Here is a 125,136-nt window from a genome sequence, read left to right as displayed (position 1 = left end):
ACGCACACACACAAGTGTGTGGGTGGTAAGATTTTTAATTTTTAATTATCTTATGTTCACCGAGGCTACACTTATTTAATCAAAACACAGTTAAAGGAGCACTCCACTTTTTTTGAAAATAGGCTCATTTTCCAACTCCCCTAGAGTTAAACAGTTGAGTTTTACCGTTTTCGAATCCATTCAGCCGATCTCCGGTTCTGGCGGTACCACTTTTAGCATAGCTTAGCATAGTTCATTGAATCTGATTAGACCGTTAGCATCGGGCTTAAAAATGACCAAAGAGTTTTGATATTTTTCCTATTTAAAACTTGACTCTTCTGTAGTTAAATCGTGTACTAAGACCGACAGAAAATGAAAAGTTGCTGATATGGCTAGGAACTATACTCTCATTCAGGCGTAATAATCAAGGAACTTTGCTGCCGTTCCATGGCTGCAGCAGTGCAATGATATTATGCAGCGCCCGTGAGCCCCTGCTTGCACAGGGAACGTGCCTTGCAACCATGGAGACGTTTGTGAGAGACGCTGCGTAATATCATTGCACTGCTGCAGCCATGATACGGCAGCAAAGTTCCTTGATTATTACGCCTGAATGAGAGTATAGTTCCTAGCCATATCAGCTTAGAAAATCGCAACTTTTCATTTTCTGTCGGTCTTAGTACACGATGTAACTACAGAAGAGTCAAGTTTTAAATAGGAAAAATATCAAAACTCTTTGGTCATTTTTAAGCACAATGCTAACGGTCTAATCAGATTCAATGAACTATGCTAAGCTATGCTAAAAGTGGTACCGCCAGAACCGGAGATCGGCTGAATGGATTCGAAAACGGTAAAACTCAACTGTTTAACTCTAGGGGAGTTGGAAAATGAGCCTATTTTCAAAAAAAGTGGAGTGTTCCTTTAAACAGTAGCGTGTTTACCCAATCTGGTCTCATAAGACTTAGTACGTATCGCTGCAGTTTCCAACAGAAACGAACACTAGAGGCGGTAAAATGTCAATAAACGCTTTTGATCGTTTTCATACACGGTTGCGATTCAACCGGGATCAGATTATGGATTAATAAAGACTCGTTTTCACATCTTCTCACGCAATATTATGTAATGACTTCAAAACGCTTTTTACCAGAGTGCACGATTTGTAAACGAACATACTTTGGACTTTGCATCGCTTAACCGGCTCTATGTAACACTTTTTTTTTTTGCCATAATCAGCTTGCTCTGTAGCTCAGCCGATACGGAGTTGTACTTACGACAAAGAGTCCCCTGGGTACAAATCCTGTGAAAGGCGAGTGACGGTAAAAGAGAGCTCAAAGAGAGATGTAAACGGGCTGAAAAAAACGGTACGATCTCGGATGCTTTTTATGTCACGTTTGCTTTTGTTAACACTATCGGGTAGGTTTAGGCGTAGTGTCGGTGGGACATTATTTTAAAACGCAACGGAGTGCAAATTTCAGATCAGAACCGTGGCGATTCGTCTAAAAACCAACGTCATAAAAGCATACCATATTCACCCTATTATCTGCTCCAGCAAAAAAAAAAAAAAAAGCGATACGTATGTATTATGTATTTTGCGATTTGCGAAAATTTTTGTAATGAGACCAAGTTGCGTTTACCCACCACCGAAGCACGCAATTGCGTGGAGCCCCGCGAGCTTGGGGGCCCCCCGCGATTTCGACAGAGGGGGACCCTGCGGTGGTGTAGTCTCAACATGTTCTCCAACCAATATGACCATATAGGTCGTTTGTCACTTCCCTGAAATACGACTCATAGGAGTGTTTACTAAAGTGGCGCCCCTATCGACAACAGGACACTTTCATTTTATTTCATGAAAAACGACCCATAGGAGCATTTGCTTTCATTTTAATGCATTGTTTCCTTTTATCTGTATCAGGTTTCGGGTTTCGCGTAGCTCAGCTGGTAGAGCATTGCAATAACAATATGCAATCATGTGATCATGCGATCGTGGGTTCGATTCCAGGGAACAGATGTGCTCATAAAGTGTAAATGCACTATAAATTACTAAGGTTAGGTTTAGGGATGGGGTAGGTGTAGTCATTAATAAAATTTAATTTTTGTAAATGGAAATAGGAGAAATAGTGTAAAAAGTCCACACATTGCATTTAAATGAACACGCATTTTGATTGGTAATGGTCAATTCATGACGACAGACGTAACACGACACTGTCATTATTTTTACGCCCACTAGAGGGCGCATGACTTCAAAACGTAAATATAGGTCGTAAAAGGGTCGTTAATAGACCTATAGGGTCGGTTTTTTTTTGGAGGACAGTCTGTGTATTCTACGTGATACACAGATATTTGCCGTATACACACTAGGAAAGGTCAAGGATTTGCATATACCTGCTTTAAAAAGTGGGAGGATACGGATTTGGCGCTCTACAATGTGCCATGACATATCATAACGCGGCAGCCTGACGCAAACATGAACTGATTCTCTCCTCCGATTTAATACCAGTTACAGCACGAAATAAACATGAATGAACAACTAAAGGTGTGTTAAAAGATACAGTTTAACTTATCAAAATCCATATCTCATGTAATCGTTTAATCAGTGTTTCAAACACAGAAAGACAAACGTAATGTCAAACAAACGTAATGTCACATTTACCTCAGAACAAACATATTCAGTGACCATAAACTCGTTAGTTAGCAAGAAAAATGAACTCTAGAGAGGAGCATTTAGCTTAATATATGTACCATATTACATATTAATTATATTTTTTAATGTTCTTTAATATATAATGCATGTTTGAATAAATCCATCAAGTTGATTGCTACCATTTAAATGTTAATATTTCAAAAAACAAATTGGAGTAGAAATAATTTTAAAGTTAGTAGGCCTACCAACTTTATTATTATAAAAATTTCCTTAAGTGTAATTTAAGTTTGTATACAAATCAGTTCATTTTAACCTTCAATATTAATGTAGAACCAATTTTACAGCATTAGTTGAGAGATTTTTTTTTTCTTGAGAAAATTTGCCATACTGTACTTGATATACTACTTCCAAAATAACTGATACTGAATCGAATTGCAAACTTGTGAATCAACATGCAAAACTATGATGACAGACTGTCAGGAAATTGTGCAAAAAAGAAAACAAAATCCAAACAGGGTGATATTGAGACATACTGATAAGCCTCATCTTTCCATTATTGTTAATAATAGTTGCAACCTGCACTCTTAAATGTGCATTGAAAATTGCCAGCTGATAAACCCCCGGGAACGCGATCATGGGGCCCCCTCCTGGAGATTTGCTTAGGGCCCCCAATAACCTAAACACGCCACTGCACAGTAATGTTGTAAAACATTATTACAATTCTATTTTAAATTAGGCCTATTTTAAAATGTAGGCTAATTCTGATGATGGTAAAGCTACATTTTCAGCATCATTACTCCAGTCTTCAGTGTCACATGATCCTTCAGAAATCATTCTTATGCTGATTTGGTGCTCAAGAAATATTTCTTTTACTATCAATATTTCTATGGAAACCATAATACATATACAATTAAGCCTATCTATAACAAAATATTTATGGCTATAGTTTAGTTCAATAAATCTTACAAGATTAAAAAATCTTATTAATAATTCAAATAAGTGTCTCATAAATTTGTACTAGCGTCAACTATTTAGTTGCATGGAACTGAAGAATAATGAATGAATAAATGTAAGGTAGGCTATCAGCAATAACTGGAGTTTATATTAGGAAAGTAAATAGCTGAAATAGGAATCACAAAAAGATACTAGTTTTAAGGAATAAGTGTTAAAATGGCTTGCCACACATTGTAGGTTTTTGTTGATAAAGTAGGCTTCTTCAAGCCACCATACGACCAGATCCTTCTTTCTTAATATCCATTTGGGTTTATAAGCAGAATCTGCCATCACAGTTTTAAATCTTCCTATTTGATCCACAGCAGCCAGGAGCGTTTCTTCTCAATCTCGTGGCGGTGCGTGATCGTTTGTGCGCGTGAGAGGGGTGGGGGGAGAGACAGAGAGGGGGTTTGGGTGGGGAGTGGTAGAAGAGTCTTGACTAAATCACTTTTCCCGTAAAAACACGGCTGATCTTTTTCAATTAATGGAATGCACTACATTATATAGGACAGCCATCCCCCAAGGAGCGTGTAGTTTTTCCCAACGCATCCTCACGCCCCCTCACGCGCTCTGCAGTTCATATTGCGCCATTTCGTTTAGTCCATACGAATGTTCGGCTTCTGTATCCCACCTCATGTTCCCAAGGCTTTTCACGTTAACATGTGAAAGGACCTTGACCGAAGATAGAAAGCACTGACTGACTTGGCAGGAATTCAGGCTTTAAGTCTTAACTCAATTTCCTCTTGATGCACTTCAGTTTCTTTCCAGAGCGCGCAGTAATAACCAAAACGCAACAAAATCCATTCTGTTGTACTAAAACATGCTTTGACAAGGGAAAATGCATCAGTGACGTTTTCAGTAAGCTTTTCATGCAAAACTTGCCGCTGTTTTTCCACTGTTATAACTACACTAATTCATAATATACTAATGTGTGATGACACATCTTTATCTGTGAAGGTCACCGAGAACATGCCACGATGGCCCTCACATTCAGCAGCAACGCATTTCAGCACCCTGGAGAGCAGCACAGTAAAGATTTACTGCTGACCACCATCAAACTCTCTCTCTCTCTCTCTCTCTCTCTCTCTCTCTCTCTCTCTCTCTCTCTCTCAATAAGCTGACACAATATAGACTGAAATGGAGAAAGAAATTAGTTTTTGTGAAAATTCTTCAATTTATGATGATTAATAATGTTTAGATTATTATGAATATTTTTTTCAGCTGCTTTTTCTTTATAACAAGCATAAAACAAGCTCAATTATCACATCGATTTAGATTATTTAAATGTTTAGTGAGTGCATTTTTTTTTTTGTAGTTTCATCAAGATAGAGAGATTTAACATAATAAACAATAATAATACACTAGATGCTAGAGATTTTCTTAATGGAAAAGCTTTCTTATTTCTATTATGTCATGTGTCATTGAGTTAAAAGCATCATACTATAGCTAAACATTATGATTATAATTATTAATATACATGTATCTTGATTTTAACTACATGAGCACATATCCTAATAGGAATTGGTGGATCCAAAAATACTCATTTATGCATGTTCATTTATTCATATTCTATGTTAATCACTCATTATCATTTTATTCCTTCTGGTTTTTAATGCTACTTATGATTTAAAGTATTCATATAATCTTAATTCATTACTCACATATAATCACAATCACATATTTACTCCTTATTATGCTTGTTATTTTGATCTTCATTATGCTTCTTTCACCTGTTGACATTGAAGTTCCAAGTGAACTTTAAGTTTTCTCGGTAAAGCGGGGGCTTGGTACATTTGTGTTTGAGTTGGGTTCCTGCCAAATTTTTACCAGCACGTAGATGTTCTCAGAATTGATCACACTTTGTACTTTTTCTGCAATAATATTTTGTATCTCTGTATTCAAATGAAAGGGGACCTTTGAAAAATGTTAACTTTGTTATTTCATTGTTCTGACGAAGGTGTCAACCCACCCTTTTTGGGGGCTATTTTTGGGTGTTTTTTCTCCATCTGATAATGTCAGTCATCACAAGACCATAAAATTACCCAATGACTGTTTGGATAGCAGGAATTCATGAAATGTCACAAAATTTCTTTAAATCCTCCAAGAAGGTTCATTTTGACCTTTTCTTATCTATCCAAACAAGACCAGCAAGGGTGATGTAAGTTTTTCCTTAGGGTATAAAAACTGGCTCATTCTCTCAATTGGTACCCTTTCCTGCTATCCTGACTTGCATCTTCCTGTCTCATGGCGCCACTTGCAAATTACTATACTCAGATTTCAGTATGTTCTTATCATAGATGTCCGATTTTTGATTTTTATTTTACCTTTTGGTTTTATTAAATATTTTTATTATCGATTGAAGTTTTCGTGTGAGGCTAAATTTAATTGGAATGAATAAATAATTTTTCTTCAACGTCATCAACTGCCTGGATCTCATTTTCTCAAGTTTTTGCATCAGAAATTATTATTATTTCATTGATTCGTTTTAGTTTTATATATTTATCTCTGTTGAAATAAAAAAGTACGTTAGACCTAAAAAATGGTTCAGCAAAAACAATACATACAATAACTTTGGTGCTTTCTACAAATATTCTATGTAAATGATTATATAATTTCGAAATTATTCATGTTAAATTAATATTTATTGGTGTTATGAAGTATTTTATTCATGACGTACGTTCATTGCCTGGTCTACGGTCGCTTGCTTCACGCTGCTGCTTATTCTTCGACGTCATTTCCGCTGCAGTTCACGTTGTGAGTGAAAGTAGATTGAACCCATAACAGAAATAATAGTTGTATTTCTTAAATGAGTTAACGAATGAAATGCTATAAAAAACGTTATTTATATCACAAGTTATAGAAACGCCGTTTTACATTGAGCGGTTAAGAGACCGTCATTTTATAAGGACTGAAATTCATCTTTACAACAGTTAGCAAACTTACCGGTGTTGTCACGTTACATGGCAACCGTCAAAGCTGACAAAACTGACAGACGGCTTTTTTCTGGACGTTCAGCCGCAAATAAACATCTCACAACCCATCAAAGAGGTATAGACATATATTAGTTTAATTATTCATTCAAATGAAAATATAATTATAACATAATTATACTTCTGTCGTTATTTACATTTTACATTAATGTTTCATTTGACTATTTCATCTCTGCATTAAAACATTTTAACATTTATGTTTTTTAGAATGATCAAGAGTTTACCCCAAGATGTTCAAGCACAGCTGCGCTCTGGTGTTACTATTTTCTCATTGCAGCAGTGTGTGGAGGAGCTGGTGTTGAACAGCATTGATGCTGGAGCAACATGTGTGGCTGTCAAAATAGACATAGAAGCCTGCAAGCTGCAGGTGATCGACAATGGCACAGGAATGTGCCGGGAGGACATGGAGAGAGTGGGATTGCGATACAACACGAGCAAATGCAGCTCGCTGGAGGATCTGGATAATCTCAGATTTTTTGGATTCAGAGGGGAAGCGATTTCCAGTATTGTCTCCCTTGCAGAAATGGTTGAAATGTCATCTAGGACTAAGCTGTCGGTGAAAACATACGTTAAAACCTTCAATGAAGCAAATGCATCGAATGTTTTTGAAGCTCAAACCGTTCGACCCTCCGCGGGGACGACCGTGACCGTCTACAATCTCTTCCACAACATGCCAGTCCGAAGAAAGAGAATGGATGCGGTTTTAGAAACCGAACGCATCCGTCAGAGAGTGGAGGCCATATCTCTGATGCACCCATCGGTGTCATTCACAGTGAAAAAAGAAAATTCGGCTCACGTGATGGTGCAGCTCTCTAAAACAAGTAGTACCTATTACAGGTTTGTGCAAATTCATGGCTTGAATCGAGCCCAAAAGCTCGGAGAGGTCAGTTACGTCCATGAGCAGTTCGAAATGACTGGTCATATTGGCCGTGAGGGTCATTACAATAACAGCTTGCAATTCCTATTTGTAAATGGGAGGCTTCTTCTGAAGACACGCATTCATAAAACACTCAACGGCCTTCTGAAGAGAGTAAGCAGTGCTGCAAGACAAAACAACAGCCCAACCGCATATCCGTTAACATCGAGTCCCAAACAAAGGGGCGGATGTGATCTTCATGGCGTCTATGTCTTAAATATCAAATGCCATTACTCAGAGTATGACATATGCCTCGAACCAGCCAAGTCCCTGATAGAGTTCAAAGATTGGGATAATGTGCTCATCTGCATTGAAGAAGGCGTAAAAGCATTTCTTACTAAGGAAAATCTGGTGACAGAGATTTCCATGAATGGCAGCGATGGTCCATCAAGTAGTCCGTTGAGGAATGCAAAGACTCCTGCGGCAGAACAAAACCTCAGTGCTGAGGAAACACGTGAAGCGTGTGATGCACCGACTGAGAAGAAGGATAATGCAAGTGGTGTGGACGACTCTGGTGGTGTTCAAATGTTGGAGCAAGGGTCAATAAACACCAAAACCTTCGCCAGTGAAGAGTCAGATGCTGAAAAAGCTCCTCATAGTGGGGATTTGCCTTTGCAGACCACAATCGCATTTGCTACAGAAATTAATAACAATCACAAAGAAGATGAAAATGCAGTTTGTCCAAATATTAGCCATAATGATTTTCCAGTTACTGTTAACGACGACATAAATGTGACGGGAAGCAAAAACCACAAGATTTCAATTCTGGATGTAAAAGGGGCGCAAGATAGTTTAAAAAAATTCTGCTTCCCCAATAAAATCTCTCCAAAAAAGAGAAAGTTGCCATTAAATGACATTGAAGAAAACAAACATGTTGTTCATGGTACAAGCTCAAAGACTTGCAGAGCTGCTCCAAGTCGTAAATTAACTCTGTCTTTTGAAACAGGATCTCTTGACAAGTTCAAAAGGTTGTTTGGGAGGGATGCCGAAAAAAACCAACCAAGTACGGAAAAAACAAGCCTTTTACAACCAGAATCCTCTAGAAAATCCAATGACTGCTTTGTAGGATCTACATTGCACTTAGATGATTTAGACAAGCCCTTATTGAGGAGCATTTCAGGTGCTTATTCTCCATATAATTCTGAATGTTATGCAGAATCTTCACCATGGAACAAGGGAGAAAAAATATCATTGGCTGCCAAATGTTCCAACTTAAAACATGACAAAATGCCATTCAAAGAGGTCAGCGAAGACTCTCTTACTATGGAAAACTTGTCTATTCCAGTTGTACAAGACTCACACTTTGAAGAAAATTCATGTGAATTAGAAAAAAGCCTCTTAGAAGAAGATGTTTTATTTGGATCCTCTGGAACTGTTGATTCAATTGTCCATAATTCTTCTAAAGACTTTCCAGTGATGGATCTGATTGAGCAGGACACAACAATACCTTCCTTCATTTTAGAAGACTCACACCTCTGCAACAAGAATGTGACTTCCTTTTTGGGAAGTGTGAGCCATGTTGATGAAGCCAGCGTAACCTCTCAGCATGGTCCTCTGTGCAGCAACACAGGAAATGAAGGTCAGACTACAAATGAAAGTGTTGAAACAATCCCAATGTCCAGCAGCTGGCTGGCTCATTATGACAGTTGCTTAGGAAAGCTGGTTTACATAAACCAAGTTACAGGGCTCAGCAAATATAACTCTCCTCCTGTGGAGGAGACTCAAGTGCCATGTACCACAGATGTCACTAACATGGCAGTCAGTGTTATTTCAAGAACAGGTGGGAGAAATTCAGTGAGACGTTTTTGGATCACTAATGTACAGATATTTATACTATAATCAGCGTGTCTTTGCTCATAGGATTTGAGTACAGGTGTTATCCATTTCACACAGACATTGTACTTCCCTTTCTGCCCAAGCCCAGAGCCGAAAGAGCTCTTAACTCAGGGACAGACAGCAGAGGTACAGCTCTAGACTGACATAAGGACTGAAATCAGCTTTTTAGCGCACATTAACTAATTGTTTTTCTTGTTACTCTTTTAAGAGGATGCCCAAGGTCCCGATACACTATCGACTTTATTCTCAGAATGGAGTAACCCAGTGTTCATACGGCCTCCAGAGGTATAAAGACTACTGGTTTAATAAATTAAATCATTTAATGATTTTTAATGCAATTAAATCTATTTAAAACAGTTTTTAATTAATGTTACACTTTAAAAAAAATCGAATTGATTTGGCTCACACTAATAATTATTCTGAAAAGGTTGCTGTGGATGTAACCAGCGGTCAAGCTGAGGGTCTTGCTGTAAAAATACACAATATACTTTTCCCCTACCGGTTTACCAAGAATATGATCCACACAATGAGAGTAAGTATTACCCATCTACTAAAGAACTGACACTTACAGTGTTGAAAATTAAACTAAGATTATTTAATTATTTATAACCTCAGGTCATCAATCAAGTGGACAAGAAGTTCCTTGCTTGTTTAATAAATACAACAGTGCAGGACATCTCTGAAAGCAGTACAAATGAAGGTACCATTGCCTGAAAATAATTACATTGAACAGTGTGATGATGTCCTAAACATTTGTCATTGCCTTCTATCTGCAGGAAATCTCCTAGTGTTGGTTGATCAACATGCTGCCCATGAAAGAGTTCGACTGGAGGGGTTGGTAACAGGTAAATTGTAATGTATGGGTTTAAGCACCACCAAGCATCAGCGTGTTAGTAATGGCTGCTGAAAATTCAGCTTTGGCATCACAGGAATAAATCACATTTAAAAATACATTAAAAAAGAAAGCAGAGATTTTAACAGTTTTTTGTAACAATATTTCACAGTATTAACATTTTATTGTATTTTTATCAAATAAATGTAGCCTTTGTGAACATAAGGAACATTAAAACATTTAAAAATCTTATCAACCCCAAACCTATAAGAATGTAAGAACAAAACAAAGTCCATGTAAAAGCATTAAAAAGCAGCTAATAAACATCAATAGAGGTACATAAGGATTCAGTGTACATTTCCCACACTTCTTGTTGTTTGATGTAGACTCCTATGAGGATGACCCAGACACACCTGGAAAAAAGAGGCTATGTTCTTCAAGTGTAACCCCACCCTTGGAGATTAATGTAACTGAGGAGGAATTGAGACTTCTGAGGTCAGTGCAGCTGTTTGAGCTGTTTGAACATTCCTGATTTCATCGTCATCTTCTGTCTGAAACATTCATGTGTGTTCAATTAGTTCTGCACCTTTGCCGAAACAAAATGCCATAAATCTCTCTTTTTTTCTTGTAGGTCTTGTCAGGCCTTCCTGAGGGGTCTTGCTTTAGATGTAAGGTTCCCAAAGAGTGAGTCACTGAATGTGTTGTTGGAAAGACTTCCCACATGTTTCATAGAGAAAGAAAGCACAGAGATCCGCCGTGGAAGGCGGTCAGTAATTAAAACCATTGCAGAGGTCAGACTCAGTTCTTAATTTTTATTTTTATTTTTATTGATTTAAACTCAGTTTAGACTCTTACACTGTATATTTTATTCTGTAGGACTACCTGAGAGAACACATTGAGGTGAGCTTGCATGTCCATACGTGATTTGCAGTGCTGGGTAGATTACTTAAAGATTGTAGTGTATTACTGTATACAAATTACAAAAAAATGTAGTTAGTAATGTAATCTAATACATTACACATTTTAAGTAAAATAATCTGACTACTTTTTGATTACTTTTGATCAAACTTATGTATAACATTGATTTGAATAATATAATATTGTACCATATTAATAAAAAAATACAAAGAGAAAGAAAAATGAGACAATTTTTTGTTATCAACAACATGAAGTGCATTAAAAATTACATTACGATAGAGTTTACCAAGCTATGGTTTTGTAAGGAACTGCAGGGGGTTCGTAAATTGATGAAAACCTAAAAAAAATTATTAAATGTTAAAAAAATGTAATAAAAGTAATTTTAAAATAAAAATAATCAAAATAAAACACAAACTAACAAAAAGATGAAATATTTTATTTGTTTAAGCTTTGTAGCCTCTCAATTTTCCACTTACTTATAGTCACCTGACTAGTGGCCAGTCTGTGTGTGCAATTCCACAAATTTGGAAGACTTTCTGAACATATAATAAGCATTAGGCTTTTTTTAGGAATGAAAATAAAAAAAAAATCAAATTTGTGAATTCTGAAATATTTAATGCCATTTTGTGAATATTAAGTAATAATGTAATCAATAGAAAAGTAACTGTAGTCTGAGTATTTTAACACATAGTATAATATAATTACAAGTATTTCATTTTTGGAATCTGATTACATAACCTAGATTACATGTAATCAGTCGCTATCTAATCTGTGAACAAAATACTACAAATGGGATGTTTTTGGAGCTTGAATGGGATATTTTCATGATATTTTATTCTTTTGACACATATTGCAGCTTCTCCGCTCAACAGGAAGAGTGAGAGGAACGCTGCCTCTGACAGTACATAATGTTCTCGCTTCTCAAGCTTGTCATGGTTAGTGTTGTAAATACACCATTGAGTACAACTTAAATGTAACTTATAGGGAACACATAAACTGTCTTACCCCTCTCCCCATTTTCACACAAAAGAAGCCACAATGCTTCTAAACATTTTAGTGTACACTTTGAGTACATTTAACATTGTATCAGGTATTTTTAAGTATGTATGCCTAGTCATTTGCAACAATTAGCATTTTACAAAATATTCTTGTTCAAATTTATTTTAATTTATGTGTTTATCTTAACAGGAGCAATTAAGTTCAATGACATATTGAGTAAAGAGGAGTGCTGTAGTCTGGTGAGCTCGCTCTCCTCTTGTCATCTTCCTTTCCAGTGTGCTCATGGAAGACCTTCCATCGTCCCTCTGGCAGATCTTCACCATTTAGAAGATCAACAGGTATGTTTCAACTAATCTTCAACAAAATTTGTTTTGTCTGTGCAATTTTTGCTTGATTTTAAAAAGGTTTGATTATCATAAAATGCTGATGATAAGCATAGCATTATCAGCCGCAATCCATCATATATCCAGCATAATTTCATTTCGTATTTTCTCTGATATTTCGGATGTTTCATTTTTATATCCCCACAGGATCTTCCCAAACCAAATCTGAGGAAATTGAGAAGGATGTACAAGTCATGGCAGCTTTATGGAAAAGATCAATCTCTTGCACAAAGCAAAGCATGAATTTATATATATATATATATATATATATAAAATATATATATAAAAACCTAACATGTTTTGAATTAAATTATTTATTTTAGAGTCCGTCTGTTTCTGTTTATTGCTAGACTACTTTTATTTTGTTACACATTTGGCGCATAGGGTTGGTGCCAACAACAACTGCTCTGGGATATAGCAGCCAATAATAAAGGACTATACTCGGATCGTGAAGTATTTTCCTCCAATCAAATGGTTCCTTACAAGGTTGTGGTCCAATCAACGTAAACGTAGGAGGGCGCTAAAATGGATGACGTTCCTACACAGAGCTCATTGTTAGTGCGTTGCCTTGATCGCTGGAAGGGGCAGCAAGAAGACCTCACATTAACGTTAACAAGTATTACTCCATAGGTGAGTTTTCACGTAGAAATTATATATTATAACGTACAAAAACAGTTTTAGACTAAATCGATGGTATATATTGAATAATTATATCAGTTTTGGTGAGTTAAAATAAGGAGTATGTTATCCTCCCAATTCAAAGATGGCCGAACAGCAGCACTGACGTATGAATTTGGCGCTTCTGCATAATATTAAAATGTCAATCTTATGATCTCTGATAATGTTTAAAAACTCGCAGCTTTTGTTATGCTAACGTTACTTTTTATTTTACAAATGCAAAGTTAAAGAGTTGATTTATACGACTGTTTGAATGCTCTTGGCGATTACCGTATAACCCACATGCTTTAACGGGATGTACAGTAAAGCCTTAACGTTACTATGTTAAGTTAAAATTTTAATTAGGCATTTAAACGAGTTCTTGTTCATCTTTAGTAGATGTACATAATCAAGTTGTATGCTGCATTTTGGACCTTTTTGGACACTTTATTCATATAACGTTACTGTCATGACATTAAATTGCATAATTTATTCATGACACGTGGTCTGTAGGGACTGTAAGTAACAGTCATGGAAAACTGATTGATTGGAAATTCAGAGGACCTGAATTATGGTGTTTGTATTTGATTTAGTTATGTTGACTTTCTCACTGCATCAGTGATGAACAGGATCCGGATCCACGTGCTGCCATCCAGCAGAGGTCGAGTGACTCAAGCTGCTCGCTCTCAAGAACCTCAAACCTGCTCCTTCACACAGAGACCCTGTTCACAGCCTCGTCTGGAGGGCCTGGAGTTCTGCATCAAACACGTACTTGAAGATAAAAATGCTCCCTACAGGCAATGCAGCTATGTTTCCAATAAGAATGGCAAGCGCTGCCCCAATGCAGCCCCAAAACCAGAGAAAAAAGAGGGGTGGGTGTGTTCGTTTACTCCCATAACATGGTTACTTGCTACAGATAGTTGATTTAATGTTGTTTTTCTTTCTGTTAGGGTATCGTTCTGTGCTGAGCATGCACGCAGAAATGCTTTGGTTCAGCAAGCACAAATGCGGAAGGCTTCTGCTTCTGGACCGTCACCTGAAGTTTTACTCTCTCAGCTCAGCGGCTATAGCCGGCCAGAATCTGGAGCTCACAGTCAGGAGGGCCGAAGTGAAGCTAGTCGCATACTAGGTGAGATCTAACTTGCTTCTAATCGTGCTGTTACTTGCTTTTGGCCTCATAATCATCTGGATGTGAAAACTCCTGCATGTGATGCAAACAAACGTGTGTGTGTGTGTGTGTGTGTGTGTGTGTGAACTGATAACTAAAGTGACTCCAAATTGGTTGCTTCTCCAGAGAAAATTACCATCAGTGAAATCAACAGAATTAAATGTGGTATAAGCAACAAAAGACCCTATCATGATAAGGTTAAATTCTTCTTTGAAATAGAATGCAGCTATTTTTGCTTATTAATTTATATTTTCAGTTTATATTTTAGATTTTATTCCTGCTGATTTTAAATTCGCGTCAGAGGATACTAACTAATGGTTTATGCAATGTATTATTTTAATGTAAAAATTATGTAATTGTTTTTGTAACATGATATTCAATGTAATTGAACATGATATAATAAAATAATGTTACAAGAGATGCAATGACTTATGTGATTTTTTTTTTTTTTTTTTTTTTCTCTATTTATTTCCTTGTATAGATGAAGAGAGTTGGAGTGAGGAAGAGCAGGATCCAATTGTTTTGGATCAAACGTGGAGAGGAGACCCTGACAGTGATGCTGAAAGTCTTGATAGTGACCACGAAGACCCTTTAAAGTGAGACATTACTCAGTTTATTTTTCTCATCTGCTTTGTCAAAATCAGTTTTAATAAATGAATGCCACCTAAGATGTCAGTTGATAAAGTGTGTGATTTTTCTATAGGCATGCGGGTGTTTACACAGCAGAGGAAGTGGCGCTCATCACACGTGAAAAACTAATCCGACTTCAGTCCCTTTACATAGACCAATTCAAACGTCTGCAACACTTATTAAAAGAAAAGAAACGACGCTACCTGCATAGCCGCAAGATTGAGCATGAGACAATTGGTAAGGTTGCTGCTGTCATTTGGTTGCATTTATGTATTCGGTCAACATATATTATAATCAATTTTGTGATACAGGGAGCAGCCTGTTAACCGGTCCAGAGGGGCTTTCCATGAAGGAACGAGAGAACCTGAAAAAATTAAAGGCTCTGCGGCGGTATCGGCGTCGCTATGGCGTGGAGGCATTGCTGCATCGCCAGCTCAGAGAGCGAAGACAAGCGATTACTGAGGGAGGCACGCCACAGGTATGGACGGACATTCTAGTAATGTCTAATGGTTTTGTTTCTCTGTCTTAAAAGGGTTAGTTCACCCAAAAATGAAAATGAGCCCATGATTTACTCACCCTCAAGCCTTCCTATGTGTATATGATTATTTTCTTTTAGACAAACACAATCAGGGATATATTTAAAAATATTCTGGCATTTCCAAGCTTTATTATGGCAAGTTTGTTTCACAGTCCTATTTGTTTAAACCTCGAGAGACGTCTAAGGTTACGATATTTCTACATCCTGCGTCATACATCGTGTCTGAGCTTACTTTGTCATCTTGCACAGTATGCATACGGTTGTCTGCCAGAAGCTAGTTATTTTAGTTTATAAAGGTTTTAATATGAATATTGTCCTTACAAATACACTTCACTTCAGAAGGCCTTTATTAACCCTCTGGAGCCATATGGATTTTTATGATGGATGGATGCAGTTTTTTGGGCTTCAAAATCTGGCCCCCTATTCAGTATCATTATAAGGCTTGGATGAGCCAGGATATATTTTAATGTAACTCTGATTGTATTTGTCTGGGTGAGTAAGTAATGGGATAATTTTCATTTTTGGGTGAACTAACCCTTTAAGATGGACAATAAAAGGTTTAAACTCTACAGACTTGAATGACATTTGATTGTCAGACTGTCAAATGGGTGTCAGTCTGAGCCTATGTCATACTCTGTTATTTTTTATTAATGTCATTTGTGCATCTTTTAATTGTTTTTTGTTTTGTTTTGGGTTTTTTTCCCCCACACAGGCAATGCGTTTAGGCCAGAGATGTATTTCCTTTGTGGAAGGGACACGCTGTTCAAATCAGTGTCTGCCAATGACACGACATTGCGTCTCTCGTATCCTTATTTCTTTCTTGTGTATCTATACATGTACAGATCTCTTCTCTATCAATCTGTATATATACACACAGTTCAAGAGTTTGGGGTCAGTAGGATTTTATTATTAGTTTTTTTAAAGTCTCATATATATATATATATATATATATATATATATATATATATATATATATATATATATATATATATATATATATATATATATATATATATATATATATCATATGCTCTGCAAGGCTGCATTTATTTGATTAAAAATACAGAAAAAGCAGTAATATTGTGACATTTTAATACAGTCATTTTAAAATAAAAAAATAATGCAATAATAATAATGTCATTTCTACTTAGATTTTTTTACATTTCAGCAGCCATTACTCCAGTGTCACATGATCCTTCAGAAATCATTCTAATAGGCTGATTTGAATAGGTTATCAGTTGAAAACTGATTTTTCTGAAAACTGAAGTTTTTTGTGTAAACTTTTGATCAGATTATTATGTCCTTTCTGAACAAAAGTCCAGAACTTTTTCCAGAACTCCACACTTTTGAACACCTACATACATGTGTGTATGTATATATAATATTTTATATATATATATATATATAATTATAAAAAAAAAATATATATATAATTATAAAAAATTATATATAATTATAAAATATATATATACACACAGACACACAGACACACAGACATACATACACATGCTCTTGTAGCCCTGAATCAAGGCCCGCAGCTTGCTGTAGCTGTTGGTTTCAAACAGTGGCTCATACAAAAGTCTTCTTATGGTCTGTTGTGGTGACTTCCCAGAATCTAATGGGTGAAGTCTATTCAGTTTGAAGGAACAGTTCAAGTTTTCCACCTCCTCCAGCCTCCCATATCTTTGACATTTAAAAGTTATTTCCCCAGTTCTCCTTATCTCCTTAACCCTTCACAATAGACATTTATCAAGATAGTAGCCAAGTATTATTCAAGATGTGCCCTGGTCTGAAGGACGTTCCATGTGATCGGCCTGTGCACATGGGACAGTCGGAGGAGCCCCGCTGTCCTCTGCACCTGTCTCTGCCTCCACCCATGTACCAGCCTGAGCAGGAGTCTCTTGCCCCGGAGCAGCTGGCGTCTGCGCCCACAGACATGTACCTCAGTGCTGCAGAGCTCCAGCCTACAGAAAATCTACCTCTGGAATTCAGTGATGTATGATTTGTGTTGGTTTTTTCTCATTAAAACAAAAATTGCTGTGTGCAATTACTTTCCTCATGTGTTTTAGCACATCCCTTCACACAAAGTTTTGCATTATCAGAATAATTAACTTGGCAATCTGCGCTAAATTTGTTCACCAAAACAACTTGCGATCTCTTCAGACTGCTGAAGTATCCATCAAGTATCTACATGCCTGCTAACCGTGCTGCTCAAACATGTTCCCTGCTGTGTAAATCATATCCCATAGCCTCACATGAATGAAAAGCAAATTAATCTGAATGCTCAGCAGTCATCTTCCTTTAATTTTGTGTCTGACATTTTTTGTGTGCCCACAGTAAAACCTCTCATTTAATTTCATTTTTGGAAACGTCTCATTTTCCTGTTATGCTACAAACTATTTATGTGCTTTTCCGTTATTTGTTCCCACTGCCTGCTTTCAAAAACGCAAACAATATTGCAAATTTATCCATATTGCTGGATTTTAGATGTTGGTTATCTGGTTGTTAATGGCAATTCAGTTTTTAGATGTTTAGTTTTTTTGTTTTGCTTTTAAATATACATAAGCTGGTTTCCAAAAACTTGTTTACTTATAAAAGAATTGACAAAGTACTACACCTAAAACTATTTTGTACTTGTCTTGGATAAATATTTAGATTTTTTAATTTTTTTTTTAAATGAATGGACTTAAGTTTGAAGAAATGTGCCATTAATTGAGACATTTAAGAGAAAGTTTAAATAAGACATTATTATGAAAGTATCTCAAAGTAATGCCAATCTAGTGGTGATTTGTACTACAATTTGCTCTATTTTGGATATAAAATCATGATTTATTTTTTTTTTTTTGTAAATTGTCATTGCACAAAATATTAATACCATATCAGTTAGCCAAAAGCTTTTTTATTTATTTATTTATTTATAATATAAATCTGGTATTGGATTTCTCTCATTTCCCATTTTTACATTTAGGTATTTTTTAAATCTTTTAAAACACTGATAAATTTAACAGTTAAATGTAATCTTTAGCAATTCTTTTCATACTGTATATATTTCTGTGATGCCCTAACTCACTTGTACCATTTAAAATGATTTTTTTTATGGTTTATTAGCTCTTTTTATTATTATTATTATTATTATTATTTAGACAAAATAGCATAAAATATCATCCATTTATTGGTTATTGGCTGTAACATAAAATTGTCCAGAATTTAAATATTGGTGTATCCCTATTCAGTGATGTAATTAAAGTTTCTTGGTGTGCAGGATCTCGACGTTGAAGATGAGGGATTGCAGTGTCCCCCGTCCCCCTTGCTGTTTGACACAGCACTCGCATTAGAGGACCAAACTATCAGAGAGATTGCCGAAGCCCCCATGGACATTCTGACCGGGGCAGAGCATGGAGATCTGGACGGATCTGCCCAAGATGCTGAGCTCTCAGAGAGAGACGAGGTGTCGGTGGAAGATGAGGTAATTATCACTGTTGGAATATGTAAACGATGCAACCTCATTGGTATGTCTCTTCCTTGCAATGTAAGTGGACATTTAAGCACCAGAGCTACTGTCTTGTTTTACAGGTTGAATCTGAATTACTTGAAGCAGTTGGACAAGCAATTCCCACGCAGAATTCATCAAAGGATTCTGACATGAAAACAACAGATGCCTTATCCTGAGCACCTTGTGACCTGATTTTCTCAGCTGTCGTACTCTTGATATTTCAAACAGTTCAAATAATATCTATTTAAAAGCCATATTCCGGCAGTCTGCTTTCATTGCAATTTCACCCAGCATTCTCATTACTTAAAATAGCACAATGGCTGATGTAGACTGTCTTGTGAAACTAAAAGAACATGCACAGCAGTTACAGTGTATGTATGCACATAGTTTGTGTTTTCTAAGGCAAAGGTGAGGTATGTTTAAGTACAGAAAGTCTCCATGCACCATCTCCACTTTATCCAGTACATTTCTGGTTTCATATGATATTTATGACTCATACTGGGATTTGTTCACTAAAATAAACCTTTACATCTCATCTTGCTCTTGTTAATTATAATTTTGCGCTCATGAAAGGAGCTCCTCTGGGACAGTCAGGGTTCCCACGCTCTTGAAAACCTAGAAGTATCAGGGAAGTTTTATCGTCAGAGTCATGAAAATTTCTATAGTGGATATATACATGGTTTTAGTAAAGTGTGTTTCCCAAAAGCATGCTCCATTGAACTCTATTGGTAACAATTGAACTTGTAACCATCAAGTTGGCTTTGGGAAATGCACCCCTGCTCTGGTAAACTTGCTTGATTTGATTTGTGAGCAAATTGTTCTTTTTTTGATGATTCAGTCAAACTGGTTCACAGAAAGATTCATTAGTGAAATGGTCTCAAACTTATTTTTAAATAGAAAAACGTATACAGTAAATGCAAATGACTGGAAAGGTCATGCAAATTGGTCAAAAAGAGCAAGAACCCTCAACAATGAAATGGTGTCTTGATGTTGAACATTTACTAGCTGAGTTTCCTGCTTGAAAATTATGCAGGAACATGGTGGCTGGTAAGTAGAAAAGGGACAAAAAAAAAAAAAAAAAAAGTATATATATATATATATATATATATATATATATATATATATATATATATAGCCTATATGTAATATATGGCATAAAAAGAAAAGCAGATGCTAAAGATTGGCCACAACACTGAATTGCATCTAAATCCTGACAGACAAAAATAAACAGTTAAAACGCTGCTTAGTCACAAGTCATGATTAATGAAATCACTGCAGATGCGTGACGGAAATAACGCGATGATACCGTAGCTTAATAAAATAAACCGCGTTAGCAAATAAAACAAATAATACTAAACAAGATAAATGTGTAAGGCAAAACTATAAATGAAAACATGCTTTTGAAAATGCTACGTGGAGCACAAGATAGGGCCTTTTACTAAAAGTGGGGCGGGCAACACAATTTCAAGCCATGACATCACTTTTCCTGCGAGTGCTTTAACCTAAACACGGGAAGAGAGACGGATGGGAAGAGACGACGATAAAAGCTCTAATCAGCGGCTGGGGAAACAGATAAACATGTCCACAAGCTGTGAATTTAAAAGTACAGTTCAAGGTATTTCTTAGCGATATTCATCGGGGATATTTTCACACCTTCCGAAGCAGCACAAGGATCGCGTGAGGTAAAGATATCCTTTTTTCCCAGCTATCGCGCGCACAGTTGGACGTTTACGTGTCAAAAATATGCTGATTTTGCAAAATGTAATGCACTATGGACACTGTAGGGTTTTGTTGTGGTATTAAATGTTGCTGTGCGCGGTGTAAGATTGGAAAGGGAAATGTGGGGCATTAGCCATCCGGCTATCTGGGACACCGGTGGGGTTGTAGACTGAGGATGCTTGTCGTGATATCCTGCTTTGCTCAGAAATGCATTGCGCTTGGCTCTTTAAATCACTAATTCTACAACAATACAGTTTTTTAAGTTGGCTTTATATACGGACCTTGCATTTTTCATGGCATTGCACAATAATCCGATTTTATCCTAAGCCTATGCATCAGTTTCCCCGGAGGACTTTGTTTTATATAGTTAAAGCTATAGCCCTTCCTCTTTCTCCAGCACGGCGAACGTGCAGCCTGTTTATAGTTACACACTTTGGCAACCCACAACTTGTGTGTTTACTTGTGTGTGATGAGAACGCAGACTGCATTGTAAAATTGCTAATTTTGGCAGTTCATTCTGCTAGAGACCCTAAAACAGCAACTAATTCAAGAGTAATTGAGGGTAAAAGCATGTCCCCAGCCCCTCCCCTTTAATATTTTACAGATGTTTTTCACATTTGCAAAGTCCCATGTTCAAAACCATGTTAAGGCTGGCTTACAACCTACAGTTCCTATATTTAATATTCAAGATATTTGGGAGATCTTTCAATTAGGGGAGATTTTCTGTCTCTTAGGTTGATTTGAAAGACTTTTAAGCAATTATTGTTATTTTAAAATGTCATTTTTGTTGTTGTTGAATCTCTTAAATTACATTTTTTCTAATTAATAAGAGTGCTGAAATGTCCAATTTGATCTGTGCTCTGTTTGTGGACATCTGATTTCATTTGTTTGTATGCATTTATTTATTGTACAAAGAATTACCATTCTTGTTGTCATTACTATTACTATTTTTAATGATGGAAAATACAAGTGACAGTAGCACATTGTTGCACAAGTGGAAGTTTAAAGATCAGAAATTAATTTTCACTTCATATTTTTCATTATGAACAGCTTTACATTACCAAACCAGTTATCAAGCCCAAGGTTTATCCATAACGTTTTACTACAAAAGTGCAAAATATCATTAGTATTGCGTCATTACCATCACGTTATACCAAATCTAGTCAAAAGTTCAGCAGTTACAAAAGTTTTTTTTTTTTCTTTCTAATATGATAATGCTTAACATAGACCCATTTATTCCTACATAGTGCTCTTGGAATTTTGATGCCCAGACAGAGCGTTGCTCAACTGATGAAGTAAATAATGTCCCCAAAATAGCTGACAGCAATGGAAGGCGAGATAAACTCCAAATTGCTCAGTAAACCAAATGGCCTCAGAGGACATTACAGGCAGCAGGGGGCCTTGCTCCAAGATAGTCATGGTTGTGTGGTAATTTTGCGAACTACTCCCATGATCGCAACATTATCTTTGTGTAGCTTTTGATCTTTTTGCATGCCTGCCGGACATGCATTGTCCTTAATGGGAGTCAGATGACATAGGCAGGATCACATTATTAAAGATTCCAAGACACTTAGTGAGGAATTCAGAATGTTTTCCTTTGTGAATTCACTTATGTGTGAAAATATGAAAACGTTTCCATGGCTCCAGATTATCTGTTTGTGCATCTATATCTATCTAAACACTTTGTGTTTTTTTTAATTTTGTATTTTTTTTTATCCTTGCTTATAGAACACACACATGCCAGTTTGCCCTAGGCAGTTTGTGTGAAGCAGATTTTCTTGTTGGATGTCTTCACATTTTCTTGTTGGAAATGCAAACTTTCTTTTCAACTACTTTTTTTTTTTTTTTTTTTTTTTTTTTGCATCTGCTGATATAACTGACTTCTGTAGAAAGTTCTGTAGAAATCCTTTCTCATTTTTAAACAGTGTAATTTGCATTCCTATATATATATAATGGCTGTGCCAAAGTGGTCATGCAACTATTGTTCCTATATATACATATTTTAATAAGATGCTATCAGTCATAGCGCTGCAGTGCATTTCAATGCATTACAGCTCCCACATGGCCTGAAGTTGTTACTCTGTTATGTTGTAGCCTGCGAACAGTGCCGTTCGTTGTTTTTCCAGGTTGTGGCTCATGATGTTATTCCATGGATTGGAGCCCAGAATGGTTGGGGGAGATTGTGCTTGGCCACCTGATCCTAGTGCACGGCTTAGACGTCGATCAGCTGCTATCACAAAGCAGAGCCACATGAACCGCATACAAACAAAACCCCTGTGAAACATCTGATAAAGAAATGAAATCACACCGGGTGCTGTGGGAAAATTTAGAAGTGATATATTGCAGATTCCCACCCCCTGGCTTTAATGTTTGTTGTTAAGAGGTTTTTGTCTCTTAATTTGGTGGAGCTTCAAGGCAAAACACCCCAGGTCAATAGGGTAAAAAAATGAACTAAAAATATTTGTTTTCTGAAATTTTTAAAATATGCAACTGAGGCATTATCTAATGAAATATGCACTAATTTTCATATATTTCCAGAAGAGAAATCTGAAAATTGGATAAAGCCGGGTTCAAAGTTCTTGTTTCCTTTTGTTGACACATTAGAGTCAAAGGTTTTTACAGATGGGGTTTTGGATATCTCTTTATATCTCTTCATAAATCAGAAAATACAGCCAGGAAAAAAAAAAAAAATCATTTTCACCATGTTTTTAGGAATAAATATGTTGTATAAAATACCGCAAATGATGTATGGGTAAAGCGCTCTGTAAAAAGCTTCAGAATGTAGGTAGGAGTATAACTGTGATTTTCGGTGTATTGAAATGCTGCTAACGTGGAGATTTTGAGAAAGTGGACTCATTTTGAGAAAATGGCTTGATATCCTTTGTAATTGAAATCTCCAGACACAAATAGATAAAGTGCAATAAAATGAACATTTATGGGTATAGTTCACACAAAATTGAAATCATTTGATCACCCTCAAATTGTTCCAAACTTGTATGAATTTCTGTCTTCTGCTGAACACAAAAGAAGTTATTCTGAAGAATGTTGGTAACCAAACCGTGGATTTTTTCCCCCCCATACTATGGAAGTCAATGGAAGTCATACAGGTTTGGAACAACTTGAGGTTGAGTAAATGATGACAGAATTTTCACAACTATCCCTTTAACAAACATGTATTTTAGATGTCTTTCCACTAGTCTGAAACAACATGTTTTGAAAAGCTGAACAGTCCAGTTGCATGAAAAGTGTTTCTGCCTGTAGTCTTTTGCATTAAGGAACCACCTCAGAAAGTAGGGAAGTGAACCCTTCCTTAAATCTAAACATGAAACTGTCAAGTTTTTACCTCATGCAATTTCATCCCTGTGCTGCGTTCGGTCATCTAAACATGGCTCTTTGGACAATTAGGGCTGAGGCATGAAATTGGACCTTTGGCAGTGGTTGGAGTGTCTTCGTCTAGCATTAGTGTGAGAAAATGGAAGCTGTCATTACCGCAGCATCTTTCTTGTCAACTTAAAAGGCTAAAAAGTATACTGATGGGCCATTGTTGGCGCGAAGCATGTTTAAACTTCCTCCAGACACGCAGGGTCTCGTTTTACCCATGCTGAGTTCGGACGGCCATGTCTGTTATCAGTTTTCCCTGCTGGCGCGTTTCCCCCACCCTGCTCCTCTGGCAAACAGTTACCATGGTTATGGATTGGGGGATCATATAAATGTAGAAAACTCATCAATTACTCTGGGATGCTGGAAAGATATGCCGTATGCACAGCAGGGAAGTGGGCTACCATCTCCCCAAGACATTACTACTGTTTTCACAAACACTGCAGAAATTTGGATGAGAGCAATTACTCTTGCAGCATTCTCCCCCTCCAGTCTTTGTTGTGTTTTTGAGGCTTTCTTGCACATCCTTGCCTGTTTTCATGTATTTGGTTGACTGGCATGATGCTCCTTTTCCTTTGTCTGGATCTGTTCATTTATTAAATTCTTATAAAATATCAAATAATTTGACATTTTATGACAAGGTGTGGTTCAGGTTGTAAAATGTCAAGTGATGTGACTCCCTGTAATTTAATGAATTAAAAATTTATCATAATTGTACAAAAATTACAATTTATTAAAAAAAAAAAAACATTTTAAAGATGGATGCTCATATCCTTTTGTGTAAAAGGTGAAAATATATTATTTTATGCTTCATGCTTACACCACATGACATTTGTTGTCATTAACAGTGTTATTTATGTTCTAGTATTTCTTAATATTTTGAATGATTTTATATTTTAATTTATTTTTTAATTTTAGTTTAAATTTTTGTCATTTTTAATGTGCTTTTGTCTTTATTTATTTATATATATATATATATATATATATATATGTCTTTATATATATATATATATATATATATATATATATATATATATATATATATGTCTTTATATATATATATATATATATATATATATATTTAGCTTTTTAGCTATGAATTTTTAGTTTTAGTAATTGTAGTACTTCAGTTTAAGCTTATTTTATTTCAGTTGGTTGCTTTTATTTCAGTTGGTTGCAACGGTGGTGGCAACATTTCTAATTTTCATTTTTTTATTTTTAAGTTTTTATCTAATATTTAGATTTTATTTCAGCTTTATTTCAATAAATAAAAATATTAAAAATATTTTAATAGTTTTAGTTAACAATTACAACATTCATTAAACATGTTAACACATTAAATTAAACATCAAATTAAACATTTGTAGAAAATGGACAAATGTGTTTTAAACTTTATATATATTATTATTATTATTATTATTATTATTATTATTATTATTATTATTGTATTAGAGCTGTAACAGTACGCGTATTCATACCGAATATTCATACCGCGTATTCATACATCGTTACATTGTAGCCTAACCACCAATAATTGCAATAAGCTCTGCCTTTTGTTACTTTCGATAAGAAACAAAGTGTCATCCTTCAAATTCTGTCCATGAAATCACGAAATTCAAACAGAAAATGCCATTTTGCCGCTCTTTGATGTGGCGTGACAGATCACTGTACAGGCGCCTCAGTTCAACCGGCAGCGCGATCATCTCTTCCTCTTTAATAGCCTACTAGTTACCTTCAGATGTTCTTTCATGTTTATTCTGTATGTTGAAAGATACAGTACAACTTACGGTTATATCTCTTGTGTGTATATTATATTATATTATATTATATTATATTATATTATATTATATTATATTATATTATATTATATTATATTATATTATATTATATTATATTATATTATATTATAATTATATTATATTATATTATTATTATATTATATTATAATTATATTATATTTATTATATTATATTATACTTTTTCTTTATCATGGACACACTTCTATGTAACTGGCCCGTACACATTAAGGTATATAAGGTATATTACAGTGGGTTTGTCAAGCGTACATTCCTATTACTTAGCAAGTAACAGTATCTTTTGCGTTGAACAGTGGTGCTTAGAGAACCTATCAGCAGTGACCTAGTGAAAGCTACGCACCATTGCAAAAATATATGGATTTATTTTGCTTCACATTTACACTGCAGAAAAAAAAGAAAAAAGAAGCAAACATTTGCTTTGGTTTCTCACAGTGCGCCAGTCTTCAGCTGCAACAAACATTCAATTCATAGTTTTACTCCGCGGAAATATGCTTTGGAATGTGGCCTTAATCAATTCAAGCAAACCAGGTCAATAGCACATCCTGTTTGGGGAGAGAAGGGATAAATGTCTATGATTTGGTTGGGCAGCATTGAGAGTCAAACAAACCTCATCGTCAGTGGTGTAGAGTGGGGCATTTGTACAGCACTATACATTTGATATGGCAGGGGTCTCTTTTCTCTGGCACAAAGAGGCTACAGTCACGGACCCCCTTTGAAAAGCCACACCACCACCCTGTTTGAAAGCCGGGAAAAATGGCCTCACGTGCTTCCATTTCCCTTCTTTTTTTCTCTCGAAATGAAAGCGTTGGTGGTTTAGGATCCTGCGACCTTTAACCCGTTAATTACGCCAGCTATTCCCCTGAGAGGCTTACCAAAGCTGATGTATGTTATGTTTATGTTAAATATGCATCCTGCCCTGCGACAGGGTCATTTCTTTTAAAACACCCACATTATCAATCTGGCCCATAAGAACGGTCCATTATCTTCGCAACCTTTTTTGGCCGACAGAATTCACATATTTATGTAGCACAGAGGATTAATGGCAGGACGGAAGTATATGCAGAATACATTAATACGGCTTAAATATAGATTCTTGCGTTTCTAAGTGGACTGTGGCCACATACGGCAGAACAAAAGAGGAAAGGTAGGGAGCTATAATGGCTGCGGCGGCCCAGCTGGAAGGTGCCGGAGGGCATTCGCTTTGAGCCACGATGCCTGGTGTCCAGATGTTTAGTGGCTGTGTCCATGTTCACTGGCTCTGCAGTCTGCTGAAAGCCAGGCTTCACTGCACTTTACTGCAGAGCCGGCACGGGGACACCGGCTCGGCCAGCACAATTCACATGCCAGCCTGCAAACCAAGCGTATAGCCTACTGTTTTATTATGCCGAGCTGTTTATTTTACAGTGGAAGAACATTTTTCCAGGTTTGTTATATGTGTTTTTTTTTTTTTTTTTTCTTTGTTTATCAATGGAACCCAAGCCTATTTTCCCCTTTTTTTTGAGCATAGCCAATACAGTAACCGGTGTGACATTTAGTCAAGGTGGTAACCATGACTACAAGATTATTCCGCTTTGGCTTTACCAGATGTCCTTGTCCAGCAGATGTAGCGTTTACTCGTGTGTTTGTGACCTCCAAGTCAAATTTGCTTTGTCAGGCGGGTTATTTTGTCTCAGCATGTTTGTACAGTTCGTACATGTGTGGTATATTTGGAATTTAGTGTTCACGCAGATCCTTGAATTGATGTGCTTTCCATCTAGGATGATAAATATTTTTAGATAAGTGTAATTAAGTTATTGTTTATTGGAAAAATCAAATCATGGTGCTTAATTTTTTGTGTTTACACTACATAATTGTTGATGTAATACAGAAGACACGTTCCCCACGGGCAGAAGGACCGGTCAGTTTAGCACATTGGCGTACTGCCCCTCCCTCGCCCCCCTAGACTAGTGTCACATTTCTAAAAGGTGGATCAGCCCCTCCACCTCACATGGAGTTCAGCACATTACCGCCCATTAAGCTGTCTCACTCTCAATGGGGGCTTTTTTGCCATGAGCCTGATTTATTCCTTTAATCCTGAGTCACCCAAATGCTTTGTCATTGACCAACTGCTGGCAAATGGAGTTGGACCAAACACTAGCAAATGTCTGCCGCGAGGATTCTTTCATTAGGGATGCACCAGTATTAAAATTCAGGCCGATATCAATAAGCTGAATTTTCATGTGGCGGTCATTAAATATTTTTATTGTTGTTGTTATTGTTATTATTATTATTATTATTATTATTATTATATATCATATCATAAGGCATTATTATCTAAAAGAAAAACAGAAAAACACTAAAAATCAATCATTAAAATCAGCAGTAGATGTCAAATTAATGTTGTGATGCCTAAATGATTTTATTTATTTGCTGATATTATGCTGTCTATCTAATCTGTCTGTCTGGATACTATAATACCACTAAATTAATAATTATATATAGGCAGAAAAGTTATTGATACTAAAATAAAATATACATAGGCAGTAAAGTGATAGATGCTAATTTAAAATAAAAAACATTAACAACTAGGGGTGTAACAATATATCGTGTCACAATATATCGCAATACAAAAATGCAACAATATATATTGTGAATAGTGACAATATGTATTGTGTATAGTTCACCCAATATGAAAATAAAAGTTTACAGAGTTTTAGTGTCAGTACTACATTAAACTACTATATATAATGTTCAATATAATGTATAATAATGCAATGGGGGAATATTTTTTGGTCTTGATAATGCCAAATGTCTTATATCTGTCAGTGACAGAGTGCAAGCATATTCGTCTAAAATAATTCTGTATTTTTATTCTGGTATCACCATTGTCCATTGTGTTGGGTTACCATCACCAAGTCCAAGCCTATTCATTTCCACCCCCAATGTAATAACCCCCAAATTTAGCATTTTAATCAATCGTTACACCCCTACTAACAACTGATTGGTCTAATATATCATGCATCCCTATCTTTTAAAATATTTTCTTTTCAGTTCTCTGTTTATGCATCTTTGGAATATAATTTGGTTTCTAGGAAATTTCAGTAACATCATTCTCTCGTCTCCCACACAGAATCCAAGATTCCCTAATCAGCTCTATCAAATCACTATGTTGTTATAGTTATGTAACATTTGTGAGTTCCAGATATTGCCCAGTCAGGCTCAATCAACAGTCTTGAAATGTAATTGCCTGCATTACTTCCTTTGAGATTGTCTAATTAGGCCAAATGTCCAGCTGTGTTTAAGGAAATGTAGTTCAGCAGAACTGTTACAAGCATGTTAATGTCACTTGGCACCTGAGGCTTACAGACGCTTTCAAGTGTGCTCCACTTTGCATGTCATTGCTGAGTAGTGAATTGGGAACACACTGGAAAGCCAAGACGACCTCCCAATAAGACTCTGCTCTGAATTCCTGACATTTAAGACCATCATGTCACAATACGCCTCATTATAGATCCGGATCATTGTATGTAATGCTGTAAGTCTAACCCTCTTGGGTGTTTAGAGACGTGAAAGTGGAGTTTAAAGGATCACAATGGCCCTTTGTCCAGCAAACTCTCACCTCTTGACTGTTGACTCCAAGACAACATGTGACCCCCCTTGCATTTGGGTCATTTCATTCAATTTGGTCGACTCATGTGAAGACACTAACACTAGCTGAGGTGGAATTCCTCCTACAGACATGCACATATGAATTAGTATCTGGCAAAGGCATGATCTGAGGTTCATTCACAGTCAGGGACGAGCGTTTTCAGCCCTTTGGCCTCGTAGACCAGCCCTGTAGCCATAACGTTGAGATATTTAGATAAGGTTTTAGTGCCTGCAAGAACTTTGTTGTCCTTCTAGCAAAGAGATTGTTTTTTTATTAGGGGAGGATTATGACTCTATGACAGTATCACAATGTCTTCTCGGGTTACCAGTAAATATGTATACATGTGGAGTTATAATCTAGTTAGAGCGAAGTAGAGTCTGTCTGTCGAAGTATACATGACACAATGTGTAATCGAGCTACATTCACATTACATAGGACGCTTGGTCCAATTTCAAAACCCTTTTTCCCTGAAGCATGTTTTATTAGATTGTGCTGGTTTTAACCCTGTGAGAAACCTTTTGTACTCTGTTAACACTTTTGAAGAAATTTGTAACAAAGTTAAACCAAATACAGTTTGAGTTTTTAGCTAAAAAGTCAGTCAAACGCGCGCCTCCGAAATGAAGCACAAGAGACGCGCATTTAGGTTTGCGCATGCGCATTAGCTTGATCCAGCCTGAAAAATACATTTTTTTGTCATGATTCGAGTTTAGAAAAACATTTTTTGAGACAGTTGTTGTCAGATTTCATTGGTGATTTCAAATATGAAATTTAATCGTAAGGTTGGCGAACACTTTTGGAGAATTTGATGTTTCCCTATTCAAAGAGATAGGAGCTGCATGATGCCTGAGTGAAATGACTTGTCTTAAAGGGACTTTGGCTATAGAAGCTATAAATATAGATATAGATCATTGGGTGAGTCTCGGAATCTAGATAAGGTTTGTCCAAGAAGTTGCTAGATTTGTCGCTAGTCTTTTGAAAAAAGTCTCATAACGGGCATTGAAGACGCTAAATTTAACTACAAAATCACTAAATTTGTCAGGAACGTCAAGAACGTGCCGTAATATCAGATAACTTAATCCAGATATTTGAATCAAATCCACAAATTCGTTTGAAGAACCAAATTAGCCAGAGTAAAGCGATCACAATTAGAAGATCTGGCATCTGTCAAATCATCTCAGATGTATTAAGCGAGGTACAAAGAACGGACCCCTGAATGAAACTCAACATTGTTTTTTAAAAGTTGGACTATTTTTAAGATGTGACATCTTAACGTTCAAGTCTGAACACTCCAGAAAACAATGCAATGGCCAAAAGCGTCCATCTGAATGGGTATAGCTCAAATAGTTGTGCTTTAAAGTGGATAAATAATTTTTTTTGTGTATGTGTTTTCAAATTTATTTAAATTACCGGTAGTCTTTTTTTTTTTTTTTTGTTAAGTCACTTGGTCACATTGTTATTTATCCAGGTCAGGTTTTGGTCATGCAGCTATACTTTGACTTCCACAGTATCTGCGGTTGCAATCCAATCAGTGCAAGTCTGATAAAGCAGTCTCAATCCTCTTAGAAAAGAAGCTCCTGCTCCTTGACAAGGGGCCGAGTTGCCCGGGTAACTCCATTTTTTTTTTTCTTCCCCCTGCGCCTGTTCGGATATCCGTCCTTGTCTTCATCTTTGTTTCAGGGTGCCTTTTTGAAATATAACCCCCTCTATTTTTATGGCCTATCCAGCACTTGTAGGGTTAATGTTTAGCTGCAGCCGTTGGAGGAGGGAGAGACACTCAGAGGAGAGGTGGGGGGCTGGCCCACAGCTGTTGTAGTAGGCTGGGTCTATTGGGGTAGGATGCCTGCCTCACACTCCCCTGAACAATGGGAGGACATGGAGGCCACTGCAGACGGCAGAGACAGTTTCCTAGCACTTGCCTAAGGACAGGCACTGTACTACCAGAGTAACATGAGGAGGATTTCCTCAAAGGAACGCTAAAATATCGCAAAAGGGTTTCTTTGTGGCGTTTGCGGATCCTGCTCCCGTGTCTCACGTTTGCATTGCATGGGCTGCACTGAAACGTCTGGGATGCTCTGACTGGAATTAAAGGTAATTTTATGCATAGCTGTTTGCAACGCTGCTTTTTAGCCATGGTCGAATCCCATCCAAACGTTTCTCGTTGTATTTCAGTGACTTGTGTTAGCAGGCACTTTGTCAGGAGTGTGTTTCGTGAACCAATGGATATCAGATTTGGCATGGTGTGGAACAACTATGCAATTTTCCCCTGACAAACAGTTCTGCAGCAGTCTATACTATATATTTCTCAACATTACCTTGCTGCATAAACGTTTTTGAAAGCTCTAGGTAGGTCACCATGGCATTGAGCATCATTTCCGTATGGTAATCAATCAAAACGGTTTGCTTAAGCCGGTGTAGTGTGCTGAAACGACCCATACAAGTTTGCCTTGTCATGAAAAACAGCTGATGCCATTTTTAAAAGTCTATTTCATCGCCATCTAGGTAAGAGAAGCAGTTGCATGCTAAAATGTTAATAAGCACAAGTCTGTTTGCATTGGATCAGGGACAACATGGTTTGCATCCTTCAGTGCGATGTGTAAAGGACTCATTGTTTGGGTGTGAGTGATCACCTTATTTAACTCAAAGCCAACTGTAAGTAATTTACAATTAGGTTGAAGTTCATTTACAATTAGTCTGCGAATTAAAGCAGTCCTTGAACAAGCTGATGCTTTTGCTTAGTCCTCATTTAGGTGTGTTTAGGTAGCTCATGCTGCAGTCAAGGCCGTGCAGACGGAGACAACGTACTTTGTGTAGATAGGTGCACTGCCGCAAAGGAACAACAATAGTGCATGAGTCTGCAGATGGCTGCATGGTAACTTTGCTGAAAGCTACAGAGTAACATGGCTTACCTTTCATGTTTGGAGCAAAATGGAGGACTAGACAGTCCATAAACATTTGGGGGGCCTTTGCTGTCACTGATGCGACAGTCAGCGCGAGTGGACGAAATAATCTTTAAAGCGCCCATAAAATTGCAATGGAAATCTTTACCCCAGCTGCATAAACCTGCATTATTAAAGATTTTATATATTTAATGCCACATTCAGGAATAGAAGCTGCCTCGCCATACTTCAGAGACTCTTTATCCCCGGGAATAATTTACATCAAAGAGAAAAAATAATGCCCTTAGGGACTTGATGGAATGTCTATATGTTTGTTTGCTTTTTTTTCTTCTTTACAGAATGCTTTAATTCATTATAACTCTATTCAATGCATTTGCAGACTGTCTATCTCTTCTCCTGGTGTGATTGATCATTTTATCAGCTCGTAAATCATGCGAACAGATCAATAATTGGGTTATGAAGGTGTCTGAGGGCTCTGTGCCCATTGTGCAGGGTGTGAATAATCAGAGATCGTCTCTTCGGATGCCGATTGGCTGTTTCTTAATAACTCCTGGAGTGTGGGGGATGGAGGCGGAGCTCCCAGCACATTTTGGGATCCCAGAGAGCCCTACTTCTGTTTGATTGCCTTCACACTGGCTTTATTCCACCCCTCTGAGCCATGCTGGTCCTCCCCCAACATCCACTTTCCCCTTTTTATCGACACTCTTTTAAATCCTAATTTGCATTATTCGAGATATCATTCTTAACTGTACGAGGTCCCCCCCTCAAATATGCAAAATGACAAGCAGATCCATGACGGTCATTCATTCATGGCATATTGGTGAACTGAAGCTGGTGAAAGAACTATGGATCTTTTTTCTTTTTTTTTTTTTTTGCACACCAACACAAAGGACTCAGTTAAATGTGCTTGCACTAAATTTCTTTGAAGAATTAGAATTTGCTGGAGCTGTTTATAGTATTAATTACCTGATTTTTTTGTAACTGTTTAAATATGTAAATTACATTACATGTGGTTATTTTTTTCTTAGTCTTGATGCTCTACTCTTGTGCATTGCACATAAATGGTTCAATGCGTGATGGTAAAAATGAATTTGACATTGTGTGCAATCTAAAACTCCTTCGTCTTGCTCTCTGATTCAGACATTCTCCACTACATTATTTGATCAAGTTTGCCAACATTTCAAGAATCTGTGTCCTCTATACTGTCAGATAAGACTGGCTCTCTTGTGTTTGATATATCCAGCAAAACAGACAGTGGCCTCTGGTGTCTGACTCCACCAGGCTTTGTTGGTCTTGTCTCAGAGTGGAGCTTTGATTTCTAGTCTTAGTCACATTCAGTAGACTTCTCTCCTCTGGGCATCATACCAAGCCAGTGACTCAGAAGTATTGGAGAATATAAGTCCTACCAACATTAACAGTAGTCTCTCAGAAGCTTAGCCTCAATAAATGTACTGCTTTACAGACAAATGAGTTTGGGGCCCTGTTTTGGGTTTGCCACAGTGCTTTATTGCTATGTTTACTATACAGCATATCAGTGGATTAAGGGGCTTGCATTGTGCTTGAGCGCTGCCAAGAATCCTGTTGGCATGGCTGCTTGTTTGCCTCTGTTTTTGCTTGTCGCTAAAACCGACTCCACTATACTGTGGTATATACAGTAGGGCTATAACCATCCTAGATATTTTGTCGGATTCGTCCACCCCTGGTATTCCAAATAGTGGTTGATGAATGTGGATTTTTTTAATGCCTGATTCGCCCAAAAATGCTATCATTTACTCGCCCTCATGTTGTTCCAAACCTGTATGACTTTCTTTTTCTTTCATGAAACAAAGAAAGATGAATTTATGAAGAATATTCCAGCTACTCTTTTTAAAGGTGGCCTAGAACGCTTTTTCACAAGATGTAATATAAGTCTAAGGTGTCCCCTGAATGTGTCTGTGAAGTTTCAGCTCAAAATACCCCATAGATTTTTTTAAATTCATTTTTTTAACTGCCTATTTTGGGGCATCAAATAAATATGCACCGATTCAGCGTGCTTCCCCTTTAAATGCTTGCGCTCCCCGTCCCCGGAGCTCGTGACTTTATAATATATTGCATAAACAAAGTTCACACAGCTAATATAACCCTCAAAATGGATCTTTACAAAGTGTTCGTCATGCAGCATACCCAATTATGTAAGTATGGTATTTATTTGGATGTTTACATTTAATTCAGAATGAGTTTGAGGCTGTGCTCCGTGGCTAACGGCTAATGCTACACTGTTGGAGAGATTTATAGAGAATGAAGTTGTGTTTATGAATTATACAGACTGCAAGTGTTTAAAAATGACAATAACGACATGGCTTTGGTCTCCGTGAATACAGTAAGAAACAATGTTAACTTTAACCACATTTAACAGTACATTAGCAACATGCTAACGAAACATTTAGAAAGACAATTTACAAAAATCACTAAAAATATCATGATATCATGGATCATGTCAGTTATTATCGCTCCATCTGCCATTTTTCACTATTGTTCTTGCTTGCTTACCTAGTCTGATGGTTGGGCTGGGCTGGCATATGCAAATATTGGGTACATGCGTATATGCATACATATTAATGATCCCGACTGTTGCATCACAGTCAGTTTTATGTTGAGATTCGCCTGTTCTTCTGAGGTCTTTTAAACAAATGAGATTTACATAAGAAGTTGGAGACAATGGTGTTTGAGACTCGCTGTATGTCATTTCCATGTACTGAACTCTTGTTATTCAACTATGCCAAGGTAAATTAAATTTTCAATTCTATGACACCTTTAATATTTAGAGCTGTCAATATTGCTGTTAAGCTCAGAAAAAACAAAGAAATCAAGTCACTTTTATTTAGCTTTATACAATACAGATTGTTTCAAAGCAGCTTCAAATGAATAAACGGTACAATAAGTGTAAATGTTAAAATTCATCAATTATGAAACAAATTCAATAGTAGAAGGGAATGGTGTAGTTATTCAGCTCAATTTAGTTCAGTGTTGTTTCAGGTTAATAATTGTCAATATTGCAAAAAAGCATAATAAAAGTGCTCCATATGATTCATGTACTATAGTGATGCCCCTTTTTTGAATGTGTTTTTGTGTTGGATCTTTTAAACAAATTAGTTGATCAAGTTCAAAATAATCTCAATTTCCTCAAGATTCTGAGTCAGACTAATCCTGTTCTCAAGTTCAACTCAATGATTTGTTTGCAGCAGTTAACAGCTCACCAGAGGGAATGATTAAAAGTAAATGTTTTTTTTGTCTTTTCTGTCTTTTTTGTTACACAAAGATATTGTATGGGTTTTAAAGACTTGGAGTATAGTACACAAGTCATATATGAACAGTTTTTATGGTGTCATTTTGGAGCTTCACAGACCTAGTCCCCATTTACTTTCATTATATTGATATATGGTCAAGATATTCTTCAATAAAATCTCTCCTTTTGTTCTTTAAGAAACAAGTAACAGGTTTGGAACAACATGAGGGCGAGTAAATAAAGACACAATTAGCATTTCATCTATTTATTCAACAAAAGATCCCAGTGCAGATCTGGGTTGGTTGTCACACGTGTCCAGCAAAGAGCAACAGGACAGTGTATATGCAGCAATCTTAAGTTTAGGGCCAGATGCAAACTGATGCTAATCTGCTTAGATCCTTACAAGAGCACAGAGGATTAGCCCTGTTGCACTGAACACAGTGCTTCTGTGTTTAAGAAATGATTGTGCTGTAGGTGAGGCCATCAACCCTCAGGACGTCTGTTCTCGACAGAGCCCCAGTTCAACAATGATGCAAGAGCATCACCGCAAAATGTTAGGAATTTAAATCATGACTATCTGTCATCTCAAAAGCAGGTAATGTTTCTAATAGCTATTTGACTGAATAATTGTTTTTTATTCCTGGTCTTGGAGGCACCATGGAGATCATTTTCGGTCAAACCTTATCAATAGTGCTAGGACTGAAACTAAATATGAGATTATGAATTTAGTCCTGAAGTTGAAGATGAATGCAGACTAATATTTAATTAATTATTGCTATATCAAAATGTATTTATTTGTTTATTCAACCATCATTTTGACCATCATGATCCATCTTTAGTGGCTAATGTTAGTTTTAGTTAGTCTAAACATTTCTTGAGGAATGTTGGGCGTCGTCTCTCTGAAGACTTTTGAGGAAGGTTAAAAAGTACAGTAGCAGCAGAGGGGAATTTCTTGACTGACTGTCATCTCTTTACTGACATTATTATGATAAAGACTCCAAAATAGGCTTTTGAGGCTCTGCTTCACCAGAATCAGCTTACTCACCCATACATTTTTCATTGCTTGTGAGTGATTCATAGATTAAAGGAAAGATGATCGAGGCTGGTGGTGATCTCTTGAGATTTTGCCCAGCCCTGGCCACCAGCAATTGGAAAGCGGTCAAGCATTAACAACATGTGGTAAAAATGGAGCAGAGACATGACACAGTTCTAGATAATCCTGTATTTCAAATGTTGTGAAACCAAAATGTCAACGCTTACGCATAATATGTAGATTTAACTTCCGTGTAAGCTCAAGATCATCTTTATCTCACACCTCTTTCAGACACACGCATGAGGACTTGAGCGGGACAGTGAAATTCAGAGGGCTGTTTTATTTAAGTTTTTCTTTTCAGAGAAGGCAAGAGTATTAACCAGGAATACCGGTTAGTTCTTCTCCTCTAGCTGTATTCATTCTTCATGGGGCTATTGTATTAACTTGCTTTTTAAGATATAAAATTTCATTAAGGCTTTTTGCCCAAGGCTTTGGATTTTTACTATTTTCGTTTTATGGTGAGTTTTTGGCTTTTATTTTATTTTTCAAACATCTGGTACATTGGCAGTAAAATATTTCTTAGGCTTCATTCATTCATTTGTAAGATTTATGGGTTTGAAAATGAATTCCGTTTCATATTTTCATTATGATTTACCGCTTATGTATCCACCTTCATTTTGGAAGTCATTTTGGATGAGAGTGTCTTCTGTATGTAAAGTATAAATGCTTCCGTTCCATATGGGTTAATGTGTTACAGTTATGCTACAAATACATCTTCTATTGGAAGGCTATGCCTTGTGTCTTTGTGAAAAGAGTCTGTCATGTGAAAGGAGCCTCCTGGCACTACAGGAACTATCAACTCTATAGTGTGGCCTGGAGCCTGTCTTAGTGCCATCCTTTACTGGTAAAACAGAGCGTTGTTCTCTGACCCGCTGCACTCTGTCAACCCTCTCACCCCAATAGCCTTTGTATTCATTTACTTCCAGATATGGAGTTTCCATTTAAGCTATTCACTCGCAAAGAGTTAGACATCTATAGATAAGCTTGCCACGTAAATGAGCACACCAAATGCTTAAAGGATCAATTATGAATGAGTCTCATGAACATATTGATTTTTAGATTCAATTTTGCAGTGATAGTCCATCCGTTGGCTACATCCGGTGTTTGTATTGAAGGTCAAATGTATGGTATAGTGCAGTGGTGGGAATGGGTGGATGAAGGTGACTGGAGGCTACTGTTGTGGTATAGTTAAACAGTAAGGATGTTTACATCAACAAAACGCTTATATAGTGTCATCAGCCTTTTCAACACACGAGAAGCATGTTAATTTGTCATATCATTTGAATTGGTCCAATAAGTAAAATTGGTCAGCTTTTTTTTTTTTTTTTTTTTGGTAATCATAAAATGTAAATTCATAATTAATATTGGCCAGTATATTGGTTAATGGCTTCAAAATATAAATACATTTCAGTATCAACCACATCAGTGCAGCTTTACATTTATTAAAATGAAGGTGTTAATATGCAAAGCCAAACTCTTGGTTTGCCCATGACCACAATAATTTTTTAAAATCATTGGTTTAATTTTTAGAATACCTCAGACTTCAGAGTCATTGTATTTTTAGCACACACTTGTACATGTGTCTTTGAACATGCTTTTGTCATCTAAGTTTGAATGCAGGCCACGAAGATCCGATTCTGTGCCCCAGTCAGTAAGTCAGTAGGTCATGAAACTGCATGATGGCTGGTATCCTCTAGTGTTTTCAGTCTTCTTCTGTCTAATCCCCTCTGATGACACTATTAAAGTGAAGATGGGTTTTGCCAGGGACTTGAGTTCTGCTTACTCACTCCCAGGTGTCTCAAAGACTTGATAATCATGCTAACTCTTTTACAACAAGATTAAAAGGCACGCCGCTAATGTGTTTGTTCTGTAACAACTCAGAAAGTACACAAGAATGTTTGGAAAGCTGGTTTTCATGTTGTTTAACCAGTTGTTTACAGTATGCAAAACAAGGGTTAAAAGTATGAATCTGAAATTCTCTAGTGTGTAATTTGAATTGCATATGTAATTCCTGTCTTCAAACAAGTTTTGCCAAACACTTACCTCATCTTCCATTGGTTGGACAAACAGGTAGTCCCATCCCAAACTCAAGTAGTCAGGCAGCTCAAATAGTCGGAGCGATGTTTTGATAGCGCCACAAGACTTGTAGTTGTCTCTGCATATTAAACTAGGCCAGAAAAAATGTACTTAAATTGACATCAAAAACATTTGACACTTAAGCTCTAAGACAGATTATAATAAGAAATAATATTTTTTTTAGAATAGCTCTATATTAAAAACTTTGTTTTTCCATCTCTTTCTTCTTGTTAGGTAAAGACAATGTCGGAAGAGGCCCAAAATAGAGTAGATGAGGACTTTGAGTCTGAGGAGGGTGATCTGGAGTCCTATCTAGAGGAAGAAAGTAGCAGTGAGCTTCTGGAGCGAGTGAGAGAACTTCAAGTAAGTGCCATATACTTTACCCAAGAGTACTGTTTTGTTTACTTTTCTTCCTTAACTTCCTTAGCTGTTTAAACCGCTCTATTTTTGTACAGGCCGAGAACTCTGCCCTTTCATTAGCAAACGAGAGTCAGAGAGAAGCATATGAACGATGCTTGGATGAGGTGAGTTAAATATTGTTTCCTAAGTCATGCATTTGCCTATGGAGATTTGCAATGGGTTTGCCTCATGCAGACAGCCAATTAGATATAAGAATATATTAGAATATACTTCAAGCGAAATCAAAGAATGAACTGGTGTGACGTCATTTCTAACAAAATCAGGCCAAAACAAAGGTTTGCTCATGCAAATATATCCTTTATCACTATGATCAGATGCTTTCATAACTACTGTTCAGGGTTCTCTCACTGCTGTCATTTTTGTTGTGTTTATTGAAAGGAAAGCATGCAGTACATATTTACATATTCATCTAAACATTGCTCTCAGCAGTGTTGTCGGCGTCAGGATGTTCGCTAACAGTATACCACTGCTCACATATTTTGAACTTCTTTTTACCTATAAGCGAAGAACGAAAAAGAACTTTATCATGAGTATATCGGGACCTTTAGTCAGATAATGATTTCATTAGGCAAAACCATTAGTCAAATGATAAATGGAAATGCCCTGAAAGTATATTAGTTTAATTCATGTGTTTGTTTTTAGGTGGCCAACCATGTTGTCCAAGCATTACTCAGTCAAAAGGTAAAAACTGTGTTGTATTGCATCAGGAACATATTTATAAAAACTTTATTTGAACTGCACAGTCTAAAGATTTATTTATATTTAATTTATATTTATTTATTAATTATTATACATTTCTGATTTTTTTCTATATTGTATATTTCATATTTTTTTTTAATGTTGTAAATTATTCTTTTAGGATCTCCGAGAGGAATGCATTAAGCTGAAAATGCGTGTGTTTGATTTGGAGAGGCAGAACAGAACACTGTGTGAGCTCCTGCAAGAGAAATTGCACAGTCAATCATGTGTACATCAGCAGGTAAATAATTAAATCCTTCAAAATATGATGGAAAAATGCATAATGCAAGCCCTATTTTAGTTTAAAGTTGTTTTTCACAAAACATTCTTCAAACTCCACAGGGATGTCCTATTAGGTTTGTTTGCACAATGAAGATAATAGCTCAATTAACCTCTTCCTGTTTAATTTTCCTGGTCTGCTTGGGCAACATATTTTCTTGTGACTACAAGGATTTTGTGTGTTATTGGGCAAAAAACCCTTGTTGTGCATGCATACTTGTGATACATGTTTTGCATAATCCAGTAATTGATTCACATAATAAGAAGCTTAAAGCTTACCTGATGTGTCTTATCAAAGCAGCCAGGACCCTGTCTGGAGCACATCGGCGAGCTGCAGCACAGTGAATCTAACAAACTGATTGAGGCTCAGAGGAATGCACAGGCCAAGGTAAAAGCCTTACACAAAGTCTTTGTTGAATCTGTCTTGTATGACAACTTTTCCTCATCCTTAAAATTTGGTTCCACAGGGCAACAGTGAATGTGCACAAAATTGCATACCTGAGACCCAAGGCTCATCCACGTCCATGGAGGCCATGTCCCCATTCTTGAAGAAGAAAGCACACATTTTGGAGGTCCTCCGCAAGCTTGAAGAAACAGATCCGCTTCGGTACCATCGTTCCTCTGGCATTCCCTCGATCTGTGACTACAGCCAGGCTCTTGCCTCCAAGGAGGCTGTATTAGCCTGCAGAGACAATTCATCCAGGTGCAATGCACCCAAAGCACATTGTTCCCATTCCTGTCCAGATGTTTGCACACATCAGCATTTGAATGGAGGAGAGCACAGCAATGTAAAGTGTGGTAGTTGTAGCACATGCTTGATGCTGTCCAATAAAGATTCAGTCAGCTTAGCCAAGAGTAGCCACAATTGTTGCACTTCAGCCCCCATTACCATCGATAACCTCAATTTGGCTCGGCCCGATTTCCAAGAGAACAAGGAAATGCAGAGCCTCGTGAAACCTGCCACAGGTACAAGTGAACTGTTTGTAAATCGGACATCTGGAGATATGTCCGTTCTTTCAGCAGAGCAAGGTCCTAACCCACCGAATGATCCCCACCCATTAGAAGCCCCTGAATCATACCTGAGATTGACCATTTCAGAAAGAGATCAGCCCAGAGGAGTCTCGGATCATGTGTCTGTAGAAACAAGAGACAAGAATAGGTTATCTGACCTTCTGCTTGAGTCTCAATCCAACAGGTCAAGCAGCAGCACCTGCAATGAGACAATTTGTGAAGATAGCACAATTGATGTGGCACTGCTGGACTCTGACTTGAAGCACTTAAATGCTGTAGTGCCACAAAGACTCGAGAAAGAAGAGTTTGCAACAAAAGAAGACGCTGACTGTGTCTGTCGAGCCAGCATAGCCACCTCAAAGCTGCCTACTCTTGGACTCAAAGACAATTTACAAAATACACACTGTGAGATGGACAACATTGAACCAGTCCACAAAGGTCTGTTATTTTCTCCCAATGAAAATCATACTGCCTCAAAAGTACTGGATGATATCTCTGTCCCTGTGAAAGACATCCCATCTGACCCTCAGTCCATTAGATCGAAAGTTACAGTCAGCCCGAACCAAGTTTCCTGCCTTAGAGAGGTCAAGGCCTCGCCCTCCAAACTGCTCAAGTTCCTTAAAATACCCACTCTCGGAGAACGTACTGCAGTACCTGCTCCACCTCGTCTCAGTCCTCAGTTGACACGTAGCTCAAAGATTCCTTGCCGGAGCAACAACTATGAGGTGCACAATTCGCCCGTAGCCACGCGAAAAGCCACCACGACAGAGAGGCAAAGACAGCTGCCCCCTTCTAAATCAGAGTCACACTCTGCTCCAACTTCTCCGCCCCAACCTGATGATGTTACTGCACCATTGCCAAAAGAACTTGGCTGTGGTATCCCTAAAACAAGTCGAGTAGCCAAGCCTACACAAAGTAGTCATGTTCAAAAGACCCCTCAGAAAATTCCACACTACGAAAATGTCTCAGATATCTCCAAAACGTGTGGCACCGATGTATCCCAGCTGCTTGGAGAAGTGAGCTCATCTCTTCAAAATTCCAGCCCAGCTAATGAAGGTGCAAAAGGAAAGCAGACAAAGTTTGGTATAGAGAGACCAACGAGTTTCAAGCAGAAGGACATCTCACCAGAGTCTGATTCTTCTGACCAAGAGGACAGCTCGGCGAGCCCGGTGTGGCATAAGCAAGTCAATCATCGCAGTCTGCCAAGTCAGTCATCATCCCAGAAGGCTCAGAGTGGGATTAGCACAAGGTCCAGGAGCCAAGAGAAAAACGAAGTGGTAGATAATGATTCACAGAGCTCAGAATCACCTTTTAAAAGGAACGATCCACCGCCTGTTCCTAAGAAATCAGGGATTGGTAGACATTCAGGTGAATCAAGTCATTCTTTTAAAGAACGACTGGCTGCACTTGGCAAGTTGAGGAACCCGGAGGAGTATACAGCTTGTCCTCCGCTTGCAGAGAAGAAAGAAATTCATACTGCTGCAAGCATACCAACGCGAACCACCGATAAAAGCAAAACTGCTGACAGAAACTCTGATTGTAAATCAGGAGAATATAGACTTCCTAAAAATACAGATTCCATTGAGGATAAATCATACCATTCAGGTCATCTTGATGGTGCTGTTTCGAAACAACAAGGAGCCTTTCAACATGTTGAGCAAGCAGTCAGGTCTCTTCCATCTAGCACATTAGTCTCCAAACTTGAACACGAATCATCTAGAACATTTTTAGCCAAGCAAGAAAGCCCAAAATCTAAGATGCATCCACCATCTACTAACCTAGAGGCTGCTCAGGCTTTGCGCAGCTATGCTAAGAATACAACACCCCATGGCCTTTCGTATAATGCAAAAAATGTCACTGGGCCCCAGAGTGGCAGCCCCAATAAAATCCCACTCAAATCACCAACTAAAACTGTGCCACCCTCTATGAACCGAGATGGGAAGCCTACTCAAGAGTTTCAGAGGTACATGTCCAAATCTGAGGACAGAAGCCATCTCAGGGCCAATAAGAAGAAGAATTCTTCCTATGGTGAGAGTCTTCCTCCTCCACCACCAAGGCCGGTGGAGTCCACTGAAGAAAAGAGGCACTCTGCCCCCAGCCCACAGTCTTCTATCGAGCAGAAGGTCATGAAGGGCATTGAGGAAAATATGCTGAAACTGCAAGAGCAAGATAAAGGGCAAATGGCTGAGGTCAAGCAAAAGGCTTCCAATGGAATCGCCAGCTGGTTTGGTCTGAGAAAAAGCAAGCTTCCAGCTCTTAGCCGTAAACCAGAAACATCGAAAATGAAAGATGATAAGAGAGAATGGAAACTCAATATATCCTCGGTGGGCAAGGATTCTAAGGGGGCCGTGAAGAAAGAGAGTGAGAGCCTAAATATTTCTATGCTGATTGAGAAGGCAGAGGGCTTGCATAAAGCTCTTGAAGAAGAACGCGCTTATGTGAATGGAGTGGCCTTGGACCGACAAGGAAAGGGACATTCCTGTGAGGTGGTGATGGACCAAGCCCAAGGACAGCTGTCTGTGATGTACAGAGGAGTGCCATCTGACAACTTCATGCAGCAACTGCTAAACCGGTAAGTACAAAACAACTTATACAGTAACTGTAATTTATTTTAAAGGTGGCATGAGTACACATTTCAAACAGAAAAAAAAAAAGTATTTTGCCTAATCCCATTTGTTTTGGTATGATGCCAAAAAAAAGTATAATATTTTCAGTGTTTTTATTCTAAGAGATTTTCTTTTCATGCATGAATAATAAAAGCAACCCACAAGTCAAAGACAACATAAATTCTGTGTGAACTTAACCTTTAAGTGCATAGTTGTAGTGCAGGTTTGCATGTGATGAAGATTAATTGAAATAACTGATGAATGAGTAAGGTGAGAAAATGTGCTTTGAGACTTAATTTGAATATGACACAGTGTCTAGGCTTCTGCATACGGTTTAATAAATTAGTGAGAGAGTTCAACCAAAATTTAAAAATCTACATTCAATCAAATCATATGACTTTGTGTATGTGAGTGTGTGTGACTCAAAAAAGTTGTTAATTGAAAAGCTTCAGAAAGGAGATTCATAAAAGTAGTCCTTCTGCTATATTCCAAGTATTCTATAACCATATGCTTTTCTGAGGAACAGACTGAAATGTAAATATACTGTAGACAAACAGTGAATAATATTTTCACATCAATTTTATTTTAGCGTTGATGGGAAGGACACTGGTGGCATCAGTATGGCACATCGACGCCTCTCGTTTGACTGTAAATCCAGACCTGTATTCAGTCACCAGAGCGCTGGCATTGCTAGTCAGACAAGAAGCAGTGATGACATGGAAAAGGTAAAATGTGAAAATCGTGAATATAATGTATGTTGTTGTTTTGAAAGTAGTCAATAGTACTTTAATGTTACCTGGACTACTCATTTTTCCCAGGTTTCTGCATTACTGAGTAAAGATGTCACATCAGATGAGAACCTGGCTGAGACAATTCATCATGAACACTTTGCTGGTAAGGCATGATTATAATGCATGACATCATGGCTTTCAGTGTTTCCAGAGGCAGGAATTTTGATGGGTTAGCAGCATGTTGCAACAAAAACGGGTTTTAACCTGTCACTGATGATGAATAATCTAGGTGCGTCTGAATTTCTGTGGCTCCCATATGTGAGTCATACAGCAACAGATGTGTGGCAAGCATTATTTTGATGTTTAGAGTGTGAGCCTTTGTCATGCAGTGCTACTATGTAAGCACAGACATTCCTACTTGCATACCTATGCATACATACATAATATTCATATATTATTTATATAATATTTAAATTCCTCTTTTTTAGGATCTGGAATCTCAACACACACCCTTGACAGTGGCATTGGCACCTTCCCTCTTCCTGACTATAGTGCAAATGCTGGTTGCAAAAGCATTCCCAAAGGGAAGGCCCACGGGGAGTGTGACCCCTCTCATCTCCAGGGAAAACATGGCTCAGGGATGAAAATGTCCCATAAGGCCTGGACTTTGGAGAGAGAGTTGTCATGTTTAGAAGAGGATTATATGGGGGGTCAGGATATGGACCATCACACCAGCACTTTGGAAAACAAGATTCCATCCAGCCAGATTGCAAACATCGTTCATGATGGTATATAATATTTTTAGCTGTCATTAATCAGTTATGGGTGTTTTCAATAAAGAATGATGATTAATAGGAAGTTTCAGGTATTTTCCCTCCATTTCTCAACTTTGATTTATCTTTTCAGGCACTGATATCTGTGGAGCACCTATGAAATTGGGCCCCACAAAGAACTGGACTTTCCCAAACCTCAAAGCATCTGCAGAACCGTCTGAGGTTTATCTTGGCGTTGGAGACGGAGTGGAGCCAGTGAGTCATAAGAGTTCATTTAAGAGGGTGAGCATCACTTTAGATCCTAGTTTCACCCAACTAGACCATTAACAATGCAGTCCAATTCCCTTTTTATTAAAAATGTTCCAAAGTTTGAGATCGATACGATTTTTATAATGTTTTTGACTTAAGTTACGCTCTCCAAAGCTGCATTAATTTGATTAAAAATATAGAAAATACAATTTATAATAACTCTTTTCTACGGAAGAGGGTTAGGGTCAAGCAATAAAAAAATAAAAAAAACATCTCGAGATTAAAGTTGTTAAATTTCGAGAAAAAACTCGTTAAATTTCAAGAAGAAATCGAGATAAAATGTTGAGAATAAACTCGTTAAATTATGAGAAAAAAGTTGTTAAATTGCGAGAAAAAAGTCGAGATAAAATGTTGAGAAAAAAGTCATCAAATTAGGAGAAAAAAGTTGTTAAATTGCGAGAAAAAACTCGTTAAATTTCGAGAAAAAAGTCGAGATAAAATGTTGAGAATAAAGTCATTAATTAAATGTCATTACATTACGAGAAAAAAAGTCCTTAAATTATGAGAACAAATTCGTAATTTAACGACTTTATTCTCATAATTTAATGAGTTTATTCTCAACATTTTATCTCGACTTTTTTCTCGAAATTTAACGAGTTTTTTTTTCGAAATTTAACAACTTTAATCTCGAGACGGTTTTATTTTTTTTTTATTGCTTGGCCCTAATCCTCTTCCGTACTTTTCTGTCACATGATCCTTCAGAAATCATTCCAATATGCTGATTTGGTGCTGAAGAAACATTTCTTTTTATCAATGTTGGAAACAGTTGTGCTGCTTAAAACTTTTGTGAAAACTGATTGTTTTTCAGGAGTTTTTGCATTCTAAAGTTCAAAATAATCGTTTGTACCATTATAGGTGTATTTATTGTCATATTTGACCAATTTAGTGCATCCTTGCTGAATAAAAGTATTCATTTCTTTGAAGAAAAAAAAATCTTACTGACCCCAAACATTTGTACGGTAGTGCATTTCTGTACACACAGTAAAGTTCAGAGGTGTGTTTGCTTTCTTACGTTTATGATTACCTTTGCCATTATTCAGTGTTCACTGAAAGTTAATCTTTAAAAACGCTAATCATATAAATAACAATCTAGCAAATCTCAAAATGAATATTTATTTTCCATACTATACTTTATAATGTTTTTGGGCCTAAATTCACACATTTCATTTAAAATGACTGATTTTAGTATTTAACATTTTATTTTTTAATTTGTTTAGAGAAAGTATAGAATTTTAATACAGCCCATTAATTGGTTGTCAGCCATGTCATAAATATAATTATCAGCCAGAATTTTATCATACAGCTTGTAATAAAGTATTATTATGTTTAAAGGTGCCCTAGAACCCCTTTTCAAAAGATGTAATATAAGTCTAAGGTGTCCCCTGAACGTGTCTGTGAAGTTTCAGCTCAAAATACAGCATAGATTTATTTTAATTAATTTTTTTTAACTACCTATTTTGAGCCATTATTACATACGCACCGATTAAGCGTGCGGCCCCTTTAAATCTCCCGCTCCCCCGCGAGCTCTCGTCTGCCTTAAACAGCAAACACAAAGTTCACACAGCTAATATATCCCTCAAAATGGATCTTTACAAAGTGTTCGTCATTCATACATCGATTCCTGTGAGTATAGTATTTATTTAGATGTTTGCATTTGATTCTGAATGAGTTCAAGGCTGTGCTCCGTGGCTAACGGCTAATGCTACACTGTTGGAGAGATTTATAAAGAATGAAGTTGTGTTTATGAATTATACAGACTGCAATTGTTTTAAAAATGTAAATAGCGATGGCTTTTGTCTCCGTGAATACAGTAATAAACGATGGTAACTTTAACCACATTTAACAGTACATTAGCAACATGCTAACAAAACATTTAGAAAGACAATTTACAAATATCACTAAAAATATCATATCATGGATCATGTCAGTTATTATTGCTCCATCTGCCATTTTTCGCTGTTGTTCTTGCTTGCTTACCTAGTCTGATGATTCAGCTGTGCATAGATCCAGACATTCTGCCCTTGTCTAATGCCTTGAATATGGGCTGGCATATGCAAATAATGGGGGCGTACACCCGGACTGTTATGAGATTCGCCTGTTCTTCGGAGGTCTTTTAAACAAATGAGATTTATATAAGAAGGAGGAAACAATGGAGTTTGAAACTCACTGTATGTCATTTTCCATGTACTGAACTCTTGTTGTTTAACTATGCCAAGATAAATTAAATTTTTCATTCGAGGGCACCTTTAATCAATTTATAAAAAGTATTATTATTAAATTAGGCTTTTCTGTCTTGTACTTTTCAGTGTTGCTCACTTTTTGGGCCTGTTTTTCCCGCAGCGCAACAAGACTAGTGATTCCGTAGCCAGCCGTGAAGGAGACCCGAGAAGTCTTCCTCAACCTGGACAGGCACGTAGAGGCAAAAGCCGTATTCCTGCAAACCCAGAGATGGTGAGGGACACTGGTTTGGAGTTGGTGAGAGAGAGACCTGATGACGGCCTGTCTCCAAGCCATCCCCAGGTCCTCGAGACCCCCGAGTCCCTGAGCGATTCCCTCTATGACAGCCTGTCCTCGTGTGGTAGTCAAGGCTAAAGTGGTTTCAGAGAGACTGAATGATAACCAGGTACCAACCTTTTTGTAACCCCGATTCTCGTGACACTTCAGATATTTTTCGAAGGAGGATATTTACGGGATAACCCATTTTTTTTGACCGAGAAAAGCTCATGCCACATGTACCCTCCGTACACGAAATACCCACGTTTCTATCCTGATGGTTGGAAGAAGGACTTTTACAATGTGTTTGTGCTGGCATCATTTTAGCCCATTATAACAGCTCTATCATCTCATTCGTGTTCTCTGTTTCAAGTGGTAGCAAAAGTAGTGACGTTCAACTCATATTATTGTTAAATTACGTTTCAAGGATGAATCCAAGCTCATCGCGACAGTCTTCCAGTTTTTAATCTCACAGAATGTTCTGGTTCTCATGCAACATCAGTGCACATTCTCTTTGGTAACATTTGTGTAAAGTTATTGGAAAGTGAATGTTAATATATGTGATTTTCAATTAATTTAATATGCATATTTCATGAAAAGAAAAAAAAGAAGAAAAAAACGCATCTGTGTAAAACTTGCATTAGCCGTAGGCTTTTGATTCATTGTGTTTAAAGAAGAAGAAAAAAACCTCGTAGCAGCAACATACATTAAGTCCGATCCATATAAGACAGAGCTACAGTGTTCCAACGGTGAATTATTATTTACCTTTATTTATTTATTTTCTTTGAATAACGTGGTAAGACAAGACCACCTTTTATTGGTTACTCCTTTTACATTCTGTTCAAACATGTACTGTGCCTGACTTTGTGTGTACGTGTGTCGCTGTGCGTCTATAGGATAGTTTGTTCTCCAGATCCGGCCATGACTTGTTTTTTGTATATGTTACTTTTGTTTTGCAATGATTTAAAGAAACTTGTGACTCATGACCTAATTCTGAACTGTGTATTGTTGGACCACCCTGCTTACAATCAGTGAACTTTAACAAAGCTTAAACTTAAACCCAAGATTTTTCCCCAGTTTGGCTCTGGCTGACTAGACATGAGAGAAAATTCATCAAATCATTCCTTGCGAATTTTGAAAAGGTGGCTGATGATTTCTTAGCTCTTTATGTTGACGTAATAACGCTGACTCTGCCTTACGCATCTTTCCACAGCTGTTAGAAATTATCCTCCTTTGAGCCAGGTTTCATGTTGATTACTCAGCAAAAGGGTTTTTCTTTGGGAAATGGTCGTGATTCTCCCCCCCCCCCCACACACACAAATTCATTGTATTTCTTCAGCATTTTGGTGCAATTCAAGTTACGGTGCGATGCATGCGTTTGACTGTGCTAATCCTGTGAAATGGATTACAGGCAAAAGTGGTTGCTCAAAAAGCCATAGGTTAATAGATAAGTAGTACAACCCGAATCCTTTCCAATCTGCGCGGACCTCAATAGCTGTTTTTTATGAAGCGACCACAACAAAAGACTAATTAAAAACATTCCCAAGCATATATGCGTCATCATCCAACAGTCTTTCCAGGCCTGTGTACAATTTTTGTAGAGATAAATTAACTTTGTAGTCATCCTCAATCTTGTACGCATGTCACTCTCTTGATTTGTCACAAAATTCTTTTTTTTTTTTATAAGTAGTTTGTGTTACTATCGTAGTTCTCTAATTTGCCTGCCGTTATAACCTTTGTTATTTACTTTGTTGTAATTGTCAGGAATATTTTATATTAGTTTGCTGTTTACAAAAGAATTTATGATGAAGTTGTTAATATATCTGTAAAATGTTTATATAAGGTGCTATCTGATTTTTGTTTTCACTCTGTCCTGCAAAAGCCATAAATGTGTTTTCATAATCTCCTTTCTAAGCAATCGCCATCACTCAATAAAACTCAACTCAATAAAAACCTTTTTAAGTACGTTTTTTTGTGGTACATTTATTACAGAATATGTGACGCATATCTTCCTATACCTAGATGGATTCTGGTGCCCCTAGTGGTCAAAAGGAGGATGAACAACTATTATGAAAAACAATTTATTTTGATTGACAATTTTAGATGCTTTATTTAGTGTGAAAAAAAAAATTCAAAATTAGATATTTAAAAGTGGATGTTAGCAATTTTTGAATTCTGTGTAATTATAACAGCTTATGATGACTCAATGAGAGAATGCAAAGAAAAGATTTACATAATGTTGCACAGAAAAAAATTTATTGTCGGCAATACAAAAGTCAAAAATATGACAACACAGACCTTATCAGGGCAAATTTGAACCAAAAGGCGATAATCTGCCCTTCGAACACTGCTGTGTTTATAAAAAATCACGGCCATTTTTAATATTTGTGCTACAGTAAGAACTTATAATATAAACATGATAATGTTTAAATAATATAAGATGAAGTACAGAAGTGGAGCATCTGGTCTGCATCAACAGATCATACAATGATGGACATTTTCAAGTTCAAAGATGTATCATACAAAGATGGACATTTTCAAGTTCAACCAAATATACACACAAATGCCAGCACAAGTAATTGTCTGCATAAATACAGCAGAGAGAAGGACAGTAACTGAACAAGATAAATCTCTTTGGTTCATTCGGTGGTATTAATTCTGCTCCTCACGTATAATAAAACCCTATCAAGTACACTTGAAGCAGAGATAAGGCCACTTTAAGACGAATACAGGAAGTGTCAAGGTATGTAGTTGTAATTCACATAAAACTGTAAAACGGGTATTTTAATGCCATGTTAACGCCCTTCAGCGACAGTAGAGAAGTGTGCAGTCTAAACAAGGCCTTGTGTAAAGTAATAAGACTGTTTGGAGAAACAAAGAGTCACATTTGCATTTATGGAAAAACTATGCATAGCATGTTGGATAAAACAAAGTGTATTCCATTTGTGCCATTTCACTGGAATCTGGAATACATTAGCAACACTAGTTTTCCTTTAAAGTGATGATTATGAATGCTAAAGATTAAAAAAGTGAGGTTGAATTCAGGTAGAACTTGCATAGAGATTGGCCTGAAAGTTTGTGCTTTATGAGCTGTATAACAAAATACAGTTGCGGATTACTGATGACTTGATTAGACCTTGCAAAGTGTTTAATCTCCCAAAGGATGTCATTATAAACGTAAAAAAAAAATTCTAATAACAAAAAAATATAAAAGTAAAAAAGGAATATAAAATCTGTAAATTGTTATTGCAAAAGGCAAGCTCATTGACTGAGACAAAGCTGACCTCTGACCACAATATTTATCATCACTAACTGTTTAAAGTCCCTCAAACCATATAGCAGAACTGCATATACTTTGAGCTGAGCAGAATTATGAGCTTTCGTGTTTGTTTTCAGGTCAGAAGGCGGAGTCTAATGTCATGAGCCGCTTGTGTGTGTGATTGGCAGTCAGTGCTACACAACATGGAGGTTTGTCCTGGTCTGGTGGTGTAGGGATTATGGACCCCTGAGTTGTTCGAGTCTGCTGTAGACATCATCAGCCTGACTTAACTCTTCAAATACTGGGATGAGGTGAAGCAGCTCAGTGTCCTCTGAATCATCAAACCAGGAGAGTACAGGAACCTGTTAAAGGCACACAGGTTATTCTATGCCACTAGATTACTAGGTTGAAATAATATAATTATTTTGTGATTATTTAAATCTATTGGGTTTATGTATTTTAAAAGCAGGAAGATCATTATATTAGTGTATTTAGTAAATTAAATGTACATAGTTCAGATGGTGGTACAAGAATATTTCGTTACATATACAGTGGGGTCCAAAAGTCTAAGACTGCATTGAAAATCTGAGAAATAAAATTCAAAATTCAAAATAAAATTTTGATAAATGGCATTCTGAAAATTTCTAATATAATTTCAAAGCTTTTGAACATTTGTTAACATACATGTTTGATAATGTATATAAGCTATATATTGTAATTAAAAAAAAAAATATATATATATATATATATATATATATTAGAATAGAATATATATTTGTTTATATATATTAGATATATACACTATTGTTCAAAAGTTTGAATCAGTCATTTTTTTTTGGTTTTGGAAAAGTATGTTTACAAATGCTCCATTTATTTGATCGGTCAAAAACAGTAATACTAAACTTGTATTACAATTTAAAATTAATTTCTGTTTTATATATATATATATATATATATATATATATATATATATATATATATATATATATATATATATAATTTATATATATATAATTTATATATATATAAAAATTGCTACTCCAGAAATTTTTTTTTCTGTGTTGTAAATATAATTAATTCTGAAGTAATATTCTCATCAGTGTTCAATCAGCTTTGACATATTTAAATCTGCATATCTGTGATATTTACCCTTTAAGGCATTTTCCCCCTTATCTTATTAAATGTATGCTTCATCTATCATTTTAAAGCTGCAGTCTGTAAGTTTTGCCTCTTTGGCGCCATCTCTGTTTGAAACTTGCAATTGCAGTTGTTTGCGGAATTGTCCTTTTTACGTAGGTTGTGGATCGGCACAACTCCTTAGTTATGAATCTAATGTTTGCTGTCAGTCACCACATCGGTGAGGATACTACACTTCAGAATCTACGTCTTGGAAGTATGACCAAAATAAGAATTTTCACTGGAAAATATCATCTGAACAAGTAACATGTCTGCCACTTTTGTTCTGACCAACTGAGAAAAAAAGCATTACAAAAAATCTTGCTACCAATGTGATTAAATCTAGTGATTTTGACACTTAGCTCGGATCACGTCAAACTATGCAAATTATTATTATTGTTATACTTTGTTCTCTTGTTAATGTTAACAACATCAACATTTTGAGACTGTTAACATAGATTTCATTTCTTTAGCCACTCTGCAGTCCGAAGTCTTGTGCTTTTGTCTACGGCTGAATCTCCAGTTGTCATTTGGACCTTTCTGGATTACAATCCGCCATCAAAATGATTTTTAATTATTTCAGCTGCTGTGAGAAAGAATGATACTTTTAAACATGAAACTAAACCACCAGTAGGTGGCGGCAAATTACCATCTTAATAAGTGAATCAATGAGTTCCCAGTGAATCATTCTTTCACACGTTTTGTTCAAATGGCTAATTCATTCAAGAATGAGGCAGTTGTTTAAAGGGTTAGTTCACCCAAAAATGAAAATTCTTTCATTTATTACTCACCCTCATGCCGTTCCACACCCGTAAGACCTTCATTAATCTTCGGAACACAAATAAAGGTATCTTAGTTGAAATCCAATGGCTCCGTGAGGCCTCCATAGGGAGCAATAACATTTCCTCTCTCAAGATCCCTAAAGGTACTAAAAACATATTTAAATCAGTTCATGTGAGTACAGTGGTTCAATATTAATATTATAAAGCGACAAGAATATTTTTGGTGCGCAAAAAATAACAAAATAATGACTTATTTAGTGATGGCCGATTTCAAAACAATGCTTCAGGAAGCATCGGAGCATAAACGAATCAGTGTGTCGAATCATGATTCAGATCGCGTGTCAAACTGCCAACGGCTGAAATCACGTGACTTTGGCACTCCGAACAGCTGATTCGATACACTGATTCATATGTGCTCCGAAGCTTCCTGAAGCATTGTTTTGAAATGAGGCCATCACTAAATAAGTTATTTTGGTATGTTTGGCGCTCCAAAAATATTCTCATTGCTTTATAATATTAATATTGAACCACTGTACTCACATGAACTGATTTAAATATGTTTTTAGTACCTTTATGGATCTTGAGAGAGGAAATGTCATTGTTTCCTATGGAGGCCTCACTGAGCCATCAGATTTAAACTAAAATATCTTAATTTGTGTTCTGAAGATTAACAAAGGTGTTACGGGTGTGGAACGGCATGAGGGCGAGTAATAAATATTTGGGTGAAATAACCCTTTAATACTAGGCTTGTTAGAGATGCATCGGTGCTGCATAGACCGATTGGCGTATGATATCAAAGTACCAGGAGAGCGATTGGAGAGCATACAACTCCTTATGCTTTTGAAACACTCTTAAAGTACTTTGTCATACGCCGATCGGTCTGGGCAGTGCCGATTCATTTTGAACAAGCCTAATGGGTCATTGAATCTTTGACTCAACCGATTTGTTCAAAACGCTAAGTCATTCAGTAAAGTGTTGCTGTGAGATGCTATGGTTCTGCTCTTACCGTCAGTACATTATATATTAGTGTCCTCTATCAATTGCCACTTACACTAAATGGAATAAAATCAAATCATTCTCGCGTATTGGTGATGCCCTAGTTATTTATTTTTCTGTTAATTTTAAAGTTTTAATCGGCGGTCTAAAATTTAAAATTCTCTTTCACTTGCCCCTTCAAAATAATCCACTTGTCCTGGACAAGCATTAATGTTGAGCCCTTATACTATATATATATATATATATATATATATATATATATCTATGCACACACACACATACATACATACATACATACATACATGTATGTCAGACTTTTGGACTCCACTGAATATTATGTCAAATCCAGTGAAATATACACAAGTGTTAAATAGCAAGAAGAGAATCTACAGGTAGGGATTATCAAAAAGCTAAACAGCAGCAGGACAGTGAAACCCACAGCATTCTCAGGGTGGAAGATGTAGGAGGCAGGGGAGTTGTCCAGGATCAGGGTTTTATGGAGCTCACGACCGAGGCGACTCAGATCTTTAACATAGCAGCCTTGATAAAACACACAAGATTCACGGAACAGCCGCGCCCGGAACACGCCACACTGATCCAGCAGGTCGGTCACCGGGTCTGCATACTACCAAAGCCATGAGTGGGGAGAAGGAGGGATGAGTTAAGGAAAACTCAGAAGAAAATAAATCTGACACTACAAGGACATAACTCTATAACATTAACTAACCAGCATCTAGTAAGCAATTTCTACAATTTTCCTAAAGAAACAAGACATGTGATGCATGTTTTGATACCTTAGCAAGGCTGGCAGTGAACAGAACACATTCAAACAGTTCTCCCATCCTCTGGAGGAACTCATCCACGTATGGCCTCTTCAACACATACACCTAAAACACAGATGAGTATGTTGTATACGAGACTAATGTATTTTAATGCATCATTTACATTTAGAGTAGAGACTTCAGGGTCTATTTTTTTTAAATTCTGTAAATAAAAAAAATCACAAAATGTTGTGTAGTGCGCTTCTAGTGCTGTTGCTCGTAGCATCCTCCTGAAACAAGTAATCAAGAATAGGCCGTACTAGTGGGAACTAACCTATCCTGGATTACTTGAACCAGGCAGAGGCCAAATGCAGATTTTCCCTAAAAAAAAGTGGGCGACAACAACAAAGGTTTAGGGAATATTTTAATGCGACACATTTTAAGTTGCACTACTTTCTATCATGGTTTTGGGAGTAAAACAAAAGAATCAATGGGCAAATATCGCCTCTTGTGGTTGTACACAATATGACGCCACAATCCACCAAGTGTTGCTCTCACATCAGTCCAGCAGATGGTGCTCATCCTTCACTTTTGAATATAGAACAACATCTCCACTGTTTCCTCAAGCACATGTCCTGCACACTTCAAGTCACTGCACACTGGCAGGGGATTACTGGTGTTTCTCACATACACAAACATTTATCAGATCTCACCTGGTGTGTGGTCCCCTCAATCTCCACAGGCACAATGAAATCTGCATTGCTTATTGGCTACAAAAACACAATGTGGATATGGTTAAAAACATTGGTGGGGTGAGAAACTGTTATTAACCCTGTTGCAAATGTTATAGTTATCGAACGGATAACATTTCATATATGCATCTATTCTTAAATGTTGAGTTATACAGTATTTCCTTATAATGTCAAATTTACAATATCAATCAGTGTTACTGTGTGTACCTTAAATGAGCTATGCACCAGTGTTTCATCCAGATCTATGACCACACAGATCTTCCCCTGGTCCTGAGAGGTCACTGCTGGCAGCAGACACTCTCCTGGTGTCTACAGGTGAGACCAGAACACATGATTATTATTTTTTTATTATTATATTCTAGTGCAAAATAAATAAATGGGACTGCTTGTTATACATAAACTTAAATTATAGCACATATTTTATAATTTTACACATCCAGATTATAATTCTTCAGTTTTTATATTTAATATTCTGTATTAATCTACCCAAATATATGATGAAATTTTATTTTTATTGAATATTAATTTGCATTGCTTAAAGGGATAGTTCACCCAAAAATGAAAATTGTCATCATTTACTCACCCTCAAGTTGCTCTAAACCTGTATAAATGTCTTTGTTCTGTTGAACACAGGAAGATATTTTGAAGAAAGTTTGTAACCAGGTCGCGTTGGGCACCATTGGGAGTCCATTGGACACTATGGGAGTCAAGGGTCCCCCAGAACAGTTCAGTTTCCCACATTCTTCAAAATATCTTCCATTGTGTTCAACAGAACAAAGAAATTTATACAGGTTTGGAACGGACATGAGGGTTAGTAAATGATGACAGTATTTTCATTTTTGGGTGAACTATCCCTTTAATTTAAATGTAAAAAATATATTTTTTTAAAAATATTATTTATTAATAAAACAGACATCTACAATTTACCAATGTACATTGTTAATTTACTTTTTTTTTTGTGAAATGACATCAGTTGTACACATTACTAACATTCGCAACACATTACACATCTGCTTAATCTTTAAAATCTTTGTTTTATGTTTCAAGGATACAAACTAACGAAAAGTTTTGATTAATGGTTCCTGTAATACTTTGGCAATGGTCCCATTGTCCTCAGGTGCTAGCAAGGCATCATGGGTAGGTGATGTTGGCAGTTGGGCATCTTGAGCTCGAAGGCAACAGATGAGCTTTTTGAAGATATTCCGACTTCCAGGTTTCTGAGGTGAGTTTTTATTCACCTGATCTGTATGAAAACAATACATTTTCAATTTTAAATGCATAATTTGCATATATTAGTCCCGCTGATAATTGTATGGCATAAACATATCATAAAAAGGCTCATGTTGCGCGGTTTATAAACAATCCCACTTGAATCCCATTAAGCGCTGTCAAACCCCACCCAGAGTGCATTAGTAAATGTTAATAAATATTTTCAATTAACCACTTTGGTCTCCAATAGATGACAAACAAAACTTAAATTCACATTCGCCAATCAGCTAGATACATTTGCATCGAATGCGCCACTGAGGCTTGACGGATCTATTAAATAATTCAGAGCACTGGAATGAAATGTATGTTTTCGTCAGTAAATGCGGCGCCTATCAACATCAAAATGACCAAATGCTCAGCCGCCCCTCTCCAGAGATGGCACACGTTGCACAGAAACAGAAAATCTGTTTTAAATGAGAGTGCTGGCCACGGCTGGTATATGTTATATAATCTCAGAGGGCGGGAAAGCCCACACATTTCAGCTGTACCTTCAGAGCAAAACATACACACACACACACACTGCTGCTGCCATTTCATCACAGAAGAGTCTGGCAGAAACAAGCCCTCGAAGTGCATACGCCACAGACATAACTCCGATCCATAGAAATAAGAGCTATGTTTTTGTAACACGACATCTGTAGTGAGCTTTGTTGTGCATTACTCAGGGGCTCCTTGCATATTTAGGGGGCTTCTGCATAGTTTTGCTTGCAAATATCTGCATGTAAGAGGAACGTGATTTTGTTCAGACATGCCTGTTGAAATTCCCAAGGAAGCAAAAAATGAAAAAATGTGCATAAAAGCTCTTGCAACATGAAAGTACGCCATGCAGTGATTAGAATCTGTTTTTTATTCCTATGGTGATGTAACTTCAGTACTAGTAATCTGGTTTTTTTTTTTTTTTTCCTCAGCTGAAGGAATTGACCATAATATGAGCAGGGGCTGATCCCAGGCTCCTCTTCTCCCTCTTGTTCCCTATGGGGACTTATGTAGCCATAGGAATCATCTTATGTAACATACGAGCAGCATGTACAGCAGAGGGAGGATGAGAGAAAATGGCCTCCTTCGTCATCATTTACTCTGTGCTGTATTTGCCCATCTGTACACTCTCTGATAACGCCCTGCTTAACAAAAGGACTCAGGAAATGGAGTACAAGGAAAATGTATCCTTGAATTCAAACATATGTCACATATGGATAAAGCAATATTGTCAAGCTTTGTAAGCGGAGTGTTTTGTTAAGGACGTCAAAAGGTTTTGTTAGAAGCTTTTAAGTGGTCAGTGTTTTTAGCTATTACACTTCTGTTCAGATCTAATCAAATGAGAGTGTTTTTTTTTCCCTCAAAATCAATTTCCCAAAAAGCAGATGAACAAAAGAAAAATGCTAAAAATCTAGCAGCTACTAATTTCATCCTTGGTGAATTGTCATTTATTTTCCTAGATCTCTAAAGTAAATTAAATGGCAAGCATGGATTTGAGTTTCAAGGGATTGTGTGTAACTGGAGTCCAAGGAATCTGTTAAGAAAACAATAACAAATTCTTGATATTTGTAATTAGACCAGCTAACGTAGACTTTTTTGTGTTGCATGTATCGAACACTGGCATAACAGCAGCAACGTTTTCCTAGAAAAAAGGTCTTAGATTTGGCCATAAAGTATTACCAATACATATGGAAGCCATTTTTTTTCAGCCAGATTGCTGCCTGAGCAATGGCCTAAACTAATTGCATTTCTAATGCAAACATTTTAAATGTTTCCAATTTCTTAAAAAAAAAAAAAAAAAAAAAAGCTCAAAATAAGAATTCACTAAGCTCTTAGAGCACACAATATAGTGACTTAATAATGACAGACCGCAATTACAATCAGGTTTTATAAAATATTTGGTCATTTTGAGATTATCTATGTTTGGATAGAGCAAATTTTCTGTTCATCTCATTTGTTATCATTACATTATATATTGGCCATCTGTCACACTGATCTCTATCAGCCTCAGTATTGGTTGTTGAAAAACATCCATATTGGCTGACCATTATATTTCAACTAAGCATTGTTTTTCATTGCCTATATTCATGGGTTGCATTTTCACTCCATTATGAAGTACATCAACTAAACCATAGCTGGATACTGATGGATGCTCAGCTAATGACATAATAGCCTACTACATTACAAATTTCTAAACCCGAGTCCTTGCTTGATTTGAATACTATTAATGCAATATATTCAACAAAGTCATTTAATCTAATTCCACAAGTCACTATAGCAAAGATATATATATATATATATATATATATATATATACACATATATAGATATAAATATATATATATACATATATATATATAGATAGATATATATACAGGACCTTACATAAACATAACATTCTTTGCATTTGGTATCTGTTTGAGGGGTCAATGATGTGACACTCATGTTTTTGTACAGATCTAATCTGTTACTTGAAAGAAGAAATGCAGTTCATACAGAAATGGCTTAAATACATGGCTTCTATGATATTTTCATGTTTTCAATTTCTGAATTAAAATGAATTTTGATATTTTATTGTGGAGGTTAAGGTAAAAAATGTCTAGGTAATGTAACTAGAGATTGTAAGAAAAAAAGGAAAATAGTTTAATTAAATTAAAACTTAATTAATTAAAATGATTAAATTCTTAAAAAAAAAAAAAAAAAAAAAAAAAGTACTCGTATTGCATTATTATTTATCCAAAATAATATTAGTACTATTTTGAAAAACTTCTGACAGACAAATTAAAGTCAGTGTGGCATAACAACAAGCGGGAAGCCATTTTGTTGTCATGTCATAAAACAGACCCCCCCCTTTAGACACTGATGGCTGTGAATTGCAAACATTTAGTTTGTTAAAAACATACTTTAGACCATTTTTAAGCACCTTTTTGATGTTTAAGACTCAAAAATATATTCTGTTTTTACCATGAAAAATATCTTTGAAAATGTTTTTGATGTTATTGAATATAAGTACACTTGCAAGGTGAAAAGAAAAAAATTGTTGCTTTTTACTTGGTTACACCACTTGACAGTTTCAGAGTTATTAAAATATAATATTTGCACAAACCCTAACCCTTACATTTGCACCAATGCATCTGTTCACATCCTGAGCACCATAATTCCTGAAAGCCTCTGCAGTTATGGCCACAAATAAATAAATAACTAAATAAAAATAAAGTCTGGACACTAGATACTTGATGCCAGCCAAGTACAAAATAAGTTCAAAGGGTCTTCAATGAATTTCTGCAGACTTGTATTTTCATGGCTGCTCGTAATTCAGTAATATCGTGGACATCTGTAGTAACAGCCAAACTGACTTCAGTTAAATATGGTCATACTGGAACGACCGATGTTTATATCGTATTTGCGTCATATCTAAAATAAGCACACAGTTCTGCTTATATTGACGAGACACAAGATAAACACTGGCCAAAACACCGCGAGGAGATAGACTGGCCCGACAGGTAGTGAGTAAGAGGTTACAAAATGGTTACTTTCCGCATAATGGTTATTTTCTGCACAACACTGTAGCCTTTACTCGTCGTTAAACATCTAGATAAGGCCTTCATTAACCGTTAAGGTTTAAACGCGTGTAATGGACGCGTCGCGCGGCAGATGGAGGGCGTGTGCTGAGGGGTGTGTTGTGCATTCCAGCGCGGCACCTTGCGCTCTCCATTAGGCCGATGTTTTTCACATTTCAACTCGATGTTTTGTACAGTTTTACTTCAGTAAGAGTGTGAGATACGCGAGTGTGGGTAAGTCGGTTAAACAAAAAACGTTTTTGAAACATAATCTGCATAACGTTAAAACAACATGTCACTCAAATTATCCATTAACCAAGCGATGAAACGACGTCCACAGAAGAGGAAACAACAGTGTCTTACGTGAAACACGCATTAAAATTGGTAACACATTTTAAAAATGACCAAACATCAGAATTATATCTATTGTGTAAAGAAACTGTCAATAAATTAATAATAATACACAAATAGAAAATCATAGTTTAATAACATACAAAGGTACCCAAATATATATATAAAAAAACACCTGAAAAAATATTAGAGAGAAAAACATCGTCTAAAATCCTTTTAAAAACTGATCATATTACGTAAACATTCAGCAATGCCTGTCTGCAACAGCATGTAAATAATAAAAATTAAGTTACACTGAGATTTATGCAAAAACACAGCGGACACGCACACGATATATATATATATATATATATATATATATATATATATATATATATATATATATATATATATATATATCCTGAATTGTGATATTGAGCTTATTTACATTTCGCTGTTCAGAGCGGAATTCGTTAAGTTCCAACGGTTGGAACTTGACGAATTCCGCTCGCGACCGTGACATGTCAATCAGCTCAATATGACAAATAACTGTCACAGCGCGAGCATCGAACATGTTCGAATCGCACATCGAACAGTGTGACGCGATAACGGCCAATATGTGAAAGAGTTGACAGCGCTGAAACATCACCATTTAGCATGTGACACTGCGTTGCCTACCTGTTTTCGAAGGCAACCGAGAATCCTCTCTCTGCACTTGAGTGATGATAGAACTTTCCATCTAACAAACGCACAACCCTCAACGTCCAACCAACCTTTTCCAGCGACAAACAGTCGGTCCGCATTTAGTGGCATTAAAAGCTAGCGATGCTTGAAATGAATAATTTCCGTTCGATCAAAAATATCTCAAACCTACGGCGACAAATTATTGTGATATTTATTTATTCCCGCCTTCTATTCTCTTCCACATGGGAGGGGCATGACACTTTGTTTTGTTTTATCTTATGTGCTATTTTCTAGGCTTCGCGTCTCGGTTTACTTTATCGCTCGTATATTTATCCATAGCCCCCACTAGTCTAGGTAAAGCCCTCACTTTTTCTCCAACAACATGGAGAATCCAGGCGAAAGAAGAAAAACAACCGAGGACATGGGGCAAGGACGGTTTCAAGTTCCCCTTACTACAGATAAACAACCCCGTAACTGGGGTAGATCCAAAACAGCAGTTGCAAAAAAGACACGACCAATTCGCTCAGACGTATAATTTAGGAAGGTAAGACGCGAAAATAGTCGATAATTGACAATTTTTATGTTTTTCCGTGTATTGTTTTGCTTTGGACGGACTCGGAGGGGCGCCTTGAAACAGCTGGTCGTTTCGGATTGGATCACCAGGAAGTGGGAGTAGCTGAAGCATTCTTCTGTTCTGCACACTCCACACCGAAAACATTCCAGTGCTGGTTTTGTCGCAAATCAGTATTCAGAAGCTGTAGTCGTATTAAATCTAAATTACAGTGTCGGAATGCTAATTTAATAATGAGGAAATTGCAAGGGAATCGAGTGATGCGATCGAATTAGTAATATCTGAAAAAAAATCCCATGTTTTCAAAATGCATCACACCAAATCCACCTAGTCATTTTCCTACTGATTCTCCTCCTCCTCCTCAGTGTAGTTGTGATGATAATGATGATGAAGAGGATTAATTAAGGCTATATATTGATCAATTCATATCTGTTAGTTCACAAATTGAGTAACCTGAAGATTTTGTGCTAAAATAGGCAATTTAATAATAATAATAATAAAAACAGTCTAACATTAAAAGACAATGTGTATTAAAAGACAAAGTGGCATTTTAGTGTATGATAAATAAACTAGAGCACAATCAAATTATTAATTAAATGATATCAAAGTTGTTTTGAATAATACATTACAAATAAACTGAGCACTGAATGCTGTATTTTAATTACGCAGATTAATGCAAGTGTAATGTTGACCTGCCCAACTCATTTAGGTGATAATTTAATGATGCAACTAATTATGTACAAAAAATGTGCAGCTGCATTTACCTCAAGAATTTCCATGAATGTTGCACATTTGTTTAATAGTCAAGGTGGCATTTAGTGCATATGTTTTCAAACAGAAATAAAAGTTGCGCTCCCTTATTTCAATATTTTTTTTAATCTTTCAATCAAGAGAAAAGAGGAAAATAATGGTAAATGTAAGTGATGAAAGAGTCACAGAGTTTTTACCAGCTGGAGTACTGCCCAGAACTCCTATGTGGGAAATCTATTCTATTCCCAAACGGGACCAATTCTATACCACAAAACCAAGACATAAACAAGAACGGTACCACTGTTTACAGAAATGTGGAAGTTGCGCAGATGTCAGATATGTGACTAAAATAAGTGTAAGCCAGAGCGTTCCAAAACATGTTCTGCTTTTGTAAAAGTGTTTTTTGCAACTCTGCAGTGGAAGGCATGGGATCACCAAAGAGCACTTGGGTTTGCAATGCATCACAATATCAAATGTTTCAATCGCATATTTTTTTTTACAGAAGGAAATAAAAAAGATAAGACAGTAAAATGTAGAATTCTGCATCATTAATAGCAACATAATTAGCTTTAATATATATATGTAACTGCGCTTTCTCAGTTCTTTGCAAATTAAAGCTTTTATGTGATACAGAAACTTTAACGCCACTTCCTTGCTGTAGACAGTGCCCCTTGTTTGTCCTGTCGACTAAGCATTCCACAGAGGTCAGGTCAGAGAGATAAAAAGACTGTTAATGAAGCTCTATCTGATTTAACACGAGTCGAGATGTGAGCGTTCACTAGAATGACTTAATATTGAAATTAAGTCCGCAACTAAGCTGGTTGAAAAAATGTTTACAGTCACTCATAATTTGGATAGAAAGCATTGACGGATGCTTTTCACAAGCTAATTTTAACGATAAAGTAATTTTGTGTAAGTCGTTTTCACAGGAGAGATGCATAAACATGATATTTCCATTACTCGTTCAATTTCTCATATATTTTAAGCAATATGTAAAGAGTGAAAATGTGTGCAAAGACTCTTTACTGGGCTCTTAACAACTCAGATATCTTCTGGAGACAGGTAGATCCCTTTTGTAAATCTGTAAAGTAACATCATGGAGTTGTACCTGCCTGCAAAAAGTTCATTAGACCCAAACGGTAACCTTAGAACTTGCCCCAACCAAAAAGGGCAACCTGATTGTTGTGTTTTTTTATAAGGTTACAATTCTGGATTGGTGCCTTGAACAAGGACAGGGCGAAATTAGAACCTGTTCCCTAAGACTCAAGCATCTATGGTGTACTTATCAAGACAAGTAAACAAGAAAACTGATCAGATACATTCAATTTTTTTAAAAATACAATACTGTTCAAAAGTTTGATTGTTTTTAGAAGAAGTCTCTTATGCTGACCAAATCTTCATTTATTTGATAAAAAAGTGAAATATTTTTACAATTTAAAATGACTGTTTTCTATCTTGATACATTTTAAAATGCAATTTATTCCTGCAATGGAAAGCTGAATTTTCAGCAGCCATTACTCCAGTCTTCAGTGTCACATGATCCTTCATTCTAACATGCTGATTTGGTGCTCAAGTTGCATTTATTATTATCGATGTTTAAGAATAGAAAAAAAGAAAAACAATAAAATAGAAAGTTCAAAAGAACAGCTGAATAAAAGTATTAATTTCTTTAAAAACAATAACACGAGCACACACACACACTATATACATATGTATAATACAAATATATATATATATATATATATATATATATATATATATATATATATATATATATATATATATATATTTAAATATATAATATGGAAGCAATTTTCTATTTGTTTATTTTAATAGTATAACATTTACTGTAATGTTCTAAGTAAATATAATGGTACTTGTCTTGCAGTAATATAGTAAATAAAAGATTTTAAAAAGATACATGGGAAACAGTCAGTCGTATCACAACATAGCACGTCCAAGTGTTGAAATGCCGAGATATCTTCAGGATTCATTCAGTCTTCAGGCTCTTTGTACATATCAATAATCAGTGAACAGGATATAAGCTACTTAATCCTGCCTAGAGCCCCCCACCCTCAGTGACTTACGGTCCGTGCACTCAGTGACCTGAGCGCATATGCTCGACGAGAGCTGTGCCCAGATTGACCAAATCTGAGGTTTCTGTAAGGCTCAGACTCAAGTCTGAAGCCATGTGATTTGCAGGAAGGGGAAGGAGACCCCCTCCCACAATCACTCTCTCCCCCACCCACCCAAACCTGCCCCTGAGTGGCCCCTGCCAGGCTCTGTTTCCAGGAAAGGGGCCTAGTGGACAGGCGCAGGGGCCTGCGTCAGGGAGAGCCTGGCTCATTGAGAAAAACAAAAACAGAGAGGGGAGGTGGGAAGACTCTCCCTCCTTACATAACAGTCTCTAGCAGTGAAAAAAAGGCTCTCTCTACCACCACCGTACTTGAAACCCGTCTGTCTGCTCTTTACACAATGCCACACCCTATAGTAGGGCTCTGCTAAAACTTCATTATTTGGGACGGTTTTATTTGTTGGACAGAAAAAAGACTCCTTTTAATAATTTAAAGATTGCCAGTTGGTTGCTCATGATGCTCATTAGATGCATTGAGCGTGGAAATGTGGAAATGACATGCATGTGTAATGCTTGCAAAAATGGTTGCTGATGTGCATGAATTTTAAGATGACAGCGAATAATAGTATGAGGTAAATCGGATTTTGCAATAGATAAGTGTAAAGAACATGTAATAATATTTATTAAGGTCATAGAGTTTGGAGGCACATATGATGCTCATACCAACAGTCTATTAATTTTTACACTTTTCTGCCTCCTTGTGGTTATACTACAAACTTCAGGAAGTGAAAAATAATATTTATTGTGAAGATTCTAATCAGCGTTTATAATTAGTCAATTAAACAATTTTAGTAAAAGGGCTTTTAGTGAAATCATCTTGCAAATGAGGAACATGGCAAGCAATTTATCATAATAGTCAGAGGTATTCACAGTACACAGTAGTGTCAAGTTAGAAAAGTGCAGAAGTGAAATTCAAAAGGTATAGAACATTCATATTTAATTTATTAACCGACTCTAAAAATGTTGTCCATCTCTGAACAGGATGTGATCTGCTTTGCTTCTTTCCAAACAGGAAATGAACCAGATAAAAATGTCAACAAGAATCGTTCCGCAAACTAAGAAAATAGTCATTGTCAAATTAATGAGTCAGTGAGAATATATAATGAGTGTAGATGATTCTGATATAAAAATGCAACTATTTATTCTATTTGCCAACACCAGTAGTGCAGGCCAGAAAAATAGCAGACAACACGGTCAGGATTTTATTAAATTAAAACTCAAAGTATCTATCAAAAACATAATTGAGTGAAAGTAGATGTTTTTTACATTTTATTGTACTTACAAAAATTAAAAATGAATCATAGTTGTGCCCAATTACAATTTCATATTGAAATGAATTTCACTGAATGTAAATCGAGAAGAAATTCCGAGGAGATTTGACATTTCCTCAGTTAAAAATAGAGGATATTTACATTTTATAAAATGGTTAGTTCCTGTCCTTGATTCTGATTGGTCAATATCTGTGTTTTATTCGCGATAAAACACGGCTATGACCGCTTCACCCAACGGTTCTGTGTATCACTACACAACACCCTTAGCAACATAAACTCTATGATGTTGTTCATTGAAGCTTACTGTATTATGTAGAAGAGTATTGAGAAAAAGATCGAGTAAACGATTACCTGCATTCAGATTTAGCATTTTCCTTCAGGTCAGTCCTATGTTCATAATTAAAAAAAACTGTTTAACTGTCCGACGTATTATCTTGTCCTTTTAACAGTTAAAGGGTTTTCCCGTGACTGACAGCGCTAGTCAAAGCATTTGTCAGTTGCGTCTTGTTCCGTGTTCACAACAATTCAGTCTTTTCAATATAAAAGTCTTTGCTACTGACTGACACACTCATAAAGACAGTCTTTGCCGCCATCTAATGGCGTAACCAGTGTTAATTTCGTTGACGAATAATTTTCGTCATAATTTTCGTCAACGACATTTTTTCACGGACGAAAACGAGACGATGACTAAATAAAAATGCGTTTTGAATGACTAAAACTATGACTAAAATCTACTCTAATTTTCGTCAACGAATAAAAACGAGACGAAAATGAAAGAGAGGGACGATTTGGGAAGATATCCAGTCAGGACTGCTGTCCTGTGTGGAAGATGCGCACATATGAATTGTAATGTGCTGATCTAACCGCGGGAAACGCGGCGCTGTTGCGCGCTCTACAGGCTCGTGCAGCAGCACATCTGACTGCTGCGCAATTAATGAATGGCGCACATTTATGCCAAGCGATTGCTTATAAGCTAATGTTGATGAATTATGACAATGTTTACTACACGATGTTTATATGGTAGCAAGTTTTAGACGGTTTAAAGAATGCATATTTATCTCCCTCATGAGCAGCCTGCAACAGTGCAGACTGCAGACATTTCAGAATAAGAGTCACGGTGTATTTCGGGATGGTTTATAATTATTATTTTTTTCCTGGTCATTATTGTTATTTTGTTTAAACAATAAACTGTATTTAATTTAATTTCTGTTTAATTCATAGTAAACTACTGTATCTTCTGTCACAGGAAGGAAAGACTAAGAACATTATTTGACACATTATTCAATATATTTTACAAGTATAAGGGTTATTATTGTTAACTAAACCTAAAACCAAAGAAATCTTAATTACTTGAAATAAACATTAACTGAAATAAAAGATAAGTATATAAAAATGTAAACTTATAAAAATGTAAACTTAATAGTTTCTAAGCTTTAGCTTAACCTGAGGTATTAAAATAAACAAAAAATAAAAAGTTATAGACATTTAAAAGCAAAAACTAAAATACATAAAAGACATGCATGATATTAAGAAATCATGAATAATGTTAAAATAACAAAGATAATTTTCATTTCATTTCACAAAAAATTACTAAAACTTTTAACTAAAATTACAATGAAAGCAGGAAAAACTAAAAATCAAATCTCAAAATTTTTTTAAATGAAATCTATAATAGTAGCCTACCTCAATGATAAGTGTGTCAATCCCTGAAAAGTACTGAATTTTGCTCTTTCACGTGCTTTTGCACTTGAACGGTCAAAAACCGTCCGCTTTGGTGAGCAAAGTACAGTTGGGTGAACATAAACAGTTTGGGGAATATCAGATGTACCTATATCAGTGTATTGGATCTGTGGAAGCATTTTATTGGAAATGCTTAATGCTTACAATTTAACTAAATTAGATTTTAGTCGACTAATTCTACTGTAGATTTAGTCGACTAAAATCTTATGATATTTAGTCGACTAAAACTAGACTAAAACTAAAACAATTTCCAATGACTAAAATATGACTAAAACTAAATGGCATTTTAGTCAAAAGACTATGACTAAAACTAAATCAAAATTTGCTGTCAAAATTAACACTGGGCGTAACAATGTAACTTCTGTTGCTGTTAATGGTCAGGGGCTATTTTTTTCTGGCGGAAGGAAGGCTTTAGTTAAATTTCATTTCATGAAAGTTGCATTAATACATATTTTTGGCTTTAATATTTATATTGTGTGGTAACCGTTTTATAAAAGCAATATGGTACTCGAGGCTGGTGCTGTATCGTGAATAAGTCACGGCTGAAGGGCGTTGTTAGGCACGGCGCGAAGCGACTTATTCAAGATACAGCACAGCCTCTCATTCATACCTTATTGCTTACATAATCTCTATACTTATCAATATGTAATTGGAATGTCTAAATAATATGTTACAGTGTAAAAAGTATACCCCCCCCCCCCCCCCCAAGAAATTGAGTAAAGATAAGCAATTAAAGTTTATTATTTCTAAAATAATACTTATAATATACAGTGAACTACAATTACTTACTGTACTTCACACCGCTTCACACCCCTGCATCCAAAACAAACTTATGCTAGGCTTTAAAACAGCTAGGGTAAAATCAGATTATCACAGTAATTCTTAAAATAGACCTATTGTATGGAGTGTATTCATTCTAAAACTCTTGGCTATTTTCTATTAAGTAGATTTGTAAGGAAAAAAAGAAGTGAAGAAATAGCAATAGCCTTCTAGCAATTAAAACTGAGATTCTAATGGATGCATAATGACATGCACAGATTAGAGTAGCTTTCATTTATTTTTTATAATAAACAATTCAGCCTGACCGTTACCTATTTAAGTATTACCAGTGTTTACATTTCACAGCATAACCTTTAAGTAATTTGAATGGTAATGTAATTTCATGCATTGATTATGAATACTGTATAGCATAAATACAGATTAACAGTATGAAAATATATTATTTCAATATAATGCAACACAATGCATTTAAAAGCTTCACAACATACTTTTTACTTTAAGCAAGTCAATTGAACTTCCACACAATGAATGTAATATATGATCAGTCATTGTGTACAAAGATGATTAACACATTAGCAGCTGTTTTTTAACATCCAGAAAAACACATAATGGGTGTTGATAACATAAAATAAAAACTAGAGCTTAAATTTATACACAGAACCTATTTTTTAAGGCAAATGTGTATTTTAATAAAACTTTATTCTCAAATCCAGAAAATACATGGTCCTTCCATTTTATAATTTAAAAAGGGTAAATTATAGTTCCTAATAATCAAATTTCCCTGAAAGCATGTACTTTATGTTCAACTTAAATAACTTTGAATTACTTTTAACAAACTCTCAAACAGGTATCAATGGGGAAACATCAATGTCAACAGGGAATAAGCCGCTCTATTATACTGACTATATTTAACTGAATGAGATTGCTGAGGTAATAGGGTAAATTAAATTTTTAAAAGTAATAAAATAATATTCAGGCTATATACAATTATGACTTCAACACCTGTGAATAATGGGGTTCTTAAAAATGTAAATAAGCCTTTATATTGACAGATTCATTATCCTATACACTTTCAATAAATATGATTTCTTTATTAGACTTTTTAACTGCTTTGAATTTATGGTTTTCAAATAGAAGTGCTATTACAGTTTTAACGAAATTACCACCCAACTCATTTTGCTGGCTTGTCATCTTTGGAAATAACACATTATAGCTAAGGAAGCTCAAACCCTGTCAAAAGCAACCCACCCAAAATGGGAATATATTATGGCACTCAAATTAACTACATTATTTACATTAATCTATTTTTTTTTTAAATCAATGGAAATTGAAAAAACTCTTTCCCCTCACCAATTCCTCATATACAGACATTTCACGTAATTATCAACACTCAGAAACTTAATGAAAGTGACAGTGTCTAACATGAATTATATAGGAATTTATAGGGCTCATATGGAAATCACATCTATGACATTATGAAGGCAGAGTCCACGTAATGCATCATACCTGCACATTGTAAAATTAGAGAAGGTTTTGTAGCTTGCATGTATGTACAGTTATGTCCAAAAGCACTTGTTGATCCCAATCTGGGAAGCAAGCAAGGACCAACATCATCCTTGCGACACTCTAGGGATATATACATGCTATTCTTATTCATTAAGACTTGAGGAGACTGTCTTAGAACTCCTCATGTACGTTACGGGCATAGTCCATGAGTTTGCTGCCAGTGAAGTACTCGCTGTATTTAAGGATCTCCTCTAGTTCCAGGTTGTGGTTTTGGTTCTCGTCTGCCACAGCAATCATCTGCTTGGCTTCATTCAGGGCATTGTACTCATTCATAGGGTCCATGTATTCCTGTGGGATATCAGCAGATATACATTAAAATGAGTCGCTAAGAAAATGTGTTCTTATCCGTTAACGACACTAATAAAACAGGACCAACCTCCAACTCTTCCATGGTTACAATCGTATCATGGTTAGAGTCAATGACTTCTTCAAACTCCTTCTTCCTTTCACGAACCCAGTCGTCATCGATGTCTTGGGCCTGCTGATTCTCCACAGTTCCCATGGGGAGAGAGATAAATTCGGCAAGAGTCAACTTTCCATCTCCATCTTGATCTGTTTAGGAATTTAAAACATAACGGGTTCACTTAAGTCAAGTCCCCTTTATTTATATAGCGCTTTTATACAATACAGATATGCAAACTTTTATACTATAACTGAATGCAAACTTGGGAAATATGCAAATATGAGAAATTTAATTTCTGCTGTAAAGCAGCTCTAAAAAAAAAAGAGTGTCATTCTGCTTGAGTTAGTTCAATGTTGATTATATTCAGTTTCGATTAGTGTCGGGGAAAGATACTTTTAAAAGTAATGCATTACAAATATTGTGTTACTCCCTAAAAAGTAACTAATTGAGTTACTTAGGTACTTTTTTATGGAAAGTAATGTGTTACATTATTATTTTGATTTTTTTTTCTTTTTTCCCTAGGCTGGGCTTGGTTGTTTTTGTTTTTTTAGAGAGTTAGTTCATCCAAAAATGAAATTTCTGTCATTAACATCGACTATTTTAACCATGTTTTTAACTACTTTTCTGGACGTCAAAAGGTGCAATGACGTTGCTGCCTATGTGTGGTTCAGATACCCACGGATTTCATCAAAAATATCTTAATTTATGTTCCAAAGATGAAGGAAGGTCTTACGGGTGTGGAACGACATGGTGAATTTTCATTTTTGGGTGAACTCTAAGTTCTGTTTTTGGAAAATGTAAAGGCCCTTTCACACAAAAAGTGAAATGACTCAGGAGAAGAACGTTCAACACTCTTACTTGAGCAAAAACAAAAACAAATGTGATGTTTAATTAACTAAAGTCATTTTTGCTTATTAATATGGTTGAACTGGATCATCGAAAGTCAAAAGCAAAGACATTGGATAATAAAGTGAGATTAAATATTGTGTATTATTTAACATTTTAATTGTTGCAGGTTTGCATTTTACTGTTTTTATTTTTTTTTTAAGAATACTGAATCTGTTTTAGTGCAAGTCAGATGAGTAACTGCATGCTCACATTTAGTCTAGTACTACAATAACCATCATGTTTACACACCGCACACAACACCTGTGCCCCTACACCTGTGATTTCTCTCAACATGGGGACAGGAGAGGTGTCAGTCAATACATGGGAAAACAAAGTAACTTGCATTACTTATTTGAAAAAGTAACTCCGATATTTTGTTGTATATTTAAAAGTAATGCGTTACTGTACTTGTTACTGATTACGTGTTCCCCCAACGCTGTTGCAAAATGCATCAATTATGAAACAAATTCAATTTAATTTAAATATAAAGCAGCTTTACAAAAGACAATAAGAATCACAAGAAATGCGTGGCCTTTCTTAGGTATGAATTTATGCTTACCAAGATCTCGGACAATCTCTTTGACCATGTATCTGAGCATGCCTTTGCTGTGTTCTGGGTGCAGGAACGAGAGGAACTCCTCTTCATTCAGCAGCTGGTCAGCTGGAGGGTTATCTGCCTGGAACCAGCGATCCTTCAAGCTCTCCAAAACCTCCTGAGCTGTGGTGAGGCCATGTTTTATTTATAACATTAGAAATGGCTTTATTATGAGTACTATACCATACCAGACAAATACATCTTCTACATTACAACTTACTTTCTTCATCCACTTTCAGTTCTTCATTGTTTTTGATCTTCTCAGCCACTTCTTTTTCATTGAACCCCTTGCTGGCTAAAAATTTCACACGGTATTCATCCCAAGTTACATGTCCTGAGAGAGCACAAATTGAGCAGATTCAAGTAAAATTTCTTTTTTCCTTCACCAAAAGCAGTCAAGACTAGATATGCGTTATCAAAACATCATGCTGGAAATCAAAAACTATGTATGCTTATCATATAATTTCAATATGGCACAGGACTAAATAACAATATACACCTACCATCCTGATCAGGGTCCACGGCACGAAAACTGAGCTTGTTTTCTCTAACGGCTTCCTGAAAATGTTCTTCTGTCTTCTCCATGATCCAGCGCTGCATTTCTTTAGCACTGACGCTCCTGTCTTTATTAATATCCACCCTAGAAACAGAGAGCAAAGGTTTGAAGATGCAGCAAGAAGTACAATTTTTCAACACTTTTTATCAAAACATCAGCAGAACCAAAACCCCGCCTTACACTTTTGTCTTTTTTGATCATTTTCACTTTCCATTTCACTTGGATGTATGTCACAAACACAATACGGAAACTCTTTAACCATATTGTTCAGGATGACATAATTGCTCACTGTTTAATGGGTTAAGCTACAAATGCCTTTAGAATGACACCCAAGCACATCATGGGAAAATCTCATTGTTTCCACAGCTGTAAACCTACTTGGTGAAGATTTCAATGAGTTTCTTCCTGTTCCTCCTGGGCTCTGAGTCCTCCTCGAACTCCTCCATCTCCTTCCCCAGAAACACCTCCTGATGAAAGTCTTTATTGAGGTGACCGTCCATCTCCATCTTCACGCCGTTCAGATGGTCAGGTGGAAGGATCTCGTTGTCCTCCTTACTGCTGGGGTGTTTGTCTTTTAATGCTGACATATTAGCTGGCCTGGCCTGAACATTCAAAGCCAGCATCACAAACACTGCTAAAGTTGAGGCGCACATGCGGATAATCTGGGATCTTCTCCGGTTAAACATGGTTTCTCTGATAAATGTCACAAACAGCTGTTGAAACACTATAAAAAGAAAAACAAAATTAAAACAGGCTTAAGAAAACATGAACATATTCAATTAAAGTGCAGTTTACAGGTGAAAAAACATCTAAAATCAGACTAAGCTGTTTTTGTTTTAGAAGGATTATGGCCACTTTCTTGGAAAACCAGCTAAACCAGTAACTTAAACCAGATCTGTTCATTTTCAATATGAGATATAATACAAAAACTAGGTCTAGGTCGTGATGAATTGGCAGAATTATAACAATTAATTACGTTCATTATGTAGCCAGTGAACCAGTTAAGTTATATCTGCTACCGGTTTATCAGTTAGTATGAATATGAATCAGCACATATGTTTGACAACACCTGCTGAACGAATAAAGATGCCACTTGTGAATGGAAATACATAACAACCTACCTACTTGTCTGCTTGAAAGGTCCTTTCCAAAGATGAAATTTCAGATGAATGTTTAGAATGGCCTAATGTATTTGAAGCACCGTGAGCGGACTGTTTATGTACAGCTCATCGCGCACTTCCTGTACACGTCGCTTCTCGAGACCAAACGCTGGTCACTGGACTGGTTTATGGCCCTGAAAGAAACGTCCTCCCTTTCTGGACTCAGATAACATACACAAACAGATAGAGGACAAACCGACAACCGCAAGAATTCAGACAGGCGTTCAGGAAAGAAACATTGCTACGTTGTCACTTGTCAGCAATCGCGCATCTTCTTCTTGTGTAACATGAGGTGAGAGGGAAAACGCATATATCGCCATCTACTGCACCAGCTGATAAATGCGTATGAAATATAAACAGTGATGCAATGTTTATCTTTCATATCATTTTTCTTCTCTGTCCATCGGTGATGAAAGCCTTACTGGTTTAGTTTTTGAGAAATGTTATCTCAAACTCACATTAGCTCAGTGGTGTTTTCCAATTGGGGCCTGTTGAATAGTCACAGCAAATATAGAAACTATTATAAACATTAAAAGTCAGTTATCAGATTTTTAACTATCACAACTGGTCAGATGCAGGTGTGTTGATGTCCCACAAAGCTTCTAAAACTTATCAAGCAAGACTTACTTAATCAGGCAGTCTCTTACCAGAAGGACCATGTAGGCCTACATATAGAGTTAGAGGGCCAAAATATTACAGGCATTATAGGATATTGAGAATTAATATGCAATTCCTTGGTCTTTTTGTGTATTAGGGTTCATGATGAATCACATACTGACAGTCCTGGACCTGGTACACAGATCAAATGTTGGCAGACAGATAGCTGAGATACCCTGAGGTTTTTTTTTTTTTTTTTTTTTTTGCTTTTTTCCTGCGTGATAGAGAAGTATCTGTGCACCAGTGCCTGTATCTCTTTGCCCAGAGCAAGATGTAGCATAGATGCAAACTCCTTACCTTTCAGTGAGAACTCACCTTTTTGAGATCAAAATAGGTCACCTGTGGGTTTTGCATAGATCCAATGAGAAAGTACTTGGGAACTTACAAGGGTAAATAATGAACTGATTGTTTCAATAAGTACTGTACAGTGTTTCCTTTACTCTTTACTATGTCTATAATGGGTAATATTTTATGTATTTGAGGTCTGAGATGTGGCAAACAGTATTGTAGTCTAATCAGCCAATATTGTCTTAAATATCCTGCATAGCATTTCGTCATTTATAACATGAGATTTTAACTAAATGTTGACTTTGGTAAAATGTTGCAACAATATGTACATTTTTTTTTTTGCACGAGAACCATCGTACCATCTGTCAGATGAAGAAATTGAGAGGGTCTCTAACATCTAGAAGATGAACAATAGGTAACTTTCTGTCATCTAACTCCCACTGCATATCAACTCAATACAGTTTTGGATGCTGTTATTACATACTATTAACTGGACCAGAACTAATAGTTTTGTCAAAATGCATTTCTGCAGCTTTCTTTCCAACCACCAGAGGGGGGAAGAGCATTATGGCATGTAGGATATCTCTCAGTATGGTTGCAGTGCTGAGAGAACTGTATTGTATTTTAACCACAAAGTAAAAAAATCTACATAATGTAATCATTTTAAGTGTGATCTATTATAACAAGATAATAGGATAATATATTTTGTGCTAATGTGTAATAATGGATTTGTGAATGACATGAATAATTTGTGGTTATATTTTGGAAACACTATGATGATCACTAAAATTACATTCACCTTTAAGGCCATGTTTTACTAGTGCTTTTTGTTGCATATAATGGTAAATATTGTCTGTACTATTGAATATCATCTCAGTGACTATAGATGCAGATGGACATATTTCAAGCTATTATGACTCCATGACAATTATATATATATATATATATATATATATATATATACACTCTAAAAAATGCTGGGTTAAAAACAACCCAAGCTGGGTTGAAAATGGACAAACCCAGCGATTGGGTTGTTTTAACCCAACTGTTGGGTTAAATGTTTGCCCATCCTGCTGGGTAGTTTTATTTAACCCAACTATTGTTTGAAAATGACTATATGGCTGACTTAAAATGAATCTAAAATTAAATTAAAATGTTCATTTATTAAACATATTAATAAATGTTAATTTTCAATATATTTTGGGTTCATTTTAAGTAAGCAATACTCTAATTATTAAACAATAGTTGAGTTAAGTAAAACTACCCAGCAGGTTGGGCAAACATTTAACCCAACAGTTGGGTTAAAACAACCCAATCGCTGGGTTTGTCCATTTTGAACCCAGCTTGGGTTGTTTTTAACCCAGCATTTTTTAGAGTATATATATATATATATATATTGTCATGGAGTCATAATAGCTATGAAATATGCCACTTTAGGCAATGTTCAAACATACAGCAAAAATAATTAGATTTTTTTTTTCTCTCATTCTGTTTTATTCTTTTTGGAAATCAAAAATCAAGAATATATTATAAATACTTTAGGCAATGTTCAAACATGCAGCAAAAAAAAAAAAAAAATATATATATATATATATATATATATATATATATATATATATATATATATATATATATATATATATATATATATATATATATATATATATATATATTCAGCTCTCCTTTAAGGCACTAGAAAGTTGTCTGACCTGCTGACTAGATATCTGTGTGTTTTAAAGCAGTCCTTTAGGACGTCTTTGAATTCTCTGAGACCAAATGTCACATGTACAGAGCTACTGCAAAGTAGGACACTACACACACACACACACACACACACAGATTTACACCTACACACATGAACACGCATTCCCTAGAGTCTGCCTGCCAAAGAGCTCTCCCTCAAGACTTGAGTATTTCATTAGTGAGATAAAACAGGGCTGAGCCCACTGAGGTTGCCAGTTTCACTGATGAGGAAAAGAGAAGCAAGGGAATCAGAAAGAGAGAGAGAGAGAGAGAGAGAAAGAGCAAGAGACAGAGAGGGGGCTGTGATAAACTCTGCTGCGAGCCCTCCTGTAAGCAGAGTGAGAGAGTGTAGGAGCAACAGCATAAGATCTGGAGAGGGTGAAAATACAACTGTGAGCAAGACCTACCACAAAGTCCACACAGATCTTGCACTTTAAGGTGAGTGTGCATGTGTTTTTGTAACCCTGCAGAACTGGGCTGATGCATTTGGGTGCGATTGTCCCATCAAGTGCTTCACTTCTTTGAAGTTCCTCCGAGGGGGACAGATTTTTCCCTGCAAGAAAAAAAGGCAATAGAAGGCCAAAGGCTACGAAAACTGGAGCATTTCCAACTTCCAATTCCCTCAGGACGTTTTTTTTTTCCCACTTAGGCTTCAAGAAGGAACCACATGTGAAGACTGATGGGGCAAGAGCTCAGCATTGCTTACCAGAGAATCGGCTCCACTGCATCACCGCAGAGACTCCACATCCCAGTAGGAGTGAGACGGAGGTAAAGAACCAAAGAGAAAGTGAGAGGGAATCTGAGTAATCTCCATCCACTCCCCCCTCCCTACATTGGGACCTTCTTCAGTTGCCCTCTGGTACCCCCCACGGGGCAGGAAGCGTGAAAAATCTCACTAATGGGTTTATTTGCTGTCAGCTCAGCGACGACCTGTCATTTCCAAGGACTACTCCACACTTGACACATTTCATAGTCGAGTAAGCTCTGCTTTGTTTTTGCCAAAGGAGCTTGAGCCCCTGCCTCATACTGCTGGCTGTTGAGAAGATCAAGACTAGGCTGAGGTATCAGGTGGAGTGGACAAGTCCCTTAATCACTTTGCCTGCCTATTACAGTATTTTGTTCCAGTGAGGTCAAGCGTGTGGGACATCTTGCTGTTTTTTTTTTTTATATATATTTCTCAAAGTCGAGAACTTCCCGCAAAGAGAGAGACTGTGAGAGAGTCTGCTTTCTGACCCAACCACGTTCTCCTGGCTGGTGGGCTGAAGATGCGTTGCTGGCTGCTAGCTGTGGTGACGGCAGTGCTCTGGAGCCAGTGCATCCTTCTAGGGTGGGCCGAGGGCAGGAAGGTGCGTAAGAAGCCGAAGGAACTTGCTCCGCAGCACACCGAAGCATTCAACACCACTCTTTCCAACAGCGAGGAGCTGGATGGCAGCACAAAGGTAGATATCACATGATACTTTCTTTGCTTTCTTATTTTTTAAGCTCTATTCATTTTCCAGTTCTGCACATGGACATCCTTGTTACTCCACATTTTATTGTTGTTTAATGTGAAGTCACTATCAGAAACAAATGTTCAAAAGTTGTCCCTTTAGGCCCCTGAACAGCTTTTTACTGAGGCAGCATCCTCAAAAGTGCACATTTGTACATTGTCTACCCCTAAAAGGTGGTTATTTTTACCTTAAGGGTACATATTAGTATCTTAAAGTACTAATATGCAGTCAACTGTGTACTTAGGAACAAGCCTGACATGGTATGTCATATGGCTATTTATTCTGTTTTTGATTATATAATATAATATAATATTCTGTAATAATTGGCTTTATCTATGTGTCTTCATTTTACTAGCAAACATCTGCAGTATTGAGTCAGTTTGAAGTCTGTGAAAACACACAGACACTGTTACTAGTGTTTTAAATGTCTTTGGGCTCTGTTTTATTGAGAAACTAACCCTAACTGGGTGCCATACAGTAAGTAAAGTCACATGAAAAATTATAGAAGGAAGGCATTTACTTTGGCATCTATATATGAATTTCCAAAAAGACACAGTAAAAATGTGAACATATTGTGTATATACACTACCATTCAAAAGATTGGGATCTTTTGCATTAAATTGATCAAACGAGGCAGTAAACACCTAAAATGTTACAAAATAAATAAATGCTGTTCTTTTGAACTTGAAATATCTTAGGGAAAAAAAATATTAAGCAATACAACTCTTAATTTTTAATAATACTGTAATAAGAATGTTTCTTCAGCATACTAGAATGATTTCTGAAGGATCATGTGACACTGAAGACTGGAGTGGTGATGCTAAAAATTCAGCTTTGACATCAAAGAAATAAATGGCATTTTAAAATATATTAAAATGGAAAACATAATAATACTGATGCTGTTATTATAAAACTGCAATAATGCTGTTTTTTACTGTATTTGTTGATCAAATAAATGCAGCCATGGTGAGCATAAGAGAAAATCTTACCAACCACAATCTGTTGAACAGAAATGTGTATGTAATTATGTATTATATATTATTTATTTATAGTTGGTAGGCTAATGCACAGTTTTCCTGTTTCTCAACACGAGTCCCAGGGAGTGCACAGTGTGACAAAATATATACCTTAAATGCACTTTTAGTTATTTGGATTAAAACATCTGCCAAATGTGAAAATGCATTTTAGCGACCAATCATTCCTCACAGTGTGTCAAAATCACCCTGTAACAGCTAGGCAGAGAAAATACCTCCGAATGATGTGTGTTAAATGCTCTGTTAAATATGTCAGCGCACTCATCAGAAAGCAAAGCCGATGCATTTGGCAGTCACAGTTGTCTCTCATCATACTTTGTATATGCGCCTGAGCAGAAGTCTCTGACTGCATTGCAAACTATTTGAACAAGCTTATAGCAAGCTCATCCAAAGCCCTTGATAGAGATGCTACAATCATTTCTGATTAGTTTGGCACAGACTCAAACATGTATGTTTCTGGAGAGCTAGAGTCCTTGACAGCTCAACAGAGTGAGATTCAGTGTGATAAATGGAGCATTATTGCAGGTGTGTGCCATTTAGGAGTCTAAGAACAGACTCTAATGTGTGAAATGGATGAGTGAGGCTTGAGTTATGGGAAGAATGCACATTCAGAAGGTCTGATGAGAGCATCGATTAGTCCTCTCGGTAGGGGTTCTCCACCAGAGCCCGCCACCAGAACATAAGGAGGGCTTGTTTGTTATTTGAGACTTGTGGTGTCAGTAAGTTACGGATTATGATAACGGTAAGCAGGGACTCATTATCGTTCATTTCTATGTGCATAAACCTTGGAAAATATTATATCGTGCTGTCTGTAGCTGAATTATCGTGCATAAGTGCGTTGACATTTTCTGGCTCCGCCAAGGCCAACGTATTGCTATTCCAACCCTGTATTTGTTTATTGCTCCTATATTGTTTAGATATCAGGGTTTCCATTGGAAAATCAGCTCCTGTCTCAGCCCACCCATAGAGTTGGCATTCTCAAATAACTCCACGCTACCCCTGTGCCAACCACTCTCAACCGCTCACCATAACTACTGTGCTTCAGTGATCTTGTTGACAAGGGTTATTGTCTTATTGAGATTTTACACATCACTGAAGTATGTTGTGACAGTCTGGTTGCATCTTATCCCCATACTACTGTTTGTTTATTTAGGAATTTCCAAAAAGAGACAGTAAAAATGTGTATGTAGGTATATATATATATATATGTGTGTGTGTGTATACTGTTCAAGACATGTGTCAGTAAAGACATTTATAATGTTACAAAAGACTTCCATTTCAATTGATTATTTGAAGTGCATTATATAAAACAATTATTTGAAGTGAAGTCCCCTGTTAAAGAGTCAAGAGTCAACCTCTTGATGCTGTACCTTCAGCGTGTCTCCTTCGCTACCTCCTCCTCCTCACCTTCTTCTTCCTCCCTTCATGGCCCAGCACAGGCAGGCTGCCATGATGTAATTCCTGGGAAGGTTAGGTGGGGAGATATTTAAAGACCCTTGGCAGAGCTCTTTCCCAGCCCATTGATTCTGTCATTCACAGGCCAGGCTGACTCCGCTGTGTCTGGGACATCCGATAGGGGCGGTGCGGCCCCCTGAAAAAAGTGGGGCAGCAGGCCGCATAAGTCCCTCACAAAGCCTCACAGAAAGGGTCCTGAAAGAGGACACCTCGAGAAGGATTAGTCACTCTCCCTCCCATTGCTTACATTCTTTTCATCTTGTCCCATACAATCAGAGAGTAATGACATAATCACTCTAAAACCCAATGTTTTGCCAGATTTGTCACTGCCAGAAAGCGTCAGTCGGGCTGGGGACCAATGCAGGGTGATCATAGAGATAGAGGTATGGGCGGGATTTGTTGGATCCATGTGCTTATTGTCCAACTACTACCAATATATGTCATAGGCCTTGCTGGTAATCTCACTAAAAAAAGTCCAAAAGAGTAGGTCTGCATGGGTAGAAACATATAAATATACATATTTTTTTTATTTATTTATTGCGATCTTCATTTATCACTGCATTCTGTTGAATTACTCACATCACTGTTTTTGTTTGGGCCATGTTGTTAATTTTTTTAAATTTATATTTTTATAGTGTATTAAAACGTTCCCTGTGTTTCCTGCACTGTTTCTCGTTTACATTTATAAATTAATCTAATTGCGAGCTTGTGAATCTGAATCAGATCCATTTGAGAATTGATACCCAGCCCTACAAAAGAGTGAAAGTAAGTTGCCTCTGTTTTGGCTTTATAAATAAGAGGTTGTTTAATATTGAAAATTAATTTAAGGATTAGTTCACTTCAGAATTAAAATTTCCTGATAATTTACTCACCCCCATGTCATCCAAGATGTTCATGTCTTTCTTTCTTCAGTCAAAAAGAAATGAAGGTTTTTGAGGAAAACATTCCAGGATTTTTCTCTATACAGTGGACTTCAACAGGTTCAATGGGTTGAAGGTCCAAATTGCAGTTTCAGTACAGCTTCAAAGGGCTCTACACGATCCCAGACGAGGAATAAGGGTCTTATGTACTTTTTAACCACAAATGTACTTTTTAACCACAACTGCTCACTTTGCACTAGCTCTGTGATGCGCCACACATTACGTAATCACGTTGGACGTTACGTAATTACCATCTCATTTTCTCCTCGTCCGGCATCGTTGTTTTACCTTTTTTTGTAAAGGCCGTTTGACTTTGTCTTTGCACATTCCTTTGTAAACACTTGCTCAGTACTTTCGCCTATGTCACGCGTGACCTTTCCGACGTGATTACATAATGCATAGTGCATCGTGGAGCTAGTGTATGAGCATTTGTTGTTAAAAAGTATATAATTTATTTATTTTAGAAAATGACCAATCGTTTCGCTAGTTAAAGGGATAGTTCACCCAAAAATGAAAATTTGAGGTTTATCTGCTTACCCCCAGCGCATCCAAGATGTAGGTGACTTTGTTTCTTCAGTAGAACACAAATAATGATTTTTAACTCCAACCGTTGCCGTCTGTCAGTCAAATAATGGGAGTGAATGGGAACAATTAATAAGAGACGAAAAAACTTGTTTGTGCGAGAAACCGAACAGCATTTATATCATTTTTTACCTCTAATACACCACTATGTCCAACTGCGTTCAGCACTCGTTTAGTGAGGTCTGATCACGCTCTGACAATGGCAGTGATGTCTCGCGCTTATACTTCAATGAGTGCTAGACATCACTTCCCATGTTAGAGCGCGATCAGACCTCACTAACCGAGTGCTGAACACAGTTGGACATAGTGGTGTTTTAGAGGTAAAAAATGATATAAATACTGTTTGGTTTCTCGCACAAACCGATTGGTTCGTGTCTTAGGACATCAATATGTCGTCACGAGCCGCAGGGTTTAATTTGGATTTGTCTATGCAAGTTTTTTGACTCTTATTTATTGTGTTCCCATTCACTCCCATTATTTGACTGACAGGCGGCAACGGTTGGAGTTAAAAATCATCATTTGTGTTCTACTGAAGAAACGAAGTCACCTACATCTTGGATGCGCTTGGGGTAAGCATTTTTGGGTGAACTATCCCTTTAAGACCCTTATTCCTTGGCTGGGATTGTGTAGAGCCCTTTGAAGCTGCATTGAAACTGCAATTTGGACCTTCAACCCATTGAACCTGTTGAAGTCCACTGTATGGAGAAAAATCCTGGAATGTTTTCCTCAAAATCCTTAATTTCTTTTCAACTGAAGAAAGAAAGACACAAACATCTTGGATGACATGGTGGTGAGTAAATTATCAGGAAATTTTAATTCTGAAGCGAACTGATCCTTTAAATATTGTAATAAAGGTCTGATATTTACTTGACCACTGGGCTTTTGAGGCCATTGGGACATTCACATTAAGACACTGAGTACAGGGAACCGAGCAACACCATGTACAGACATGGGCTACAGATAACTCAAATAAAAAAATCTGCCATAAACTCTTTTAAAGACACATTTTTGCCAGGAACACTTCATATGAACATCTCAAACAGTTTTTTGTTAGCTGACATTAAAATATTATGTATTAAATAGCTATGTATGTGAGATGTAATCATACAATTATCCTATTTTATGTCTTTTGAGTTCAAAATTACACTTGAGCTTTCACAGTCGTAAAACCACTGAAGCTCTTTGCCATTCTGGAGAGTGCAGCATTAAAGGGATAGTTCACCCAAAAATGAAAATTTGATGTTTATCTGCTTACCCCCAGCGCATCCAAGATGTAGGTGACTTTTTTTCTTCAGTAGAAAACAAATGATGACTGCAACCGTTGCCATCTGTCAGTCAAATAATGGGAGTGAATGGGAACTCGATCAATAAGAGTCGAAAAAACTTGCTTAGACAAATCCAAATTAAATCCTGCGGCTCGTGACGACACATTGATGTCCTAAGACACGAAACGATTGGTTTGTGCGATAAACCGAACAGTATTTATATAATTTTTTACCTCTAAAACACCACAATGTCCAACTGCGTTCAGCACTCGGTTAGTGAGGTCTGATCGCGCTCTGACAGCAGAAGTAATGTCTGGCACTCATTGAAGTATAAGCATGAGACATCACTGCCGTTGTCAGAGCGTGAACAGACCTCACTAAATGAGTGCTGAACGCAGTTGGAAATAGTGGTGTATTAGAGGTAAAAATTATATAAATACTGTTCGGTTTCTCGCACAAATCATTTTGTGTCTTACGACATCAATGTGTCGTCACAAGCCGCAGGGTTTAATTTGGATTTGTCTATGCAAGTTTTTTCGACTCTTATTGATCGAGTTCCCATTCACTCCCATTATTTGACTGACAGATGGCAACGGATGCAGTTAAAAATCATCATTTGTGTTATACTGAAGAAACAAAGTCTCCTACATCTTGGATGCGCTGGGGGTAAGCAGATAAACATCAAATTTTCATTTTTGGGTGAACTATCCCTTTAAGGTACACTGAAATAGGTGTTTATCTGAAGCATTTCTCAGCTGTCCATTTGACCTACCACAGATAATAAGGGAAATGAGCACTAGCGCAAACTAGCTCAACGTTATAATTTGCACACAAAGCAGGTGTGAGGCTGCAATCAGACTCTCTTCAACTCTTTGACTTTTTTATGGCGAGAGGAGGGCAGGATAATTCCTCAGTAGATCTCATAATAAGTCTTGTGGCTCTCTCTCCTTTCACATGTCTTCACTAGCCAGGAATGCACACTTGATATACATATAAATATCTAAACAATGTTTACCCTGCTACGATGGCATGGAACAGCGAGAGTTATTAAACAACACAAAGCCGCATTACTTCGCTAACGTGTTAGTTTTGTAAAGTTACGAGTATATTCCGACACATACATGTTGTTGTGCTTGGTACAAGTGAAGATAGAGAGTAAATTGGAATCAGACGTCTTTGATGTCACTGTTTAATGACCTGTGGGTCTATAATGGGCGCATTTCCAGCGTTCCCCCCTGAGTAATAACAAAGCGGTTAACTGCCTGTTTCACTGCTCACGTAAGAATGTGATGAAAGGAGCTTTATGGTAACTGCCAAACAAATATTCAACATACATGCGAAAGAAAAACTCTATCTGTCGACCATTTGGAGTGTATTAGTTATCAGACCTTGTCCACAGGGAAGGAATTACAGAATAATGAGGCCTCAGTAATGAAATATACAGTGGTGCCGGGTCTGTTACCTGTTAAATGATGGCCTTTGAAGCTTTCTGCTGCTTGATATCCAGCCAAATAATCATTTCTCTTTCGTATCACTATGTTCTGAGTTCCAAAGCAGTAATGACTTGGTACCAAAAGAAACTCTAATTGCAGGTAAGAATCTGAGGTGTGGTGTGAATGCGTCCATATAATCAAACCCATAAATCTGTGTACCGACCCATAAAGCTGTGTTTGGGAACATACCATCATCGCATTTTGTTCTCTCACACACATAGCGTGTTCATGATGAGGAGTGACTACTGAAAAGTAATATTCAAACTCAGTGATATGTGTTGTCCTTCAGGGCTGTCTTTTGTCTGCAAGGGAATATACGAGAAATGGTGGGTGAACTGGGAAATAATGGGTGCGTGAGATGCTGGGTGCTGTCTTTCAATACGGTAAAGGGGATCCTTCCCCATAGGCATGGGATGGGTAAAATCACCCAACCATGCATGGATGAACGCACAGACAGTGATGATACACCCTTCTAGAAACAACAATGACTTTGGGAAAGCCCTCAGTACTGTTTCTCACTGTAAAGCACCTGTATACTGTTTTTGCCAACTATTTCTGATGTGTTTGTATTGCATGCTGAATTTATTTTGCAGTGTCAACAAGTGTTATTTTAAGGGGATCGGCTGTTAAGTCTTTGTAGTGTCGACAATAGTTTCAGTCTTTCAGAGCATGAGTTTTGTTAAAGTCCCCCTGTAGTCAGTAATTGTATCCCTTAAAACTCATCTTTAGCCCTATTCGGACGGGACTAGTTTTCCAAACGACGTTTGAAAAACAATTCTTATCAACCTACGACTGTGATTTTATGTACGGATTCGGACGGGACTAACATCTCCGTGTTTATTACCGAGGCAGAAGATCACGTGTTCAGAATGCGTGGATTGCGTATGGTCATATTAACTAAACATACATTTATCATAATGATTTAATAGAACTGGGTTCTTATAATAAACCCACTGGAATAAAAAGTTTTAACTTATATAATTTACACGTTATGTAATTAAGTGCAGAAATGAAAGTACTCTTACTTGAAACTGATATTACATTAGCCAGTCTTAACAGTTTACGTGATTTGGCTCTTCTTGTTGATTTTTTTTCTTTTTTTTTTTTCTTCGCAGTGTACCAAACACATCTACATCCATTATCGGTGCGCAAAAAGCAGAAACTTGAATAGGCTACCGGCGCGATAGCAAGAGATTGTACGGTAGTTCACGTTGACCAAAACACACAAGAAAAAGCGTTTTGGAAAAAACATTTTCGGAAATCACAGACATTCGCATTCGGACGGGATTAGATTTCTCTGAGGACCGCCGAGTTTGACGAAAAACAGTAGGTAATTTGCTCTGGAATTTTTACAGAGGTCGTGTGAGAAAAAGACAGACATGGCAGATTCGGACGGGATTAAAATCTCAAAGTACGTCTGTGAAACAGAAATTTCTCTAACGTCCCACTGTGAAACTAGTCTCGTCCGAATAGGGCTTTTGATCACCAAAATGACATATATTTTGTAAAAAAAATTAAAAGTTCTTCATGCCTTAAAATAGCTTGAATGTAACTCTACACCTATGCTCTACACCCCTGCCTCATTTATTATACGCGGGTATATGAATATGCTAATTAGCCCCGCCTCCACTCACTCTCACGAGCTCAAGAGATCCACTTGGTCAACTTACTGATGTAAACAATACACAATGGTATCGCTTTTTACAATGCAAGACACATAACGGTAATTATGATTAGGCTTTTGCTTGACTACATTATCAAACAGCTAATAATGTGTTGCTAAATCATGTTCCCGTTCGCGAGACAGACAGGGGTCTTCAAATCAGTATCCGTAGAAACACTCTGAACACCTTAACATCAATGGAGAAAGGCATATAGTTCATCATAACATCGTTATATACATCATACACCTGCTATATTTCCATATCTACCCAATTTTTTTTAATCTAAAAAGACAAATATATTGGGATATATTCTAGAGACTCTCCTGCTTCAGAGCTGTCATGGTTAATGATATGCTAAAGCCCACCGGCATGTTGACGTGATTGGTTACAAGGTAGTTTGCGACGTCACTTACATTAGCGACTTTTACTGCAGTTTTAAATAGAAAATAATCAGCAATGGTGTTGACTGTAATGTCTGGTAAAATCTGGACCTGAGGTACAAAGATCAACAAACAGGAACATATTTTATTTTCTTCATAAAATGTCACTAAACCTCATAGCACGTATTAGAACAGACCCAGTTTTTAATGTCTGGACTATATGCTTGCCACAGATTTCATGTCAAGTAAAAACATTTTATGTCTTTTCATACCTTCAGACTGTGCAATGAAATGGATATCCTACAGCCTAGATGAGGTTACAAGGTTTTTCACAATCAAACACTGCTGCATAATTGTTGATTGTGGCCTCAAGGCAGATTTTTATGGCCGTGTTTATGTTTGCTGTGGCGCGCTGCCATAAAAACAGTCTCTGACGTTTCTCTCTGAAAATAAACCAATTTTCTAATTTTTTTTTTTTTTCTCTGAATGTTAAATAAATAGTGAGCACTAAGACTTGTGGAGAAATGTTGCATTGTTAATCAAGCGAATTCTTTCAAAACAGTTTAAATCTAAAAATAAGTCTGTTTGGTAGCTGATGGAAGTTTGATATTTTGAAATTCCATTATTGCCTAAATAATATTTAAAGACTATTAAATTAATGACTGAAACTAATTACTGCAATGCTTTTTCATCAGTCACCAGAAACAAGTCTAATACACGAATAAGTGCACTACAGATTGAATTGAATTTCCCAGACGCTTTGTTCTGGTAAACCAAAAAATTTGAAATTGCAGATTGGCAAACAACCATTTGCAATTAAACAGAAGTTTGACACGCTACATAAAGAAATTACTTTATAATTACAGGTTTCTGCTTGCACTTGTAGAAGAGTTAGCAGATACCTGTAAGACACTTAAAAGTTTGTGGTTGGGAATACTGATTTTCACCTTAAAGGTATAGTTCTTCCAAAAATGAAAAAAAAAAAAGTTATAATTTACTCACCCACATGTCATTCTAGAACTTTCTTTCTTGTGCAGAACACAAAAGAAATTGTATTTATTTATTTATTTATTTATTTATTTATTTTCTTTTCATGCAATGAAATAAAAAAAAAAACAATGTTGTTTTGGACCCCATTCAATTCCATGGTATGGACAAAAGCAGAAACATCCTTCAAAATTAATGATTTTGTTTTCCACAGAAGAAAGGAAAGCTTGGAATGACATGAGGGTAAGTAAATGACACAATTTTTATTTTGGGGTGGACTTTTTTACAAAAATATTTGATATACTGTTCTTCTAATTATATGAAAATAAGGAACTTAGTGTTTGCTTTGTGGGTTTTTTATAAAGTCTCATAAGACATTATTTTCTCAGACTCTCATCGAAACTCTTTGATTGACTTTTTTTTTTACTCAGTCTCTAATGGAGCATTTGGCAGCTTTGCTCCACAAAGCTCTGCTGTTTTAACAGCCCCAAAACAAACTCATCAGAGAAAAATCCACTACAGTGGTATGCTGAGATAATAACAGCTTGCCATGATCTGTCATGATCTGAAATACTTCAGCATATAGGCCTTTTCATACAAGCCATGTTATCGCTGTCAACCAATTCGACTGTGTACACAGTGCCCTGAAATATTGGAAAGTTTATCGCACTGAGCAAACCACTGCACATTCCATATCAGCCTAAAGTCTCTGTGAAAATGTTTCCTTGGTTCCAAAAAAATGTTTCAGAGACCTTTAGCAGTGCTGGTCTTGTATGTCTACAGTGACAGAATCATTGTTTTCTGACAGTCAGAGAATGGTTTATACTTTTTGGAGTAGAGAACATGAGGGAACATGATAAAATTAGATTAGAAAATATAGATGTGTCTCCACAAACTTCTTTGACATTTCCAAGCAGCAAATTCAGGCAAGTTAATCCTTGTCTTGACAGAATTATGGATCCTCCCCATGCACCATCTGATCCGACTCTGATCATTTCAAGTGTTAATGGAAGTTCCTCGTATATTTTAAAGTGAAGGTGAAGGTGTTGACTCGTCCACCTCGCAAATCTTGTGGAAACTGGTTGTAACTCTCTTGGTGAGGCAGTGGATTTCCTTCAAGCTTTAAGTTAGATTCTGAGCTATCATCTGTGGCTTATCCTGTGCTACTTGGCACAGGAAATTAAACGACTCAGTGGACCCGCCAAAGTCGATATTGATTCTTAATAGAACCATGTTGAATCAACAGTATTTAGGGGACTTCATGACCTGAGCGTTTATTCTTTTTGGTAACGTTAGAATGCTGCGGATCATTTTTTGGCACGGCTATGACATACAGTGATGATACAGTATGTATACATAAAGCATTCCATAAAAGACAATGGAAAAGAAACAAATCACGTCTTCTCCCTTTGTTTGGGGAAGATCTGAGGAATTGCCTTAACAATATCTGTACAAATCTGTCTGTCTTCAGGCTCCTAATTCACAACAATAACACTCAGACATCCAACATGTGAGACTCTTGTGTGCTAGTTAAGTTGTTTATTTTGTCTCCTGTCAAAGAAAAGAAGGAGAGGAAAAAAAAATTACACCCAAGCAAAAATATGAGCTCCTCTCATTCCAGTATGTATAAAAAAACAAGGGGTTACTTTGTTACAGCTTAACGTGAGGCATGTATTTCTGTGAAGAGATGCAGCATGTTAGTTTAACAGATAAGTGATCCAGGTCTTGGTGCCAAACCTAAACAAATTCCATTTCAGACAGCTCACCTCTACAACTTGTCTCTATCTCAACCACAGTCATTTGAAGTTTAGGGAAGGGCTCAAAGAGATTCAGTTCATATTTGTGGTTACTGGGATTTATAAAGCCTCATGTTTCATTTAAGCGAAAACATTGTCAGCTCTTCAGTATTGTTAGTTGGTCATAAAGTACCAATTATGTGTATATAAATATTTATATTTCATATTTAAGGTGAAGTGTAATTTAAATTATGGTATACTGTATCAAAATGTTATTCAATTGAAAGTCAAAGTATGTAGACAAAAACATACTTGAGCAAAAGTTTTCACATTTCAAAGTAAAAAGTAATCTTTTTTTTCTTAGCTTTAGAAACTGATAGATACAATTTCATGAACAAACAGTGCAGTGCAAGCACATTTGTTTAGTGTATTGACTTTCTTGAAGGTCTTTAGGATACATCAGATGTTACACTTAAAGGTACACTATGTAACTTTTAAAAAACAAAACTGCATGCATTTTGCAGAAGAACATTGTTTTGGTTGTGCTTCGGCTCTGCATGACTGTGGATGAATATGGTTCTTTCTCATAACTAAAAAGAGAGAGAGAGAGAGAGAGATCAGTGTCTGTATTGTGTCCATAGGGTGCACTTCAATGTAGGAAACTTGTCCAAGATATCAATATTTGTCAGTCGTATGCTATTCGACATGCAGGATCACAGAATGAAACAGTGACAACAAACACCATTAACTTGAAAGGTTATAATCAGCAATACACATTCACATGAGGCTTTTCAGCATGACATACCATAAGCAGTATTAGAAATCCGATGGCGTAAAAGAACTTCTGAACCATCCAAAGAACCTGTTCGCGGAAATGCATCGGACTTCCGATCATTATTAGCAAGCAAGAGTCAAATTAATGATTAGCTCTGTTAAATAGAAAGAGAGGAGAGAAACAGAGGAGTCGATTCCCCTTGATGGAATCGTTACCAACCTTTTGAATTGACTCTCGATTCCCATGCCTTGGAGTTGAGGAATAATTCTTTTTGATAAAATAAAAAGATGAAAAATCTGTTTAAATGTCCGATGTATTATCTTGTCCTTTTAACAGTTAAGGGGTTTTCCCATGACTGACAGCACTAATCGAAGCATTTGTCAGTTGCGTCTTGTTCCGTTTTCACATCAATTCAGTCTTTTCAATGTAAAAGTCTTTGCTACTGACTGACACACTCATAAAGACAGTCTTTACCGCCATCTAATGACGTAATAATGTAACTTCTGTTGCCGTTCATGGTCAGGGACTATTTTTTCCGGTTGAAGGAAGGCTTTTAGTGATTTTACTTCATGAAAGTTGCATTGATACATATATTTTCTGGCTGGTGCTGAATCGTGAATTAGTCATGGCTGAATGGCGTTGTTAAGAATGATGTGAATCATTCATGAAGTTATTCAAGATACATCACAGCCTTTCATACCTTATTGCTTACATATTATATTATATTATATTATATTATATTATATTATATTATATTATATTATATTATATTATATTATATTATATTATATTATATTATATTATATTATATTGTAATTTAATATTAATATTTATTTATTTTTTAATAATAATAATAATAATTGGTTGATTATTTATATCATAATGACCAGTTAAATATGGACTTCCTTTGATGGTTTAAATTAAAGTTTAAAGATCATTGTAGGATTTTCACCTTATAAATGTAGCCAAGTAAAAGTACTATTTAGTAAATTCTATTTAGTCTCAGTTTTTTTGTTGAAAACATTCTCCAAAATATTACTTCCTTGCTACTTCAGGTATATAATGTAAAATTACTCTTTTACATCACACCCATTCAAGCAGTGGGTTCTTTCTAGAGAGCCATCTTAGTCCATTTTATAATATATTCTGAATGTTACTATTGAGAAAGTAGCTCAAATTGTAGAGTCCTTTCAAAAGGGGAAAAAGGGGAGATGTCACTGGCTTGGCTGATGATTGCTGAAGTCATTCCAGTGTGGGATTTAGAGGGTTCAAACTGTTGCCAAATAGAATGAGTTATATCAGAGATTGCATATTTGATAACCTCTCTTTGAGATTGAGCTAGAGAAATGAACTTCAGGCTTTGAGAGCTTACTGAAAAGAAGAAGCCAGCAATGTTTCCACTGAAAGCCACTGTATGTGTTTTTAAACATTTGCAAAAAGAAACCCACAGTATAATGCAACACGCCTCTGGCCTCTCATTTTTAGTTGAACAGTAATGTTGTGCTCATGGAAACTTGTTGAGAGAGATCAATTTAGAAAGGCTGTTTATTTTTCACAGACCCTACTGGGCAAAATTGACGTAGCACCTGGAGAACTACTGAGAAGGAGTAATTAAGCAAAGGGTAAAGTCCTCAAGAGAAACTGAGTGAGTGTGTTTGGCATGAGGTAGTGCTGCATGCCACACAAAAGACCTATTCCTTTCTACACTGGTGCAACCTGCCTTGATGTCTGGCACCATTTAATAGCATCTTTCAGCACAATTTTCCTGTGAGGATTTGTAAGCAGAAATTATGACTCATTGGATTTTGTTATGTAGCTAAGATGCTCTGCACTCAGTGGCAACTGGAGAATAATCTCTGGCATAAATATCTGATCAATCACAGTACTTCTCCCAATGACTCATCAAATATGAAACTGGTAGTAGCATACCTTTTTTATGCACAGTCTCTGACGTGTTCACTAACCAAACCTAATATTATGAGAATTTTTCATTTGTGCATCATAATCCACATAATTCAATTTTTCTTCTTATTCTTTCTTATTCTGCAGGTCAGTGAGAACCAGAGAGTGGACCCTCTTGGATCATGGATGGATTTTGTGAAGAGACCTGTGGGCAACTTTCCCGGAAAATGTCGAAAGCGAAAACGACCACTGGTGAGGAAGTCTTTACAATTACATATTATCAAATGTCAAAGACATAATCGACAGTAACGCATGAGACAAAGCTGAAACTGTGGAAAGGAGAGGAATTTTCATTCACCCAGACTGTACCATACAATTCTTGTAAATCAATAAAAAACGTGTGGAATGTGAGAATGTCTTAACAAGTTAAGTAAAGTTTTATTTGCAGTCGTAGTGTGCCGACATTTTTCTTGAACATTTTTGCCCAAGCACTTACAATGACGTTTTTAGGGGATGTGCATGCTTTTTTGTACTTTAGTACATTTTTGTGCCAACCCTTCTTACCAACTTGACTTACTGTATAAGACACTGCATATATTTTGTGAGTGCCAATTAATAAGACTAGTAACTTGTTGTTTTGAGCTATTGATTGAACCTACCTGAGCCATTATTTTCAGGAATCAGCTTTTGATTCACTAAAAAGAACTGGTTCATTCGTTTGGGACTACTCAGTGGTGTAGTCTAAGGGATAAGCAGTTATACGACATATACTGACTAGGAAAGGTCAAGGATTTCTGTATACCCATTCAAAAAAGCTTGAGGATACGTAGCCATCCAATAAATCGCAATAAGCTTTGTGCTTTGTTGCTTTTGACATGAAACAAAGTGTCATATTTCAAATTCTGCCCATTTTATTACGAAATAATAATAATAAAAAAACCCATAAATACTGTTTTGGCGCTCTTTAATGTGGGGTGACAAATCGCTGTTGCGTCTCAGCTCGAGAAGCGACAGCATGAAGCGCATGTGATTTGATCCTCTCCTCCGTTTTAATACCAGTTACGGCGCGAAATAAACATGAATGAACATCTGAAGGTATGTTAAACAATACAGTACAACTTAACGAAATCCATATTAATAAAACAGCTTGTAAACAATGTCACTTACCTCAGAACAAACATCTTCAGTGACCATAAACTCATCAGTCAGCTAGAAAAATTAACTCTAGAGAGGAGCATTTGGCTAAGTATATGCACCATATTACATATTAATCATAATTTTTTAATGTTCTTCAATAGCCTGTATAATGTAAAAGCATGTTTGAATAAATCCGTCAGATTCAAATTGACCATTTAAATGTTTATATTTCAAGAGTAGAAATTATTATTTTAAAGTTAGTAGGCCTAATATAACTTTATTATTATAAATGTCCTTAAGTGTAATTTAAGTTTGTGCAAATAAGTTCATTTTAACCTTCAATATTAATGTAGTACCAACTGATTCCATGTATATTTTACCGCATTAGTTGAGATTTTTTTTTCTTTAGAAAATTTACCATGTACTGTACCTGATGTACAGTATATCCAAAATAACTGATATCAAATCGAATTGAAAGCTTGTGAATCGAAATGCTTAACGATGATGACAGACTGGCAGGAAATGGTGCAAAACAGAAAACATAATCCAAACAGGGTGATATTGTGACATACTGATAAGCCTACCTGATGTACAGTATATCCAAAATAACTGATATCAAATCGAATTGAAAGCTTGTGAATCGAAATGCTTAACGATGATGACAGACTGGCAGGAAATGGTGCAAAACAGAAAACATAATCCAAACAGGGTGATATTGTGACATACTGATAAGCCTCATCTTTCCATTAATAATAGTTGCTACTTGCACTCTTAAAGGTGCCCTAGATTCAAAAATGGAATTTACCTCGGCGTAGTTAAATAACAAGAGTTCAGTACATGGAAAAGACATACATTGAGTCTCAAACCCCATTGTTTCCTCCTTCTTATATAAATCTCATTTGTTTAAACGACCTCCGAAGAACAGGCGAATCTCAACATAACACCGACTGTTACGTAACAGTCAGGGTGTATGCCCCCAATATTTGCATAATGCCATCCCATGTTCCCAACATTATGAAAGGCATTAGACAAGGGCAGCCAGTTAACGTCTGGAGCTGCACACAGCCGAATCATCAGACTAGGTAAGCAAGAACAACAGCGAAAAATGGCAGATGGAGCAATAATAACTGACATAATCCATGATAGCATCTTATTTTTACTGATATTTGTAAATTGTCTTTCTAAAAGTTTCGTTAGCATGTTGCTAATGTACTGTTAAATGTGGTTAAAGTTACCATCGTTTCTTACTGTATTCACGGAGACAAGAGAGCCGTCGCTATTTTCATTTTTTAAACACTTGCAGTCTGTATAATTCATAAACACAACTTCATTCTTTAATCTCTCCAACAGTGTAGCAAGAGCTGTTAGCCATGGAGGACAGCCTCAAATTCACTCAGAATAAAACTTTTAACATCCAAATAAATACTTTACTCACATAATTCGAAGCATGCATGCAGCATGCATGACACACATCTTGTAAAGATCCATTTGAGGGTTATATTAGCTGTGTGAACTTTGTAAATGCGCTGTAATATACTCGACAGCTGGTGTGGCAGAGAGCACGTGATTTAAGCGGGCGGCGCCGAGTGTAAATCAGTGCATTGTTAAAGGAACACTCCACTTTTTTTGAAAATAGGCTCATTTTCCAACTCCCCTAGAGTTAAACAGTTGAGTTTTACCGTTTTCGAATCCATTCAGCCGATCTCCGGTTCTGGCGGTACCACTTTTAGCATAGCTTAGCATAGTTCATTGAATCTGATTAGACCGTTAGCATTGCGCTTAAAAATGACCAAAGAGTTTTGATATTTTTCCTATTTAAAACTTGACTCTTCTGTAGTTAAATCGTGTACTAAGACCGGCGGAAAATGAAAAGTTGCGATTTTCTAGGCTGATATGGCTAGGAACTATACTCTCATTCAGGCGTAATAATCAAGGAACTTTGCTGCCGTATCATGGCTGCAGCAGTGCAATGATATTACGCAGCGTCTCTCACATACGTCTCCATGGTTGCAAGGCACGTTCCCTGTGCAAGCAGGGGCTCACGGGCGCTGCGTAATATCATTGCACTGCTGCAGCCATGGAACGGCAGCAAAGTTCCTTGATTATTACGCCTGAATGAGAGTATAGTTCCTAGCCATATCAGCAACTTTTCATTTTCTGTCGGTCTTAGTACACGATTTAACTACAGAAGAGTCAAGTTTTAAATAGGAAAAATATCAAAACTCTTTGGTCATTTTTAAGCGCGATGCTAACGGTCTAATCAGATTCAATGAACTATGCTAAGCTATGCTAAAAGTGGTACCGCCAGAACCGGAGATCGGCTGAATGGATTCGAAAACGGTAAAACTCAACTGTTTAACTCTAGGGGAGTTGGAAAATTAGCCTATTTTCAAAAAAAGTGGAGTGTTCCTTTAATGATGCCCCAAAATAGGCAGTTAAAAAAATTAATTTAAAAAAATCTATTGGGTATTTTGAGCTGAAACTTCACAGACACATTCAGGAGACACCTTAGACTTATATTAAATCTTGTGAAAGAACGTTCTTGGGCACTGAAAATCGCCAGCTGATAAAACCTATGCTCCAGGGACCATATTCATATAAAATATCAGGCTAAATGTAGATCTTAACTGGCTGAGTTAGATGGTGATTGACACTAAACAGTAGAAAATCAGTCCAATCTCTCCAGCTGTAAATGTCATTGGCTGTTAAAGTTTTGTGTTGCTTATAATAAATTGACATGTTGATTACACACACATAAGCAGTCTTTCAGAATGCTCTCAATTACATGTAGCCTAGATCAGCTTGGGGTGTCGCTCTGGGATGGGTGAGTATGAGGCTGGGAGGGAAAAATCACAGTATACTCACTACAAAAAACTAGAATACACCCCTGACTACACTGGTCATGCTATTTGCTTGCTGTAGATTCAGTAGCGATGTTGCTGTATGAAGTGCTGTCAGAGTATTTTAGTTTAGTATTCTGTCCATATGCATGTGCGAGAATCATTAATAGAGCCGAAAGTCATTAAGTGCAGAAATCTTTTTTAGATATAAGTGAGAATTAACTTTTAATGCATAATTTATCTCTATCGCAGAATTTGTAATGTATTGTATAATGCATTCCTTAATACATTTCAAGTTGTAACATGTCATTGCATAAAGTGAGATGCTCTTTTGAGCATTCAGAACTTTGAGTCTTGGTGAGGTTGAGTTAAAATGATACAACAATTATATTTCTTTGACTATCAGCCTGGTCCCCCGGGCCCTCCTGGTCCTCCGGGGCCTCAGGGACCCCCAGGATCTCCTGGGGCAGAGGTCACTCAAGAGGTCCTGCTGCGAGAGTTCAAAGAAATGATCAAAGGTGAGGACCCACAATACACAACACATGTAAATCCCAGCAAAGGTTTTATGATGGACATTTCCACAAAATGTTCATCATGTTTCATATTCATAATCGAAGGGGCATCATAAGGATTAGCTGGACATTTCGAGAGACACAGTGATGAGGTGTCTAACTGCATACAGTGATGCGTCTACTTGTGATCTGCTTGAACAGAGGCCACAGAGAGGCGAGCAGCAGTGGACAGGCCCAACGAACCCAGTCAGCTGCCCACGGCTCTGATTACTCTTGAGGGTATGACTTCCTACAGGAGAATTGAGGAAGCCTTTCACTGCAAACTCAAAGGTCCTGTCGTCGTGGATAAAAAGACTCTGGCAGAGTTGCAGAACTTTCAGACAGTAAGTGTCTGCAGGGTCCAAAACTTCTTGACACATCAGCCAATGCTGGGTAAATCAAGCAAATTTATTGGCCAAAAATATTTTGTACAGGGCCAAGAAACTATGCATAGGAATGGGAATTGTACATTTAAAAAAAAGGCATGTTTACATTAACATTTCACAGTCTTTATAGAGATGCCATATATATGCAATCCTAAACTATATTTTAAACAACATTACTAAACAAACAAAAATGTGGTAAAAAGTATAATGTCTACATTTAACAGTATGTGTCCTATAGAAAAATGTTAAATATTTTGTTTGTGTAAGTTACTTGCATTATCCCAAATGTTTCCAAAAATATTTAAATCCAGAGAAATCAGCAATTTTAACCAGTATAACGGCCCGTGTCATTGTGTCGCTTGTCATACCTGCGTTACCCTCGAGTTCCAGTTTTACTTCAGTAGAAAACATGTAAACACCAAAGATGCTTTAATATATTTTATAAAACAGTTATAAAACTGTCCTTGATTCTGATGTTTTATTCACGATAAAACACAACTATGTCCGCTTTACCCAACGGTTCTGTGTATCACTACACAACACCCTTAGCAACCACTCTTAGCAACGTAAACTGTATGTTTTCAATTGATATTGTTCATTGAAGCTTACTGTATTATGTAGAAGAGTGTTGTGAGAAAAAGATTGAGTGAGTGAGTTTATTACCTGCCTTTAGATTTAGCATTTTCCTTCAGGTCAGTCCTATGTTTATAATAAAAAATCAGTTTAAATGGCCGATGTATTATCTTGTCCTTTTGTACCATGCCTCAGAGACAATGCTATGTTGGCTAACATTGCATAATAAGAGCTTTATTTGTAATACAGCATTTTCTCTACCATACATTATTTTAAAATTAATTGCATGTCATTTAGCAACACAAGTCATCCAGCTTTAAGTTATTCTAATATCGATCTAGCAGTGTGCAATAAATGTCTCAACGAGCTAACATACAGAGTTATGTTATAACTCTGAATTGACGTAATCAAAGGTAACTGTAACAAAGTTCAGGGAAGAAGGAGGTGGGAACAGGCAAATGTTAAATGTGACTTTAACCGTAAAATAAACATAAACAACAAAATGAAAGAAGCACCCACGGCCGACTGCAGCATTTATGTCCCAGGCCAGGTCCTCTCTCGCCCTTCACTGTCGTCATTCACTTCTTATATACTTCCGAGACCGGTGTGTCACGCAGGTGTCTCTCATTAGCATTCTCTCCACCCTGCTGCATACCAAAGTAATGTTAATAAAACTTTAATACATTAGCTCATCCATGAACATGATTTTTGCCAGAGTCCCAATGGATTGCTTTACATTGGCTGTAGAGGTGAGGAGAACAGCACCCATGATTCCACGCTCATTCATGGCATCAAGCTAAGCTTTATTGTTTTGAATAAGCTACTGAAGACTAAACTGCCTTACAGTTGTTTAATTTGAGTCATTTGTTTGTGAATCAGACTATACTGGTTTTGCTGTATGTTGTTGATCCACTAAAAAGAACTGGTTGATAAGAGTCAATTATTGTGTAATTGAACGGTTTTGTTTTGTTTTTTTCTCAGTTAACATTTTGCTAATGTTTATATTAAGTAATGGAAATGTTATTTCTAAATGTTCCCTGAACATTCCAAAATGTCCAGTTTTTTTAAATGTTTTAAAAATGTCAAGGAAACATTTCATTGTATCATTATGGGAACGTTATTTCTCTGAACATTCTAAACAATTAGTAACATTTTAAAATGTAGATGAACATCCAACTAAAATGTTTCAGAGAAAACATTCCATAAACAACGTATGAATAATGTTTTTGTGCTAAAGTTGTCAGGTGGGTGGAAGGGAAGGAGCGAGGACTCAAATGCAGAGAAAGGAAGGGCTTTATTAATAATAAAAATAAAAACAAAAACACAACCCCGAGGGGGAAAACAGACTAGAACTTAAACTTGACTAACTTGACTAGACTAGACTTGACTTGACCACACACAAGGAGAAATACGACATTTCACGACAACGAACCAGCACAGGACTGCAAACACACGTGCTGCGTTCCAATTCGCCTACTTATACTACGCCCTAAAAGTATATACTCTTTCTGTGAACAAAAAGTACTTACTTTTGAGTGTGTAGTAAAAGAGTAAACAAGCTTTGGGACATACTAACACGTCATACAATCGCGTCTTTTCTCTCTGTCGCATCCAGTCACCGTAAACTGCCTTGTCAATCATCTTACATCCTCCACATTTCATTTAGTTAATTTCCTACCGTATCGGAGAGAAATGCAGCACGTTGATCTGCAGTCGCGGGTCTTTCATGTGGAGAACTCTCCTCTTATTAATGCATAATGATGCATTTAAAAGTTTATGGCCATTCGGATCTTTATAAAAGTCCACATTGGTATTTGCAGATGAAAAATAACACGGGTAACATTAAATATATATTTTCTATCAGGTTAAACTGATTATTAGTCACTCAAATCTCTCAGCGTCGATCGCGTATATCCGCCATGTTTTGTAGTTTTTAACACTTTTTACTCGTGTTTGAAGTTCTGAACTGAATCCTCGTCCAATGCGCAATGGGTTGTGGGCAATATTAGCCTCTATAGTGTGCACGGATCCACACTTCGAAAATCTACCGGAAATAGTAGACCATCCGGGGACTTTTGGCATACTCTTTTCAACATATTATGCTTTGGGACACACTTATTTTAATCTCACATACTATTTAGGATGGATAGTATGGACATTGGAACGCAGGGTAGGGGAATAAATAGGAGAGCAAATAAGGCAGGTAATGAGGGAGGAAAGGTGAGGCAAATCAACCAATAATCAGGTAACAAGGTGGGCGGGGTCAAGACAATAGACATGAGAGCACATGGCACAAAGAAACACATGACAAGCCATGTGCTCACACCAAACAAAACAAAGACACAAGCACATGGCCAATGAAGACAAATCACAAGCCATGTGCTTACACAAGACGAGACACGAGACTATGAAACTCATAAGCCACGTGTTCACACAAAACGAGACAACATGAGAGCACGCAGCCCGTGAAACACAGACTGCGTGCTACACAACACAAGACAAAAACACAACATGAAAGCACGCGGCAGGTGGAAAAAAACGCGTGTATACACAAAACATGAGACAAGAGCTCACGGCAAGTGAAAGTACACACAAATCGTGCGCTCACAATAAAGACAGGACTGGGAGCGCGAGTGTCCGAATCCCGACACGAAACCGAAACCAAACTAGACGTGAGTGCCAGGATCCGAACGCCACGCTCCCAACATGAAACAAGGCACGCAGACAAGAGAGCGCACGGCTCGAGAACCCTCGAGACTGTACGCTCACACAAAAACAGGACAAGAACGGGAGTGTCAGAGCTCTGTCACAAAACCAAGAAATAAACTAGACCGATGTGACAGAACCCTGACAAAAGTTTTGAAGACCAGAATAACTTTGAATGAACATTCTGTTAATGTTACTAGATAAATGTTTGTTCATAGCTTTGAGAGATGACACAGATTTTTTAGCATTTTAAAAATCTCTTCTTATTCATTTTTCTTTTTACTGTTCTTTCATCACCACAAATGATTTAATCAGTCACTGTTAGGTTTACATCTAAATCTATAACATCAACCGAACAAGAAAAAGAAAAAAATATTACATATTAGTGTTAACAGCCCAAACAAAAGAAGGAAACAAGGTTTTATAAAACTGTGGAGCAGCAAATTCACACTAACGCCAATTTGAATAAGCATTCCAGTGATTTAGAAACAGTCATTTACAGTAAATGATACAACTTCCAAAGTGCACATGTGATCGTCTCTGTGGTAGCGGGTTCAGCTTTCACCAGAACGTAAGAAATTCCAGTCGGTTGCAAATAATTTCAAATTGGCTTATTTTGTCATTGCTCCAATTGGCTTCTTCACAGTGACAGTTTTACAGAATACTAAACACCAATTCTAAACGCTTCCAACATGTGTGTGTTCAAACCGTAGTGGGTCATTTCTGCATCCTGAATCAAACTGAATGGCAAAAATTCAGTTTTTTGACAACATCTACCATTGGTCAGTCAAACAGATAGCACCACCCAATCAGCTTTAATTACACAGCTGAATTAAGGCTAGCTGTGATAGTAACCTCATGATTGGCTCTTGTCATATGAACATTGGTGATGACACACTGGATTGGCTGAACATTAACTCAGCCAATCAAGCAGAACCTTAGCCACCCTCCTCCTACAAAAATATATCCTTTTTCAAATGTGCTACATTGCTTTCTTGGTGGTGTACAAAAGGTACTCTGTATGAGGTTTTGGACTAGTGAGTGGTGTGGATAAAAATAGACACCATTTAAAAGAGTGTGCTGTTACAAGGAAGAGCTATACCCTGTGGTATTTTGATTAGCCAAGGACACACACGAAAATGTTATTTGTTAAGCTTTCTTTATAGCCGTTACCAATTCACTCTAAGCTCCAATGAGCATTTAAATCTGCTGATCACTGTGGATGTATGATTCTTACTTTCCGTATTAGAGAAAATATAACCATATAGTCTTTCAAATCTGTCAAATGGATGAAATGACAGTTGTAAATGTCAATGCTAAAGTTTTATTCATCCAATGTTGAAATGCATGTCAAATGAAATTACGTTCTTCTCACATATCTGTTTGGATCGGACATGTATATGAAAGGCATTCATTGTATGTGTTCAAAGCTGACAGCACAAAAAAATGGCAGAACTGAACAGTGTTTAGCACACTAATCGGAGGACTCATTATAAAAGCGTCTGAGTCTGGAAGTCTTGGTGGGTTCTGGAGGCGTAATGCAGAATAATGTGGTCTGGCATGGCTGCAGTGTGCAGTTATGATCAAAAACAGAATCGGAGGATTCTTGGCAGATGTCTACATATTTCTAGCCATTTAATGGTTATGTGCTCCCAAACTGAGCCCTAAAACTGCTATATTTTCTAATGCTGTATGTGGGATGCTTTAATTTGCATGCGAGTTTATTAGAGTGTGGAGAGCAAGAATTCTGCTGAAAAACATATTCTTGACATGCTTGGTAGGCTGGTCAGCAATTTACGTAGGCTATATGATTTTCAGATAGAGAATGAGCGGTATTGATGTTTGATTAATGGTTATTAGGTGTGTTCATGGTAAGCCCTCTATAATTCTCACCTGTTTCATACCTTCAGCCGCCCGCCAAAGGTGCCTTTCTCAGAGGGACGGGGATGGATCAGTCCACTGGCCGATTTACAGCTCCTGTAACTGGAATTTATCAGTTCTCTGCCAATGTTCATATTGGTAAGAAAAGGTTGAAAGGTTCACCTCACCAGTAACAAATATTCTGTCTTTCGTAATCTTTTGTTTTCTGTCTTTTTCAGTGTGAAACATGAGGTTTTTGGGGTATGATAATGATTAGCGGTTTAAATAATGAGTTCTTGAAGCTCAAATAGAAGAACATGGGTGCTAGTAACAGTGAATGCATGAACTGCTAAAATGTTTAACAATTTACAGTGATTTTAAGGTATATTTTGATTATAAATGATACACCATATGGATATACGTTAAAATAATAATAATGGTATATTATTAAAGGGTTAGTTCACCCAAAAATGAAAATTCTGTCATTAATTACTCACCCTCATGTCATTCCACACCCGTAAGACCTTTGTTCATCTATGGAACACAAATAGATATTTTTGATAAAATCCCATGGCTCAGTGAGGCCTCCACTGACAGCAAGATAATAACATTCATAATAACAAACACATTCAGATGCCCAGAAAGGTACTAAAGACATATTTAAAACAGTTCATGTGACTACAGTGGTTCAACCTTAATGTTATGAAGTGATGAGAATACTTTTTGTGCGCAAAAAAAAAAAACCTTTGTTCAACAATATTTAGTGATGGGCATTGTTAAAGATAGTCGTTATTTTTTATTTTTTTGCCGCACAAAAAGTATTCTCGTTGCTTCATATCATTAAGGTTGTACGGAAGAGGATTATGGCCAAATAATAATAAAAAAATAAAACCATCTCGAGATTAAAGTTGTTAAATTTTGAGAAAACACTTTTTTGAGAGAACACAATTTTGAGAAATTACAAGAAAAAAGTCTAAATAAAATGTTGAGAATAAACTCATTAAATTACAAGAAAAAAGTCTAAATAAAATGTTGAGAATAAACTCATTAAATTATGAGAAAAAAATAGTTAAATTTCAAGAAAAAAGTTGAGATAAAATGTTGAGAATAAAGTCATTAAATTACGAGAAAAAAGTTGTTAAATTATGAGAACAAATTTGTTAAATTATGAGAAAATTGTCATTAAATTATGAGAAAAAAGTCGAGATAAAATGTTGAGAATAAAGTCATTAAATTACGAGAAAAAAGTCGTTAAATTACGAGAACAAACTCGTTAAATTACAAGAAAGATGTCATTAAATTACGAGAAAAAAGTCCAGATAAAATGTTGAGAATAAAGTCATTAAATTACGAGAAAAAAGTTGTTAAATTATGAGAACAAATTTGTTTAATTATGAGAAAAATGTCATTAAATTTTGAGAAAAAAGTCTAAATAAAATGTTGAGGATAAACTCATTAAATTTTGAGAAAAAAGTCGTTAAAATACGAGAACAAACTCATTAAATTACGAGAGCAAATTTGTTAAATTATGAGAAAATTGTCATTAAATTATGAGAAAAAAGTCGAGATAAAATGTTGAATAAAGTCATTAAATTAAGAGAAAAAAGTCGTTAAATTACGAGAACAAACTCCTTAAATTTCGAGAAAAAAGTCTAGATAAAAGATATAATGTTGAGAATAAAGTCATTAAATTATGAGAATAAACTCATTAAATTACGAGAAAAAAGTTGTTAAATTACGAGAACAAATTCGTTAAATTACGAGAATAAATTTGTTAATTTAATGACTTTATTCTCAACATTTTATCTCAACTTTTTTTTCGAAATTTAACGACATTAATAACTTATATTTTGTAATTATATATACGATGCCAGTTCTTTTCCCCCACCAACCCCCCCCCCCCCCCCCCCCCCCTTTTTTTTTTTTAAGTGTCTTATGCTCGCCAAGGCTGTTTTCTATATTTTAATATATTTAAAATTGCAATTTAGTCCTGTGATTGCAAAGCTGAATTTTCAGCAACCATTTCTCCGGCCTTTATGGTCACATGATCCTTCAGAAATTATTCTAAAATTTAGTATATATTCGGTGTGAAACATTTCTTATTGTTATCAGCTTTGTGGAAACCGTGATACATTTTTTTCAGGATTCTCGATTAATCAAAAGAAAAGCATTTATTTGAAAAATAAATGTTTTGTAACATTATAAATGTCTTTACTTACACTTTTGATCAATTTAATGCATCCTTACTGAATTAATGTATTAATTTCTTAAATAAAAAAAGAAGCTTACCTTAACCGTTAACCATAAATATACATTAAGATTACTTTGGATAAAAGAGACATTGTCTGCCAAATACAGAAGAAAGATTAATGGAAAGTTCTATTTCTCAACTATAAACACAAATTGCATAAAGTACAAATTAATATTTCAATGTCATCTCTATCAGAAGGTGCCATCATGTAATGGATGTGTTTCAGACTTGGCACATTCTCAACAGATGGATTGCATTCCCCTGTAACTTACATTCCAACCGTGCTGCATTTGTTTGCTGAGATTGAGGGTGTCTTGCACAATCTTGCATGTTTAAAAAGCTAACAAATTTGTGCCGTGCCTGAAAGCACACAAGCGTATTTTGTTTTTGTTGGTTGATGCTTAAAAAGGGGTCCAGTGATCCTGTTGACTTCATCCATCGTTTCAGAGGCAATGCTTATGTGGAGTTACACTGAAATAAGCCCCAGGGACTCTGAATGCAAAACTTTTCTAAGCTGTGGCGCCGCCATGCAGCTCCGGGAAAGGGAATTGGCTCTCTGCAGTAGACTGTGGCAGAAAATCAACATCCCCAAACAAATTCACAAATCCACTGCAGACTTATAGAAGAGACCAATATTTAGACGCGGCTGGAGGTCAAACATGACTGGCTGTGGCATCATGTGTTCCAGATACAAAACTCTGTCAAACAACATTTCAACAGTCTTTACTCTTCATATAACAGTTTGTAGTGCATGTCTTAAAAGTATTCTCAAGAAATATAATTTCTCTGGTCTTTGTGTACTTTCTTGCAGACCACACGGAGGTGAAGAGAAGTAAGAACCAGCTGAGAGCCAGAGACAATGTCCGAGTTTTGATCTGCATTGAATCCCTCTGCCACAGATATACGTAAGTTTGCTTTATCTCACATTGAAAAAATCTTTAGTCGCTATTCATTTGTAACTGCCTAAAAAAGAGCAACTAATACTCTTTGAATTTGAATTTTTAGTTGAACTATTCTAAGCATAAAAATGAGACCACTATAAAAGTATTATAAAATTGTCCATACAACTTGTTTGCTATTTTAAAGGGTTTGTTCACCCAAAAATGAAAATTCTGTCATTAGTTGACCCTTCACTGGGAGTTTGATTGACAAACGATCTAACCAATCATGACTCCGAATCTGGCATTTTGTCCGACAAAACAGTCAGGAGTTAGAAGATTAACCTCGGTGGACTTGAACTTGAAAAATGGTGCTTACTGAAGTCTTTCCATGTTTGAAACAACATTCTTTCTCATGTTCATTCATGTTTATTTGATGCTATAAATTAACTAGTAGGAAGAGACGATCGGTTCACGAGCCTCTTGAGCTGAGGCGCTACAGCAATCTGTCACCACACATTAAAGAGCCACAAAACGGTATTTATTGTTCGAATTTCTTAAAAAATTACACAATTTGAAAGCTGGGACTTTGTTTAATGTCATAAGTAACCTGTTCTGTCTTGTCTGTCGACATGTTAACAGTGTCCTCTTTGCTCCGTGATGTATTTTTCACGCTGTGTGGCGTGACAGCGCTATGGCTTGTTGGACAAAGCAACAGTAACTAAGGAGGGCGGGTCTTTGCAAGGGTCAGTTACTCACCCTCGTGTCGTTCCACACCCGTAAGACCTTCGTTCATCTTCGGAACACAAATTAACATATTTTTGACGAAATCCGATGGCTCAGAAAGGCCAGCAATAACACTCTCTTTTTCAATGCCCAGAAAGCTACTAAAAACATATTTAAAACAGTTCATGTGACTACAGTGGTTCAACATTAATATTATAAAGCAACAAGAATACTTTTCTCCAAAAACAACAAAAAAGCAACTTTATTCCACAATATCAAGTGATGGGTGATTTCAAAACACTGCTTCATGAAGCTTTGAAGCTTTACGAATCTTTTGTTTCGAATCAGTGGTTCAGAGCACCAAAATCACATGATTTCAGTAAATGAGGCTTTGTTTCGTCATGAGCGTTTTGAAACTTCAATAGTTCACGTGACTTTGGCAGTTTGATACGCGTTCCGAACCACTGAATTGAAACAAAAGATTATAATATTAATGTTGAACCATGTATTCACATTAACTGTTTTATATACGTCTTTTCTGGGCATTGAAAAAGGGAGTGTTCTTGCTGGCGATGCAGGCCTCACTGAGCCATCGGATTTTATCAAAAATATATTAATTTGTGTTCCGAAGATGAACAAAGGTCTTACGGGTGTAGAACGAAATGAGGGAGAGTAATTAATGACATAATTTTCACTTTTGTCTGAACTAACCCTTTAGAAGTCTTGTGAAGATGTATTTGTTGACAAACAGACTAAAATTTAGTCATTATTTTCGGACAATCTTGACATCTGGTCTGGCTCTTGAGAGAAGTAGCCATATTGGATTAATGAATGAATCATTTAAACTGTATATACAGTAATTCATTCTTTCCCCACCCTTGACGGAATTTTCCTACAATCCATGTTTTCACTGTTACACGGTAGGGGGGCGCTATTACACATCTTCTGAAAGAGTACAGAATCTCTGGATCAAAATAGGCAAAAAGAAGCAGAAACAAGCAATAGAAGCATTGCTTGTGCAAATGTTGTAGTCTTTGACAAAAATGGGATTTTCTCAGCTTTTTCTTCAAAGTTTGTTGAAAAGAAGAGGCTTTGTTCTTTCTTTTGATATATTGCATGTTCAGATATTCATACAGCAAAACATTCTGGTGGCCATGAAAGATTTGTGAAAATGATCAAAAATGCTGGCGGTGGCTGGCTGGGGAAAGAGTTAATGTGCTAGAATTCTAGTGTGTTTCTGACTGGCCACACAAAGTTTCTTGTGAGTTTTGGTGATTTCAGGTCTTTCTGTCAGACTCAGTGTCAGTTCTGTTAGTAAAACTATCCAGGAGAAAATCTGACACCAGCAATTTTGCTAGGAAAGTTATTATGATTACATTATGTCTAATTTGCCCTCAAGTAGTCTATTTATTAACATTCGATTTTGTACCCGTTGTCCACAGACCACATCCACATCAATATAAATTCATGACTCAGACTCAAAGGAATACATCGCTTATGATGAAAATTAATATTTTTCTTGAGCTCCCTTCTTGAGCTACATTCAGAGCATGTGGTTTTTATTTCAGTGGCTTAAGAGTGTGAGTGCATGTCATAAAAATCCTCTTTTACAAATCAAACAAAAATGAATTTACTTAGAAGAAAGAAAGAAAAATTGCAAGGGGTACATGAGATGGGGAAGGGGAAATGGGGGTGGCAGATCTGGATAAACTCTCTTCTAGTGTTTGCTGGTCGTTAGCACTCTTTTGCACTTTGTGAGTAACGCATGGGCTGTAAAGCATGTTGTCTGTTCAAACTTGTGTGGAAACTAGCAAGGCATTTCCTGTGTTAAAGTGGAGCAGGCCTTTAAAAAATGTCCTCTCACCTTCAGTCTGGTCCTTGTCACCTTAGTAACCTTTACCGCCACCTTTGACTTGTGGGGTCCCTGTTGGTCTTAGCAACAGTACTGAAGGATAATTCTTAAAACTTAATGCTGGATAGATCTTATAGACACCTTTAAAAAGAAATTATGCAATTTTAGAAATTAGACATTTTATCAAACTATTTTTATGTATAACAAAACATAAATTGATATTTCTTTCAATAACTTTAACACTGTGTATATACTTACACAAAACATCTGTCAGTAAAAATTAATTATAATGGAATTATTTCCCATTTATACTACTTAATATTTTGCACATAATAAAATAAAATAAACCGAGTGTCTATTTACACTAAGTGCAAATAGCATCTCTTGTTGGGAAATGCAATTTACACTAGCTTTGCCCACCAATGTCTGGTTGGGCCACTCAAGTTTTAAAAGGGATGCATGGAATTCAACATCTGCAGTGGCGCAGCAGTAGTGAGTAAGGCTCGCAGACCTGGTTTTAAATGTGATTGATATGGGTTTGAATCCGCCTTTTGCCGAGCTTGCATTTATTTTCAAAAAAATGCAAATAATGTTCTAAAAGTGGAAATAAACTGAAGTGTTTAGTAATATTAAAAGTGTTTATTGGGTAGGGTTAGGGGAAGGTGTAGGGCCAACAAGGCAGCATTCATTTAATAATTTTAATAAATATAGTCATTTACTCTCTATGATAACATTTTGAATCATGTTAATGTACAAAAATACTGAGGTGCAAATAGTATCTGCCAATATAAAGTATTGATAGCATCTAATTACTATTTATTCTTATTGCAAAGAACTTCTACTTTTACATGGTGTAAATAGAAAATATAGCTATTTTCACTTAATAGCATCCATTGCTAAGAAAATATGCTATTTTCACTTAGTGTTAAATAAAATAAAATAAAATAATAAAATAAAATAAATAAAAAATAAATAAAATAAAATAAAATAAAATAAAATAAAATAAAAAATAAATAAAATAAAATAAAATAAAATAAAATAAAATAAAATAAAATAAAATAAAATAAAATAAAATAAAATAAATAAAATAGTGGCCTAACCAATGCAGTGCTTCCTGATTTTGGACATGAAAATCTGTGAACTGTCACTGGTTCAGAATGATTTAACAGATATGTCACTACTACACTTTAAAGAAAATTTACTCAGAAATTACTATTAAATATCACAAACAATTACAAACAAATGGCAAGTAACAAATTTTATTGATTTGTGAAATCTACAAATGAATAATTTGTTTGCTCATAATATTTTCTATACCGTTGTGCAGATCCTTGGAAATGATTGTTGGCCTTGAGAGTAACAGCAAGATCTTTACAGTATCTGTCCATGGACTGCTGGAACTTCAGGTAAGAGTTAGTTAAACATACTCCACTCAGTTTAATGCAGTTTTACTGTTAATTAATTGTATCCTCATCATACAAATCTAGTGTTTCTACAGCTGGTTACTTTCTCCTAAACTGAACTCTTAAAAAAGCTAAAAAATCTTAACTTAAAACCAATTACAGTAGAATTGGTTGTTGATGTGAATGCTGGAAAATTAAGTTTCTTAATGCGTGTTTTTGGTCTTATTATAAGCGATTCATCAGTGCATGTTATTCCAAAAAAAAAAAAAAAACTCACTTAGTCCATGAAATGTATTGGACAATGTTAACCAATATCTTTATTGGTTTAACGTTGTTTTAGTAAGCATTACATCCACTCCAGTATGGAATGCTCAGTTTTTACTATCTAATTCAAGCTTGGTCCTGCAGGGTTTAGCTTGCCTCAACACACCTGCCTGGAAGTTTCTAGTATGCCTAATAAGACCTTATTAGCTGTTTAGGTGTGTTTAATTGGGGTTGGAGTTAAACTTTGCAGGACAGTGGCTTTCCAGGAGCAGGATTGGACACCCCTGATATAATCAGTTCTTGATAGACAAACTCTCCAAAATATCTTGCTGAATACACTTTTTATTTATTTATTTTTTCAGATTCATGAAATTATAGAAGTATAATGCGTTTCAGATGGAAATTCACATTGAATACTGTGATGTTTTCTTTCTAACAGGCCGGGCAGTACACTTCCATATTTGTGGACAATGCAGCTGGAGCATCGATCACAATACAGAACGGTTCAGATTTCATGGGCATGTTGTTGGGGGTATAGCCTTGTTTTACAGCCAGACTATATCTGGCCGGCCACATAAGACTGCATTGCTCCTCTTCGGACTCCTGCACCATATATCCTCATGAGACAATATTTGACTGCCACAGAGCTCTTGGTTTGTTCATAGAAGAGACATGGACATATTAATACCCACAAAGCAGAGACAATTGGATGCAAAACTGAAAGACTTTACCGAGGACAGTGGATCCACATCTGCCTTTCTCATGTGCGTCTACAGTGAGGTTTTTACCTCTTCAGAAAGATCATTTCTCACTGTTTTTATTCCTATTTTGTGATATATAGATGTATACAAAGAGATTTTTGTACTTTGACATTGTGTTATTATGCTCTTCTTAATTAATAGTGTTTATATACAGAGTGTTTATATACACAATTTGTTTTCTATGATGAGAGGTTTCCTACAATACAATACAAGAGCTAATCTAAGGATTTTATGATCTTTTGGAGTCGCTACCCAAAATGCACACCTACTTTTACGCAAACATGCCTTTATTTTTTAGATATAACAAGCTTGACAGTTATTATTTACTATGCAGCTCCAAAAACATGTTGTAGTGACTGGATTATTGATAAAAGAACATATTTTCCATTATACTCAGCCAAAAGAAGGAAACAGCCAAATACAAGAAAAGAAACAAGATGGATGACTCAGTCTATTTTTATGTTCAATCGTTAACAGTCCCAAACAATAGTGTTTATCCAAGAGTGTGTGTGTGTGTGAGTGTGTGTTTGGAAAGCTACTGCCATGATCGATTAGATATGTTAGAGTCCTGCTGAGTTTTCATTTTGTTTACTGAAATGCCAAATACGTCATCCGAATTCTGTTTTTCACGTTTCCATGGAAGTTTATTCTTTGTTTCTTTGAGATGTGTTGCTCTTCATCCTTTCTTCCAAATGTCTTCTTTTTTTATTACCTTCAGTAAATACAGAAATTAAGATGCACATATACATATATTAGCACATTTGCCATACAAATTATTTATGTTGAAATGTATCTGCCAATTAAAATAGATTTATTTTTTTAATTGGTGTCTAGCCTTCCAGTAGATCTCAATACAAGTGAAAATAATGTAAGCAGACCTGTTTAAACATACAGTATTTACTTGTATTGTGGTGTAATGGAAATGAAAGTATATTCAATAAATCTAAAATATATCTATTCACCTGGGCATGCTTGCGGTTGACTCGAAATGACTTTTATGAGCTTTGAAATCTTGCTAACGTTCGTAATTCTCTGCTCGATAAAGCAGGCAGGACGTCCTCCCAGTGCTGCATATGAAGCTCATGGAAAATATTCTTTGGTGCAGTAGTGTGGAAAATGCTTCTTTGCATCATTTGCATTGTAAATAATCCAGGATACCTCAAATACCTTGGCAAACAAGAGCAAGTCTGACAGACTGATGGTGGCATGGCACCTAGGCACACTAGAGAGTGATCTCTGAAATCCAATCATTTAAGTTTCATTTAACCTTGTCATCATGTGTCATTTAGAAGTTGCAAAGATACACAAGGTTTCTTCTACAAGACCTTTGGCTTCATGGGGGCCACGGGGCCTTCAAGCATCATCTTTAGTCAATAGGCCTTTTTGTTTTTCTTGTCTACTTACAGAGAGCTTTTGAGAAACAAAACTGTTTATTAGTGATCTGGAAGTTTCACACCAAAGCATTTTATTTTTTAATGCATTTAATGCTCTGGTGGATGTCAAGATCTTTCATTTTTCATTTTAAGCCAATGCCACAGCCTTTTTTGTAATAATTGTAATAATCCAGTGAGATTTTTGAATACACAAGGAGTCTGACAACAGCTGGTGCTCCACATGAAGATCTGACCTCACCATCATCAAATCCGCCTGTGATTACAGATGAAACTGAGACAAACTAAATCCAGAAGCACGTGTCTCCAAAAGGCTTGAAGAAACCTTCCTGCAAAGCTACCTGAAAAACGATGTGCAAGGGTAGCTGGACAAAAGCTGTTTTAAATGCAAAGGGTGGTCACACCAAATATTGATTTGATTTGGTTAATAGATAAATAAAATCTATTATTTTTGAAAGCATCCTCACTTTACAGCATTTTTACAAAAGTGCCTAAAACTTCTCACTGTACTGTAGATTTGCAGGCAGGTTTCTTTCAAGCGTCTTGGAGAAACAGCCACAGTTCTTCTGGATTTAGGTTGTCTCAGTTTCATCTGTTTCTTCATGTAATCACAGATGGGGACACTTACCAAAGAAAAACATCCTACTCCAGTTGTGATTGCAAATCGGTTTATGGTTGATCGACTACTTCAGATGTTTCATCGTTGGACTTGGGCTCAAATAGAACAGTAAAAACGATGCCATCGTTTCTGTCCAAACATTGTATACAATGTCTTGCGAATTGATAGCTGTCATTCAGTTATGGCCATAGGCGTGCGGTAACTGGGCCATCTGACCAATCAGAGCAGTGTAGTTTCACAGAAAGGCATCATAGGGGCACTTTAAAACCCCTTTTTGGGGGGTGAAAATACTGACATGTACATGTACAAATACAGACTTTTGCAAAGTATATAAATATATATATAAATTTTAAATATAATAAATAAATAAATAAATATATATATATATTAATTTCATTTTGTGCTTTTGTCATTTTTTTGTTTTCATTTATTTTATTTCAGTTTTATTTTTATTCAATTTAGTAATTTTAGTACCTCATTTTTTATCTCTGTTAAAAAATTTCAAAATTTTAAATAACAAATTCACTATTTTATTTTATTTTATTTGATGTTATTTTATTTTATTTGATGTTATTATTTTATTTTATTTTATTTTATTTTATTTTATTTTATTTTATTTTATTTTATTTTATTTTATTTTATTTTATTTTAACCAGAATGTTTTTAGGTTAAACACCCGCTGTTGTGAAAATCAAGTATTTAATGTTGATTATATGTCTATGTGTTGTTTTTAACATGCTTTAAGACAAACCATGTGCAAATTCATATGTCAACACCATTGCTGAGTATTTTCTCCTTAAAACTGCAGTGAAAAAAAATCGCTGTTTGAAATCACTGGTGTTCGTTGACGTCACACATCACAAATCGTTGACGTCACAAACTACCTTGTAACCAATCACGTCAACATGCCGACAGGCTTTAGCATATCATTAACATAAGAACTAGTATAAGAACATAATATCATAATATCAAGAACTAGCAGGGAGAAGCCAGGTTATCCCCATATATATTTTTCTGTTGATATGAAAAATCTTGTAGATTTAGCATTATAGCAAGTGTATGATGTATATTACAATGTTATGATGAACTACATGCCTTTCTTCACTAACATTCTGAGTCAAGCAAAAGACTATGACCAAAGACTAATATTAATTACCGTTATGTGTCCGATGATGTAAAGAGCGATATAATTGTTCAGCGTTTACCTCAATAAGTTGACCGAGTGGATCTCTGAGCTGGCGTGAGCGAGTGGAGGCGGGGCTAATTTGCATATTCATCGATCTGCGTATATTAAATGAGGCAAGGGTGTAGAGTTACATTCACGCTATTTAAGGCATGAAGATTTTTTTTTTTACAGGAAAAAAATGTTTAAATATGTCATTTTGATGATGAAAGATGAGTTTTAAGGGACAAAATGATAGACTACAGTAAGACTTTAAGGATATCAACACTGGTCTGATGTAACAATTTTCCATGATGCTTTTGAAAAACAAAAACAAAAAACAAATAAGTGATGATGATTCAGTCTATTTTTGTGTCCAGGTCTGTAAAAGTTTTGCAACAGCTTGAATAAATTAAGCTCTTATTATGTGAAAAATTTACACATAAAAGACTCCCAACACTTGTGACAATTTTGCACCACTTTTCTTTGCACTTAGGGATAATAATTGAAACCTGAGTGCTAGTTACACAGTGTCTGCAGGTAATCTCTTTCAGCTGTTATCATTATCAGCATGGACCCGCACAGTAGCTGCAGCACATCTGAACCTTCCCACGTTGACTTCAACACAGTTACTAAACAGAAACAGACCATTTTGCAAAATTACGTTCATTTATCATTATTTGCAGGAGAAAATAATTTTTCCATTATACAAATTTCAAGGACTTCATCTGCCAGTATGATATATTGATTGATTATCATCATTTCACAATGGGCTCAAAACAACAATGAGCTGAAGATGAATCAGATCAGTTTGGAAAAGTGCCTAATACGTTATGTTGCTGTTTGGGTGGTCCATATATTTATAAAGATATGGGTAAGGTGTGTAGAGAGCAGTTTGGTGTATTTTAATTGGGCTGTATTATTCAACACAGGCTCACACATCTATAAAAACCCATGCTACAAAAGTCTGTTTGTGAAAAGTGCAGCTTTTTTATTTTCATTCTTGAACAAGACTGTTGAATATGTACTTACACATATTTATGTTCTAGACGAGACTTCTAGACATGACTTTTTCAGTCAAATGTTTGAAAACAGACAGCTAAGCTCCTTCACAATTTAGTTGTAGATTTATACTGCGGTTATTGGAACATGTGCTTTTAAAAACTAACTATGCTTTGCCTGGCATAAAAACTCTTGGCTGAAGGGTTAGTGGCCATTTTCTTAGAATAACATTAATTGGAGCACTGAAACATGTGGTTAAGGACACTAATGTTGCACATTTAAGGAGAACTAATCAACTCTTTTAACTCTTTTATAAGCTGTTGGAATTGACTGAGATAAAACAGGAGAATTTAGTTAGGGCATGGAAGTGCACACTAAAACTGAATATTAACAATCAATGAGTATTTCTTCAACCCTTTTATGTTTCAAGGTTTGATTTTTATAATCAATCATAACATATTTCAGCTTTTTTCCTTTTGTTAAATGAGGGTCACAGTGAAGTTTCCTTTGAAACTTTTTACTTTGTTTTTTACTACTTTTCATATGTTTTTTGTATGTATTTTATTTTTTACCCAGACTGCCAATCTAAAAATATTAAAATACAAAATTACACACACACACACACACACACACACACACACACACACATATATATATATATATATATATATATATATATATATATATATATATATATATATATATATATATATATATATATATATATATATATATATATATATATATTATTTTCATAATATATATGTTATTTTCATAATATATATAAATTATTTTCACAATATATATATACATATATATATATATATATATATATATATATATATATATATATATATATATATATATATATATATATATATATATATATATATATATATATATATATATATATATATATATTATTTTCATAATATATATATAAATTATTTTCACTATATATATATATACATATATATATATATATATATATATATATATATATATATATTTTCACAAAATAAATATTGTAATGGTTTATGTGTTATATTTTATTTCAATGATTATGTAAAAGTGTGATAATTCTGTGTAATGTATATAAATGTATGTATAATGTAATATTTTCATCACAGAATATTGTCAAACATAATGTATCAATTGAGATGTGATGGAAATGTTATACATGGTTAGAAAAGAAATTATGGAATTTTATAGCCATGAAATAACTGCATATTAGCCAAAAGCATTGTTTGTTAATTGTTTAAATTGTCTAATTTAAACTTCAGTTTAAATTTGTCTAATTGTTAATTGTTCCATAGTCTAAATCTTTGTCTTTGCATTCAACATTGTATTAAAGTGTAATCTGGCAGTGGTCCTTAGCTTCTTCTTTTTTTAAATAAATAATTTAGGTTCACTCAATACTTAAATGGGTTTAAAAAGGGGGGCCTTTCACAGATTGTTCTTGCATATTGATATTCTTGCACATTAATAATTCTCAAATGCTAGGATGGCTATCACTGCAAAGCGCTTTGTCTTTTTTGCTGTTATGTTGTTGTTTTAAATATGTTTAATGACAGCTATGCGAGCATGCTTCAACTCATACACTGTATAGTGCGGAGCGCTCAGAGCCTGCCAAGGCAGTTGCGAAACCACCTTGCACCACAAACTCTCTGACAGGAATTTCCCATTGCCCCATTATCAGCATCAGACAAGCTGAGTGATCCCAATTACCTCTTGCCCAAATGCTAAGAGCAATTTTTTTTTTTTTTTTTTTTTTTTTTTTTTAGAGAGGAGAGTGAACGTTTATGAATGGTTCCATTGTGAATGTGAAGTTTCCTTGTTCGCTGAGCACTGTATAAACAATCACAGCATATGGCTGTAGCCTATAGGTTTTAATTAATAGATTCCTCATCCTCAACAAGAGGACAGGTAGGAAGATAACAGCACAGACTCACAGGGATTGACTCCAGAGATAAAATGAGGCACCGTTAGATGCTTAACAGGCTTCCTCTTCACAAATCTCTGCCTTCATTGTTGTACTGTAAAAAGCAAAAAATGTTCCTTGATAAGATGTTAACAGCATGTTTTTCCAAATCCATTCAGAAAATATCACAGATAGGCATTTAAAAAAATTCTGACTTTTAATATATAACTTTAATAATCTCTGACTATAAAACATAATTGTAATATATTTTTATTTTAATGTATTTTCATATATTTTATTCATGTGTTGTGCTGCTAAATATCTTTGTGGAAACTGTGATTCTTTGATAAATAGAAAGTTCAAAAGAACAGCATTTATTTGAAATAGAAATATTTTTTAACATGTCCTTACTGTCACATTTAATTAATTTAATGAATTCTTGCTGAATAAGTATTTATTTCTTAAAAATAAAGTCATAAACCTTTGAACGATTGTTTCAAGTTAAACAGAATTTAAAGAAAAAAACATACTTGGAAGATTTTAATTTACTGATACCAATGTAAGAGGTATGAAATATGAAATCGTAAGCATATAGCCATCTTCCACAACACATCTGTATGTAAAATATATTTAATTAGCCTACTTTTTTCCATAAAATTATTATGAAAAGCAAAAATTGGAAAAGTAGCCCAATCAAAAACTACAAACCATAATGTAACTTTTTTGTTTAAAATGACTTACATTTAAATAATGAGTTAAAGGTGCTAAAGAGGATCTTTTCGTCGACTGAGAATCCAAATACTGTTACTGAGTTTTTGAAATGAACGCATGCGTAAGAACAACCCCCCTCCTTCACAGCTCATTTCAAGGGAACGCCTCCCAAAACTCGTGCAGCACGAGTATTGGAACACGAGTGTTTGTTTACCACCGGCATTCGCTGTATCGTGTTAGTGGATTCATTATGTCGGACTCACCGCAGGTAACTCATAATCTGCAGTTGTTACTCCTGTCTCCTGACAAAAACATCGCATGTGGCGCCTGTGGAGTGTGGAAAGTTACTGGAGCGCGCAGCCGCGCACGTCTCTCAAAAGGAACGTCACGGCAGTGATTGACAAGCCAGAGGGCCAATCGTTTACACGATGATCGCGTAAACAATTGGCTGATGTTTTTAAGGCCCTACCTCGTGCACAGATGATGTATATTAATATTATTCCTTTCAGTGCACCTAATAAATAGTCTTTTATCAGTTAGTAAAGACAGTTTCAAGTAATATTGCAAAAATGTATAAAACAAAACATCCTCTGTAGCACCTTTAATCATCATCCTTCTTCCAAAACGTGTTTTTTTTTTTCTTTGTCTGATTCACTAGGTTTGAAATATACTTGTGGTGGTAGCAGGTAAAAAATTATATTACCTAAGGCAAAAAAAGTGGTCTACTACATTACAGTCTATGCATGTAACAAACAACAAATAATGTGTGATTTTTAAAAAGTATTTTTATTTATTGAAATTAATTTTAATTACATAGCATACTATTAGATTCAATTACATTGTAAATTGTAATTGCATTGTAAATTATGCAAAATTACAGCATTTAAATGGTTCTTCTTTTCCTATGTTCTCCTTGCTATGTCATATAGTGTCTCTCTCAGTGAATGGGAAACAGATTTTACTAGTAAAATTTATATAATGAGTAATATACGTGTCAAATAATGTTCTTAGTCTTTTCTTCCTGTTTGGGAGACTACAATAAATTAATATGAAATAATTGGAAATCAAATTAAATACAATTTATTGTGTAACCAAAATATCAATAATGCCCAGAAGAAAAAAAACTTAGTGTGTGACTTTTAAATATTAACAAGCCCGAAATACACAGACTCTTATTTTGAAATGTCTACAAAATTGCGGGCTGATTCATCAGATTCTTACAACCTTCTAAAAGGTTTATTATATAAAGGCCATAAAGTAGACATTGTCATAATTCATCAATTTGAGTTCATTAGTAATCGCTTGGCCTAAATCTGTGCTTTTCATTGATTGAGAATCACTTTGAAACAGTCTATAGAACGTGACTTGTTACTTTACAAACATGCATCGCTCTTTGTGAAATATGCACCGCGTCTCTGCAGCCGCAGCGCGAGTAAACAGCTGTGACGCACACATAAGGAGCAGGTATGAAACGCTTTGGGAGAGGGTAGATTTTCCACTAGTTAACCGATTGCGGATGGTTTCATTATCTTGGGCGGATACAAAAATATAAGAGGATAAAAATAAAAGCATAAATGTGTCTCCAAATATACTTGGGCGGCTGTTAATAAAACTGGGCGGCCCGCCTATGTAAAGTCTATGGGAAGCACTAAAAGTGTTTAAATTTAAGACCTGTGGAGATGGTTTTAGTGGAAAAATGTTTACCTCACTGGTCCGTGTCTCTCGTCATATCTGTAAATAGAGAAAAGTTTCTCTGGCTACTTTGACGCGTGTTGTGGGAGTATATACAGTAGCCTAGCGTCTTCAGCTAGTCAGCTTGAGATCCTTTCCATCTAAACTGGTTATATCTCTTAAGCCTAGTAGTGAGTGTTTCATGAGCAGTAGGGTAATCTCTCTCCTTTTTTAGTTATGAGAAAGTACAATTTGCTTACACTTAAAGGATTAGTTCACTTTCAAATTAAAATTTCCTGATAATTTACTCACTCCCATGTCATCCAAGATGTTCATGTCTTTCTTTCTTCAGTCGAAAAGAAATTAAGGATTATTCTCCTTATAGTGGACGTCAATGGAGCCCAAACGGTTGAAGGTCAAAATTACAGTTTACAGCGACCCCAGATGAGAAATATGTGTCTTATCTAGAGAAACCATTGCTCATTTTCAAATTTTTTTTTTAAATTTTATAAGTTTTAACCATAAGTGCTCATCTTGAACTAGCTCTCTTCTTCTTCTCTATTTGAATTCCAGCAGTGTAGACGGTGTATTACTGCCCTCCTAAGGTCAAAGTTTAAACTAAATTGTCATATTCAACAATTGATTAAAATTTTAACCTGTGGAGGGCAGTAATACACTTAGCAGTGTCTACACTGCCGGAATTCTAATAGAGAGGAAGAGAGCTAGTTCAAGATGAGCATTTATGGCTAAAACGTATAAAATTAAAAAAAATTTTTTAGAAAATGAGTGATGGTTTCTCTAGATAAGACACATATTTCTCGTCTGGGATCGTGTAGAACGCTTTGAAGCTGCACTGAAACTGTAATTTTGACCTTCAACTGTTTGGGCTCCATTGAAGTCCACTATAAGGAGAATAATCCTGAAATGTTTTCATCAAAAACCTTAATTTCTTTTCGACTGAAGAAAGAAAGACATGAACATCTTGGATGACATGGGGGTGAGTAAATTATCAGGAAATTTTAATTTGAAAGTGAACTAATCCTTTAAAGCAAAACTCATCTATCTCCTCTTCCACCATTATCTTACATTGGAGCTGACCATATTCATCCACACAGGCACGCTAAGCCGAAGCACAACCAACACAATTTTCCTCCGCAAAATTCTTGCAGTTTTGTTTTTAACCGCTAGAGGGCAAAAAGTGTACATTTAAGCAAATTAAAACATCATAACTGACGTGATAATGTAAAAATAGCAATTGTTCATAATTACTATATATAAAACACATGTGACAGATTATAAAACGTATGAAAAAAAAAAGCCCTTGTTCTAACATATATAATATTCTGCTGAACCACCATGTCCCAGTGTGGTTTTATTATTCATTTCTTTGCCCAACAGCTATTACAAATAGCCTACATTTTTTTTTTTTTTTTTTTTTTGTGCTTGGAGGATTGAATTCACACAAAAAAAAAAACTTTTAAGATAGTTGTGAAACCAACTCCCCAAAGAAAACAAGCATTTATGCTTAGACTGACTCCAAACCTTATCCAGTACACTAAGATATACTGTAGCCCAAGTGACAACTAGCCCCGGTGTCCTTCCATACAGCATATATACACTATATACATTTCTATATGAGACTATAAATCCTGAAGACACAAAAATGGTTTCTTTAAGAGACCAGGACATTGCACAAGACCATCACAGTGGACGTTTGGAATGAGCCATAGTACTCGACTATTGCTCCAAATTTCCTATTTGTCAGCATTTCCAAACAAGGCCACCTGTAGAGAGCAGAGCAGACAGAGAGACTCTCTCCCTGGGCGACGCTGAGTCCCTGTATATTATGTTTTGTGCATGCTTCAGATTTTTTCATGGCAACCCGAGTTACTCTAAACAGCTCTGCGCAGCCCCAGCCCCACTGATACCAGTCGCCACCAAACACAACGGTTGCTATGGCAGCGGCTCGATCCTGTCTCGTTTCTGTCTATTGGGTGAAAGATTGGATGAGCTCAAAGTGAAATGTCTAAAACTGTCTCAGACCTTTTATTTGTGGGATATTTTAAGTAGCACATTGTACTATTTGTCTGAAAAATGCTCTTTTTGGTTATTATCGTCATTATTATTTGTCCGCCTGTCTCTAAGTCCCCACCTGGCAACTTAGTTTTCTTTTCTGTTCTTTTATCCCACTCTCTTTTTAACCCCACTTGTATTTGTGGTGTTCTGGATTATAAATGAGCCTGACAAGTCTCTCCAAGCTTATGTTACAATGTGCAGCACTGTAAAGCTTTGGAATGAGCAAAGTACACAGACAGTGAGCAACGATTGATTTTCCTATAAATTGTGAGCGGGAGCTATTGCTCAGACAAGGAGGCTCCGGTAAGACACAGAAGGCCTTGCCAGGAATGAGAACGATGCTCCTGTCTCTGTCTATTCCTCTGTCTCATTCTGCATGCAAAGAGAGGATAGAAAGGTGTGCCTACAATTATGGGCAGTATTTATTAATATATTCACGTTAATTATAAAGAATAACTTGATTTTTGTGCTTTCTATTATTTTTATTTAAAAAAAAAAAATTTTCTTAATAAAAAAATATTTTTTATTTAGTAAGATGAATATGAATTATGAATTTTCCAAGATGGCATCAATTGTATCTCAAAACACACACACACACACACACACACACACACACACACACACACACACACACACACACACACACACACACACACACACACACACACACACACAGACACATTATCAGTGCTACACTTATAGTCCCTTTCAAGGAAAGTCTGTTCACTCGGCGGCCATATTTCCAATGCCTCCGGGCTGCTATTTCGGGCATCCAAGACCAAGTCCTATCTATTTGAATAGGGGAATCATGAAATCTTAAAAACATGCTTGGCAAACTCACAATTAAAGGTGCTCTAAGTGATCCTGGGTGGAGTAACATCCTGTTGACGTTCGAAGTGTTGTCAAACAAAACAGAGGCTAGCTAGACCCTCCCCCCTCCTCCTCCCCTCCCCTCCGTAACAGTAATGAACGCGAATTTAAAATCATTCTTGTCGGTTATTGGCTGGAGCATGTTTATTATGTTTTGTGGTCCAGGCTGCACCAGTTTGTTTTTATTGCCGTTTTCGGAGCTTGTGGCGACTACAGAGACAGTTTTTTTTTTTACAGTGTGTTCAGGGGACAGGCAGCTAGCGGATAGTGAGGAGATGTTTGCTGTATGTGACAAAAAATGTTTTGGCCTAAAAACACATGACATCACTTAGAGCACCTTTAAATAACATATTTCAAATCGGCAACAAAATCTGACATGAACTGTCCCATAAATGTTGTTTCTTATGCTCAAATACTGTTAAAAAAGCTTATTTTTCAGGCTAGACGAGCCAATGCGCATGTGTACTCCTAAGCGCGAGTCTTAGGTTTCTATGGGAACCGGAGCTTCTAACGGCAGCTGCAGTGATGCAATGACTTTATCAATCAGTGAATGGCTCTTTTACTTAGAAGGTGGGACATATTCTGTCATATTGTGCTTTGCAGTTTCTCTCATTCATTACTAATAGGAGTGTCTTTCTATAATACAGTTGTCTTTCTATATCTATAGTCTTTGCTAGTATGCAGTAGATTGAAATCTGTGCTACCTGACTATAGAGAAAATAGAGAAAAAGGTTGTTGTTTTCCATTTTGTCAAATAGGTTGGAAAACTTCAACACCCATAATGCACTGGGCATGTTGCCATCTAAGGCCACTCCCAGTCTACTATGGTTATGCTTGACCAAAGTCAAATAGCGCCTAGCTTTAGTAGGAAATAATTCTTAGCAAACTTTTAGTCACAATGGTGTCGAATGGTTTTGTTCCTGGGTGCAAGAATTCAAAGAGTAAATGTTTAGTGGGAGTGAGTTACATTTGGTTTTCAGTGAAGGATCTAGTGCTGTGGTTGCAAAGAATCTGAAATATGGAGAGTACGACAGGAAGGAAAATCTAAAAAAAAACTCTGTGTTAATAGTCAACATTTCAAACAGAATGACAACGAACAGTGTTTACTGAAAGAAACTGCCTTTTTCACAAAAGCCCAGCTGTCTCCATGTTACCTGGACCAAGAAATTCTTGAGAATTTCTCAGTCCAGTTAATATGGAGAATGAGTAGATATTATTCATTTACATATACTGTACTGACATTGTAACAATACAAAGCGGGTTGAAAATTGGTGAAGTTACACTGCCTCTTCTTCTGAATTTTGTCCTTGGAAATACTTTTCCTTTTTTCTTTTCTTTTCTTTTTTTTTTTTTACACATTTATGCATGCTTGCACAAGTGAAAATGAGAAAGAAAAAAAAATCTAATTATAATAGAAGTATTAGACCAGAAACTTTTCAAGCACCTGGTAAATTCAAATATTATTTAAAAATGTACAAAACAATATGGAGTTCACTTAATGCTGTTCTGCTTTTACCAGAGAAATTGACTTTGATATTTGATTTGTCCTATTAAAAAGATAAATAAATCTTTTTGATTATGTATCATTCAACTATTATGTTGTCAAATTTTAGATTTTTTATTTTTTTAATATAGTATTACATACATCTATTAAAAGTAAAAGCATTTCTTGTTTTAGAATGCAGCGTAATTTTACATGAGAGAACACAAATCATGATTATATTTAAATAATCATCATACTTATACAACCGCAATTCAAGCTGGCATTTTTCTCCATTTTCATAATCTCCCCAACTCCAAAACTGCAAAGTAACGCCCTGAGGAAAGACTCGTGAAGATATATTATGAATCACATAGCCGCATCATTAGGTTAATTACCCCACAAACGCACAGCGGCTGGGCATGTTCACTTCAGAACGGCGACTGCGAGACGTGATGACACAGGCTGTCTTTGAGAGCGTCCTCATAATTGCCCTGGCCCTGACATGCATCTGTCAGTGACACACTGCTCACGTTAATGCCCTTCTGTCCACAAAAACCAAGGGGGAAGGAGGTATTTTGGTGCTTTGGGGTTGGACAGGTTGCCCTTCGGAGACCGTGGGAGGCCCGAACTGGAGCCATTGGTTTAGATTGGTATCGTGTTAATGGTTCCCCAGACTCTGAGACCCACACTGGAAAACCGTAAGAGGCTGAAGAATGCAGATCTCCCTGAATCAATGTCACAATTAGAGACAATTGCACATACAGATTTGAGTCAGGCATCCAGACACAAAGTGCCTGTTGGAACGTGGCCCTTCTCATACCATCTCCCCTTAGTCATCGAGAGTGTTTCATATATGCAGTTATGCTGTTTAACACCCTATAGGACACAGTATAAACTGTCAATGATGTTCCACTTAAAAAAACATCCAGTCATACATTCATTATCTGTAATGGCCAGGCCGTCCACAGACCTCTACTGTCTAGTAGCAGCCGTCAGTCCTCCTACCCGCTCAGCGCCACTGTGCTGGGCCCTTATGAGAAACATGTCAAGCATCTGTGATGAGGAGACAGGGATAAAACTAATAGCAGTAATCAGAGTAAATCTGCCCCTATTGTCTCTGCTCTGAGTGATAAGACAAGTGGAGGGGCTGTGGTACCCCCACGACAGACTGATGGGAAAATGCAGTGCTGAACTCGCCTGGATGATGGAGTAAACAGATCGATGAAACCAGCTTTTTGCTGAAAATGATCACATTGTCAATGTGAGACATGGTTTTTTTGATGATCTGTTAAAGTTTTTTCTACCTGATCTAACCGTAGACTGTAAAAAAGATAGATGACACACTTTCAGTCTTTTCCATTCTAGAAAAGTGAAGCTGCCAATGTCCCAATATGGCGCTGACATCTTGGAACCCGAGTCTGCGCAGTAGTGAACCCGGAGCCGGAGTCTGCGCAGTAGTGAACCCGGAGCCGGAGTCTGCGCAGTAGTGAACCCGGAGCCGGAGTCTGC

General features: G+C 36.3%; 6 protein-coding genes and 1 non-coding gene across 14 annotated transcripts; 5 read left to right on the top strand and 2 right to left on the bottom strand.

Moving 5' to 3' along the window:
- Positions 1–5,838: 5,838 nt before the first annotated feature.
- mlh3 (mutL homolog 3 (E. coli)) lies at positions 5,839–12,821 on the top strand. 3 transcript variants are annotated; one of them, XM_067371344.1, is made up of 13 exons: positions 5,839–6,658; positions 6,808–9,296; positions 9,377–9,478; positions 9,561–9,637; positions 9,780–9,884; positions 9,968–10,052; positions 10,129–10,197; positions 10,571–10,679; positions 10,816–10,975; positions 11,061–11,084; positions 11,959–12,037; positions 12,377–12,439; positions 12,632–12,821. In XM_067371344.1, exons 2-13 carry the CDS (start codon positions 6,809–6,811, stop codon positions 12,805–12,807), a joined length of 3,537 nt encoding a protein of 1,178 aa, XP_067227445.1. In that variant the 5' UTR covers positions 5,839–6,658; position 6,808; the 3' UTR covers positions 12,808–12,821. The 3 variants fall into 3 exon arrangements, with proteins under 3 accessions (XP_067227445.1, XP_067227444.1, XP_067227446.1); XM_067371343.1 differs by having other exon boundaries at positions 12,291–12,439; XM_067371345.1 differs by lacking the exon at positions 9,377–9,478 and having other exon boundaries at positions 6,808–9,095; positions 12,291–12,439.
- Positions 12,822–12,974: 153 nt separating this feature from the next.
- kansl2 (KAT8 regulatory NSL complex subunit 2) lies at positions 12,975–19,518 on the top strand. Of its 2 annotated transcripts, none has more exons than XM_067371348.1 (10): positions 12,975–13,114; positions 13,735–14,013; positions 14,092–14,270; positions 14,791–14,905; positions 15,013–15,176; positions 15,251–15,417; positions 16,190–16,280; positions 17,220–17,473; positions 18,740–18,943; positions 19,051–19,518. In XM_067371348.1, the coding sequence occupies exons 2-10, from the start codon at positions 13,763–13,765 to the stop codon at positions 19,144–19,146; spliced, it is 1,521 nt and encodes a 506-aa protein (XP_067227449.1). In that variant the 5' UTR covers positions 12,975–13,114; positions 13,735–13,762; the 3' UTR covers positions 19,147–19,518. The 2 variants fall into 2 exon arrangements, with proteins under 2 accessions (XP_067227449.1, XP_067227448.1); XM_067371347.1 differs by having other exon boundaries at positions 12,977–13,114; positions 13,761–14,013.
- Positions 16,992–17,129, top strand: LOC137010347 (small nucleolar RNA SNORA2/SNORA34 family). Its single transcript, XR_010893367.1, has one exon. It is a non-coding gene; the product is annotated as a small nucleolar RNA SNORA2/SNORA34 family (small nucleolar RNA).
- Positions 19,519–20,457: 939 nt separating the features above from the next.
- On the top strand, positions 20,458–50,140 carry nckap5l (NCK-associated protein 5-like). Of its 3 annotated transcripts, none has more exons than XM_067371943.1 (12): positions 20,458–20,652; positions 39,078–39,206; positions 39,299–39,367; positions 39,906–39,944; positions 40,123–40,242; positions 40,582–40,668; positions 40,748–43,863; positions 44,487–44,622; positions 44,716–44,791; positions 45,117–45,416; positions 45,535–45,683; positions 48,051–50,140. In XM_067371943.1, the coding sequence occupies exons 2-12, from the start codon at positions 39,087–39,089 to the stop codon at positions 48,300–48,302; spliced, it is 4,464 nt and encodes a 1,487-aa protein (XP_067228044.1). In that variant the 5' UTR covers positions 20,458–20,652; positions 39,078–39,086; the 3' UTR covers positions 48,303–50,140. The 3 variants fall into 3 exon arrangements, with proteins under 3 accessions (XP_067228044.1, XP_067228042.1, XP_067228043.1); XM_067371941.1 differs by having other exon boundaries at positions 40,579–40,668; XM_067371942.1 differs by lacking the exon at positions 20,458–20,652 and adding an exon at positions 31,393–31,600 and having other exon boundaries at positions 40,579–40,668.
- Positions 50,141–50,356: 216 nt separating this feature from the next.
- ctdsp2 (CTD (carboxy-terminal domain, RNA polymerase II, polypeptide A) small phosphatase 2) lies at positions 50,357–62,267 on the bottom strand. Its single transcript, XM_067370713.1, has 7 exons — positions 61,743–62,267; positions 57,021–57,172; positions 56,137–56,238; positions 55,891–55,947; positions 55,211–55,303; positions 54,856–55,041; positions 50,357–51,824 (listed from the first exon to the last, which is right to left on the bottom strand). The coding sequence occupies exons 1-7, from the start codon at positions 61,801–61,803 to the stop codon at positions 51,699–51,701; spliced, it is 777 nt and encodes a 258-aa protein (XP_067226814.1). The 5' UTR covers positions 61,804–62,267; the 3' UTR covers positions 50,357–51,698.
- A 6,747-nt stretch (positions 62,268–69,014) lies between these two features.
- Positions 69,015–74,429, bottom strand: sdf4 (stromal cell derived factor 4). Of its 2 annotated transcripts, none has more exons than XM_067371700.1 (7): positions 74,128–74,429; positions 73,381–73,726; positions 72,950–73,086; positions 72,667–72,780; positions 72,411–72,569; positions 70,937–71,112; positions 69,015–70,848 (listed from the first exon to the last, which is right to left on the bottom strand). In XM_067371700.1, coding segments are annotated over exons 1-7 (1,110 nt in total). In that variant the 5' UTR covers positions 74,129–74,429; the 3' UTR covers positions 69,015–70,671. The 2 variants fall into 2 exon arrangements, with proteins under 2 accessions (XP_067227801.1, XP_067227802.1); XM_067371701.1 differs by having other exon boundaries at positions 74,124–74,428.
- A 175-nt stretch (positions 74,430–74,604) lies between these two features.
- On the top strand, positions 74,605–111,616 carry c1qtnf12 (C1q and TNF related 12). 2 transcript variants are annotated; one of them, XM_067371703.1, is made up of 10 exons: positions 74,605–75,522; positions 77,500–77,918; positions 78,034–78,289; positions 92,681–92,785; positions 96,917–97,028; positions 97,224–97,405; positions 102,637–102,745; positions 105,649–105,742; positions 109,621–109,699; positions 110,400–111,616. In XM_067371703.1, the coding sequence occupies exons 3-10, from the start codon at positions 78,116–78,118 to the stop codon at positions 110,496–110,498; spliced, it is 954 nt and encodes a 317-aa protein (XP_067227804.1). In that variant the 5' UTR covers positions 74,605–75,522; positions 77,500–77,918; positions 78,034–78,115; the 3' UTR covers positions 110,499–111,616. The 2 variants fall into 2 exon arrangements, with proteins under 2 accessions (XP_067227804.1, XP_067227803.1); XM_067371702.1 differs by having other exon boundaries at positions 77,500–78,289.
- The last annotated feature ends 13,520 nt before the right edge of the window (positions 111,617–125,136 follow it).

Source organism: Chanodichthys erythropterus, chromosome 20 (genome assembly GCF_024489055.1).
Source record: "Chanodichthys erythropterus isolate Z2021 chromosome 20, ASM2448905v1, whole genome shotgun sequence".
Classification (NCBI taxonomy): domain Eukaryota; kingdom Metazoa; phylum Chordata; class Actinopteri; order Cypriniformes; family Xenocyprididae; genus Chanodichthys; species Chanodichthys erythropterus.
This window is presented reverse-complemented; position numbering and strand designations above follow the sequence as displayed.

Bases quoted from the DNA above. Each gene is read 5' to 3' on its own strand.
- mlh3 (XM_067371343.1), top strand. From the start codon at position 6,809: ATGATCAAGAGTTTACCCCAAGATGTTCAAGCACAGCTGCGCTCTGGT. The intron at 9,638-9,779 runs GTATAAAGACTA...TATTCTGAAAAG, and splicing joins TGTTCATACGGCCTCCAGAG to GTTGCTGTGGATGTAACCAG. The intron at 10,976-11,060 runs GTCAGACTCAGT...TTTATTCTGTAG, and splicing joins TAATTAAAACCATTGCAGAG to GACTACCTGAGAGAACACAT.
- kansl2 (XM_067371348.1), top strand. From the start codon at position 13,763: ATGAACAGGATCCGGATCCACGTGCTGCCATCCAGCAGAGGTCGAGTG. The intron at 15,418-16,189 runs GTATGGACGGAC...TCCCCCACACAG, and splicing joins CTGAGGGAGGCACGCCACAG to GCAATGCGTTTAGGCCAGAG. The intron at 17,474-18,739 runs GTATGATTTGTG...CTTGGTGTGCAG, and splicing joins TACCTCTGGAATTCAGTGAT to GATCTCGACGTTGAAGATGA.
- nckap5l (XM_067371941.1), top strand. From the start codon at position 39,087: ATGTCGGAAGAGGCCCAAAATAGAGTAGATGAGGACTTTGAGTCTGAG. The intron at 43,864-44,486 runs GTAAGTACAAAA...ATTTTATTTTAG, and splicing joins ATGCAGCAACTGCTAAACCG to CGTTGATGGGAAGGACACTG. The intron at 45,417-45,534 runs GTATATAATATT...TTATCTTTTCAG, and splicing joins TGCAAACATCGTTCATGATG to GCACTGATATCTGTGGAGCA.
- ctdsp2 (XM_067370713.1), bottom strand. From the start codon at position 61,803: ATGGAAAGTTCTATCATCACTCAAGTGCAGAGAGAGGATTCTCGGTTG. The intron at 55,948-56,136 runs GTACACACAGTA...GTGTTTTTGTAG, and splicing joins TGGTGCATAGCTCATTTAAG to CCAATAAGCAATGCAGATTT. The intron at 55,042-55,210 runs GTATCAAAACAT...TGGCTTTGGTAG, and splicing joins TCACTGCCAGCCTTGCTAAG to TATGCAGACCCGGTGACCGA.
- sdf4 (XM_067371700.1), bottom strand. The intron at 73,087-73,380 runs GTAGGTTTACAG...CTCTGTTTCTAG, and splicing joins CTCATTGAAATCTTCACCAA to GGTGGATATTAATAAAGACA. The intron at 72,781-72,949 runs GTAGGTGTATAT...GTGCTCTCTCAG, and splicing joins CGTGGACCCTGATCAGGATG to GACATGTAACTTGGGATGAA.
- c1qtnf12 (XM_067371703.1), top strand. From the start codon at position 78,116: ATGCGTTGCTGGCTGCTAGCTGTGGTGACGGCAGTGCTCTGGAGCCAG. The intron at 105,743-109,620 runs GTAAGTTTGCTT...ACCGTTGTGCAG, and splicing joins TCCCTCTGCCACAGATATAC to ATCCTTGGAAATGATTGTTG. The intron at 109,700-110,399 runs GTAAGAGTTAGT...TCTTTCTAACAG, and splicing joins ATGGACTGCTGGAACTTCAG to GCCGGGCAGTACACTTCCAT.